The sequence below is a fragment of the Megalobrama amblycephala genome, linkage group LG22, assembly GCF_018812025.1.
Source record: "Megalobrama amblycephala isolate DHTTF-2021 linkage group LG22, ASM1881202v1, whole genome shotgun sequence".
In the NCBI taxonomy this organism is placed as follows: Eukaryota; Metazoa; Chordata; class Actinopteri; order Cypriniformes; family Xenocyprididae; genus Megalobrama; species Megalobrama amblycephala.
The window spans coordinates 7,610,483-7,754,661 of NC_063065.1; the positions used below are offsets into that span (position 1 = coordinate 7,610,483).

The following is a 144,179-nucleotide window of genomic DNA, read 5'->3' on the forward strand; positions in this document are numbered from 1 at the left end:
TCCTATTGCACTACCCATCGTAGTACACACTAAAATGTAATGCCTAACAATACCCTTTAGACATTCTCATAATATAGCATAATAGCATAACATTGTACCTAAGTACATAAAAATAATAATAATAAATAATAATAATAATAATAATAATAACTGCAATAATAATTTTAGAATAAACTAAATGTAAAAAATATACAAATATCATTTTAATAATTAAGATCATTTTAAAATATGTAAATGATTAAATATAATAAGTATATAGTAGTTAATAACTTTAATAAAATTGATAGTAAATACTAAAATAGTAAAAATTGCATGATAAAACTACATCTTAATACTGATGATGTCTTAACTATTACATCTAAAAACAGTAGAGAGCTTTGCTAACAACAATAAGGTCACAGGTTTGATTATTAGGCAATGCATAAACTGATAAATATCATATACTTTAATTTATTTAGCAGGCACTTCTATCCAAATGTATATGGATGGCCCTGAATGAAATGAAGTCAGTTTGGATAAAAGCGTCTGCTAAACACATTGAATGAACAAAAAAGACTCTTTGCTGCATAATCTAAATGAATATAAAGAGAGTAAACAGCTGTCAACAGCTGATTATATTCATGCATCTGAAATAATTCTTTCTTTATAGGGTGGCGTATGGGTCACCATCATTAATTCAGTTGAAATCACTGCCCAAACAATATGTCTGACAAATACTCACCTTATATACATTCTAAACTAAACAAGTCAGCAAAGTGTGAGGTAAAGTGAGCATGATCTGCAGGGATGACGCTGTAGTTGGACATTGACAGTGCTGAGAAAGACCTACTGGCCGCACACATGAGCTCATGCCAGAGCAATGCTGCGTCTCAAGGCCACAGGAGCCTCTGAAACATCCTGACTCCACTCACGCTCCGTCTCTCGTCTGAGCCGCGACTGGCTCCATCCCCTCCAGCGGTGAGGAACGTCATCCAAAACCTCAGAGGAAACACCACTGCGGCCATTTTTTTCTACTTTTCAAAACAGAGAAAACTGACATGCTTTCATGAGTCTTTCAAAAGTAAACAGACAGATGAATGATGAATGAAATCTAATATTGTTAATGATGCGCACAGCCAAGATGCACCAATAAAATTTGATGACTCTCCATCATTTGAAGGCCCCATTGGAAAGATTCACCTGTTGTGGATGTTTATGGGTACAATTTAGGCCAGAAAAACAGAGGAGCGCTGCAGTGATGACTTATTTTTGTAGGCCAACCCAGAAGTTAGCATCACCCTGGTTCCCTCTACAGAAAACATCAATGGGATTTTTCCATTGGATTTTGGATTGGTGCAGAAAATAAGCTCTGTGTACTGCAAAAGTTTGATTCTTACAAGTTTTGTTCATCATGATAATTTTCACAAATATGAATTCTGAAGCTTATAAATACAATCACCAAAAATAAAAAGCTAAATGTAGACACCACAGTCACATGACTTCAATGTCACCACTATTAAGCTTCTGTAAACCTCAGCTATGCTCACACTGTCAATTTTTGGGATTGACAACCGCATTTACTTACAGGTCAGGTGTGTGTCTTGAAATGTCGCGTCTCGAATACTGTCTGTATGAACGTGCAACGACAGTCAAGCCAGTCTTCGCTTACTAGTAACCATAACAACTGTGACCAAAGTAATATCAAAGATGGCGATGTCCATAAAACTGAAAGTACTTATCACTTTTGACAGGACAGTGTCCAATTGACCCTTCGCAAAGACCCGCCCCCCTTAGTTACTGTTGCTTTGTCCGACAAGCCATGGCGCTCACGCCACACAGAGTGAAAAATACATCGCGGAGCAAAGAGGAAACTGACAACAGTTCGACGGACAAGACATAGCAGATTACTTATGATATTAAACAAAGTCCTAGCTTTCAAATTGTGTAATTTTTTTAAGAAATTTGAACAATAAAAACTGTTTTGTGGCTCTTTAATGTGTCGTGACAGACTGCTGTAGCGCCTCAGCTCAAGCGGCTCGTGAACCGATCATCTCTTCCTACTAGTTCATTTATAGCATCAAATAAACATGAATGAACATCAGAAGGAATGTTGTTTAAAACGCGGAAAGACGTCAGTACACACCATTTTTCAAGTTCAAGTCCACCGAGGTTAATCTTCTAACTCCTGACTGCTTTGTCGGACAAAATGGCGGATTCGGCGTTATGACTGGTTAGATCGCTTGTCAATCAAACTCCCGGCGAAGGGTCAATTGAGCCAAGAGTTCATCCATCAAATCTTCATTAACTGACAGCAGCTTTAATGTAATTATGCGCTATCAAGTTTAACCTTTGCACTCGCGTCTCATGACACGCATTTGAGTCGCGCATAGAACATAAAACTGATGGAAGCGGCTCCAGTGAATAATAGTGACTTGATCCAAAACCTTCAGATGACACACAGCTCCTATATCCCTCGCTGTAAGTTGCTGAAAGTGAAACCACACAAAAGAAACCCCTTAGCATAGCGGCTCTCTCACACTATATGAGTGACAGACAACTAGGCTAGTTGTCCAGTCCTGTTCCATTCTCACGGCGCAAATTTGCGGTTGTCACTCCCGTAAATAACAGTACTATGTGTGAACGTAACCGTATTAAGGACTCAATGACAACCATATTCTGTTGCTGTGTGAACATTTTCCCTGAAATTTTGAGTTATTAGTTTGCAAAAGCGCAAGTATAATCACAAGGCTGTAAAAGTGGACTAGTGAGTAGATGAGTTTACCTGTTCAGCTGATGATGTTTAATTTCTCCAAAAAACTCTGTAGTCCCATTTAGCCAATCGTTAGCAATCGCCGTTTCAAGACACAACACGAGTGGGGTATTATGATGTATTGTGTTGCAGAATAAAACGTGAAAAATAAAAACAAAACTTAAGTGTGTTAACCACAGACCTAATTTCAGGCATTTAACCCAAAACCCATTCAAAAAACCCATTGATTTTGGAAGGATGGAGTCAAGTGCTAAAATGCTAATGCATTTCCGGGTTTTGGCCTACAAAAATATGTCCTCACTACAGTACTCTATACCACTAATAAATGTGCGAGTACTTGACATACATAATATGTATGTCTGAATCGTAATAATCCTGCAGTACTCAAGGGCTTACTCAAAAAGTAGGGTTGTGCACCAATGACACTGCTTTTGAAATTCTAATTCAAATGAGGTTGCAAATGGAATGCAATTTGAATTTGAATGTAGATTGGATTAAAATGAAGTGAGATAGGTGTAAATGTTAACTAGAAAAAGATGGGTCATAAAGACACACTATAAATTATGGCATGCCTGAAAGCATACACAAGTTTAAAAAGTTTGAAGGTTTTATAGACCAAAAGGTTGAATACACAGATAAAATGTCACCTATAGAAATGTGTACATAACAAACATACTTCTTTATATTTGTGTACATTCATACCACCAAGGTGGAATGCCAATATCTGTTAAATTTCTTTGAAACTGTAATTCAGTAAATTCCACTGTAGAGCGTGGCACTGCCAACACCAAGGTCACAGTTTTGATTCCCAGGGAATGCATGAACTAATCAAATACCTTGGAATGCAATGTAAGCTTCGGATATAAGCATCTGCTAAATGCATAAATGTATAAAATGTTATTAAACTGGATATCTCTTCAGGTAGCTATCAATATGTCAACTTTCGCAAGAAACTGTTGCTTCCCAATAATGCCTGAAGAAGGAGATGGTAACGCTATTTTCCACTATATGGCGGCCTTGTTTTTACACATTTCAGAATGCAACAGAGCACAAAAATTTGACTTTTGGGGCTTTTCAGGCAAATAATACAAGACAACTAAAGTTAAGAAGGTGCTCGCTTCTTAAAAGAAATGGAATGCATTCAATGAAGCTCTAATGCTCAAGTCATCCAAAGGGAAATTGTCCATATCGGAGTTTCACAGGTTGGCAGGTTCATGTCCCTTATTCTCACTGCCTCCTCTTTCCTTCCCAGTATTGTCCTACATCCTGTGGACTACTTCTGCAGCCTGTGCCACAACAGCACCAACAGGGACCAACTGTCTTTACAACCACTCTGTCACCACAACATTTGTCTGCTAGTCTGACCTCTGCAGGTTTATGGCTGGGTCCACTGGAGAATTTGAGGAACGGCCTGTTGTTGAGGAAGTCCCATTCTGGACTCCAGTGTGGTTGATTCAACATCATTCAGGCATACTATTTAAATTTAATTAGAAACTACAACCATGTAAATTTAGGCTTCAAGTGTACTAAAATATTGTCAAAACATCATCCATAATGCAACGTAAGTTACCACAAGGGTTAAGATGCTCAAAGTTTAATACAAAGGGAGATATTTTCTTTTATAGAAATCGCTTTTTAAGGACTACAACAAGCTTCTTCCTGGGTTGGTGACATCACTAACCCTAAAATTTACATAAAACCTGCCCTGAAAACACACAACAAAGGGGGTGAGACCATGTTGGGCTGCTTTAGAGAAGAGGAAGAGTTGTTGTAGTAGAGTGTTGTTGACATACCGTCATTTTACGCCGGACTGCTTCACAAACGAGGGCCAATTCAACACTGGATTTGCACAAAAGATTAACATGACGGCACATGCTAGTGGATGAGTTGAATCAACTCCACAGCAACTACATAAATTTATCCACTAACCATTCAGAAACATCCAGTTTCATTCTAAAAGTTGTAACTTCTTCCTGAGTCTCTCCATCAGTGTCGACGGTTTGAACAATGTAAGGCTGAACACAGTTACTGACAATCCTCATTTTGGCTGCGTGAGATTCTCCAGCTTTGTTGTTGTTGAGCAACCGAAGCGTGAGCTGTTAAAGCTCCGCCCTCTTTTGGAAAGTGGGCAGAGAGCAGCAGCTCATTTGCATTTAAAGAGACACACAAAAACAGCGTGTCTTTGCTCACACCCAAATAGGGGCAAATTTGACAAGCTATAATAAATGATCTGTTGGGGATTTTGAGCTGAAACTTCACAGACACATTCTGGGGAAACCAGACACTTATATTACATCTTGTGAAAAGGGGCATAATAGGTCCCCTTTAAGTCACCCTCAAATTATAAAAAAAGATAAAATGTGAAAAATGTGTCCTTTTTTTCATCCATATAAAAGTCAGTGGGGTCCAATGTTGTTTGGTTCGCAAATGTTCTTCAAAGAAAGTCATACAGGTTTGGAATGACATGAGGGTGAGTATATGATATTTCATTTTTTTAGGTGAACTATTCCTTTAAGTTAAAATATTTAGTTAAAAACATAGGGTGCAATCACTTTTAAAGGGTTAGTTCACCCAAAAATAAAAATTCTCTCATAATTTACTCAGCCTCATGCCATCCCCAATGTATATGACTTTCTTATTTATAGGAAAATAACCCATCTCTGTGAGATAATGCAAGCGAATGGGTGCCAGTCGTTTGATACTTAAAAAAAACACACGCACAGCAATCATGACGGTAATCCATACAACCCCATTTTCATTTTTGGGTGAACTATCCTTTAACTGCATCATCCTCTTGAGATATTTGTTACCATCACTGTAATGCAAAGCACACGTTAAGTATGTACAAGTATGTTTCTGGCCATGCACACTATACAGTGAGCCTGGTGACTTTTATGACTTGCGACAGCACATTTCTGCAATCTCACTTTTGACAAAAGCACAGGACAACGTCATTTGATGGCTCGCTATTGCCTTGAGTTTTATCAAAAGCATTTGGAGTTGAATTGACGTGCTGGTCCATTTGCCTGTCACGCCTCACAAAAGACAAACTGCTGATATCGACACCAAAAATGTTTCATATCCTAATAGTGAACAAGCGATTTACTGACTCTCTTTGCTTTAAAAGGCCCTGTGTGTAAAATAAGGTCAAACAAACTTTAAGTAGCCGAGTTGCTCTGTTTGATTCGACATACACAGCTCCAGAAAATATATGGCACCAGATTTGAGGTTTTAAAAGAGACATTAACAGCAATTCTACTGGCGACAAGTGCTATTACTGATGGCACCAATGCAGGAGACGGATTACAGCCTGCAGGGCCAGTGAGAGTGACGCTTTGCGGCCGTACATCTGGGATTGCGTTTAAGTCTCCTTAAACAGTATGCAAGAAGCCAAAACTCTTTTAATTTAAGAGCAATTAAGTGGATCAGAGCCCCGTTCCCACCCCGTCCCATTTTCCTTGCTTCCCTTTCTCTCCCTCACTCCGTTTTCACCCTTGTTTTATTAGCTATTTCCTCCCTTCCACCAGCGGCGTGAACGCTCACTTTTCCCTAAAAAAGAGCACACTTTCTAACGCTTACATTACATAAACACACATACACAAACACACAGGAAGACCACCGGGACGAGGAGGGACCAAGGCCGCCCTCCCCTGCAGAACTGAAGACGGGGGGCTGAAGCGCTCTGAGCGCGCTGTGTTGCTCCATTTATGGGCGGTAATTAAAAACATCCAGCGGTAATTTAATAGCGCTCACAAGCCAGAGACACAAAGTCTGCTGGCTTTGCCCTCTGAATAAATAACTTGGAATGGGATCCGTATACAGCTTATTTGTTCTTCTCCTTTCTCCTCATCGTGAATATATATTTTCTTTGCCTTGTTGCCTTTCCCGACAAAGACAAACTTTACTATTAAGACATCATGCATGGCTTAATAAACAATTAATTCAAATAATAAAGTCGAGAAAAAGTCAAAGTCAAGAAAGAATGGATTGCACATTAAATACATATGAAAACAGAAGTATATATTAGTATAAGCATATTTAGTATACATTTGTTACATAAATACATATATAATGCATGTGTAATTTTTTATGTATGTATGTATATATATATATATACTTATACTTGTATATATATTATATATTTTGTTATATATATGTATGTATATTATATATTTTGTTATATATATACACTTGTCAAACTTATAAACCTACTCTGTAAAAAATGTATATTTTTAAAAAATTATATTTTATTATATTGTATATTGTTTATATTTTTATCTACATATATATATGCATTGAACTTACAAACCTAATGTGTAAAAAATATATAATTTTTTAGCATTTTATATATGTGTATATATATAAAAAATATAATAATATGTGTATATATATATATATGTATATATGTAAAAATATATATGTGTATATATATAAAAAAAACAAAATATTCCAAGGCACTCACTTGGTTAAGCCTAAAAAGCCTTTAATGAACAGGCTTTAAAACATAAAGGCCCAGTTTCACAGACAGGGCTTAGATTAAGCCAGGATTAGGCCTTAGTTCAACTGGGGGAATTAAGTATCTTTTATAAATGTGCCTTAGAAAAAAACATTACTGGTGTGCATCTTGAGATAAAACGATGGCACAGACAGATTTTAAAATATGCCAGTGGAAATCAAAATCAAAACAGCTCGAACAAAGCTTAAGCCTTGTTTGTGAAACCGGGGGTAAAAGTGTTGATCAACGCATTTCGGCTTCTTTAGGACTGATTATTTGTTAAGCAATCAATCTTATAATGCTACTAACTTTGCAGCGTGGTGCTTTATTGTTCTTATATATGCATTACGCCTGCAGCATCATATTGATTACAACGTGATGTCACAGATTTGATGGTCATGGTTTACTTTGCAGCTCGGCAGAGCATTGAGTAAACACACCATCAGACTGTCTCCAGCAGATATTTACAATTGCATCTCATCAGTCGAGAGTGAGAACAGGCGACAGGGGGAGATTAGAAAAGCCACACATGATTTCAATCTGCCAGAGGTTCTCACACTCAGGAAAGACCTCATGCATATTAGTCTGTGCAAACTTTTAATACTGTGGAAGTTCTCTTGCTGTCGGTTTGGCACTGAACGACTTTTGTTAAGCTATTAAAGGGTTAGTTCACCCAAAAAATTATTACTTAATTTTAAGTAAAATTAATTAATTACTCACCCTCATGTCGTTCCACATCCGTAAGACCTGCGTTCATCTTCGTAACACAAATTAAGATATTTTTGATAAAATCTGAGGTTTTTTTATCCCCATAGAAAGCAATATAATTACCACATTCAAGGTCCAGAAAGGTAGTAAAGACATTGTTAAAATAGTCCACGTGACTACAGTGGTTCAACCTTAATGTTATGAAGCGACGAGAATGTTTTTTGCGTGCAAAAAAACAAACAAAAATAACGATGATCACGTGAACACCATCAGCCAATAAAGAGCTGGCGTTCTGACGTACTACATGGAAGCGCTGCACTGTCTATACAACGTAAACAGCGTAGGAGACTGACAGACAAAATCGTTGAATAAAATTGTTTTGTTTTGGTGCACAAAAAGTATTCTCGTCGCTTCATAACATTATGGTTGAACCACTGTTATCATGTGGACTATTTTAACGATGTCTTTATGTACCTTGAAACTGGTAATTATGTTGCTTTCGATAGAGGGGAAAAAAACCTCTCGCATTTCATTAAAAATGTCTTAATTTGTGTAACGAAGATGAGCGTCTTATGGGTTTGTAACAGCATGAGGGTGAGTACTTAATGACAGAAATTTCATTTTTGAGTGAACTAACTCTTTAAAAACATTATATAATGTTTAAAAGATAAGTAGCTTAAGATATTTCAAATATATAAAGTGGCATCCAAAAGATTTTTTTTTGACAGAATTGTAATATCTTTTACACAGAAAACATAATATGTTGATAATCAATTGTAATAAAAAATGTAAATTAAATAACATTAATAAAAAAATGGTCTGAAGCTATAGTGGTCCGAGATATTTGGGCCCTAGTACCAATAGAAACTATTTGTCAAACATGTATTGTTCTGACAATGATTACAACAAAATTGTTCAATGGCACATGCTCCCACTGTATCATGATATTACCATGTTTTTGGAAATGCATGGTAATCTTTGAAGTGCAATGTAAATACCATTGAAAGTTATTACAAAGCATTGCCTATTTACATTTAAAAGAGTCTTTCACACTGACTGACAAGATTGCTTGCACCAATATAAATGAATTATACAGACACATGACTTCTTGGCCACACTTGCCTTACAAGCTTAATGACAGAGCAATTCAGTTAACATCTGACACACATAAGGTTCTTTCTTTAATAAGGGACTTTTCCTCTCTCAGTAGCGGTTAATTCAGGATGAAAGGTCCCCTTGGACAGAGACAAACCGCTTACAAGTGTCGTGGATAATGCTCCAATTATACACAGCATGAGACACAAAGACACCATAACATGGCCAAGAGACGACTGCTCTTGTTCCCGCTCTGTCAACGGCTTTCCCTTTGGCAAGGTCAATAAAGCATGTCTTTTTTGGAAACATAAAAATAATGCATTGCTGCAGCACTGGTTTATGGATGCAAAGTCAATGCAGTGCGCTCTAGTGATTACAGCCAGTATTGCAAGCACAGAGGATCTTGTGTGAATTTGAAAGGGATGAATGAATCTCATGGCTGAGCATATAGCGCCTCCTAGTGGCACTCTTAAAATGCCAAGCAAAACTCAGGTTTGATCTTTATAATTCCTGCAGGGTTTAGCATTGAGCAAGGGTGTGATGTGACCGTTTTTGTCAACCTTGGTCCATGCAGGAACAGATCAAAGAACACAACGTATTTCTCTGATCTTGAAAGACAGATCAATACAACTCGAATACAAGCGAAACTCGCCATAGGAAAGAGAACGCTCATTGCTTTATGGTCTCTCTAGATGTTATTCACACTCACAGATCTATATAGCCTTCTTCAGACATTCCTCATCAACCACAGCGACCCCCAAAACTATTTGGATGCTAAAGTCACATTTAAAAGTTACTAGGGGTAAAAAGGTCACTGCAATGGATGGCAAACATATCAAACCAAGTGGCATTTGCACTGAAATGCAGCAGATTTGCTCAGAAGAACTAATTTCCCTTTTCTGGGAGCATTTTGACACAGAGAAAAAACATGTATGACATGTATTTAAAATCACTTGGATTCCACCATTATCCAGTTAAATCTGAAGAGGAGAGTATTTTGGGACTAGCAAGACCCCTTAGTAGAAAGAGAATCAAAGTACATCAAAGAGAATCAAAGATAAAACGGATGAGAGAGAGGTTTAAACTGATGGACAGCTCTCTTTTGTCTTGTCTAATGATGGACCACCTAAGGCTTAAAATCTAAAGGACAAAACTTATTCAGATGACAGGACAATGATCGAGAAATATTGCTATGGCATGCATAAAAATAATAAATCATAACCATTCAGTTGTCAATCTCTCATATTTAAGACAATGACTGCAATATCGCTCCAGCTGAGATATTCAACACATTTTACTTACACATTACTTACGTAATGTTACACAAAAATATGTAGCACAGGACTTACATTTCTGCCAGACTTGATTAGATCATAAAAAGGTGGATGAAAAACAAGAGGGCTTGCTGACAGACCAAAAGGAATTTCAGACTAGACTGAAAGAAATTTCTTTAAAATATTCTTCTGGAATAAAACGCACTGACGAATTATTCACAAAAACACAAAGAACATGCATTAAGAAAGAGAAAGGGTTCAATTTTGTTGTCTTTCTTAATATTCACTTCAAACAAGACATTTTCATTATAATGTCAGGCCATCATGAATAAGTGCCAATAAGTGCAATAACTACATCTAACAAGCAAAAAAAAAAAAGTACATTTATAAAAACTAAAAGAAAAATGTGCAAAAACAATAACCTCAAAGACACACCTTTGTATTTTATCTACCTCTAAAGGGTTTATATTTGTACCTTAAAAGTATATACTACTAGGGGTACATAAAGAGTACTTTTGAGGGTACTGCCACAAGGTTCTTTATTGGCATTGATGGTTCCATTAAGAACCTTTAAAGGTGCCCTAGAATTAAAAACTGAATTTATATTGTCATAGTTAAATAACAAGAGTTCAGTAGTACATGGAAATGACATACAGTGAATCTCAAAATCCATTGTTTTCTCCTTCTTATATAAATCTCATTTGTTTAAAAGACCTCCGAAGAACAGGCAAATCTCAACATAACACCAACTGTTACGTAACAGTCGGGATCATTAATATGTACGCCCCCAATATTTACATATGCCAGCCCATGTTCAAGACATTAGACAAGGGCAGCCAGTATTAACGTCTGGATCTGTGCACAGCTGAATCATCAGACTAGGTAAGCAAGCAATAACAATAGCAAAAAATGGCAGATGGAGCAATAATAACTGACATGATCCATGATATCATGATATTTTTAGTGGTGTTTGTAAATTGTCTTTCTAAATGTTTCGTTAGCATGTTGCTAATGTACTGTTAAATGTGGTTAAAGTTACCATCGTTTCTTACTGTATTCACGGAGACAAGAGCCGTCGCTATTTTCATTTTTAAACACTTGCAGTCCGTATAATGCATAAACACAACTTCATTCTTTATAAATCTCTCCAACAGTGTGTAATGTTAGCTTTAGCCACGGAGCACAGCCTCAAACTCATTCAGAATCAAATGTAAACATCCAAATAAATACTATACTCACATAATCCGACACATGCATGCAGTATGCATGACGAACACTTTGTAAAGATCCATTTTGAGGGTTATATTAGCTGTGTGAACTTTGTTTATGCTGTTTAAGGCAAGCGCGAGCTCCGTGGGCGTAGAGCGTGAGGATTTAAAGGGGCAGCAGCATGAATCGGCGCATTTCTAATTATGCCCCAAAATAGGCAGTTAAAAAAATGAATAAAAAAAAATCTATGGGGCATTTTGAGCTGAAACTTCACAGACACATTCAGGGGACACCTTAGACTTATAGTACATCTTGTAAAAAAAAACATTCGATGGCACCTTTAACATCCACAGAACCTTTCCATTCCACAAAAGGTTCTTTAGATTTATTTAAATGTTCTACACACTAAAAAAAAAAATGGTTCTTTAAAGAACGGTTCACTGAACTGATCTTCATTGGCACTGCTGCTGCTGCAAAAAAAAAACCTTTTGAAACCTGAGGTGGTGTAGCTGATAAAACAATTATTTCAACCCATGTTTTTAATATAAATTCCATAAATAATTCAACAAGACACCCTGCAAAAAATGACCAGAGTAAGAACAGAGTGTGTTCCACAATGTTTGTTTTATTATTCTGAACATAGCCCCGGTGTCACATATTCAACTTAATTTGATTATACGTCTTTAAAAAAAAAAGAAAGAAAAAAAAAAAATGAACAGGGAGGAGAAAAAATGTTTCTTAGATGCATTACAGGGTGATTCATTTGTGGCTCTGAAAATGTCTAGACCGTAAGAAAACTGCCACTACATATATTAATTTGCACAATAACTGCCTATTAGTTTTCGCTAATGAAGACTTCAATAAAAAGGTCATAGCCAACCGAAGCATAAATGAAGAACAGCACAACAAACCCCCACCATTCACTGGAATTACAATTTAATTCAATGATTAACTTTGTTAGAGTACCTAAGGATTATAACAGTGTTTCTAATGTTATAATTACTTAAGTACTAGTTCGTGTTGTAATGAAAGCTACATGACAGCATGCCGTTGCAGTTACAAGTGGAGTCGTAAAGCACTGTGGTTAAGCAAGGGCAAGTATACAGCAAATCCTTACCATTGACACAATCAGTGATTCCTAATGAAAACACCCTACCTTGTAAATGATTTTCACAGTACGTCACCTTACGAAGTGTGTGCAAACGCATCAGATAAACTTGTGATGAGTGATTCAAATGTCATGTATCACAACACACACTTATGTTTAGTAACCTTGCAGTGATATGAGATCAACGTGAGCGTTTACTGCTAGGTCTGATGTAGAAAATTAATCTATCACTGTAAAATTAAGGCCGTGATGCAAAACAGCGAGTCGGACACTCTCCGTATCCCGTCCCTGAATGGCAAGGGTTTGCTGCTTTATACGTACAGTAACATCTCAGCGTATTTCTGCGGTGTGTGATGGACTCGTATACAAACAGAGTCTGACAGCGGGTTGGAGAGTCACATTTTAATGCACCCGACAGATCCTCGCGCACGGTTTGATTTCAGAACAGAACAGAGCATCCGTTTACAACACGCTGAAACAAACTGCGATTGTGTCAAATACAGACATTAAAAATAAAAACCAAACAGAAGAAGAGAAAGTTCAGAACCGCTCCCACCCCTCTGCGATACTACTAGTCGACTACAGGCACACTTTTAGGACCCTTAACGTTATTGTCAGTGAGGGGTTCAGATACACACACACACAAAAAAAAAAAGTTCTTTAAACGTTAACTTACAATTTATTTTTTACTTCTTTTCTTTTTTTCCTCATTTTTTTTTTTAATAAGCATGCCATTGTATATGCATCCTAATTTTTTAGTTTTGGTGTCCCGTTACTTTAACTTAAAATGAACAGATCTGTATAAACCTCACCTAGCATGCCTTCGTTCTGCGTCTATGCTGACAGGATTCAGTTCATCAACATAAAGCTCGTGGTCGATGTAAATGTAACTGGAAGAGAGAGATTTGTGCACTCTGAATTTTAAAACAGAATTGAACATGGTGCCACACAATATAGGCGTTTTCCTTTCTTTGTTTCTCAAGCTAAACTATTAGAAATGTCCAATTGCGCTCCTGCAGCGGAGACCATTTGAGCGTGGAGTGAGCAATATTTGTGTTTTTTTCTTTTTCTGATGATTTACAAGACATTTCTAAGAGAGTAAGGTTTAAGACAGAGGGTCATAACAATCATTTACAATTAATTGCTGTACGTCTGTCCTTCCGGTGGTTGAGGAAGCTTCATATTCTCTTTGGACATCATAAGACGCCTTAGCTCTTGAAGAACGACTTTAATGCTATATGAGTTTTGCCATTTTGCTAGAATTGGTATGCTACGTGCATCCACCTGAAACAAAAACAGACAGAAAGAAAGTAAGGAGACGAGTTACATGATTTAAGATGCAACTAAACATGTCATTAAACAAATCTGCACTGCACTAATCATGTCACAACATTAACTGAAGAATATCCATGATTTATTAAAGAAATATTTGGGGTTTAAAACCCAGTCAGCAGCATTTGTGGCATCATTTTAATTCGTTTCTCAGTTATAAAAAAGACAGAACTGTGGTTATAGTAACCCACAATAGAAATACACAGAGTTGGATGGTAAACATTAAAATACACAGTTTTAAAAGCCACAAGATTTAAACATTATACTTGTTGGTAGGAAACTCATTATTATATTCGTAACACATAATCAAAAGTTCATTTGGCTAGAAAAAACAGTCCCACATGAACTAAAAAAAACACCAGTTTCACATTTCTGTTTTCAGGTGAGACTGGTTAACTTTTGGTAGGGTTACTGTAAGTGTCATATTTGCATAAAAAAAACTGAAGGATGTCAAATTATGCCACAAATGTAGTCGACACAGCTAAACTTCAACCTTGTCAATGGTCTTTGATGAGATTTTCTTGTAAGCAAAACGATCCAACTAGCTAAAAAGGAAATATAAAGCAGTAACGGACTGGAAACTGGAAAAACAAAGTTTGAAGTCATTAAAACTCTTCCTGTAACCAGGGATACTTAAATTTCCCAACAAAAATAAATAAATAATTCAGATCATATTTAACAAATTATATGTTTTATAATTTTATAATCCTGTTTGACAATCACTAAATGACTCTTAAACTTCTGCCTTGAAAACACTTTGATTTTTTTGATAAATTGATGCTTTTATGATAAATTTATTTTAGAAACCTGAATAGGGCTAATAGTCTGGAAACATTTTTTTTTTCTTTTCCATACTCCGTTTTCTTTTTTCCATACTTAACCGGACCTGGAAATTACTCAAATCAAATTCCATACTTTTTGAAACTGCATTGGAAACCGTGTGTAACACTTTTCCACTTTCGGAATCATAGCGAAATTATGTAACAAAAAAGTCCTGTAGTATCAGTATGACTGCTTCATATCTAGTGGGGCGAAACTAATCAAACTGCCCGATAAAAAAATTGCTCAAACAGGCCTAAATCTCCTGATGTGCCAGATGGTTACGTAGCTTGGCGTAAGATGCATCACTAGACGACCCCTTAAACTAACAACAGAAAACAAGAACATTTGTGCAAAGGGCGACAAACAATCTTCCGTTTGAAAAGATTTTAGAGAAGTCATTTTACAAATGCTTCCTTCTCGTTTTAGTTGAAAGCAGGCATCCTTTTATAATTAGCTGTATGTGTTTGTTTTACTTCTATTTTATTTTTAATTGCCTAGAGGCTCCCCCCAATTTGTTTCAACAAATTAGCTTGCAAAATGACAGTATTTTAGTCTGTGATTTAGTTAATCTTAAACCAATATAACCATTCCACTAGGCAAACAGCACAAAGATCTTGATTCTCTATCCAACAGACTACCACATATTTTGACCGATCATTAAAGGATTCAAAAATATAACAATCCTCTGTAGTGTAATAAACCGTTTCTGCAGCTCCTTTTTTTATTCTGTATCTCATTAGACATGTTTGAGATTCATTATTGTTTCTGCTTAGGCAGGCAGACTGAAAAACGTCCCTCCTCTGCAGTACTGATGTGACTCGAGTGACTCTTTTCTGCATCGGTATGAAAGTAACTGCAACATCACATTTCTCTAGTTTGCAGCAAAATGATCTAAAACATAAGACAATAAGCTGTTAAAATAACACTCAAAATAGTCTGTTATAAAAATGTTTCAACTTACCATCCCATTGGAATTATTTATTCCATTCATGCTAATTTTTGTTACAAATCTAACAGTCGGTGGTACTTCGGGATATTTAGGTCCGCACTCCACTTTCAGGCTGTATATCCTGTTTTCATAATTAGTCTGAGAAAGGAGGAAAAAGTCAAAGGTTAAAGCCGAAATACCGAGTGGAACATGAAAGTGAGAGGATAACAAGCACATCAACTCATCAAAGAGAACAGACCTACACAACTCGAAAAAAACATCACACTTCACACGCTGACGTAATCTGTTTTTCAGTATTCTATACGATAACAGCACATGATGATGGACTAGAGACGGCAACACATTTCACTTAACTTTCAGCTTCAAACAGAAAGGAATTTACCAATTTTATCCACTTAAAACGACCTTGTCTTTTCATGCTAGCTGAACAGTTTGAATGCACACGAAACTACCAGGCTAAAAGCTCCAAGAAAAAAACAAACAACTGCAAACCAAAAGATACAATTATCTTACATTGTCTGTACAATAGCACTATTATTACGGAGAATCGGATGAAGAAATGTGTAGGTCAAAATCCACCCCAAAATCAACACTGTAATTAGATTTAATTATATTAATTACGTGAAAAATGAAGCCAGTTTTAGAGCCATTAAGATTATTTGCACGGTGACATTATTGTCATAACAATTCAGCATTTTTTGCACCCGTAATTCTCATTATTGCATTGTGATTTTTTTTTAAATCAGCATGCATTAAATTTATAATGGAAGTGCTTAAATGTCCTGAAAGTAATCTCATTCTAAAATAGGATTTATTATCTTTATGCAAAATATAATTTCAGGGTGAAATATGACCTAGACAGGTTTCAATTCACCCATTAAGCAAATGAAACAAAATCTCAGTATACCACATAGCCATAACACCTCTGGATGGGTCATTTTCCAGCCCAATAAATAATGTTGCCAGTTTGAACAAATATATAAACTACTGAGGTAGGTTTCTGCGGCGGTACTGTTTTCATAGCATAAATCTTTATCTTTAATCTACACCACCGGCTGTCATGTGTCAGGCTGGATAGTATGAAGGCATGCTGTTTACTAATGCCCACGTTCCAGTCACGCTATAAAATAGCTGAAATGCAACAAAAAAGCACCTGATATCTTAACACAACACTTGAAGAAGTCAAATGACTCATAATCAGTATTGTCATTTAACTGCTACATCAAATGTGGTTAAACAGCAAACATACTCGTGCAGGTCCGATGATCATGCCCGTCCACCGTGTGAGAGTCATATCCTCATCATCCTCCAGACCCCAGCTCACTGTCCCATCACCGACACCCTTCTGTCCTTCCTCAAGCTCTTCCAACAAACGAAAATTGCGAGGGACTTTAACTCCTGCAAGAACACAAAGACAATTCATGAACAAGTGCCTCTCGGACTGGGTAGCTGGGTAGTTCACAAAATATTTTAGTTGAAGTATATTTTTTTTTCCAACTCTTGTATAATAATTACACATACAGTTTTTAATAGCTCTTATTAATCGAAAGACTCATTGAATATTTATACTCTGAAAAATCCATTTGTCACACCGCAAGACTACATAAGTGAACTGCAAAAAGTTGATTATATAATGAATTAGTTCATTCAATTTTATTTAGGGTTTCAAAACCATTTGATTGATGAATTGCCATTATTAAATATTTAAGAGCTGAGCTTAATAAGTAAAAAAATGTATATTCACTGTAGAAAGATTTCAGCTTTTATTTATTCCCATGACTCTTTCCTGGATATCTTGATTATAAAATGATCTAAAATGTTAAAATTGTAAAAAGATTTGAACTGGGAAGGACAGTAAGACAGGTGCATATTTCATTTATTACGAAACCAACATCTGCTTTCTATTTTTGTGGATGTGCAAAACCTCTTATTTGAGGTACATTTGATGTGTATTTGATGCAATGGCTAGGAAACAAAAGGTTTAAATCATTTTTCAAACAAAACATTAATTTATAATGGCTGTATGAGGGATCTCATTGCCATCTTCAACCTTCAAAAACAATAGAACAGAATAGTCTGATCAACCAGAGACAAAATATAATAATGTAAGCACATTTAAGCGCATGACACAAAATTTGTGCCGTTTCAAATATGAAATGTTAGCAAACTGTGCATTTCAACACCGAGTAGCTATCTAGTTTTTTTATTGTTGACAAAGTGGAGGGACAAGATTTGCAAGTTCAGGTGAGTGTCTAAAGGAAAGACTAATCACTCATCTGTGTATGACTCAGGAAATGACACATATGCCGCTCTATCACAGTTTCGCACTTCCTCAAAATCTGGAGGCCAAGACGACAGGCGCAAGACTGAATAACTCAATATATTTTTGATAAAAGACCAGCTGATGCATCTGAGCCTAAAATATGTAAACATACACATTTTAAATTTCATTTACATATATCTGATTCTGTGAAGAAGTGCAACTGTGTGCAAATTAGCTTGTGAAAATATAATCTCTAATGATCTAAGTTTTAGCATGTTTTAAAATAAGTGTTTAAGATACTAGTTCAAGATATGTTGTCCTTTACATACAAACTCTAAATGTCATTTGATCTTATGAGATCTAACACTGCTGTAATTTGCATCTACATACAATAAAAAATAATGAATTTCTCAAACTAATATATATATTTATTTATTACACAATCATAACGCACTTCTCCATTACCTTATTGTCTTTAAAAGGTTTAAATGACCCTGTGAGGCTGTATTAACTTGCTCAGGTAAAAATCAACACAAACATCAGTTAAAGGCCCGTTTTATCACGGCACTGGACGGAACCAGCAGCAGCACGCGCGTCAACGCTCCGCCTCGCCTCACATTTTTTTGCACCGAACCGATACACCCGCCCAACTGCAACATACAACATTTTATCAATGCCTCGGTACCATATAAGAGCATAATTATTTTCGATGTGCGCCTATATTATTCATTAGCTGCTAATATAAAATAAACTTGCAGTTATTTTTAAACTACAGGTCTGTTTTGGGCCGTTAGCTCGATGCTAACACATACACACACACACACACACACACACACAGTTCAAACTGCACACTGAACTGTTAAGTGAAGTAAATAAAAACATTTGAGCACGGCAAACCTCTAAGATAATGTAAATGAGATTGTGAGGTGTGTGCTTGGCGCTTCAGTTGTTAAAATACGGCTGCGGGAGACCGCGAGGACTGAAGAGATTGTGAGACTAACCTGAGGAGGCCGCCATCTTCTTCTGCCCGAATCCAAAAGCGTACGAAACCGTGACGTCGTGGGTCATGTGACTAATGCGCGCAGTGCTGTAGGAAGAGAGGGAGGGGTGTGGCTCCACTGCAAAGATTTTTTTTAAAAAAAATGTATATTTAATGACACTTAGAGCATTATATCACAATAACATTTAAGGTCATTTGAGTTGTTTAAATCATTTCACTATTACGTCTTTTGCATGTTGTCATGTTTAAGATGAAAATAAAGTACATATTTTTCTTTTTCCTCATTTCATTTTCCATCCAGTTAGCCTTCTCTAGTACACTTTTAACCAACCAAATCCTGGTCCTTCATGACATTATCCTTCATTAAGAGGCCCTTTACTAAGAAAAACAGCACAGGCATCAAGAAGCATTAGCAATGGATTTGGTTTTGTGGCAAATTGTTGGTTTTTCTCCTAAAAGTACACATTAATTTCATTAAATTAACCAAATTGACACCCTCAGAGGCTAACTTTAGTTTTTCCCCCATCCTTTTGGGCATCCTGTTAATTTGATTGCCATTGTGTAAATAATCCAGTTATAATTAACACCAAAACTATTCAATGCTTGACTTTCTGTGCGAGACTTTTGACTCAAGTGTTTTCATAATGTCTATTTGTCCCACTATGCACTGCAAGCCTTTTGTCCTGTTTCTGCACCTTGTTTCACCTCCATTCGTTGAGGTTTTAACTTTCCCAACACTAGAGGAAAGTGAATGCAACTGATTCAGGTCAGTGAACTGATGCTTTGCATATTTATGTAAATAACAGCCATAAACCACACAATTTACAAAATCTTTTCTTTAACAACAAAACTCATTTATTGCAACCAGAAAGGCTCCATACATATCACTATTAACAATAATTGCTCTATAGAAAAACAAAAAAGGATAAAGCAAGTAACAAAAGAGGAAGCAGCAGCCAGGCATATTAAGCATTCACAGAAGCCGAACAGTCTTTCCTGTGACGGTCAGATAATCTTCATCAGCAAGTGCTCGGAGGGCCTCATCAAACATGTCCTTAGTAATGGCCTGAAATAGGAGGAAAACATTAAGTAAAGATTTATAGCTGGAGTATTTTAAACATTATTAGTATTAAAATAATAAGCATACCGCTTCTGACTGGCCACGAAGATCATCAAACAACTGTTGGTACTTCATAGCTGGTGTTTTGCCCTTTGATTGGATGAGTTTCTTTAGTGCCTGAGCCACTTCCTCCTTACGCTTGCGTGCTGTCGCACTCATACCTGTACAGAAACGACCAATCAAAACCATCAGACTCTCTAATTTGCATATGGCATTCAGAGGTACTAGTTAATGGATAATTGGTGAAATGAAATAAGAGCATTGATTATGAAATTAAAAAATGAAAACTAATCTAATTTATATAACATTATCAATGGATTATTACCATTTTGTTAATTTAAATTATGTTTAAATATTTCCCATTGAGTCAAATTAGTGGCAAAGACTATAGAACAAGACGCGTCACTCGTACTGTTTTGAATGGGAGAAAGTGCAACGCGCAATATGGCGGAATAAAGTCCCGCCTTCTAAATAAAAGCCAATCGCCGATTGGTAAAGTCATCGCGTCACTGCAGCGGCTGTTAGAAGCTCCGGTTCCTATAGAAACAGTCAGATGCGTACTTCCGAAATGCGACAAGGATTGCGCATGCATATTAGCTTGATCCAGCCAGAAAAATACAGTTTTTTGTCATGATTCGAGCATTTAGAAACAACATTTATGAGACAGTTGTCAGATTTCACTGGTGATTTCAAATAAGAAATTTATTTTTATTATTTTACTTTACAATAACACAACACAGTGGTACTGGTAGCTCTTAACAGCACATACAGCCATATAATCTTACAATCTTTGGATATAAATATGAAATTTAATCGAAAGCTTGGCAAACAGCTTGAGAATTTGATGTTTCCCCATTCAAAGAGATAGGAGCTGCACTTGAATGCCCGAGAGGCGTTTCAAAGATGGCCGGCAAGTGAAATGACTTGTCTTAAAAGGGACTTTGTTAGTGGTCTGCACAAGAGTTTATGCCTGTACAGAAACCACCAACCAAAACTATCAGACTCTCTATAATTTGCATATGACATCAACAGGTACTAGTTAAGGGATAATTGGTCAAATGAAATTGAGGAAGAGCACTGATCATGAAAATAAATAAATAAATGTTTAAAGTCCCTGTGAACCGGAAGTTGCAAACGACTTTTTTTTCCCAGTGTTGTCAGGCATTTCCAAGTGAAATTCCAAGGGTTTTACTTTAGCGCTCCTCTCCATCTCTCTCTCATAGCAGACTAACGGTTGGAGGGGAGTGGTTTAAGCGTTTTCAACCCAAGCCGTCAAACTGACGTCATCAGAGAAGGAACGCCATTCCAGATCGGAAGTAACTATATTGTCAATTTATTATTAATATTTTAATTATAATATAATTTTTTTTCTCCATTGAATCATAATGGTTGTCTGCACAAGCATGCATACCCATACAGAAACAACCAATCAAAACCATCAGACTCTCTGTAATTTGCATACAATATTCACAGGTACTTGTTAAGTGATAATTGGTCAAATGAAATTGAGGAATAGCGATGATTATGAGATCATTTTCTAAATTAAACTCACCATGAAATCAAAATTGAATGTTGCAGTGTTTATTATAACGGATTTATAACTGATATTGTACATTGTTTTTTGTTTTTTTTAATTCATATGCCCCCTTAATATTTAATCAAAACATTTAACCTTGAAACAGTACTAATAGCTGTCTAATTCATACCTGTGGTGAGGATGGAGATATCCACGAATCCTGTCCTGGGATCAGTGGCGGACTGTTTCAGGGCCTCTCTGTGTAGTCTCTTGGCTTCCTCCACGTCGATGGTTTCGACTTTGTTTGAGAAACGTACTTTAGCGTGTGCTTCAGCCAGTCTGATCAGAGACTCCAGCTGACGGGGGTACGCGGACACCATACCTCTACCGCTGCCGATCTTACGCATGTCTACATAGGCCTGCAAGGGTCAAAATTTGATATTGCAAACATTAAATATTACATATAATACTATACTACTACAGGTGCCTTGATCTATAGTGTGTTTATATACCTCAATAAGGGCCTGACTAGCTTCTTCGTTGAGTCTGGGATGCACAGATGTACGAGCAAAAGCGATGTAGTCCTTCAGCACGGCCATGTCCAGATACTCCTCCTCAACCTGCTCTTCACTCTGATAATACAGAGCCACGAGGTGATGCGCCAGACGTCTGTCATATGCCTCGTCCTGAGGGTCCAGCATTAGGAAGATCAAATCAAACCTAAGAACAGGAGATTTTTCAGAGAAACACTTAGAAGAGGTGACAAAAAAGATAATAAATGAAGCAATATTTTAATTTCAGATGATTTAAAGTCTCCCTTAATGTATATATTTTTTTATGTCTATGTGGTGTTTTAATATGCTTTAAGACAAACCATGGGCAAATCCTTTAGTCAACACCATTGCTGAGTATTTTCTCTTTAAAATCTAAAGAGAGTTTCAAAAACACAGTTTGAAATCACTGGTGTTTGTGACGTGACAAACTAGCTTGTAAACCATCATGTTTGATAACGTAGTCAAGCAAAAGGCTAATCATTAATTATCGTTATGTGTCCGACGTTGTGAAAAGCTATACCGTTGTGCAACGTTTACCTCAGCAAGTTGAGCGAGTGGATCTCTGAGCTTGTGTGAGTGAGTGGAGGCGGGGCTAATTAGCATATTAATAGAACCGCGTATACTAAATGAAGCAAGGGTGTAGAGTTACATTCAAGCTATTTTAACCTGTTAGCCAGCACCCCCGCTTTTGGAAAATCCCAAAAAATGACATACCCAAACTAAAACAGATACAGTTCATGAACCCTTTGCACTAAAAGCATAAGTAAGGTATCATTTGAAAGCAGACACTTTGCAGTTTATGGTAAACTCATAACTAATTATTGTCACAAAGAAGAAAATAGTTTAAAATAGCTTTGAAATTTTGAAAAGTTATTATAAATTTATTTTATGAAATATATTTATGAAAATGAAAGTGAAGTTGGCCTTGTGGCAATCTAGAAATGCACTGCAGCTAAAGCCACATGTCTGACCATGTTATATTTCAAATCTGAAGATGATAGGTTTAAAACTCTGAGTTTTATTACATGTTTTTCAAGACCATGTCATGAGACTTTATTTAGAAAGGACTCTAAAATGTTAACTGATGTTTATTGTCATCTATTCAAGGGTATTGTCAATTGTGTTTGTGGTGCTAAGTGCCCCATTCAGTTTCAGTCTCCCTGAAACATTCACACCTCTCCAGCCAGCTTATGGCTCTTATTATTCTTTTCTTTTGTCTCTATTATAATTACTGATGTTCTATTCAAATGTTTAATCTCATTTCATTCACCAAACTTCTCACTTCACCTTCTTTCAAACTGTTTAATGCCCTTCTTGGAAATACTTTACTATTAAAAATAATTTATTTGCATTAGCTTTAGATGAACAGGTGCATCTCTGGGCTCGTTAGCATTTAGCTTACCACCAACAAAACATGACAATTTATAAGATTAAAACAGTTTTTTCTCCAAACTTACTAGTGTGTTTTAAATAACCTTCTTTGAGGATGTGGCTTTGGATCAAAAATCAGCAGAAAATATATCATTTTAGGCTATTCTGCACAATGAGAAAAGCTTTCGATAGCATATTATAAATATAATCTACTATTATGTCCTGACATGGCTGAAGAACACAGATAAACAACATTTCACAATCGGTATTTATTACTTTCAAAAGTGACGTTCTGTTGTTTATATCAATGATTATAGCGATGTCTGGTAGCCTCTGTTACTCCATGATTGCCGGATTGGCTGCGGCGCCCTCCGGCTTCGGGTAGGACGGAGGTCCGAGCATTAAGTTGGCAAATGATCCCAGCCTAAGATGCAAAAACTTAATTATCTGTCCTGACAAATTCATTCACTCAATCATGAGTTATTGTTCACGCATCGCCCTCACCTTGGCAATAGAGAGCGTCTGCTGCTCCATGACCTCATGCAGCACAGATCGCGTGCTGTCGCTCATCTTATCAAACTCGTCGATGCAGCAGATGCCGTTGTCACTGAGCACGAGCGCTCCTGTCTGCAGAACCAGCTGCCGGGTTTCCGGGTCCTTCATCACGTAGGCTGTGAGGCCGACAGCACTGGATCCTTTCCCAGATGTGTACTGCCCGCGAGGAACAAGGTTATACACGTACTGGAGCAGCTGGGATTTACTGGTACCCGGATCGCCGCAAAGCAGGATGTTGATCTCTGCACGGAAGTTCCCGCGGCCCGTCTGAGTGAAGTCCTTACGGGTCCCGCCAAATAACTGCAACAGGATGCCCTGAAGAAAAAAAAAAAAAAAGGCTACCATCAACTCACATCCTGAGAAACATTTGAATTATATCTGTTAGGAAAAATAGACAAAGTCGTCTTAACCAGAAACAACTAAACTCACTTTCTTGATGTCCTCATGTTCATAGATGCTGGGTGCCAGGGCGGAGGACAGGCGTTCGTAGACGTCTGGTTTTGCGGCTAGTTCTTTAAGCGTGGCGACTCGTTCTTTGGTGAAGAGTTTCTGCTCACCGTCCTCATCCAGTCCATGAAGACGCTTCTCATCCGTCTTGCGGAAGTGAATGGCGTCAATGTGGGTCTTGTACACAGACTTCACCTGGCTCTGTCGTGGATTCAGACGCATGGGGGCGGCTCTGTAAATGCCTGAGGAGAATAACAGATATGATTGTTAGTCTTTTCACAAATTACACGCAAGCACAAAAAATTTGAAACATACTTAATGGTTCTGAAAGTTTAGCTTTTAATTTACTATTTCTGTTCCATAGCCTTGAGGAAGCTACAGATATATAGGAACTGTTTATAAAGTCAAGAAAGAGGAAAGATCACATACGATTCACTGTTATATAGTGTTAATTTAGTTACAATCTATAGCGAAAAATGTAAAAAGCTCTCTTTATTTTTGCAGACCTGCCATCCTGTACGCATTTTGATCAACACTTCTGTTATATAAGATCACATAACAAAGCTTAAATGACAACAGGTTGTACCAGTGATGTTTATTCTGTCTCCAGGTTGCACTTTGTCCACTAAGTCATTGTGAGCGTAGACGACTGTGGTGTGGGGCGTCTGACCAGCTGGCATGTCCTCTGGAGATTCCTGTAGTTTGATCTATCAGATAAAAAACAAAAGTGCCCATTAATGTTTGCCTTCACAATTTGTCTCAATTGTTATTTTGGTTAACTAGTAAACAAATGCCACTGCAAAAGAAAACCTCTCTTAACCAGAATATATGATATGATACAATGCAAAAAAACAAAAACAAAACACTATTTAGTTGTTCATATCTGGAAATTCACAGATATCTCCATCCTCACCACAGATATGACGGTCAGTACTAGTCAGGTTGAGTCACACGGTCTCATTTATAATGTAATGCCTGGTCAGACCACTAGTATGAAAAAACACAAACAACTCACCATTTGTTTGTCGGAAAAGGCAGAGCGGTTGTGCATCAGCGCCATGCTGTGGGTGGTGTTGCAGTTGCGGCAGACGGCAGGTTCAGCGATGCGTCCACGGTCCACCTCCACACGCGTGTTAAACGCACACACCTGACAGCGGAAAAACGCCTCCTGCATCTCAGGGATCAGCTGAGATGTGCGGATCACCATCCCACTGATAGTGATGAGCTGGTCAATATCTGAAAGGAAACAAGATCGATGATGTGACAGGTGTAGTCATTTATCAATGAACATCATGCGACCGTTACTTGCTGGGCTTCTTACCTTCAGGGTTGAGTGCACGCATGTTTCTGGTTTTCAGGGCGCTGTAGGGACGCACTTGAATCTGATGCTCCAACACAGAGTCAGGGAAACGATCAAAGAAGAGCTCATTGACGGCCATATCGAAAGTGGGGATGACTTCCTGTAGGGATAAGAGTGACAGACTTTCAGTATCTGGTCATTAGTCAAAGCGATGATATAATGAACTAGAGGTTTATGTTTTTAAAGAAGTCTCTTCTGCTCGCCAAGACTATTTATCTGATCAAAAATTCAGTAAAAAGTAATATTGTGAAAAAATTTTTTTTATTTTAATGTCATTTATTTCTGTGATCAAAACTGAATTTTCAGCATCATTACTCCAGTCTTCAGTGTCACATGATCCTTCAGAAATTATTCTAATATGATGATTTGCTGCTCTAGAAACATTTCTTATCAATGTTGAAAACAGTTGTGCTGCTTAATATTTTAGTGGAAGACATTTTTTCAGGATTCTTTGATGAATAGAAAGTTCAAAAGAACAGCATTTATTTGAAACAAATCTTTTGTAATATTATAAATATCTTTATGGTCATTTTTGATCAATTTAATGAATTCTTGCTGAGTAGAAGTATTATTTCTTTTAAAAAAACTAAAAAAAAAATTGCATTTTATTATTGCGTTTTCTGAAACAGAAATGTTCAGTTACATTTCTATATGGAACAAAAACCAGGTTTGTTGGTATACTGGGTTGGATTGTTTTCTCACCACAAGCGAACCGCTCTATAGTTCATTTTCAAATGGGCCGAGACCACCTTGTTCAGGCGATCTTGGACCAATTGTTTTGGTGTGGATCTGAGAGTGATGTGCCTAAATGAACCGAACTAAAGGAGAAAACGCACCAGGTCTCAAATCAAATGCTCCAAATGAGCCAGTTGTGAAAACGCCCTTCCCGGCCCACATCTTTTGAACGGTAGTGTCAATTTTTATATTTTGGGCTGATTTACTTTCAGATTTCACCTGAAGCTGCGGTTGGACATACCTGTGGATAACAGATCAGCTGGCGGTAGAGATCAGCATCAAAAGTCTGAATATGACTGCAGTTCACATTCAACACCGGCTCTCCAACAACACTGATCTGAGAGCACACACAAAAAAAAACAACATTATTACACAAGAACTGGATATTACGGATTTTGCATGACCAAACATGAACTACTTCAGATCCTTGTGCCTTTCAAATCAGTACTGCACTTCTCACCTCATCCAGTTTCTGCATATAAAGAGGCTCATTCAGATCCAGACCAGCATTCTCATCCTCTCTGGAGTTAGGGTCTGTGAAATGCTGAAGGAAACGCTGCAAGAAAAGAAAAAAAAAGTCATTTAGCCATGGCCAAGACAAGACAAGCTTTTTTTTTGTCGGTCAGCTGTTGATAGGTGTAGTCATAGACTTCAGCCACACCTGAAACTTCTCTTTGCAGGTTCCCACATTGACATCAGTGCCCCAGATCACCAGTCTCTGTCCCGCCCCCTGCTCGCTGCCAGGTGCTGCTGCGTCTCCAGATGGCTGAAAATGACCGGATACACATAAAATTGTACATATTGATCAAGGATGTAATTTATCTGTATTCATATGGATTAGTTATTTTAGTATAATAGTCATAATTAACAGAGAAAAAACTTTTTTTTCTCATCTTTGATCACATGCCTGATTGAAGCTCATGAACAAACCACAAAAATAAGTCCAATTAAAATGTTGTCTATTTTTCCTAACAACAGATATAATTCAAATATTAAGTCTTAATAGACCAAAATAACTATTGAGGTTATGGGTTTCAAATGTTACATTTATTAAAAACTCACCCAGTAAGTCAAAAATGAAAAGATTGAACTCTAAAACAAAATACTTTTTAAATTCAAATGGCAAATATCAAGGACTTTCACTCACCGGCTCCGAGTGCATGTCGACCTGCGGAGCTTTCCGCACAGATCCCAGGTCAGCCCGCTGACGTGCCGGGGTCCCGCGTATGCCGCTGCGGGGCGTCCCTTCCACTCTGGAGCTGGGAGTGCCGTACATCAGCGGAGAACTGGCGTCGATCTCACTCTGCAATACTGGATGAAACAAATCCTGATGTTTAGAAACCTTCACCCAATTCAGATACATAAGCAATTAATTTCAACGCAAATAAGATGGCGAATTTGAGCCGTACCAGAGCGCGGAGCCATAGGGCTGGAGAACAGCGACGTGTCGTGAGGGGCTGTGTCCATGGCTGGAGATGTGGGCATGGGCTGAAGCTCTGTGGATGTGTCATGGGCTCTGGACCGCTGTGACGGCGGGGAGAGGGGGTCCTCGCTCGCAGCTGCAAACACAGAAACCGTTTACATGCAACTGTCAAAGACAAACCTGATGAGAAAATACACTTGGGTAAAGTTGGTTTTATATTCACACATTCGGACATCCGTATTCAATAGCCTTGTTAATCACACTACATTGGACATTCAGTGGACATTCACAAGTAAATATGCCATTAAAACAATACTTGCCTATTTTGATAGACTGTGAAAAATGTTGAAAGTTGACAATCGTTGGTTGTCAATATCATGTCGCTGCTTAAAATTCGCAAACAATAATTTATTGCACATTTATTAGAAAGTCTGAATTTATCAGAAGTCCGAATGTGCGAATATAAAACCAACTTTACCCAAGTAGAAAATACTAAGAATTAAAAGCTACATGAATGTAACTCACGGGTCGGAGGGTCTCTCTTACGGCTCTGAGATGATGGTGAAGACATCTTGACTCAAAACTGAAATGTTAAATCTCAAAATTAGTGAACTGGAACCAAAATTCATTAAAAGGATTTCTAAATTATTAACAAATATTGAATTATATAGGCAATTAGATTTAAACTTAATTCCAGATAATGTAAATTCTAATAGTTGGCATGTTTATTTTTCATACACAAACTACTTTAGCAAATATTATATACATGTTATTGATCATATATGTTAATGACATGACTTAATGTCATTAAACTCTAAATATTATATTATATTATGATAGCAGGCCTATGACTTTTCCCCAAAAGGAAAAAAATTAGATCATCATAACATCACTATAACATTTAAGAAAATATCAATGCATCACACACAAAAAAAAAATTATAGAAACAAAATATCAACTCATTTTGACTCTAAAATAACTCTAATACTCGCATTAGATTCACAGGGAATAAAAAGAACAAAAACTTAATATTTAAACAAAGGAAAATCAACACAAAGGAACCTCACTAAGATTAAATATGTAAACACATTTGAAGGAGGTATGAATATGTGGGGTTTATTAAGAAGGTATGAAGGATGAATAGTAACTTTGACGCTAGATTTATACAGGATCAGTGAACGAGAGCAGCAGCAGCAGCATGCTGCATCAGCCATAACAATGACACAACTGAGACTTTTAACTAGAACACAAAATAAACATTATTATTTTTAACTATAGCGCACTGGGTTAACGTGCGGATGATCAATATATTTTTAGGTCACCGTGAATACGTTTGCTGTCGTTTAAAACGGTAAGTTTATACAGAAACAACACTTACCGTCCGCTCTGTTTCCCTTCAGAAGTGAATGGTGGCGCGAAACTGCCTGTGACGTAAATTTCGCGGGGAAATTTTGACCAACCAAGAATACGCTCCTCACTATAAGTCGAGAGGGGGAGACGTGCGATACATGGACAAAAAAAATATAAAAATCGTTATTTTTTTTAGATTACACAATAAAACTGCTATTACATGGTTTTAAAAAGAAAATAAACTATTTTTTAAACGTTCTTAATTGCAGACTGACGATTATAGAATGAGTGACATAATCGAAACCCATCAACTGTTGGTATAGTCCGACATTTTCGCGGGAAAGAACATCAACGCAGAATAAATAGAGGCAATTCCTCTGACATCCACTAGATGTCCAAGTGGTTGACAAGATGAAGTGCCACAATCGGCATTTAATAGTGTGTGACGTTTTATGTTGAAAAACAACTGAATATCCCTTAGAAAATTATGAATGACTTTCTGGACACATTAATGATTATTAATAAGAGAAAAAGGTAGAACATTTTTTTTATATATTTGCTTACAGATTATTTTCTTTTAATTAAACGCAATATTAACAACAAATCACACACACACACACACACACACACACACACACACACACACACACACATATATATATATATATATATATATATATATATATATATATATAAAAAAGTTTTTTTTTTGTTTTTTGTTTTTTTGACCTAGCAGACACTACTACTGCAGCTAATAACAATAATAAATAAAAACGACAAAAAAAAAAAAAAAAAAAAAAAAACTTTTTTTGTTGTATTTATTAATTTAGGTATGTTGGTAATGTCGCATTAAATAAATTTCTCTCTCACTGATCCTTCTTTGTACACATGCATACGTATTCAAACATGTCCTCAAGTTTTTTTCATCCATTTTCAATTGATTTTGTTTATTAATCGAATTTATTTATTTATTTATGTTGGTCGTGGCGCACTAAATTAACTTTCTCTCACTGCTAAGTCCCTCCACACACGCATACGCATTCAAACATGTCCTGAAACATTAAGTTCTGACAGTTCTTCAACTCATGTGCTAGTAGGCGTTCATACACACCCGACTCTCCTCAAATAGGAGCACGGGCGGAACACGTGACTGACACTGGACATTGACTGGCTTCTAGAAGGGGGCGGTGATGCTGTGACGCAAGCCGAGCGCTCGTACTTATGCACGAGGACGGGAGAGTTTCGATAGAGAGCTACGAGGACTTTAACACCTGTTCAAGAGACAGCAAGACTTTTGGAGATACGCGCTGGTGCGCGAAACAGGGTGTGATTACACGAGACGTTTTCGGGTTTCTTGGACTGCCAGGGCACTCGGAAGGCACCTGCTGATTTTGGTACCATCTGAGTGAGTTTCGCTACGTCCATGTCTGACATATACAACCTGGACTCGCAGTGCGTAACGCCACCATGCAACATGAGCTGGGCCATGGAGCCTGCCAATTTCTATGATAATAAAGTGATGCCAGGGGATGCAAAACCCGGGGGCGAGCATGGCATGGTCGAGGACAATAATAATAACAACAACAGCAGCATGATGGAGCTCAGCAATGCCCCTGCCATCTACGACGATGAGAGCGCAATCGACTTCAGCACCTACATCGAGTCCATGTCCACAGTCCCGTTGGAGATCTGCAACGACGAGCTCTTTGCAGACTTGTTCAACAACACCATGAAGCAAGAAAAGCCTGACTTTTACATGCCAAGCGCCGGCGGCTTTGCGCAAAAGAGCTCGGAGAGGCTGCATCTCCAGGATGGGGCTTTTGGCAAGGGCGCGTTTTACGCACCGATCAAGAGGGAGGCGGACTGGAGCGACAGCGACCAGTCCTCGTCCCTACCATCTCAGATCGAGACGTGCGCGCAGACGTCCGTGAGCCTCATGCACACGGGACAACCGACACCTCCCTCCACACCTGAGCCAGAGCCCGTTAGCCACAGGAGGCTGGGAAAGGAAAAGGGCAAAAAGTCAGTCGACAGGCACAGCCAGGAGTATCGGCAGCGGCGCGAAAGGAACAACATCGCCGTGCGTAAAAGCAGGGACAAGGCGAAGCAGCGCAACCTGGAGATGCAGCAAAAGATGATCGAGCTGAGCGCGGAGAACGAGCGCCTGCACAAAACGATCGATCAGCTGACGCGAGAACTCGGCAGCCTCAGAAACTTCTTCAAACAGAGGTCCGAACCTTCGTTTGGGACGGGGACGGCGGCGCGCTCGGCTGTTGACAGTCGGTGACGCGCGTTAGAGTGAGCGCGCTTCACCTCCCCAAAAAAACCTGCCAAAAACATACCTCAGTGAACTTGAATTACTATGTTCTTCTGTAGCAGACGTGCATTAAGTTACACATTGGATGATGATGGACTTTGGCACCGCACGGTGTCGTGATTATTTTTTTGTGAATGTTTTTGTATTCTAAATTATTACAGAAAAAGCTTCATATATGTTTTTATGGTACTTGTTTTATAATTCCCAGAAAACTTCGTATTAATGCCAGAGCATGTTTGAAATTGTACAGTGTGTACAAATGTATAATAAAACGAAGTAAAATTTCAAAGAGATCCATGTGAACGCGCATGTGTGCACGGGGGTGTGTCTGAGGGGGCGTGGTCTTTTGAAATTGCAGCTGTCACTCAGTCCAACCAAGAAAAGTAATATGGGTTTTAGCAATTTTGGATTTATGAGTAAAATAATATTCGCAGAGACACATGTTGTGCTACAACATATACAAAGACATCAAATGCAAATTTAGAAGCTGCTGTTTTTTCTATTAAATATTAGTTGGTAAATAACCACTATAACTACCACAAAGGTGAACGTTTAAGTTCATTTAAAAAATGGTATTACAATGGTATTCACAGGTGAAGTAGGATATTTAATGTATTGATTAAAATCTTTAAATGTCTTTTTTACTTTAAAGTCATTTGTTGACAAGGTGTAGAATTTAATACTAGTTTACATTTAGACATGACAAATGTGACCACTTAGATAAAAAACAGCAATTTAGAATCAATTTACTGGCATAAATAATTATTAATAATCATTAAACATAATACAAATATATATAGAGCCTATTATGATTCATAGTTTGTCAGTGTTGAGTCAAAAAGTAGGAATAAAACTGCAAAATCAACTTTGCACATCAGTTGTCAGACATTTAAAACGTGATGAGTCAATCGAAATTGATGTTTAATGAAAATGACTTCAGATATTCGGAGGCATAACTCTTTATATGTAGGTATTCAGCTCTCATAGAGAGCCATAAATCAATAATAAGGCAGAACATTTCTTTTTTTGTTCAAATAATTTAATGTAAACCACCATAATGTGGCTTAATGCAACTTTTGGCAATTGATTGACAACAAAAAATGTCTTTTATCAGCTTATACTGGACATCACATGAGCATCTTCTCAGTTTGGTTCTCATTTCAACATAACTAGGGTTCAAAATGATCATTCAAAAAGTAATTAGAGACGTAGAGTTATTCTGGCACTATGCCTTTTTTATGGTATATTTACATACATTTGGAAATAAGGCAATACACAATAATAACAGTTAAGTGTCTTAGTCAGCGCAGTCAAAGGATAACTCCTCCAAACCCATCCAAACCGTGTGACTTCTGTTCACCACATGGACGAAGGCGCTGAGAGGACCGATCTCCGACCCAAGAACATTTTCCACACTGTGACCCTGTCAAACAAACACCACACAAAACAAACAAACAATTAACTGTCAATTAAAAACATAAACAGAGAGACACTTTCACACTACTTCTGTCTAGTCCAGAATCTTACCTCAGGACACCTTGTCGAGTTCAAGAGAGACTTAATGGTCTTTTGCTGCAACTGAAACATGCACATGAATGAATATCATAATTTGATTCACAAAATGTGGCAGGAATAAAAAAAAAAAACGTATGAAACATTAATATTTTCTGTTAACCTACAGACACTGACGGAAATCATTTAGACTCTGAAGGCCTCAGGAAATCCTGACCTCGTCTAATCAAGCATTTTGAGACATAAGCACTTGACAGCCCTTGTTTGACAGCATTAGACAAAATAATCCAAATCTTTTACATGAGGATAATTGTATCAATCAAATGCATTCTAAAAATGGCTTAGTATTAAGTAAATTAGTATTAATTTAGACTAAGACAATCATACTTTGTTCTTCTTGAAAAAAACAAGTGAAAATAACAATAAAAGGCAATCTGACATTTAAGAGCAGAATATATATATTTTCCCTTTCATTCATCAGTTACTCCAAAATAGTAGTTCGCTTCATAACTTTATTCCAGTTCTGTGGGTGTGAAACACATTTCTGATAACGTATGAGAGATATCTTGCTAAATCTGTTCCATAATATGCGGCCCTCCGCTATCTCTGAAATTTCCAGGAAATAAAACAAATGAAGATAAACTCTAGATGACACACTCGTTTCTGCACGAGTGATTAAATCATGCTAGCTTCACTTTCTTGAGTGTTTATGTTCATCCTTCTAACGTAATTTGAGATGTAGATACAGATGTCTTAGAGTTTGTTTTTAAGGAAAGTTAAATTAAAATCCCCCCCTCCTCCACAAAAATATATAAACATCATTTTCAAGATAAACACCCCATTCCTAATACATAATGTGCAAAATATCTACAGATATGTAAATACAATATTTACTTTTTAAATTGTAAAGTATTTATCTGCTCGTTAACACAAATATCTAATCAGATCAGCCCATCACATGGCAGAAACTCAATGCATTTAAGCATGTAGACACAGTCAAGACGATCTGCTGAAGTTCAAACTGAGCATCAGAATGGAGAAGAAAGGTGATTTAAGTGACTTTGAACGTGGTCTGGTTGTTGGTGCCAGACGGGCTGGTCTGAGTGTTTCAGAAACTGCTGATCTTCTGGAATTTTCACACTCAACCATCTTTAGGGTTTACAGAGAATGGTCCGAAAAAGAGAAAATATCCAGTTCTGTGGGTGAAAATGCCTTGTTGATGCCAGAGGTCAGAGGAAAATGACCAGACTGGTTTGAGCTAGTGGGGGGACTAAATTGCTATTAAATTACTAAATTTCACTTCAGAGTAGGGTCTAACCCAGCACAATAGGAACTACCAGTGACCTAAGCGTATGCTGACTGGCCAAATGCGTGCAAAACACCAGCACTCGCCATTTAAATGCACACACACAGATTATAGCCTATAAATTTACTCCACAAATGAACTCTACAGGCATGGAAAACAGTGATAGATGGACCTCTCAACACTAAGCTTTGGACCAAGCAAAACACGATTATGTGCTTCTGCTCAGCTAGCGACATCGGGCATCAACCACACGGGAAACGCAAATACTTTTTACTGTCTACTTTCTTTGAATAACAGTTCTATCTAATAACGTATTAGACAGGACTGTTAAAGAGATCATAAACTAATGGAGAATAGGCGCGCTGTGTGTTCAGGCTCTGGAGTTCTCATCGCCGTCAATAATAAAATTCTGCAGCACTGTAAAATAAAAGTCACAACGAAAAGCGCGGCTTACGTCACTTCAGAGTTCCTACTGGCGGTGCGAATGCAACCAGGAAAACGGCCCTAGGGGAACTATAATTCTTGGGGAACCACCCAGGTGGTTAGTTCATAGAACTAGATTCCTAGAACTACCCGGTACGAAAGCCCCTATTTTCTGTAACAAGATAAGCTTCGACTAGGACATGTTTTTGTGACATCCACAGTGTGAATAAATGTTTTCTACATAAAGCAGCAGAAAGCATCTCACCTTGACTTTAACATTACAGTGGCTCAGCGAGGAGCAGCTCAGAAACACCTCCAGCTGCATCTTTGTGGTCGCTTCATCCATCACTGCTCCACATTCTAAACAGAGGAATCCTTTCCTAGAAATGAGCAAACCAACACAAATGCAACTTTTATTGTTGTTTTGTTGAGTCTTTTTTTCAGTTTTGAGGGCTCAAAGGCACCATGATTCATCACTTCGGCTTTACTCTTACACTGGAATGTGAAAACAATTTAGCTATGGGGTGGGCTGTGATTAAACTCAAGTAATGGAGGCATCTTACACATTAACTCTGAACAGACACAGGTCAACAAACTTATGGACCGTATACGAACACACACATCTGGCATTCCATGAAGTCGACATGCAACAGTGTTCGCAACCCATTTTACTTTCATAATCTGAGATGTTTCAAAGTGAAACAAGAAATTTAATGTATGGGATTTGAAGAGTTGAAAGAGATTTCACATGCACATAGATTAGCTAATTACAACCAATCATAATAGAGCTCATTTAAAGGTGCCCTAGATTATGTTTTTAAAAGATGTAATATAAGTCTAAGGTGTCCCCTGAATGTGTCTGTGAAGTTTCAGATCAAAATACCTCATAGATTTTTTTTAACTGCCTATTTTGGGGCATCATTATAAACGCGCCGATTTTATGCTGCGGCCCCTTTAAATCCCGTGGTCCACGCCCACAGAGCTCGCGCTTGCTTTGAACAGTGCCTTAACAAAGTTTACACAGCTAATATAACCCTCAAAATGGATCTTTACAAAGTGTTCGGCATGCATGCGTCGGATTATGTGAGTATTGTATACTGTTATATTGTTTACTTCTGATTTTGAATGAGTTTGATAGTGCTCCGTGGCTAACGGCTAATGCTACTCTGTTGGAGAGATTTATAAAGAATGAAGTTGTGTTTATGAATTATACAGACTGCAAGTGCTTAAAAATGAAAATAGCGACGGCTCTTGTCTCTGTGAATACAGTAATAACCGATGGTAACTTTAACCACATTTAACAGTACATTAGCAACATGCTAACGAAACATTTAGAAAGACAGTTTACAAATATCACTAAAAATATCATGATATCATGGATCATCTCAGTTATTATTGCTCCATCTGACATTTTCTTTCTTATTGTTATTGCTTGCTTACCTAGTCTGATGATTTGGTTGTGCACATCCAGACGTTACTGGCTGCCCTTGTCTAATGCCTTTTATAATGTTGGAAACGTGGGCTGGCATATGCAAATATTGGGGCGTACACCCCGACTGTTACGTAACAGTCTGTGTTATGTTGAGATTCGCCTGTTCTTCGGAGGTCTTTTAAACAAATGAGATTTATATAAGAAGGAGGAAACAATGGAGTTTGAGACTCACTGTATGTCATTTCCATGTACTGAACTCTTGTTATTTAACTATGCCAAGATAAATTAAATTTTTAATTCGAGGGCACCTTTAAATACAGAAGTTGTAATGGCACACTACAACAAACGTGTTTCTTATTTTTTTAATGGAATATTGCAGTATTTATTACACATTTTTTTTATCTGTGAACATCATTTTTTTGTTTAATTCATGTGCCTCTTAATCTTTAATCAAAATAACTTCCTCTCCCTGTTGCAGCGACTTATCTGATGTTTACTGCGAGAGGGCGGGACAACCTGTCGCTCATATGAGATCAACCAGTAGCAGACTACAACAATCCAATCAATTCCCCAAGGGCAAAATCAGGTCCTGCTCGATATGTGGACAAAAAGACTAACGCAACTTCCGTTTCATAACAACTTTGATCTTAGACAGTGGTGAAAAATGGTCATGTCAAACTACATCAGTGTTTTTTGTGGCTTCTGGAACCAAATAAAATGCCACAAATGTGTCCACTATAATGCACTTTAGGAAAACTCACTTTTCTGACTTCTTAATAAAGAAAGCATTTGGGACTCAATAAACACTTCATTTTATTAGATGATGTAAGAAGGAATTTGCAGCTGTAGTAATGTCTGTAGGCATTTCTACACAACATTGGTACTGAAGTTCTTCCTTACAGTGCTTTAGTCCTTAACACTTTTAAAGGCTCCAATAGAAGACATGCCATACACTTTTAAACATAAAGGTTCTTTATTGGCATTGATGATTCCACGAAGAACCTTTAACATCCATAGAACCTTTCCATTGCACAAAAGGTTCTTTATGGTGGAAAAAGGTTATTTAGATTAGTTAAATGTTGTTCACTTTTTTGTGGAAAAAGGTTCTTTAGATTAGTTAAATGTTGTTCACTTTTTCTTTTAAGAAAAGAACCTTCCTTTTTAAGTGTAGATGAACCATTTTTGTTCCCCCAAAGAACCTTTTAGTGAATAGTTCTTAAAAGAACCTTTTTTTTTTCTTAGTGTGAACAATATTTCACTAATCTAAAGAACCATAAAGAACATTCTGTGCAATGGAAAGGTTCTATGGATGTTACATGTTCTTTACGGAACCCTAGATGCCAATAAAGAACCCTTTTTTTAGTGTAGAATGAACTTCAACCTGTCCGCCCATCCCTACCACAGAATATGCTGTAGGTTGACATTCACTTAGGATTGTTTCTTGTCTTTAAAGTTCACCGGTTTGGACTTAGAACCCGTCTAGCACAGAACTTTGGACTTACAGTTTTTCTCGAGTCTCTAAACGGCAACTCTCACACCGGCTGCAGGTGGGCCAGGAGAATGCTGTGCTTTCGTCCACTGCAACAATCATACCTGCACATAAACATATGCAAATCACACATTTATTCAAATTATTTCATTAACTAAAATCACTTTCTGCTTGATTGCAGGATAAACCATGCATTGTGTTAGTAATCTTAGTAGTTTACTAGTTTCCATGTACTAGTTATGAATAAGCCCATTACTATTATTTTTACTACTTACTGAGTAAATTAGCTAATTACTGCTATTTTTTACACTTCTAACTTAACCTCAAAGCCAATACTACTGTGAAATTAATTATGGAATATTATACCCAAATGAATGATGGCACATCAACACAATCAAATAGTTTGTTTGTTCAAACTTCTTCTGAGAACTTTTGAATTTAGGACATTTTCTGACAAATAACTGCATACAAGCAGTAACACACAGCACAAACACACATCTGTGTTACATAATACACAACAGGCAGAGTGATAAGACCCCTGCATGAACCTCTGCTCTCTGGAGAATCCTCCGGCACGCAGCCAGAAGCTGAAGTTGCTGACCACAGCAGAAGATAATTTGTGCTTGTTACACTTTTGAGTCAGATGATTTGTCTTATCTATGGGGTGAAACAGCCAAAGACATTCAAAGTCTAACATGGAGTGTCAAATATCACATTTCTGTTCTTCAACATAACATGGAACAACCATCACATCACATCACATCTAACACATCACATATCACATCACATCACATCAAAACATCACATCACATAATAAAAATAATGACATAGTAAAATAAAATTGATGCTTATTCTACATCTGGTGAAATAACTTTCAAAATTATTATTGGTAAAAACATGATCCGTATTTGGGGATCATTTACTAAATGAAACAATACAGTGAGATTGCATCATTTTGCATGAGTTAAAACAATCTAATAAGAGACTGAACAAAGCACTTTGTAACAAAATGAGACTTTTAAACAGGGCAAAAAGACAACTTTCTTTCAACATAGGAGAGAAAGATCTTTAAAAAGGAAAAGCACATGACAAACCACAAGAAGGTCCCTAACAAAGCATCAAGAACAAAGCCTGAGCCAACAAACAACTGGTTTCGTTTAAAATGGACAAACATGCTGTACCCCCCTGAGATCTGGTTCTGTAAGGCTGGACTGTACCAACTCCTCAAAAACAAGGGAGGCTCTGGGGGAATATACCAACCTGTGACAGTGCAGAGAGAGTATGGGAGGGTTTCTGGAACCAGGCGGTCCAGTATTATGGGCCGTGGTATGGAGAAAGACGGGTCCTCTGGTTCCAGTTGGATCACTGTCTGATCCAAGCAGAATATTTGACCTGGTTTAGTGAAAGGAGCAATAGCATAATGTTACAGAATGTTCTAGTCATGGTTTTGAGGAACGACAGCATGAAGATTTACGCAGGAAACCTCTAAATCTCAAAATAGTTCAGACATGAAGAAGCAGAACCAGAGAGATTTTCTGCTTGAATGGCTTCCATTCAGTAGTGCTGAACTTTTTTTTTTTTTTTACACTGACAAACGGAACTTTTTATGCATGATAAAGCATTCATGGCTGAATTTCAATGAAACATGTCCAGGTCATATTTCACCCACAAAAAAAAAAAAAAAAAAAAGGGGGGGGGGGGGGGGGGGGGAACATTGCATAAACCAAATTTGGCCATAACCATGTTTTGTAATTAATTATTAATTATTTATTAATTATTTAAATAAATACTACCATGATGTACAAAATAAACATACTACCATTATATACAAATATATAAGAATTTATTATAATTTATTATGCTTAATAAAATAATATTTTGACATTACAGTAATAAGAATTTTCATGAAAATATGTGTTACAATGCAAAAAAATCTTAACAGCCCAAAAATATAAAATTAATATAATTTTATATTTCCCTCTTTTCATTTTGGGGTGAAATATGACCTGGACATTCTTTACAGTTTTTGAGATTCTTTACTCATAATGCCTTATAATACGTATGTTTTCATAAATAATTGTAGATTACAAAATGTGAAAAAAAAAAAAAAAAAAATTATATACATATATATATATATATATATATATATATATATAAACTGCCTTTGCAATTATGAAATTCAAAGAGGCATTGTTAATTAAAATACTTCAGAAATGATTGCGAAATCATGATGAAAATGATCATTGTGACTGAAATTGAATGAACCATCAAGTCTTTTTAAATGCACTTTGACACTGTAAAAAAGCTGTGCACGGGACATTACATTCAGACAGGTGATGCATTCATGTATGTCTATCTGGTGAAATACCATGCTCCTTCACGGCGTCTCTGAACTTCAGAACGGGTTGTTGCTGCAGGGTGTCCAGGGCCTGTGTTACTGAGCTCCGGATCTGGCAGGACGGGTTCAGACACACAACTACGGTTCTCCTGCTTCCTTCTGCGTTCGGCTCCGTTTGGAGACTGGGATCTGTCACAAACAGCAGCATCTCCCTATCGCCTGCATTTGAGCTCTGCAAGACCAAGATGCATGTGTCAATCAGTGCATTTTATTGAATAAATTAATATGGACCAACTGGAGAGTTTGAGATTAGCACTGGAATATACACATTATATTATATTATATTATATTATATTATATTATATTATATTATATTATATTATATTATATTATATTATATTATATTATATTATATATATATATATTATATTATATTATATTATATTATATTAATTTCTTTTAATAAATTAGACTTCTTACTACATTATTTTAACATGCATAGGCAAATTTGGGAGAAGCTTTGGGTGTTTATCAAACAGTGGCCTGAATTCACAAAGTTAAAAAAAACTTCAATTGTTTGCATCATTTATAAACACATATATCTGTCATTATTACAGGAAAAATGCTTTAGGGGTAGTTTCCCAGACAGATTGTTCATTCATACACCTACGCAGAAGTGCAACGCCAATAACAAAACAAACTGAGCAAATCTAAACAAAACACACTAATCTACTATCCACACTAGCATGTAAGCATGACCCTTAACCTGATACAAATAAAAATGCCAGGTTATCAAAGTCCAGAGTCTGAGGGTTTGCTAGATCAGTCATGTAGATTGTCACAGGGTGATGTCACTTACGGTAAGCTTACGTTAAACAGTGCGTAAAGCTTTCCAAAAGCTTTTCCAAAGGTGTACAGTCCCTGAGGGGGGAAGACTTGGCAAAAGTGCTGGGAAAACAGCTATGGTGGTTTCTTAAGAAGACAATCTAAAGGCAAAGCCAAGGACTATTTCTCACACGCTTTAAACCAGGCATGTCAAGGTGGTCCACAAAGATATAGCTATGATGAAAATGATTATCTGATACATGCATTTAGTGCTAAAAATAGTTTAAGAAAACATTACCAGAAGTTGTTTATGGACCACAGTGGCCCGAAAGCTGCAACAACACCTCAATGATTCATCCTAAAAAATAAAAGACAGGGAAAATCATTAGTAAATCAACTTAGATTAAAATAGTATTATTTCATGGTCTGCACACCCAACTGTTTCCACATCTTTTGACCAATTCCAATTAAAAACATTTGATTTAACATTACTGGATAAGTAAAAAAAAAAAATTATAAAAGACTGCACATAATGTCACAGACTAATTTCCAGCCAACAACAATAAACACAACAAAAATGACAGCGGTGAGAAAACAGCAGTTGATAAAGCATCCTGATCATAGCGATGTGGATGTTTGCACCAACTCTGTGATTCAGCACTCCAGTACAGTCACATCTCGTTTATTTATACAGCACTTTATACAATAGATTGTTTAAAAGCAAGAAGCTTTACAGTATTAAACAACAAAAAACTATGTCAGCTTCTCTTTCAATTAGAATTACAACTTAAGTTTCTACTATAATGCGACTCTCCAATGTGTTCATGTTTTTGTACTCGCCGACATCCGACCTTGAGGGACTGAACAGAAGAAATGGCCCAGAGAAGATTTTCCCCTGAAAGAAGGCGGAGCCTCAAAGCCACACCTTCCTATTACATAATCGCCATGGACCAATGGTACTTCTAAGGTAGGGGTGTCCAATCCTGCTCCTGGAGGACCATTGTCCTGCAGAGTTTAGCTCCATCCCCAAATAAACACACCTGAACCAGCTAATCAATGTCTTACTATAGGCTAGAAACAAGTTGGAGCTAAACTCTGCAGGACATTGGCCCTCCAGGACCGAGTTTGGACCGAGTTTTTTACTAGCCAGAGTGAACTTTCCAAAAAGTTGGCTTTGGCAAGCTGTTTCGATCTCCCGAAATGAACATAAAACGATCTTCACTTTGGGCTGATTTCATTCGAAATGACGTCACACCAGTTTGTTCTTCGATTTCGCTTATGTATATAGGGCCTTAATGCAACTCAACCATATGCCTTGGGCAGGAATTATTTAAATGAGGAATATTGTGATGTGTACGTTCCTGGAAGAAAATTCAAAACTACAGTGCTTACTGATATAAAGAATAACCCCCTTTGGAGTGACTTTGCGCTTTGTAAATTTGCAGACCTTTTTCATGCTCAAACAGCAACATTACACACTAAAGAAAGTTGAAAATGTAAAAAAGCATAATAGGTCTGTTTTAAAATTCCTTGATATTTCCAGATTTTCCTTTATTTTGTTCTTTAATTTTTTAAGCATGTGTGGTAAAAGAGTTTTCTGCCAATTTTGAGTGCTGTACCTGAAGGATCTCTCTTAGTGTCTGAAATACAGGTGGTCGGTACAGCGGAGATTCGGTCTGTCTTGATAACGGAACCATGTGATCCTGCTGGATGCTCAGCCTATAGCAGAAACTGGGTGGTGGGACTCGATCCTGGAATGCACAGATTGCCCTGATTATTTAAAAATCAAAGTAGATAATATCAACGTAGTTATCAGATTTATTTAAGGAAAATAAACAGTAAAAGACCTCCATAAGCTTATTAACATATGACTGCATATATTTACATTACTTAACCCGCTCCGATTAATAAAAACAGTGCAAACAAACATCACTAACAGTGAAAGTGTTTTACAAGATATAAAATACTATAATAAAATAAAAGTTCTGATTTTTAAGCCAAAGGTAGAAAACAAACAGTTTTAGGCCTAATAAAAGATGTCACGAGCAACACAATGTACAAAACAAGCAGATCATATGGCGAAAAATTGAAGAAGCAGCTGACATTCATGATATTCTTTCCTTCAGTGTAAAAGTCTTTGGGATTTGTTGCCCATGTTATCATATAAAAGTAACAGCACAACAGCTGCTTGTTTTGAGGTATCATTCCTGTTTGTAGCTCAAACAGTACGGGATGAGTTACTGACTGATAGTAGGAGAAACTGCAGTAATGTTTGTCTTAGCAACACCGCTAATAAGTAATTTTGTATCTTTGAGCTCTGAAGGCTTATTTATATGTACTTTGGTTAAGTACGCAGCGCTGTGGTTGTTTTGACATTATGAGCCACTATCCAAGCAGAATCTTCCAGAAGCAGGAGGTATGAGCGATAAATGTGAAGTAAACATGGCTGTGATTTACGATGTGATCTGAAGACCTACGCAGGGAGACTGTGGCAGATCGTCAGGAGATTTTGGATCAACCAGAGGAGGCCACAAACTGTCAATCATGCTGAAGAGCAGAGAACATCTGCAAAAAGAAGAAAAGAGGGGGAAAAACAAGATTTTAATCTCTGAACGTTCAAATTCAGGGATCCTTCTAGAAACACGGGAGCCAAAGGTGGAGTGTTTACAATGTCAGTCTCATTAGCTTCGGTTAGACTGACGTGCTGCCAAGTTGAGCTTCTATTGCAGATGAACAGTGTCTGCTGACAAGTACGAGATCAGTTTCACTAGCAGGCCGAGGCTTGTTCACATACACACTCTCACACACGCACATACACACGCACACACAAACACACACGCACGCACTCACACAGAGGTAAATAGTCTGTCATTAAAACATTCAAGAATTAAATTATCTCTATTGAAAATGGTGATAATTTAATATTTGGCAGGCAAACTGTTATGTTAACACTGCAATATCGAGTTTATGCTGCTAAAATAACATCTCAGACAGACTTGACATACAAACAAAAGGACAGAGATCAGAAGTCTGTGTTCGATTCAAAAGATTGGCAGATAAACACTCCCACAATTATAATGGATATGGCGTAATTATCATTAACTAAACTAACAAAAACATTTTTGTTCATTGAAATAAAGCAGAAATAAAATATTAACATTAGATGGAAAAGCTAAATGAAATTTTGCTTGGCAATTAAAAAAGCAAAAGTTAAAAGTGAAATTACTAACTGCAAACAAAAACAGACTAAAACAAAAATAAACCTTAATAGTAATATAAATAAAGCCTTAAAGGGGTCCTTGATTACTTCAGAAGACGCAATCATCTGGATCATCATGCACATTCCCAAATTTCTATATATCCTAATTATTGTTAATATGTAATTCATTTTTCCAGGAGCTCATTGCTTCTACTTTCAGCTAAACTGCTAACAGTGATTGTAAATTAACTGCATAAATTATTACATTATTTGCTAACTGCATTCTTTAAATTGTAATGTTGACATGCATTCTCTGTAAAGCTGCTTTAAAATGATATGACTCGTGAAAAGCGCTATACAAATAAATGTGAATTGAATTGAATTGATTATGAATTCACTTTTTTAACTTTAGTAAGTGTGTAATGTTGCTGCATAAACAACATCTGCAAAGTTACGACGCTCAATGTTCAATGCAAAGGGAGATCATTTATTTTACAGAATTCGCTTTTTAAGGACTACAACAAATGCTGGTAGGGACTACAGTGAGCTTCTACCCGGGTTGGTGACATCACTAACTCTAATATTTACATAAACCACGCCCCTGGGAACATGCAACAAAGGGGGTGAGGCCATGTTGGGCTGCTTTAGAGAAGAGGAAGAGTTGTTGTAGTAGAGTGTTGTTGCCGTCATTTTACGCCGGACTGCTTCACAAACGAGGGTCAATTCAACGCTGGATTTGCACAAAAGATTAACATGACGGCACATGCTAGTCGATGAGTTGAGTCAACTCCACAGTAACTACATAAATTTATCCACTAACCATTCAGAAACGTCCAGTTTCATTCTAAAAGTTGTTACTACTTCCTGAATCTCTCCATCAGTGTCAACTCCAGTTTGAACAATGTAAGGCTGAACACCGTTACTGACAATCCTCATTTTGGCTGCGTGAGATTCTCCAGCTTTGTTGTTGTTGAGCTGTTAAAGCTCCGCCCTCTTCTGGAAAGGGGGCCGGGAGCAGCAGCTCATTTGAATTTAAAGGGACACACAAAAATGGCGTGTTTTTGCTCACACCCAAATAGGGGCAAATTTGACAAGCTATAATAAATGATCTGTGGGGTATTTTGAGCTGAAACCCTTTAATATAAATGTGAAAAGCACAACTAAATATTAAACTTAAATGAAAACTGAAAAACTGAAGGGGAAAAAAAAAACCTAATTCAAAATATTAATAAAAACTATAACAGTATATAATCAGTATTAAACTAACACTGGCAGGTACCAAGCTCATTTAGCTATGCTTAAGCGCATTTGGGCTTCAAAGGTCCTAGAAATTTAGTTAAGAATAAAATTGGGTAACACTTTACTTCGATGGTCCACTTTAGACATTCTACTAACTATAAGTTACAAGTCCATGTCAAATTATTCTACTAACCCGAACCCAAACCCTAACCTAACAGACTACTAATACTCTAATGAGAGTTAGTTGACAACTTACTCATAGTTAGTTAGTAGAATGTCTAAAGTGGACCATTGAAATAAAGTGTAACCTAAAACAGGGCTAAAATGTGTTCAAATAAAGGGTCAGGTTTCGCTTCAGGTTCATTTTAGCAACATAAGAACATTCTTTGTGTAGGGTTCTTGAGTCACTATATCAGAAGTTCTTGATGTTTCATTACAGGTTCTTTAGTTCAGCATAACGATTCTCGATTCTTAAAAGCTCCTATGCTTGGATGGATTTCTAGAACGAGAGAATGAAAAGTTCTTTGTGGAGCTTAAAAACCGTTCTTGAACCCTGTGTGTGCCTCAGTGCAGTATGATCTGATCGTTCACAACCAGTTCCACAGCTGTCTTAATCACAGTCTAGCTCTCCTCTTCCTGTGACCCGCTCAACCGCCCTATCCAGTCCAGCGGGACGAAAAACACGGCCAAGCTCTCGCCGAAAACACTGAAGACAGAATGAGACTGAAATGGAGCTATACATTTTACGTCTTGCAGTACAGACAATCGTACTGCTACTTTCTGGAGAAAGTTGTCTATTCCTGAGCATTAATTCCAAAAAAAAACTTTAAAGAATTTAGTTTTTCTTAAAATAGCATTCAGAATTAAAAACAAGATGAAACAAAGATAAGATGAGCAAGATCACTGTCAGAATGTGCTATGCAGAGACATGTTTAACTGATCCAAACATGTACAAAATAATTTATTTAAGGTGTTGTTCACCAAAAATAAATAAAATGTATCATTTACTCACTCTCATGTCATTCCAAACAGGGTTATTACCGTTAACTACAACAAAAACTATTACAAACATTTTTGTTAACTGAAATAAAGCTGAAGCAAAGATAAAAATATTAGATGAAAAACTTAAATTAGAAATGCTGCCTTGGCAACTAACTGAAATAAGTTTAAGTACTAAAATTACTAACTGGAAATAAATATCATCTAAAACTGAACAAAAACTAAAACTGAAATAAAAATAAAAATAAAAATAAATTAAACCTAAATAATAATATAAAACAAACAAACAAATAAAAATACATAACACATAACATTGATTACAAAAAATGTATATATAAAATATTGATAAAAATCTAATTAAATAATAAATATTAATGAAAACTATAATAGTATGTAAATAATGCACAAGTTCCAAACACGTTTCTTCTATGGAAGAAAAAAGGAGATCTAGGCTACTCTTTTCCATATATAATGAAAGTGGATGGGGACTGGGGCTGTTAAGCTCAAAAAATGAAAAAGCATGATAAAATTACCATGAAAGTAGTTATTATATATTATGTACTAAATTCCATGCGTTCTAAAGCTGTTCGCTAGATTTCTGTGAGAAAAACACTAGAATTTAAAATGTTATACACTGAAAATCTTCCGCTTTACTCTGGATTTGATGGTTTTAAATAAAATTTGACAGGTACAGGGCTGGAAGGAAATATTATCAGTAAATAATGAGTTAAAATACATACTTTTTTCACAAAAGGCTATCATATGGCTTTAGAAGACATTTGATGTTTTTAGTATCTTTTTGGAGTTTGACAGTTCCAGTCCCTGTTCACTTTCATTCTATGGAAAAGAGCAGAATGAACATTCTGCTATGCATCTCTTTTTGAGTTCCATGGAAAAAAAACACACTGTTTTGGAGTTTTGTAATACATAAGGTAAAGTAATTTATTACAGAATTTCCTTCAGTGTCCAAAGTCTCATAGACTCTATTCACCATATATATATATATATATATATATATATATATATATATATATATATATATTGCCATTGATCCCATATAAGCTGTGCATGTTGAAAAGCATTCATGTAAACGGCTCATGTTCATATCCGTGTACGTCACCAGAATTTCCATCACATGCCATCTTTAACTTAAACAACATAGATGTTAAAGGAGTGACCATGCAGACAACTTTGAGTGAGCGGACACATGTGGCGAGATGCCAGAAATATTCAACACAGACGTAAATCTTGCAGGCCGGTGTGCTGCAGACACTCTGACACTGTGAGCTGCTAATCTGAGCTTGAGAGGGGGAAAACGGTAGCTCATATTCACTTTCAGCTCAATGGAGTGCAGTAAGGCTCACTAATTATTTACAAATAGTCCAGAAAACAGGGTGTAGATGAGACAAAATATGAAGAGGATTTACTGTTTGAAAAATAAAGAAATAGACAAAATCTTTTTATTTCTGACCATATTTGCTTTTTATAGTTTTATTTATATAAAATACATATTACTATTCTATAAATAAATATTCCTTTATTCATAACTTTCATAACTATATTATATAAATCAATATTTATTGATATAAATATTTATGTGAAAAAAATAAAAAAAATAAATATATATATATATATATATATATATATATATATATATATATATATATATATATATATATATATATACAATAATAATTATATATTATATAATATATTATATTGTGTGTGTATATACTGTATATATTATTTCTTCATTATATATATTTATTACACGGCTCTGTGGAATACTTGATTCTGACTGGTCAATCACGCCATCCAAAGGTATGTTATCCCCCGATAACAACCACTAAAAAAAGATAACACCGGCTCATCCGGGGAAACTGAAGTCTGCAGCGCTATACAATTTTTCCTCGTGGAAGTTGTAAAGTTTGGCGAGCTAATATTAAAATATCAATAATTTAATAAAATATTTAAATATCAATAATTTATGTACAGTTATTTAATTATGTCATCCGGTATCGCAGACTCTAGTACACAATGCCATGACGTTCTACACAACCACATGACATACTATGCGTTGTGTACTATGTCACTGAAGTTAACGCTTTTTGGACGTACGTCAAATGCGTATGGCTGTCATGCCGGGAGCTCATTATTTTATTTTATAAAGTTTTAAATAAGGATACTTGCCTTACACAAATGCATTGATTCATTTCAGAAGGCCTTTATTAACCCCCTGGAATCATATGGATTTTTTTTTTTAATGAACGGATCATGGATGCATTTTTTTTATCTTCAGAATATGGATTACCATTCACAACCATTATAAACCTTGAAGGACTATGGATATTTTCAAATATATCTCCGATTGTGTTCGTCTGAAAGAAGATAGTCATATACACAAGTAAATCATGGGATAATTTTCATTTTTGGGTGAACTATCCCTTTAAGAAAGATTAACTTGGGTGCATTTTTCTGGACAGACTTCAATTAATACTCATTCAATTAAAGGTGCCCTAGAACCAGTTTTTACAAGATGTAATATAAGTCTAAGATGTCCCCTGAATGTGTCTGTGAATTTTCAGCTCAAAATACCCCACAGATATTTTTTAATTATTTTTTTTAACTGCCTATTTTGGGGCATCATTAACTATGCACCGATTCAGGCTGCGGCCCCTTTAAATCGCGCGCTCCCTGCCCCCCGAGCTCTCGACTATAATCCAGTGCATTTACAAAGTTCACACAGCTAATATAACCCTCAAATGGATCTTTACAAGATGTTCGTCTTGCATATTGCATGCATGCATTGGATCATGTGAGTATAGTCTTTATTTGGATGTTTACATTTGATTCTGAATGAGTTAGTTTCTGAATGCTCCGTGGCTAAAGCTAACATTACACACTGTTGGAGAGATTTATAAAGAATGAAGATGTGTTTATGAATTATACAGACTGCAAGTGTTTAAAAATGAAAATAGTGACGGCTCTTGTCTCCGTGAATACAGTAATAAACAATGGTAACTTTAACCACATTTAACAGTACATTAGCAACATGCTAACGAAACATTTAGAAAGACAATTTACAAAAATCACTAAAAATATCATGTAATCATGGATCATGTCAGTTATTTTCGCTCCATCTGCCATTTTTTCACTATTGCCCTTGCTTGCTTACCTAGTCTGATGATTCTGCTGTGCACATCCAGATGTCCTGCCCTTGTCTAATGCCTTGAACATGAGCTGGCATATGCAAATATTGGGGCCGTACATATCAATGATCCCCGACTGTTACGTAACAGTCGGTGTTATGTTGAGATTTGCCTGTTCTTCGGAGGTCTTTTAAACAAATGAGATTTACATAAGAAGGAGGAAACAATGGTGTTTGAGACTCACTGTATGTCATTTCCATGTACTGAACTCTTGTTATTCAACTATGCCATGGTAAATTCAACTTTTGATTCTAGGGCACCTTTAAAATGAGCAGGTGATTTTCAGATGAGCAGGATGTTTTTAGTGTCATGAACTCACTTGTCACGTGTGAGACGCTGGACAACCCTGAGGGCTTGGAGAAGGCATACACGGCCCTCCAGCTGCTCAGAGTTCTGCTGGATCTCTGACTCTGTGGACACACACTGCAGAAGAACCTCACTGAACATCCCATAACCGTCCTGAACGAGAGCACACAACCTGAGAAAGAGAAAGAGAGGGAGAACAATCATTTAACTGCATGTTGTAAATTATTTCTGGCTCATTTGCTTTGCACTACTGCTATTTTTGATATTACCTGCGTGCTCCATATGCATTGCTGTTATTTCTCATCAATGTTCAATTTCTCATTGATTTTGGAATGCAAATGTTTAGTCTTTTTGTTATGCCAATAATAAAGCATGATAAATTTAAATTAACGTGGCAAGAAAGACAGTGGTTGAGAAAGACTGAAGATTACCTTTCTGACTGAAAAAAAAAGGTAAAAATCCAGCAGGCATTTGAGTTTATTTGGACAAACTCTTAATGACAAACTGCACTCATAAATAGGCTGCACAAAATTAAGACCTGCAAATGAGAGTCTCTGAAGCTTCATCCTAACAACAAACACTCAGATAGATACAGATATCGTCTACAGATTAAATGTTGACTTTGGCACCAGACAGGGACTAACTAATAACTTGATCTATGGCCTGACTCTCAGCGGTCACATGGCGGTGTTTCTATACTCAAAATTATATTTTTGCAGGTATTAATAGTCTCTACAGATAGTCTCTGTGTCACTTCACAGAGACTGGCGACTTTTTTTGGAGCCAGTAAACCACGGGACTAAACAAACAGGCTGGTATTTAAATATATTTTCACATGCGAGACAGTGATTTGATTGCACGGTAGAGATAACTATAGTGGAATACAAAAATAAACACAGTTGATTCGTACATTCTTCACACTCATTTAGTCGAAGATGTGTTTAGTTGGAAAACTGCTTGCAAGGCAGCACTGTATTGATATTCCTCAAATAATCTACTTTTATTACTTTTCTTCTCCACATTTCTGCAAATAATTCAGCTGAAACAACTTAATGTGCAGACTGTCAACAAACATTGTTTAGTAGACTGTTTAGAACAGGGATTCCCAAATGCTTTGTCAGCCAAATCCCTTTTGACCTCAAATATTTACTTGAAGTATTCTCTGAGATTTTAAGTTAATATTTCAATCATTTAAAAAGGTACACAAAGTAACTTTTGGCCCTCTAGCGGTTAAAAAACAAAACTGTATGCATTTTGCGGAAGAACAATGTTTAGGTTGTGTTTCGGCTCTTTGTGACTGTGCGGATGAATATGACCCTTCACAATAGATAATGCTTTACAATGAACTCTGTTAGAAAGCTGCATATGGCAATTTATCTGTTCAATAAAATACCTCACTCACCTATTAAGTAATAAAAACACCATATCCACATTACGCTTAATGTTGATTCTTGTTTTATTACGAGCTCTGTCTCATTCTCTTTTTGCCAGCAGACTCTCCTCTGTTCGATGTTTGTTTAAAATGTGCGATTCCCCAGATGTTGGAGATTTAGCTGCTCCATATCAACCTTTCTCGCTTGTTGTGACAACTAACCTGTGCCACTCCCACACCATGCATCGAAGTAGCTGGAGCAACTTTTCTCTATTTACGGATATGACGAGCATGCACAAGTGACGTATTCCATCTGGTCTAAATATAAACACTTACAATAGGCTTGCCATAGTAAATGGGGATAAGACAAAAACACGTTTTGGAAGAAGTACTGACTCATTTTTTTAAATTGTTACTTAAAGATATAGTTCTTAAAATCATTCTAAATATAAAAGAATAGCAGAGTCCACACCACAACTATAACAATAACGGCAGAGAAACAATATGAAACAATGATTTTTTTTCCCCAGCTGATAAACGATAATACATTGACAGCCAATCAGAATCCATCCTGCTGTAGCTTGAGCATTTAAAGCAGCAGACGAAAAAACTGCAGTGTGTGATTAAAATAAACAGACTGATATTATCCACTGGTGTGGAAGCTAATATAGTTATTGTTATTGGCTTAAATCTATCTACAGTTTATATAAAATGTTACATAAAAAATTAACCATGAAAATCGTTCATCTATTTAAAATCTAACTGAAGAAATTCCAATATCTGCATACTGAATTGTGATTAGTCATTTCTGACTATTTATCTCAACTTTTGCTGTATTACATTGCAAAAGGCAACAGTGAAGTTGAGTTATGTGTTGATTCACACACACAGAACCAACAGAAAACAAGATTCTCTCAAGCTTCTTTTGTTTGCATTCAGTTGGGTTCGAATTTCTTCTCGGACTGGTTCACTTTCACTTTTACAACAATCATTTAAAGGATTAGTTCACTTCAGAATTAAAATTTCCTGATAATCCACTCACCCCCATGTCATCCAAGATGTTTATGTCTTTCTTTCTTCAGTTGAAAAGAAATTAAGGTTTTTGAGGAAAACATTCCAGGATTTTTCTCCATATAGTGGACTTCACTGGGGTTCAACGGGTTTAAGGTCCAAATTGCAGTTTCAGTGCAGCTTCAAAGAGCTCTACATGATCCCAGACGAGGAATAAGGGTCTTATCCAGCGAAACAATCTGTAATTTTCTTAAAAAAAAAAAAAAAAAAAAAAAAAAAATTATATACTTCCGCCTATGTCATGAGCATTTGTGGTTAAAAAGCATATAATTTTTTATTTATTTTTTTTTAGAAAAAGACCGATCGTTTCTTTAGATAAGACCCTTATTCCTCATCTGAGCTCTTTGAATCTGCACTGAAAATGACATTTGGACCTTCAACCCGTTGAACCTCAGTGAAGTCCAGTATATGGAGAAAAATCTTGGAATGTTTTCCTCAAAAACCTTAATTTCTTTTCGACCGAAGAAAGAAAGACTTAAACATCTTGGATGACATGGGGGTGAGTAAATTATTGTTTTCAGCTCAACTCAGGCCAGATCAGGATAAAAGTATGATGTTTCGTGATAAAATGTCTCTACTATAAGCACAAATATATGTCCAAAAACAAATCTGCTTTCAAAATGGATTGAAAGTCTGTATAACGCAAATAATCTGAATAAGTAAAAGAGACTGATCATTTAAGGTGTGATATAAGATGACCTTTGATGAACCATGACTGGCAATTCAGGAATCATCCTGAACTGTTGTTACCCTGTTGTAGCGCTGTTAAAGAACACGGGGTTAAGCGAGAGCGGTTGTGAACACTGAGGCTTGTTTAGACCCGTGTATCTACGAAACCGGAGAACAGGAGGGGTGACTGGGCAGTAGCACTTTGTGGTATGGCCAGGTTGACATAAACAACCCCCTTCTTTATTCCATTTCGGTCTGTTTCATGCTCTTCCTCTAAGGGAGCGGGACAAGGGCTGATGTCCCCCACCGGGTCTCTATCATTGGTCAGCCACAGTCACTAGCCACTTTCAGGAATCTGTTATTGTGAGCATTCGCAGGAATTCGCAGCAACTTGGAGGCGCTTCCAGGAACTGCGATCCATTGAGCTTGTCCAAACACTCACACAAGCGGCGCACAAACACACACACAAACTCACACACAAGCCTAGTCCATGTAGGTACCCCACTACCCCACCATTTCCTTCACACATGCACAAAAACTTCTCTGGCAGCTGATTGGTTAAGGCACAGTGGGCGGGATTCCTTCAGCCATGGCGTCAGCCAATGGGAGCAGAGCTTTTGATAAACAGGGCTGTAATCTGACACGTAAAGCACATTGTGTTCTACTTCTTCTTGAAAACATCCAACCCCTCCTGTCTGAGCACAGAGAACTTCTTCAGCCTGTTTATACTGCTCTGAGTTTTTACTGGAATAACATATCTTCTTGGACCAAAAGTTAAACGCTAATTATTGTCTGGAAACTGGCCACAAAAACTCAAGGAGAGAAAGAGAGAGAGAACATAACTGCAAACTCATAGTTGTAATGAGATGGGTGGCCTTGTTGAAGCACACCACACACATGAAAAAATAGATATTGTCAACAACTACGCTGCATGTTGGTGGATATAAACAGGGAAAATGGATTTCAAGCATATGCTTAGAATCTGATTTTAAGTATGTTTGTAGTGAAATTATAGACAGAGCCAAGACAGCTTGAAAGTGAGGAACAATATGTCCATTTTGCCTTTGTGTTCCTATTGTTAACTAAAACCAAAAATAGTTATTGTTAATTGAAATAAAGAAATAAAACAAAATATAAATATTAGATGGAAAACTTAAACTTAATTAGAAATTCTGCCTTGTAATTTGAAATATTAAAAAAGGGACCTATAATGCCCCTTTTCACAAGATGTAATATAATTCTCTAGTGTCGCCAGAATGTGTCTGTGAAGTTTCAGCTTAAAATACCCCACAGATCATTTATTATAACGTGTCAAATTTGCCCCTATTTGGGTTTGAGCAAAAACACAGCGTTTTTGTGAGTGTCCCTTTAAATGCAAATGAGCTGCTGCTCCCAGCCCCCTTTCCAGAAGAGGACGGAGCTTTAACAGGTTGTGCTTCGGTTGCTCAACAACAACAAAGCTGGAGAATCTCACGCAGCCAAAATGAGGATTGTCAGTAACGGTGTTCAGCCTTACATTGTTCAAACCGGAGTCGACACTGATGGAGAGACTCAGGAAGAAGTTACAACTTTTAGAATGAAACTGGACGTTTTTGAATGGTTAGTGGATAAATTTATGTTTCAACTCATCTACTAGCATGTGCAATCATGTTAATCTTTTGTGCAAATCCAGCACTGAATTGACCCTCGTTTGTGAAGCAGTCCGGTGTAAAATGATGGTATGTCAACAACACTCTACTACAACAACTCTTCCTCTTCTCTAAAGCAGCCCAACATGGCCTCGCCCCCTTTGTTGTGTGTTCTCAGGGGTGGGGTTTATGTAAATTTGGGGGTTTGTGATGTCACCAACCCGGGAAGAAGCTCGTTGTAGTCCCTACCAGCATTTGTTGTAGTATCTCACTTTGCATTGAACTTTGAGCATCGTAACTTTGCAGATGTTGTTTATGCTCAAACAGCAACATTACACACTAACTAAAGTTAAAAAAGTGAAATCATAATCAAGGACCCCTTTAACAAATACTATAGTAGTATACCAATGCACAATTTGCCACCACAATGCTGGGTGTTGTGGGCGGTTACTGACAGGTCCAAGTCAAAAGAGAATCACCCCTGTGTCTCAATGATAATACTCAGAGCTTCAATCCAAGTAAAGATCACTAGAAATAGTAATGGTTCCCTTAGCAATAACTAAATCATTTTAAAAAAAAAAATAGTGAGGGTGCAGAAGTTGAACTGAACACAGTCAGCTGATTCAATCTGACTCATACGGGGCCAACAAAACAAGCAGAGTAAGACAATTTAGTTTACATCTGAAAACAAAAACACACAAAAGTTATTTCACTTCATCTGAAAACTGTGTCCAAGTCAAATCAAAACACGAGGGAGCAGTAATGGGAAATGATGCTGTAAAGAGTGATATGTATAACACTGTATATTCACAACAGTGTTGAAAGTAACTTTATGTATTGTTTACATAAATTACTCATCCGTTTATGAAACAGCTATTCATACTGGAGTACATTTTAAGCTTAACAGTAAGACAAAACCCAAAACAGAGATGATACCAATCTTGCAACCATTCAGATTGCAAAATTTACATAACATAATAATTATTCTAATGCTTTATGTCACTACAATAAATATGCATGATTAGACTACAAACAGAAAAAACATTTACCTCTATTATTATTATATTATTATAAATAATTAATACATAATAATGACAAATAATACTATTATTACCATAAAACAATTTAAGAAAACAAACAAACAATCAAGAAAGCAGTATTTTCTTCAAAGGGAAAAATATTATTATTATTATTATTATTATTATAAATAATTAATAATAATAAATAAATAAAATAGCAAAATATTAGTGATATATTAATATAAATATGAAGAATATTTATAGAATTTATTATTATTATTTATTTTATAATATTTATTTATTATTATTTAACAACAACAATAATAAAGGTATGTTTTTTTCTGTTTACAGTTTAATTATTATTTATTATATTTATTATGATTCTGCATATGAGACATTTGCACACAAAATTAAAAAAAATCTTACAATTTTGGTCTAACCGTATTAAAAAGGAATGTAAACATCCCTCTTTCATTCTCTGAGATCATGAGGCCTGTCCGAAGGAAGAGAATTTATGAGCATGTGAGATTGCGAATGGCAGATGGTCATGTGCTGGGGTCTGCTAAAAATTCTGTGCATTGTGCGTGCGTGTATGTGCAAGCTCCATATTTGTCAGCACCCTCACTCATACCAGGTTTGGTCCAGTCAGGGTTTCCCCACCACATTATCCCCGGTCAACACACTCCATACCACAGTGTCTCGTCTTCCTGTGTTCCAGTGTTTATGGCATGCTGCAGCGTCTGACGGGGATCCGGTTACCGACAGTCAGATGACTCTTTTTTCCAATCACCCTTCATCAACACAGCACCACGTGCATTTCTGACAACAAAACAATGTGTCTCAGAGCGGGGCAGAGATCAGAGGGAGCGTGAGGGAGGAGAACGTGGAAGCTTAACCTGTGGAAATGACTTCAATCTTGCTGGATTCATGAAGCACATCTATAATTAAAACCTGCACACACACCGATGCTTTGAACTGCGGTAAAAGACATGAACAGATTTGGGTTCTGACTTTAAGGGTACCTACACAGTCAAAAAGCTCAGATGTGAGCCTTTAAGGGCATAGAAAGAGCCGTGTCACTTTGAAATCAATCAAGCATTGATATATATGGCGAATCAAATTTCCGAAACCTGCCGGTTATTCTCATTGGTCAACAGATGCCTGCATCACTGTGAGTTGCAGAAAAAAATGAATGTTCTCAACTCACTCTCACAAACACTTTCATTTTCCTTTTTTGTCATCGTGACGCAGCATTTACTTTTTAAATAAATGGATTCAGTTACAAACAATCATATGACTTACTTATGCACCTGCATAAGAACCTACTAAAAACCACTTGAAACATAGTAGCAACAAATGCAAAAAAAGCCACTCCCAACAACTTAGCAACTACATAGCAATGTGCAAAAAAAAAAAAAACTGTATGACAACATGCTATAAAAAACTCACTATAACTGCATAGCAACATGCAAAAAAAAAAAAAAATTCTCATAACTGTAGCAACTGCACAGCAATGTGCTAAAATCACTCGGGTACCTTAGCAACTGCTAAAGCTGCACGATTCTGGATAAATTAAGAATCACAATAGAGATTTTCACACGATTCTGAATAGACAACTAAACTAAATAATGTCATTTACTAGAGGCGAGGCCCTGACAAAATGTCAATTGCTGCAGTCTATTTAAAAAATGTTTAATTAAACATTGTTTTTAAACATAATTTGAATTATTTTTTTTTTTTTTTAAATCAATCTGAATGAACGGTTTGAATTCGGACACTGAGTGCATCGGAAGTGCTGTCGCTTTTGCATAGTTTGTGCTTTCCGTAAATAATCATTTGAAACTTAGCAAACTTGCAGCTCCAGTAGTAATAAAAATATTTATTTTGAACTCTGTAATGGAAACTAGCATGCATAAACCTTAAATAAACAAGTTAATAATCAACTAAAAAGCCACATTGGACCAGCGGTTTAGAAAATGGATGGATAGATGATTCAGCTGCAGGCGCCATCTTCTCGTGAGACGCGGGAATTCATTCAGAGCGATCCTCACAGTGCATTATGGGTATTTTCTAGCTATTGAGCATACATCGGTTGTACACTCGTTATTGCAGTGCATTGTGGGATTGAATGACTGCACTCGATAATGTCCACTATGGTTTCGGACACCACTACAAATGGCTGTCCCCTCAAATAGTACTAGGGCTGGGACAATAAATCGATGCATTGCGATTCGTGGATCGATTCTGAGATTTTCCAAATGCATCGTGATTCTCTCCTGAATCGATTCTGAGCTTAGTTTTTAACAGAGATGGCGTTCTAGGCTAGTTTTTAACCGCATGCTCAAATGCTCATGAAGAAGAGTGCTGAAGAGCGTTCGTGCGTTTGAGAATGTAGTTGCACCTCAGAATGCCTTTATGACATGAGATTAATGTAAACACAGCCCACTGCAAACACCCCTTGTAATTCGCTTCAACCTTTTTGAACTTTATGAATGATTATTTTATAGAAGGTTCAAGTGGTGTGTGTAAGGAACTGGAACCAAGCAGAGTACGGCTGTTTCTAAAGCATGCGGTGCCATCTGCTGCTCAGAATCGATTCAAAAGAATCGCAATGCATTCAGAAAATCTCAGAATCATTTCTCGATTCGCAATGCACTGATTTATTGTCTCAGCCCTACTATTTAAGGGTATAGGGGGCGATTTCAGGCATAGCCAGTGTTTTTGAATGAATCTCCTGAATAAATGATTCAATGACAAATACACTTTTTAACAGTCATTTGTCACCACCTACTGGTGTAATGTATGTTGTAATTGATCTTTATTTGAAGCATCAAGTTACTTTCAAAAGGTGATTTGCTTTAGTTTGATCGCTTCTGTAGACATAAGCGTTTATATTCAAACTATAAACTTTTATCACAGTACTTCTGTGATCTTCTGTGACCATACTGTGATGTTCATGTGAAGCTGTTTCATACCTATACATGACATCTGCTCTCTCTGGGTCAGCGAATGCAGATTTAAATGTTCCGGTGTGATCGCACTTGTAAAGGTTTAATAGACACAGCAGAATCATTGTCATTTAGGAATAAGATTGCACGCATTTGATTTGAGATCGAGATCTTTTAATGATTAATCATGCAGTTTTAGCAACTTCACAGCAACGTACTATAAAAAAGGGGTTGCAATCCTGGCAACCCCTCATGGCAATGATATTTGCATCGGAGAACATGTTTTTCCTTCAGGTGTAGTTTGCTTTACGCCATATAAAAAAATAAAAATTCTTGCAAGGCACATTCTAACTTTCTGTCCTTTATCTCCTTTTTTTCTGAGGAGTGCGTGGCTATGGATCACTGACATTGCTGGGCTTAATTAGAGATGTATTTAGAGTTTTACCATATGGCACAAAGAACTGTGTGATACAGAGAGAGAGAGAGAGAGAGAGAGAGAGAGAGAGAGAGTACTTTGTGTACTGGGAGGGGTTGTTTGGTTAGTCATTGACAGAATATGGAGCAAAGTTGCTCTCTCTCACCATTTATCACTCCATGAGGAGATTGACCTCTTGGAGCTTCAGCAGTGGAGTTTAGAACACACAATAGCCTAATTATACCGCACTGGAACACTGGGTGCACGTCCACACAGAACAAACACACAATCTGACGACGTATTGCATTTAAGAGATACCTCGTAAAACCACTATATACACATACAAATATGACCACAGAACGTCTTGGATTGAAGCACATAATAGATCTACTGATATTCATGCTGTGTGATTTGAACTAGTAATATCTATTGATGTATTTTATTATGTCTCCAAGCACATTCCGTATCAATTAAAATACATTTTATTAGAAGCAAATGTTTTGAGATGTAACTGGTTTGTTAAACTGGTTTGGCTGGTTACTGAGGAAGGAGAGTCGCTGATAAACTGCACGTCGTATTTACTTACATAGATCAAGCCTCTGTGCTGGTAACGGCTCCAAACTTTGCTTAAAACCCAATAGTTTGTTATTGTTTTTACAATAGCAAAGTAGAAGTGTACTTTTTTTTTTTTAATTGTGAAAAATAAAAATTATATAAAAAGTTTTGTTTCAAAAGTTTGGGGTCAGTAAGATTTTTTTTAAAAATAAATTAATACTTTTATTCAGCAAGGATGCATTAAATTGATCAAAAGTGACAGTAAAGACATTTACATTGTTACAAAATGTTTCTATTTCAAATCAAACAAATGCTGTTGCACTTTCTATTCATCAAATAATCCTGAAAAAATGTATCACAGTTTCCACAAAAATATGAAGCAGGGCAACTGTTTTCAATATTGATAATAAGAAATGTTTCTTGAGCAGCAAATCAGCAAATTAGAATGATTTCTGAAGGATCATGTGACACTGAAGACTGGAGTAATGATGCTGAAAATTCAGCTTTGATCACAGGAATAAATTACATTTTAAAATATATTCATATAGAAAACAGCCATTTTAAATTGTAATAATATTTAACAATTTTACAGTATTTTGATCAAATAAATGCAGATTTAATGAGCATAAGATACTTCTTTGAGAAACATTTAAAAAAATCTATATTTTTATATAAGCATATTTAGTAAACACACATTTCTTCAAGTGTTTTAGAAGGTCTTTGACCGAAATGAGAGTTTCATTTATAAAAATCTGCAAGATTCAACAGTGTGCAGGACTTCCTCCCAAAGTAACAGCGTTAGAGAAGAGAAGAGAAGAGAAGAGAAGAGAAAGAGGAAACACAGAGGTCCAGTACCTGCCGATGTGCTGCGGTGGTGCTGATTCTGGTGGTTTGCTCAGTGCTCTGTGCTGGAGAGAAGCTCTGTGAAGGGATTGGGTGATGGGTATGCAGTAGACCCTCTGAACGACCACCTCAACAGGACCACTCTGAGAGCCAGACGACCCACAATCCTCCACTGCGTCCAGCAGAGACTTCCGAACTTCCCTTCTGTTCAACTCATCGACCTGAGGATGGAAAATTGGAAACATTTATCTTTCCTATTGTATTCATAATATCACCACAGAACAGAACAATGGACAATTTCACCCCTGTCACCTCAAACCAGCAACCGTCACTGAAAATGAAAGATTTCCGGTCTCTTTGTCACTGCAAATCGCTGTCAGCGTGAACACTCTGAGGTCAAGTGTCTTGCTCTCAATGCTGATGGCCTTTGAAGGACCAAACCAAGCTTACAGATCAAAGCAGCAGCCGTATACCCTTACACTACATCACAGCAATAACTAGTGGAATTTAACTGTAAATAAGCACATCTACACAACTGTTCAAAAGATTTTTTTTTTTTTTTTTAAAGAAATTAATACATTTATCCTGCAAGGATGCATTAAATCGATCAAAAATGACAGTAAAGACATTTACAATGTTACAAAATGTTTCTATTTCAAATAAAAGCTGTTCTTTTGAACTTTCTATATATCAAAGAATCCAGAAAAAAAAAATGTATCACAATTTCCACAAAAATATTAAGCAGCAGAACGGTTTTCAACATTGATAATAAAAAGATCAAATCAGCATATTAGAATGATTTCTGAAGGATCATGTGACACTGAAGACTGGGAATAAATTACGTTTTAAAGTATAATAAAACTGAAATAATATTTAACCTCTGTATTTTTTAATCAAATAAATGCAGCCTTGGTGAGCATAAACGATTTTTTACAAAAACATCTTACTGACCTCAAACTTTTGAACAGTAGTTTATGTGTTAATGACAATATGATACAACATTGGACATAACCAAACAACATTGTAGCCCACTGACTTGAGACAACAGCTACTTTGTATTTTTAAACCTGTGGTGTGTTTACAACCAGCATAAGCTTTGTACAGACAACACTGCACTTTGGTTATTTGAGTAGTAGAATGACAGGGAAAGTGTGCTGCATCATGAATTTGTTACACCAGGGTCTTGTCGAACAGGAAAATTCGGTTTTATTTTCACACTTAAGCAAATATTCATGCATAAAAACATAACTCATTAATCATCTGCACTCATGAGTGTCACACAGGAAACGGCAGCTGTCTCCATTCCAACAGCACGTCAGTACTTTCACACTGAATCCGAAATCTATACGGTCCCTTTTCTGGGAATTTCTGTTTTCTTCCCATGATCACATGAGAGGGAACAGCTGACGAACCTGTTTACAGGGAATGGATTTCTCTGTTGACACTTGGCTCATCCCTGACCGCCACAGGCACCTGGTTAACGGCGGAGGTCGGCATTTCTCCACAGCGACTGCAGCGTTGTCCTGCTTAGTCTCCACGCAGACTTTCTGACTGAAGTGGGTGTTGAGAATTATGGGATAGCGTTCCCCTTCCACAACCAGATTCTGCCTGAAGGGAGACAAAAATGGAGGTCTACTGAATATAATGTGTTGTTTTTGGAAAAATACGTGTAGTATGAAAACATCAGACCATTCTTTATACAGCTTGACAGTTTCAAAACATTCTTCACAAAACTCAACTACGTTGAATTTTGTCTGCGTTGATGGATTGACAGCGGTCTCACTGAGCACAACCACCTCCACACTTCTCACACACATAAAAGAGTCTCAAAATATCCTCAGGTACACACAAAAGCTCAAGCCCTTCCCTCCCTGGGTGGAAAACGACTGTTGGTGATAAAGAGTGACTGACTGATCAACAAAGATGCTCTTTTCCATTTCACAGGCAGTATGAAAACATGTTATCATCAAAACGCTGATCTTAAGTCAACATTAGTTCTTTGTACTTGGCATCTAACAGATTAACTGTGAAACACGCTGCACACTTTGGTGTGCCATTGCAAGAGGCCAAGATGCCTTTACTATGATTCTTCTTTAAAGAGAGCGACATCTAAACATGGCTCCTTCTGAAGCACTTTTGAAGGATAAAACTGAGCTGCAAAGTGGGCCAGACTTTATGCTGATGGTTAAATGAAACTAGTTTCAGTGTACCTGGGCTGTGTTTCTCAAAAGCATCATGAGCGAAGTTGATCGTAGAGACCATTGGTGCCAATGGTTCTATGATCTACTTAGGCTTAAAGGATTGGTTCACTTTAAAATGAAAATTACCCCAAGCTTTACTCACCCTCAAGCCATCCTAGATGTGACTTTCTTCTTTCTGATGAACACAATCAGTTATATTAAAGGGTTAGTTGACCCAAAAATTCTGTCATTAATTACTCACCCTCATGTCGTTCCACACCCGTAAGACCTTCGTTCATCTTCAGAACACAAATTAAGATATTTTTGATGAAATCAGTGAGGCCTGCATTGCCAGCAAGATAATTAACACTTTCAGATGTCCAGAAAGCTACTAAAAACATATTTAAAGGGGGGTGTAATGCCATTTCATGCATTCTGACTTATTTACACTGTTAAAGAGTTGCATTCTCATGCTAAACATGGCCAAAGTTTCAAAACACTGCTTCATGAAGCTTTACAAATCTTTTGTTTCGAATCAGTGGTTCGGAGCGCCAAAGTCACGTGATGTCAGTAAACGAGGCTTCGTTACTTCATAAGTATTTCTAAATTTTTGCATGTTTTTGGCAGTTTGATACACGCTCCGAACCAATGATTTGAAACAAAAGATTCGTAAAGTTTCGAAGCTTCATGAAGCAGTGTTTTGAAATCGCTCATCACTAGATATTGTTGAATACACTGCAAAAAATGCTGTTCTTACTTGTCTTGTTTCTAGTCAAAATATCTTAAAGTTCTTAAATCAAGAAGCGTTTTCTTGACAAGTAAAAATTATTTTCTTGTTCTCAGAAAAAATAAGTCAAAATTAAGTGAGTTTTTCTTTAAAACAAGCAAAATAATCTGCCAGTGGGGTAAGCAAAATAATCTTATATCAAACCAAAAATAAGATATATAATCTTGTTTTCAGTTTGGATTAAGATTATTTTGCTTACCCCACTGGCAGATTATTTTGCTTGTTTTAAGGAAAAACTCACTTAATTTTGACTTATTTTTCCTAAAAACAAGAAAATAATTTTTACTTGTCAAGAAAACGCTTCTTGATCTAAGAACTTTTAGATATTTGGACTGGAAACAAGACAAAAACCCTAAGTAAGAACTGCATTTTTTGCAGTGTAAAGTCTTTATTTTGTTTTTTTGGTGCACAAAAAGTATTCTTGTCACTTCATAACATTAAGGTTGAACCACTGTAGTCACATGAACTGTTTTAAATAGGTCTTTAATAGCTTTTTGGACATCTGAAAGGGTTAATTATCTTGCTGTCAATGAAAGCCTCACGGATTTTATCAAAAATATCTTAATTTGTGTTCCGAAGATAAACGAAGGTCTTACGGGTGTGGAACAACATGAGGGTGAGTAATTAATGACAGAATTTTCATTTTGGGTCAACTAACCCTTTAAAAGCCAATAACACTCGAGTTCGTTTTTCGGTTTTATTTCGATTAATTATGCAGCTCCACAAAGACCTTTGATCAGTTTCATTATTATTGAAAGATCTACACTAATAGGCATGAGTCACTGGGACATGTACAGGAAAGTGTTTACAACTAGTTATTGATATGAAGCACATGGGGACAAAAGCCTGCAAATGATATATATACTTTTAAAAAACATCTGCAAGTTGGTAAGCACACATACATTAAACGCACTGTTACGGATGCACGAGAATGTCGCATTCACAGGGCCTCAGAAGTAGGTTACAAACAGCCTGATCAATCTTTGCGCTGAGTGTATGGTAATTTGTCACAGATCTGTTCCAAACAAACGTGTCTTCAATAAGCGGAGACCTCCACTCCACTACAAGCCGGGGCCTGCAGAGCTCATGTCATGAGACGTAGCATGTACGTCAGCATTTAAATCATTCTGCCCTGAGAGAAAATTGAACAGGTGCCAGCAGAGACAAGTAATCTCACTGAACCTAATGAACCTCAGCCAACAGCCCCAGGGCAGCCAGCAAAGGCAAGTTTACACAGGAGAGGTGGGGGTCCTCTCCACCCTAGTGCAAACAGGCGCTTTTTTCAACATGCTGTCAGACTAAGAAGAATAGGCAAGAAAATTCCAGTCTTTGACAATCCAAGAGTGACAGGTCAAAAAAAAAAAAAAAAATGCAGAAAAACAAAATCTGATTTTCATGTTTGTCGTTAAATCTACAAACGACAAATCATTTTTAATGTGTGCAATAACTAATAATAATATTATCATTTATAATCATCATTTATATGTTATTTTGATCATTTATCTATATTTTAGAATAATAAAGTTATCAAAACTAATGGAGGTATCACAAGTATGAAGTGACCCAAAAAATGTAACACAAAAATCTTGTTTTAGATTGTTATTACTGCAGGTCTCAAATAACTTGAGGTGAATTATATATATATATATATATATATATATATATATATATATATATATATATGTGTGTGTGTGTGTGTGTGTGTGTGTATATATAGATATTTGTTTGTTGACTTTTTTTCTACATACTTTTCATGCTTCCATTAGTTTTGATTGCTTTATTATTCTAAAATGTACATAAATATTAATTATAAGATCATATATTAAATTATGTATTTCATATAATTAATATATTTTTCATATATTAAATAGAATTCACCATTTTAATAAATGACAAAAAAGAAAAAAAGAAAAATAAGTATGCCTGGAACAAAATTAATGTAAGTTCTTACAGACAATGTAGAAATATCCTTTTTTTTTTTTTTTTTTTTTTTTTTTTTAGAAATGATTTACTAATAAAAATACAAAGCAAAGAATTAGAGATCAGCTGCACAGGAAACAAAGTCTTAAAAGAGATTTGCTAATTTCACCGCACATAGTGTCACATGGCGATCGTGATGTACGCATGAATGTATTTCCGGTGGATGGGAGCAGGAAGTTTGAAAACAAACATAATAGAGTGTGCTGACGTCAGAGCTGACACAAACAGGTGAGGGTGCGGCACAGGTGTAATCACAACCTAGTGATGACAGGTATTTCCTTCATAGCTGAACCATGAATGAGCTGGGAACAGTGTGTGTGTGTGTTCTTGTGTGGGAAGGAATTGGTCATCAAAAATACACCAAAACAGGTTGTATGGTGTACATAATTAAACAAACTGCTTTGGATTTCCAATTTTTTACTTTAACATATGTCAAATCTAAGATAGTAGTTCTCAAATGGTGGTAAATGCAAAAAATAAAATGATACTAACTATATATGCAGAGTTAGGGGAGCAAAATAAACATTGGGTGCAAATTCACCTATCACATTTGGACAGGTTAGAAAGGACATTTGATTTTAAGGACATTCTTGTTTACTTTTGTACTATGAACAATTTTGGCACTGAGTTGGGTCTCCTCTTGATGTCCAATGTAAAATCAGAGTCGTGAAGCAGAACCAGTTGAGAAACCACTTAGATAATAGACAGAAAAAGACACAAACATCTAAACAAAGATCAAATTGATGGGAATTCTGAAAGCACAAATCTTTCAAGGTTCATCAGTGATTTAATTCCTGAATTTGAAAGATGGCAAACAGGACTGCAATTTTTTCTTTTCAAAATTTGAATCTAACAGTAATTAAGTCCTGTTCACACCAAGGATGATAACTATAACAATAAAGTTTAATCATTCTAATTAAAAGAATAGGGAAGTCCACACCACAACTACTAACGATTACAAAACAGAGGAACAATCTCATTGAAATCACTTTCAGAACATTTTTTTTTTCAGCTGATGAGTAAAAACACTTGACAAGCCAATCAGAATCCACCCACGCCTGTCAGAGTTTAAGCATTTAAAGTGACAAAACTGCAGCTTGCACATTATCGTGCATTGACATGGACACTAATATAGTTATCTTCATAGTTACTGTTTTTGGTGTGACCAGGTCTTAACTGTCATTTTAAATTAAAAAGGTTTGTCAAAACAAACTTGTTTGAAAACTTGACAAAACCTTGTTTGAAATTGTAAAGTTTTAAAGGTCCCGTTCTTCGTGATCCCATGTTTCAAACTTTAGTTAGTGTGTAATGTTGTTGTTAGAGTATAAATAAAATCTGTAAAATTTTAAAGCTCAAAGTTCAATGCCAAGCGAGATATTTTATTTAACAGAAGTCGCCTACATCGAACGGCCAGTTTGGACTACATCCCTCTACTTCCTTCTTTAATGACGTCACTAAAACAGTTTTTTGACTAACCTCCACCCACAGGAATACACAAGAGTTGCGTTTGTAGATTGTGTTTGTCGCCATGTCGTCGAAACGCTGTTATTTTCATCCCGCAGTCCAATCACCGGGTCTGATTCCGGCTCAAATTGATAGGGTAAAATTAAAGACATGTTTACAGTAACACTGAGCGCGTGCATCTCCACGTTATGGTAAGAGGCGTGACCTTTCCGGGCACGGTGCGCTCAGAGCTGTCGAATCACAACACAGGAACCGCTGGCATTCTCGTTACGTATTTCTGAAGGAGGGACTTCATAGAACAAGGAAGTCATCAGCCCGTTTTTATGACAGTGGAAACAGCGGTATACAGATAAGTAAATTATGTGAAAAATACTGTGTTTTTTTACACGCGAAACATGAACACATGTTATATTGCACACTATAAACACAATCAAAGCTTCAAAAAACCACGAAAAACGGGACCTTTAAAGTTGTCACCGTTAGGAACTTGTAAATAATTTTATACATACATATTATACAACTTTTTTATGGAAATGAATGCCATTAGTACCTTTTGGATTACTCTGAATCATTTACAATTCAGCTTCCTGTGGGGTGTAGCCAAATCAATTAAAATTCCAAATGATGAATTGAAAGTAAGTCAATTTTTTCACTTTTGGAATTTTGCCCAACCCTGTGTCACACTGCACAGCTATTTCAATGAACTGAAAAAAGCAACAAAAAAAAAAGTTAAAAATCTCTTTAAAAATGGTTCCTGTATTCATGTGTTTTGACATTAAAAAAAACTCCATGTCTACATTTATCAACTACCCACAGGTTTTTAAATATATTTGACGATACGTAAAGTGTTATCATCTGCCGCCCATTTTCTCTGCTGCAAACTATGGGGGCCGAACTGGAGTCAATCCGGTGGACTTTCCAGGGTAAAATGAACTCTTGGACTTTCCAGGGTCAACTATGCCTGCCCTTAAAGCAAACACTCCGCAGGGGGAGAGAAAAAAAAAAGAGAAAATGAGACAAGAGGAGAAACTGTGCCAGCAGCACACTGTGCCGCATGTGTTTTCTATTCAGCTCTCTGGCCTCTGTCACAGTTATTGTGATCCGCTGCCTAACGCTCCTCAAAAAAAAAAAAAAAAAAAAAAAAAAAAGCAGAGGGAAGAAAAGGATCCAGCAATGTTTTTTCCCAGCTTGCTGGAAATGAGCTCAGAGCTGCCAGGAAGAGGTATGCAGGCCATTCCCTGGAGCTGAGGAATGACGTGGGAGCGACGCTACATGGGGGCGATACGGGGGAGAGAGAGAGGGGCGGGACCCTGGCTTCCGGCAAGTCCTGGCCTCTTTAGTTTGGATCTGTGGTCCTCCCACACAGATGGAGACTGGCTCGTCTGTCTCTCTCACCTTCAGACCCACAGGCTTCTCGCTCTTATCAACTCACAAAAACACAGCGTGCAAAACACACAGCTGCACACGGCAAGACTTGTTCTGCCAACCTGCGGCTTATTCCTTGAACAGTGATTCATCACTATCACAGAAGATATAGGGAAATGTGCAATGCTACGTAATACAAGTAATCTAGACTGTGATGGAAGTATGATGAAACTGAAGAAAAAAAAATGCCACCAGGCAAAACAAACCAGAAAAATTAATTAGAAATGAAAACCAAAAAATGGAAACTATAAAAATATAACTAGCAATATGAAATACTAAAGAAAATAAATAAGATGTAAACAACTAGGTTGTTTGCATTAGAAAAATATCTAATAGAATACTGTCGCCTATTAAAGGCGACCTATTATGCCCCTTTTACAAGATGTAAAAGTCTCTGGTGTCCACAGAATGTGTCTGTGAAGTTTCAGCTCAAAATACCCCACAGATCATTTATTATTGCTTGTCAAATTTGCACCTATTTGGGTGTGAGCAAAAACACGCCGTTTTTGTGTGTGTCCCTTTAAATGCAAATGAGCTGCTGCTCCCGGCCCACTTTCCAAAAGAGGGCAGGAGCTTTAACAGGTTGCTCAACAACAACAAAGCTGGAGAATCTCACGCAGCCAAAATGAGGATTGTCAGTAACGGTGTTCAGCCTTACATTGTTCAAAACGGAGTCGACACTGATGGAGAGACTCAGGAAGTAGTAACAACTTTTAGAATGAAACTGGACGTTTCTGAACGGTTAGTGGATAAATTTATGTAGTTACTGTGGAGTTGATTCAACTCATCGACTAGCATGTGCCGTCATGTTAATCTTTTGTGCAAATCCAGCATTGAATTGACCCTCGTTTGTGAAGCAGTCCGGCGTAAAATGACGGCATGGTAACAACACTCTACTACAACAACTCTTCCTCTTCTCTAAAGCAGCCCAACATGACCTCACCCCCTTTATTGTGTGTTCACGGGGGCGGGGTTTATGTAAATTTCAGGGTTTGTGATGTCATCAACCCGTGAAGAAGCTCGTTGTAGTCCCTACCAGCTGTTTGTTGTAGTCCTTAAAAAGCGATTTCTGTAAAAGAAAATATCTCCCTTTGCATTGAACTTTGAGCGTCGTAACTTTGCAGATGTTGTTTATGCAGCAACATTCCACACTAACTAAAGTTAAAAAAGTGAAATCATAATCAAGGACCCTTTAATACTTAATATTCAAAAATATTATTGATTTGACTGCACTGATACTATTGGATGAGAACTGAACAGAGCTGGACGATGACATCACTGTTTTCTGCAGAACTGCTTTATAGATTAAATGAACCAAAATAATTGATGTTTATAATGGAACTGAATCACCACTGAACTGACTTCAGCTGAACAATTAACTGTTCGCATTATTGAATTTCCTGTTATCACTGTAAAGCTGTAAAACTTAGTTACACATTACTACATGTACCTACTATAGCAATAACAGTAAATTATGCATAATTAAAAGTAACTAACCCTAAATCAAACCTAAATCTATAGTATGTAGATAATTAATATTACTCAGCACTTATTTAAGTACAACACTTTAAAATAAAGTGTAACCAAATATAATATGTTTAATACAACTATATTTATTATAATCAAAGTGTTATAAAAATATAAATTAAAAAATATAGTGTTCTGTGTGGTTACTAGGGGTTGAAAGTGTATTTTGTGCCCATTTTATTGATTGCTGAGTGAAAATTAAAAGTCCAAGAGTAAATTGTACACCTTTCCTCAACAATCCACACAAGTTAAAGCATCATATATGTCCGTAGCACAAGTTTGATAATTATGGATAAAGTTTGTTTCATACGCAAAATCATATGCAAAATTTAAAAATAACAAACAAATGTCAAAATCAAGGGTATTATGTCAGTAATCAATAAATTGCCTACAATTTTTTTAATTAATAATAAAAAAACAGTATTGACTATCATCTGAGATAATAAACAAACTCTATTTCGGATATTTTATGGTAAAATATGGTTAAGGAACAGGACTCTCACCATGGTGGGTAGATGTGGACAATGTCTCCGGGCGCAGGCTGTAGTTGGGTGGCCGTGTCTTTGTTGAAAAGAGCCACACACATTTCCCCCTCTGGCAGCCTGTCACACACTGCAGCCTGCATGCCACATTCCTCTCGAACTCCCAGAATCCTCAGCATCAGGACACCTGGCCTGTCAGCTTGGGTCAAAGAAATATGTGTATGAAACTGTACATCTGTATATGGACAGTATATTTGTCCATGTTACAATTTAAGTCCTAATTTTAGATTAACAACTATAATTATGTTTTTTTAAATATAGTTAAGTACTATACAGCATGAACAATTAGCATGCCAAGTAAAATTTACATTTTATAAAATGACCAGCGCCTGAAAGACTGTTTCCTTCTCAATGTCATTAAGTTTTGCAAAACAACACAGATACGATACAGGCCCAGTAAATTAATAACAGCAGCAGGATATTTTGGGTTATGCTGTGAAAACTCACGCTGGCCTGGTCTCAACTTTTTCATTTCAGTCAGTTCTGAGGAAATGAAACAAAATCCAGCTCTCTGACGGGATATATTCCCATGCTGACTGTTTAAGGAATACTTGGCCTCCAAGATTGGACACATGAACACAATTGACTCAGCTGAAATCATGACGAGCGCAGCCAAGACTTCAGAGGAGAACTTCTGAACGATGTGTAATGGAAATTTTTGCGAAAAATTGAAAGCAGCAAGAGAAACAGGCTATGTTTACTCCATACAATCACAAGCAAAACAAAAATAACTGGCTATTTTTCTAGGGTTTCTTTCTTTTTTTTTTTTGATAAACTGTGCCAAAAACAGCTATGCATGACTATATAAAAAGGAAATGAACAGGTTGTTAAATGCACATACTGATATCTGATTTATCAGCTAATACGTTGTGTACAAAAAATAGATAATAATAAATCTTTCAACGAGCAAGAAGTGAGAGGGAGATGCGTTCTTCAGGCTGTGGAATTTTCTAAGGAATTATGCCAGTTGCAAAGCTATGTCCAGTCATCCTAAATCACTTTTCCACATGCAAAACGTGAATGAAAACTAAAAAAAAAAAATGGCTTGAGTCTTAGTCAGCTAACATTACATCCACAAGCATGCAATGAATCAGTTAATGTGGAAATACTAGATTACTGTATTATTAAACCACTATTCATTTCTGATTAAAAAAAAAAGGTTTAGATCAGTGTTTCTCAACCCTGGTCCTGGAGGACCCCCAACACTGCACATTTTGAAAGTCTCCACTGTCTGACACACTCATTTCAGGTAGTGGAGTTTCTTCTAATGAGCTGATGAGTTGAATCAGGTGTGTTTAATTAGGGAGAAAGACAAAACCTGCAGTGTTGGGGGTCCTTCAGGACCAGGATTGAGAAACACTGGTTTAGATGAATAACAACTGTAATCAACTAATTTTTTTTATTTAGGTTAATATCTATTAAACAACTTGTGCAACACACACATTTAATTTCCTCATAAGTTTTCTCTTGAATTTCCACTTTCAACTGGAACATTAACTTCTTTAAACCTCCACACAAACACAACTGCACACGCTGAAGACCCCTAGTAGGGCGCTGTTTGAAAAGAAATCCGTTATACCATGGAAAATGAAAACGTAAGGTGTGTGACTATGTCTGCAATGTGCTTGTGTCTGTGGTTTCCTGTCGCTTTGGCTGAGAGACAATTAAGTCCTATTGTCATGTGAATCACAATTGTAGGTTTTTACAGCCTCCTACTCCTCCAACTGTACACTACGAGTTCTCATCACTGGAATATTCTACACATATCATCAAGCATGACAAGCAATTATGGAAATATGAAAAATGCGGGTTGGTGGTTAAATATTTTCCTGGAGAAAATTAGGCCAGGTCTGACATTGACAGTATTTAAACAGAGAACACTTACATATTAATTGTGAAAGCATTTATACTAATATTCTCATTAGTGGTCAGTAACAGAGAACTAACCTCTAATGATCTGTTCTTGGCTGACATTCAAGACGTTATTGAGTCTTCACATAAACAGTCATGAATCAGACTGGAAGTGTCTTACCAGCTGATGTGGTTGAGTTGCACTGATGTCTCCAGAAGCTGATGGCTGATCTTTGCCTGCTGTGGAGTCGGTTGAGCCTTTCAGCAAGACCTCCTCTAAAGAGGGAGATCACATGGATTCAGTCCCAAAGAATCAATCATCTAGTCACACAGAATTAGTCAGACAGAAACATTTGAATATGAATCAATGAATCCCCACAGAAGTATTCATTTAGAACCAATCACTTAGAATCAAATCACATAAAATCAATCCCACAGAATCAAACATATAGATTCAATCACACCAAATCTATCAATAGAATCATTCATATAGAATCAATCACTTAGAATCAAATACATAGATTCAATTCAAATAACACTGGCTGCGTCCGAAAACTGGAAAATGCTGCCTTCGGAGGACACATTTCAAGGTAGGAAGTCATCAAGGCACGTGCGAATCCAATGTTAATGTTTCCTGAGATGCTTCATCTGTCGATCCATAGGCATGTATCCTATGCTGCCTTTTAGTGTTGTCACGGTACCAAAATTCCAGTAGTCGGTACCGATACCATGAAAATTTTACGGTTCTCGGTAGGGCTGTCGCGGTTAAGGAATTTCCCTTGCGGTATTTTTGAGTGGCTCAATAGCGCGATATGCGGTATTACCGCCATATATCATATTCAATAACGAAACTAAATAGAGCATTGAAGTAAAGAGAATGTCAAAATAAGGGTCTACAAAACAGAACATAAACCTGACAATAAGATGGTAGAGCTATTGTTGTATGTATAATAGTTAGTTTCGATCCTCGAATCTGACTAAACAAGACTTTCTGCTGATATTTCACGAGTATAAGGCAAGCAGAACTAACGTTACTCATCTCTGCGCGTTCTAGACGGGCTGTCACTCAGTGCAGTTACATTGTTGTGACACAAGTGGCGGCAAGGGACTGTCTTTGAGTCTTTAAACCGTTCATTCAACTGCACGTTCAAAAACGCAGATTCATTCAGAGAGATGAAATGAAACAAGCTGTTGAAATCATTTTAACGTTGAGCGCCACTTTATAAGGCTCAGCTGACCAGTAATGCTTCGATGCTAAGGCAGAGATTTCGCTATCCTTGGACACGACAACTTTTTTTCACGAATATATGTCTCGGCCTGAAGGACAGACGCAGGTAATCGCACGCGCTCAGTCGATCTCTCTCACATTCACTGTCTGTTTAGGCTTGTTTAGTGCACATCTGCCTCTTTACAAATCACCATGGTACACATTATGCTATCATTGTTACCTTATTTAATATTTAGTACATGTGTATGAAGTGTAAAACGAGAAGGACATAGCCTTTCAAAAAATAGAAAACATGCAAATATCGCGGTTGCTGCGGTTTTTGCAGTGTTCTGCGGTTGGCTCGTCAAAAGCGCGGTATTACGAAATTGCGGTTATCGCGACAGCCCTAGTTCTCGGTACCAATTTCGGTACCACAGCAAAATTTGTTGGAACTATTTTACTATTTTATATAGCCAATTTTAAAAACATTAAATATGATTTGGAGCATGTGTGTATGTTTGTGTGTGTATAGGCTGCCTCAATGAAATAAATTTTGAAATATAAAAAATAAATAAATAATTGGTATGTTATGAAGCTCGTATGCTGGTTTGAGCTGGTGTATGCTGGTCAAGTGCTGGTCCATGCTGGTCCTAAGCTGGTCCTGGAGCAGCATGGTCCAGCATAGGACCAGCATAATGCAGCTCGAACCACCAGCTTCAAAACCTACCTTACCAACATATGCTCGTTTTTTCAACAGGAGTAACAAACGTGCGTGTTTATTTTAGCTATTCCGTCAGTGAAACAATATACTAGCCTGTAAATCTATGAAATAAATATAAGTAAATAATGGTCTCACAGATTCAAACCTGTCCCGTTATGGCTTTGATTCAGTTCCAACAGAATAATTAATGTGAATTCATTCCCATGGAATCAATCACAGAAAATCAAATAGGATAAATGGGAATCACTCTAAGAGAATTAAATAATGAATCAGACTGAATCGATTAGAATCAATCGCATAGAATGAGTCGTAGAGAACCAGCTAGAATCAATCTGATCAATCAATTTGATTTCAATTTGAATCAATTCCATAGAATCAAAGACGGAGAATCAATTCCTCAGAATCAAAGACAAAGAATCGATTCCATGGAATCAATCATAGAGACTAGAATCAGTCACATGGAATCAATCCCACAAAATCATTAAGAGAATTAAATAATGAATCATATAAAATCAATCGCATGGAATAAATATAAGAATGAATGGTAGAGATTCAATCCCATAGACTTACATTTAATCCCATGATATCAATCAAACACAATTAAAGGGTTAGTTCACCCAAAAATGAAAATTATGTCATTAATGACTCACCCTCATGTCGTTCCAAACCCGTAAGACCTCCGTTTATCTTCGGAACACAGTTTAAGATATTTTAGATTTAGTCCGAGAGCTTTCTGTCCCTCCATTGAAAATGTATGTACGGTAGACTGTCCATGTCCAGAAAGGTAATAAAAAACATCATCAAAGTAGTCCATGTGACATCAGTGGGTTAGTTAGAAGTTTTTGAAGCATCGAAAATACATTTTGGTCCAAAAATAACAAAAACTACGACTTTATTCAGCATTGTATTCTCTTCTGGAATCCTTTCCATTGAACTGATTCCATTGATCTGATTCCATTGAACTGATTCCATTGAATCCTTTCATCTGTCGGCGTTGGTAATGCACTTTTTACGTCATTGTTTTTGGTGATTAGGACATCCGCGACATGCACACTTATGCACCATTTTAAAAAATATAGCAATACCAAAATACAAACAATGTCGAATAGCTTGAATACAGCGTGCGTCTCCCTCAGACTGTAAACGAAGCTCGGGCGCACCAGATAACACGTCAGCAGCGTCTTACATCAGCAGCGTCACTGCGGAGTCGTGAACCCGGATTGACAACAGACCCGAAAGAGAATACAATGCTGAATAAAGTCGTAGTTTTTGTTATTTTTGGACCAAAATATATTTTCAATGCTTCAAAAACTTCTAACTAACCCACTGATGTCACATGGACTACTTTGATGAAGTTTTTATTACCTTTCTGGACATGGACAGTATACCGTACATACATTTTCAATGGAGGGACAGAAAGCTCTCGGACTAAATCTAAAATATCTTAAACTGTGTTCCGAAGATGAACGGAGGTCTTACGGGTTTGGAACGACATGAGGCTGAGTCATTAATGACATCATTTTCATTTTTGGGTGAACTAACCCTTTAATAGGCCTAATATAGAATGAATGAGAATCATTCCTATAGAATTAATCATAGAGAATGAATCTGAAAGAATCAAATAGAATCAATGAGTCATATAGAGAATCAATTAGAACCAATGCCATTGAAATAACTCTATATAGAGAATCATTCTTGAATCAAAACATGCCATAGAATCAAACACAGAGAATTAATCAGAGAAACCAATCAAATCTATATTCACCCCACACCAAAAACTGATCCATATTTAGCAAAGGTTTTATCTTTTATAAAACTTTATTGGCTTAAATTTGTTACTGGCTTGTTAACCAAAGGATATGATCCATTCTGCTTGCACTTAACTGTTATTTGCTGTATTTATGTTTATGATGTGCATATTTGTGTTCATTTTTATAGTTTTTATGTATGCTATGTATGGTAAGTGGGTGTCAGTTTTTATGTATGCTTTTTGTGTAGTTATATGAAAGAATAATAAAACATAAAAAGCCACATTAACAGACACACAGGCAGGGGGCAACTTATCCTGTGGTTTCCTGCAGAAGGGACTGAGGGTCAGCAGAAGAATTTATGGACTAACAAGAGCCAAAAAGAGACACAGCTCCCCCATGAGGGGACACTCGTCCTTCCTCTCCCATTCACAAAATCTGACAAATTACTCATTTATGGTAAAAATGTCATCAGCAGTACTCAATCTTTGATAGCCACTAGAAAGTGACTGCTGAGTAATACAAGAAAAAAGGCCATGTGGATCTTTGTCTCATGCGCATAGGAGGAAGTATTCTGGTAGATTAAATAAGGTGATACACATGTGCAAAGAAACCGCTCCTCGATAGCCAATCAAAAACCAAACTGACCAGGTTTTTACGGTAAGGGTGTGGATGTATTATTAAACTGCTTGTGCTAGACTTTGAACTCTTTTGTATTCAGTGTGTTTACACTGATATGAAATTTCGGGTTGTGAACTTGACGTCAAACATTTGGGAAAAAATTCCCAGTAAGAATGAATAGCAGTGTGAAGGATTACTGTCAGTTAAAAAGATAAATCCTAATCATAAAGCCAGTCGCTGAACTCATAATTTAAGTTCATCTTGCACAGGGTTGCACCGAAATGTAGATTAAGATCCAAGAGCCATAGATCATACCTTTCAAATCTCCTCCTTTTCTTACTCGAGTCCTCTGGGGTTTTGACACTCTTGGTGGTTTGTTTCTGAGGTGTCTGAAGAATCGCCTGAGCGGATCGAACCCACTCGCTGACCGACTGCTTGCTGGACTCGGCTGCGTCCAGGATGGAAGATTCTGCTCGGCTTTCCTCTGTATCTTCATCATTATCGTCGTAGGATGAGTAGTCTGAAATCTCAGCTGGTGACTAAAAAGGAAAGAACAGTTTTAGTCATTTGACAGATGCTTTTATCCACAGCAGTGTTAGTTAAAATAACAAAAGCATGTAAAAAAAAAAAAAAACCAAATACTAAAATTTAAGCTAATTAAAATGAAAATATAAAAACTATTTCAAAATATGAATATGTAGTCTATATAATAGTAATACTTAACACTAATCCAAAGCCACTTATGAATGTGGATTATCACATGCATGAACGGACATTTTAATATTTTTTCCATTTTATTTAGATTTTTTTCCCTCTATTTTTATTGACAGAAAAGCAGATATATGAAAATAAAGTTATTTGGGGAGAGAGACGGAATATGATACATGATAAATCAGGATATGACGTGTCAGATTCGAACCTGCACAAACCACATGAGCATCAAGGCTCAAGGTCGAATAGTACCGGAAGACCTGTGACATTTAGTTCAACGTCTGCCTCATACAGATCTTCCTTAATGACTTCCTTAATGAGTTTGACTCTATAAAATGAACATTACAAGTGCAAAGTCAAATTTTAAAGTCACAGTAATAAACTGAGAGAGGAACCGAATTTCAGGATTCAGTCTTAAAGGATTAGTTCACTTCAGAATTGAAATTTCCTGATAATTTACTCACCCCATGCCATCAAAGATGTTTATGTTTTTTTTTCTTCAGTCGAAAAGAAATTAAGGTTTTTGAGGAAAACATTTTAGGATTTTTCTCTATAGTGAACTTCACTGGGGTTCAACGGGTTGAAGGTCCAAATGTCAGTTTCAGTGCAGATTCAAAGAGCTCTACATGATCCCAGACGAGGAATAAGGGGCTTATCTAGCGAAACGATCAGTCATTTTCTAAAAAAAATAAAAATGTATATACATTTTAATTACAAATGCTCATCTTGCACTGCTCTGCGATATGCCACGCATTAATCCAATAACGTTGGAAAGGTCACGCGTGAAGTTCACTGGAAGTAACGACTAAGTCAAATGGCTTTTACAACAACACAAAAAAAGGTAAAACAACAATGTCGGATGATTTTGAAGTTGGAGGAGAAAATGAGATAGAGTTGGGGGGGTTTTTTTTCGCCCTACCACGGTACTTCAGCCTACATCACATGTGACCTTTCCAGCGTGATTATGTAATGCGTGGCGTATCGCAGAGCAGTGCAAGATGAGCATTTGTGGTTAAAAAGTATATAAATTTTAATTTTTCTTAGAAAATCATCGATTGTTTTGCTAGATAAGACTCTTATTCCTCATCTGGGATCATGTAGAGCTCTTTGAAGCTGCACTGAAACTGACATTTGGACCTTCAACCCGTTGATCCCCAGTGAAGTCCACTATATGGAGAAAAATCCTGGAATGTTTTCCTCAAAATCATAATTTCTTTTCAACTGAAGAAAGAAAGACAAACATCTTGGATGACATAGGGGTGAGTAAATTATCAGGAAATTTTAATTCTGAAGTGAACTAATCCTCTAATATTGGATAAAGTCCAATGTTTCCATCCAAAGTTGTAAATTTAAAGGTGCCCTAGAACCAGTTTTTACAAGATGTAATATAAGTCTAAGATGTCCCCTGAATGTGTCTGTGAATTTTCAGCTCAAAATACCACACAGATTTTTTTAATAAATTTTTTTAACTGCCTATTTTGGGGCATCATTAAATATGCACCAATTCAGGCTGTGCGGCCCCTTTAAATCTCACGCTCCCTGCCCCCCCGAGCTCTCGACTATAATACAGTGCATTTACAAAGTTCACACAGCTAATATAACCCTCAAATGGATCTTTACAAGATGTTCGTCTTGCATACTGCATGCATGCGTTGGATCATGTGAGTATAGTATTTATTTGGATGTTTACATTTGATTCTGAATGAGTTTGAGGCTATATACTCTGTGGCTAACGTCTAATGCTACACTGTTGGAGAGATTTATAAAGAATGAAGTTGTGTTTATGAATTATACAGACTGCAAGTGTTTAAAAATGAAAATAGCGACGGCTCTTGTCTCCGTGAATACAGTAATAAACGATGGTAACTTTAACCACATTTAACAGTACATTTGCAACATGCTAACGAAACATTTAGAAAGACAATTTACAAATATCACTAAAAAATATCATGTAATCATGGATCATGTCAGTTATTATCGCTCCATGTGCCATTTTTCGCTATTGTTCTTGCTTGCTTACCTAGTCTGATGATTCAGTTGTGCACATCCAGACGTTAATACTGGCTGCCCTTGTGTAATGCCTCCATCATGGGCTGGCATATGCAAATATTGGGGGCGTACATATTAATGATCCCGACTGTTACGTAACAGTCGGTGTTATGTTGAGATTTGCCTGTTTTTCGTAGGTCTTTTAAACAAATGAGATTTACACAAGAAAGGAGGAAACAATGGAGTTTGAGACCCACTGTATGTCATTTCCATGGACTGAACTCTTGATATTCAACTATGCCAAGATAAATTCAATTTTTGATTCTAGGGCACCTTTAACTTATGCACAAAACTGGAATATCACATAAAACATTAGCGAATAAAGCAGCGTTTCCATCCCATGTGTTCAAAAGAACAAAATCGTCACTTGCTGAGAAATTGGCACAAAATATCTGTAATAAAAATGGACAATGGTGCAATTGGGGAAGCCATTATGGCTCTTTTATTCCACATACATCATAAATGCCTCGGAGTGCACAGACGAATGCAATTAAGGCTGTCATCTTGCGTTCAGATGCCTGGTGTTTGGGAACGCAATCAATGTGAGACACTTCTGGGAGGAAATTAAACCAAATAGTTGTGATGACAGACTTTGGCTCAGGCATTTCAGAATGATCAAACCAACATTTGAGATGATATGCAATGAAACTGGTTGGCTGGTTAGTTCAGTTATCCAATCACATCCACTGTTGAGGCAAAGTCACCTAAGTTTTTTTATGCAAATGAGGGATTTAATTCTGGTAAATGTGTTACCATCTTAGTTAGCACATGCGCATGTCTTATTATTGGATAGAAAAATGTATCCGCCTCAATTGAGCACATGCAACTTTTATGCGTATTTTTAGAATTTATGCGCATCTTGGCGTTTCCATCCAGCATTTTTCTTATGCAATATCCCAAAATGCATATAAAAACAGGTGAATGGAAACATAGCAATTTACATAATATTGTGATTGAAAGTTTCCAACACAAGGAATACAATACACCCTGAGCGTTCAGTCTTCACAGTCCGGCTGTCTGGAGGTCAATAAATGTAACAATTAATCTAACAGGTACCCTGTTCTCAAGATAAACACACACAAAGCTCTTGCAAAACTCTTGGTTCACAATTACACAAATTATGGGACCTGAATGACGCCTCCTGACAGGCTGCCGCCATGGTGTCAAAGTGAAATTACGGACTAAACAGGTGTTACAAAAATATGACAGCCTGTGTTTTTAACTTACTCTCAAATACATGCCATACTGGGATATGCAAACACAGTTTCAAGCTGAGCCTTAAAAATGAACAAAACCTTTTAAAAAGTCATTACAGATGGCTGAGGGCCACCAAAACAAAGCCAAAACCTAAATATCTATGAACCAGTACTTTGTACAACACAATCATCATTCAAATGGATGGATCACATGGATGCCAGAGAAGAAAATAAGTGAGAAGGGCAAAGGTTGGATGCTTAAAAAACAAGAACTTGGTGACCTCCCATTAAATCTATCCTGCTGCACATATCGTAATTCCCAAGGGGCCTTGAAAACACTATCTGAGCGTCTGCCTATCCAGCACTGCATTAATTTCAACCTCTACCCTCTGGAAAAGGCTTCGAATCACTCTTCTTAAGTACTGCCACTGAACTCTGAATCCACACGCAACTCCTACCCATTCTTCCCACGTACGACACTTGCCTTTTAGTTACTAAATCTAAAATCACTGGCTTTGTGAGTATTGGTGTTCAAGGAAAGAATCACTATTATTATTGCTCATACTTGGGGTTAAGGGTTTCTTCAAATAAATAATAAATCAGAGACAAAACAGGCTTAAAAAGTAAAATGTCAGACTTGCATTCAAAGATGAACTAGAGACTAGAATACATAGAAAATGACTTAATCTAAAATTTTTCCATAGAAAGTCCAGAGAAACATTGTAGCCAAGATATGCATCATTCTCATGCTCTGTTATGGACTGAACACTGGGACATCTGTGAGCCTGTTTACACCTGGTCACTTCATGTGTTTTTACTGATCGGATAGCAATCGGATTTGTTAAAATGGTTCCATTTACACTTGGCTGCATAAATGTGTCTCCGCAAAATGAATATAAATCCAATCTTCAATTCTCATGCTATATCCAAATTTAACAGAGTTCATGTCAACAAAACCAACAGATATGAGCTGCATTTTATTTATCATCAGCTAATTACAAAATCAAAGACCGTAATTTGAGAGAGAGCAGCATCAGCACTGGTAAGATCATTCATTCTTACTACTTTTAAAGAAAATGATTGTGTTTTGAGCGTCTGCGACTTACTTTGAGTTTCATTTGCGGCAGTTTGCGTGTCGGTTTGCTGAAAAGATACTCAGCTACTCATCTGTGGCGATGTGTGTTGTGTGATATAAAGTCAGAATTGTGATATAAAGTCAGAATTGGAAGTTCTAAAGTCAGAATTGTGATATAAAGTGGGAATTGCGAGTTATAAAGTCAGAATATCGTGATATAAAGTGAGAACTGCGAGTTATAAAGTGAGAATTGTGTGATACAAAGTCAGAATTGGAAGTTATAAAGTCAGAATTGTGTGATATAAAGTCAGAATTGGAAGTTATAAAGTCAGAATTGTGTGATATAAAGTCAGAATTGGAAGTTATAAAGTGAGAACTGCGAGTTATAAAGTGAGAATTGTGTGATACAAAGTCAGAATTGGAAGTTATGAAGTCAGAATTGTGTGATATAAAGTCAGAATTGGACGTTATAAAGTCAGAATTGCGAGTTATAAAGTCAGAATTGGAAGTTATAAAGTCAGAATTGTGTGATATAAAGTCAGAATTGGACATTATAAAGTCAGAATTGCGAGTTATAAAGTCAGAATTGTGATATAAAGTGGGAATTGTGAGTTATAAAGTCAGACTATCGTGATATAAAGTGAGAACTGCGAGTTATAAAGTGAGAATTGTGTGATACAAAGTCAGAATTGGAAGTTATAAAGTCAGAATTGTGATATAAAGTCAGAATTGGACATTATAAAGTCAGAATTGCGAGTTATAAAGTCAGAATTGTGATATAAAGTGGGAATTGTGAGTTATAAAGTCAGACTATCGTGATATAAAGTGAGAACTGCGAGTTATAAAGTGAGAATTGTGTGATACAAAGTCAGAATTGGAAGTTATAAAGTCAGAATTGTGTGATATAAAGTCAGAATTGGACATTATAAAGTCAGAATTGCGAGTTATAAAGTCAGAATTGTGATATAAAGTGGGAATTGTGAGTTATAAAGTCAGACTATCGTGATATAAAGTGAGAACTGCGAGTTATAAAGTGAGAATTGTGTGATACAAAGTCAGAATTGGAAGTTATAAAGTCAGAATTGTGATATAAAGTGGGAATTGCGAGTTATAAAGTCAGAATATCGTGATATAAAGTGAGAACTGTGAGTTATAAAGTGGGAATTGCGAGTTATAAAGTCAGAATATCGTGATATAAAGTGAGAACTGTGAGTTATAAAGTGGGAATTGCGAGTTATAAAGTCAGAATATCGTGATATAAAGTGAGAACTGTGAGTTATAAAGTGAGAATTGCGAGTTATAAAGTCAGAATTGTGTGATATAAAGTCAGAATTGGAAGTTATAAAGTCAGAATTGTGATATAAAGTGGGAATTGCGAGTTATAAAGTCAGAATTGTGATATAAAGTGGGAATTGCGAGTTATAAAGTCAGAATTGTGTGATATAAAGTCAGAATTGGACGTTATAAAGTCAGAATTGGAAGTTATAAAGTCAGAATTGGAAGTTATAAAGTCAGAATTGTGTGATATAAAGTCAGAATTGGACATTATAAAGTCAGAATTGCGAGTTATAAAGTCAGAATTGTGATATAAAGTGGGAATTGTGAGTTATAAAGTCAGACTATCGTGATATAAAGTGAGAACTGCGAGTTATAAAGTGAGAATTGTGTGATACAAAGTCAGAATATCGTGATATAAAGTGAGAACTGTGAGTTATAAAGTGGGAATTGCGAGTTATAAAGTCAGAATTGTGTGATATAAAGTCAGAATTGGACGTTATAAAGTCAGAATTGCGAGTTATAAAGTCAGAATTGTGATATAAAGTCAGAATTGTGATAAAAAGTCAGAATTGTGAGTTATAAAGTCTGAATATCGTGATATAAAGTGAGAACTGCGAGTTATAAAGTGAGAATTGTGTGATACAAAGTCAGAATTGGAAGTTATAAAGTCAGAATTGAAAGTTATAAAGTCAGAATTGTGTGATATAAAGTCAGAATTGGAAGTTATAAAGTGAGAATTGCGAGTTATAAAGTCAGAATTGTGATATAAAGTGGGAATTGCGAGTTATAAAGTCAGAATATCGTGATATAAAGTGAGAACTGCGAGTTATAAAGTGAGAATTGTGTGATACAAAGTCAGAATTGGACGTTATAAAGTCAGAATTGTGTGATATAAAGTCAGAATTGGAAGTTATAAAGTAAGAATTGTGTGATATAAAGTCAGAATTGGAAGTTATGAAGTCAGAATTGTGGTGTAAAGTGAAAATTGCGAGTTATAAAGTCAGAATTGGACGTTACAAAGTCAGAATTGCGAGTTATAAAGTGAGAATTGTGTGATACAAAGTCAGAATTGAAAGTTATAAAGTCAGAATTGGAAGTTATGAAGTCAGAATTGAAAGTTATAAAGTCAGAATTGGAAGTTATAAAGTCAGAATTGTGTGATATAAAGTCAGAAGTGGAAGTTATGAAGTCAGAATTGTGGTGTAAAGTGAAAATTGCGAGTTATAAAGTCAGAATTGGACGTTATAAAGTCAGAATTGCGAGTTATAAAGTGAGAATTGTGTGATACAAAGTCAGAATTGAAAGTTATAAAGTCAGAATTGGAAGTTATGAAGTCAGAATTGAAAGTTATAAAGTCAGAATTGGAAGTTATAAAGTCAGAATTGTGTGATATAAAGTCAGAATTGGAAGTTATGAAGTCAGAATTGAAAGTTATAAAGTCAGAATTGGAAGTTATAAAGTCAGAATTGTGTGATACAAAGTCAGAATTGGAAGTTATAAAGTCAGAATTGTGTGATACAAAGTCAGAATTGGAAGTTATGAAGTCAGAATTGTTGTGTAAAGTGAAAATTGGAAGTTATAAAGTCAGAATTGGAAGTTATAAAGTCAGAATTGTGTGATACAAAGTCAGAATTGGAAGTTATAAAGTCAGAATTGTGTGATATAAAGTCAGAATTGGAAGTTATGAAGTCAGAATTGAAAGTTATAAAGTCAGAATTGGAAGTTATAAAGTCAGAATTGTGTGATACAAAGTCAGAATTGGAAGTTATAAAGTCAGAATTGTGTGATACAAAGTCAGAATTGGAAGTTATGAAGTCAGAATTGTTGTGTAAAGTGAAAATTGCGAGTTATAAAGTCAGAATTGGACGTTATAAAGTCAGAATTGTGAGTTATAAAGTCAGAATTGTGAGTTATAAAGTCAGAATTGGACGTTATAAAGTCAGAATTGGACGTTATGAAGTCAGAATTGTGGTGTAAAGTGAAAATTGCAAGTTATAAAGTCAGAATTGTGTGATATAAAGTCAGAATTGGACGTTATAAAGTCAGAATTGTGAGTTATAAAGTCAGAATATCGTGATATAAAGTGAGAACTGCGAGTTATAAAGTGAGAATTGTGTGATACAAAGTCAGAATTGGAAGTTATAAAGTCAGAATTGGAAGTTATAAAGTCAGAATTGAAAGTTATAAAGTCAGAATTGGAAGTTATAAAGTCAGAATTGAAAGTTATAAAGTCAGAATTGGAAGTTATGAAGTCAGAATTGTGGTGTAAAGTGAAAATTGCAAGTTATAAAGTCAGAATTGTGTGATATAAAGTCAGAATTGTGTGATATAAAGTCAGAATTGCGAGTTATAAAGTCAGAATTGTGATATAAAGTGGGAATTGTGAGTTATAAAGTCAGAATTGTGTGATATAAAGTCAGAATTGGAAGTTATAAAGTCAGAATTGGACGTTATAAAGTCAGAATTGGAAGTTATAAAGTCAGAATTGAAAGTTATAAAGTCAGAATTGGACGTTATAAAGTCAGAATTGGAAGTTATAAAGTCAGAATTGAAAGTTATAAAGTCAGAATTGAAAGTTATAAAGTCAGAATTGGTAGTTATGAAGTCAGAATTGTGGTGTAAAGTGAAAATTGCAATCTATAAAGTCAGAATTGTGTGATATAAAGTCAGAATTGGACGTTATAAAGTCAGAATTGCGAGTTATAAAGTCAGAATTGTGATATAAAGTGGGAATTGTGAGTTATAAAGTCAGAATATCGTGATATAAAGTGAGAACTGCGAGTTATAATGTCCAATTGTGACGGAAAAAAGAGTTTGTATCATGCAATTCTGACTTTATAAGACGCAATTGTGAGTTTATATATTAAGTCAGAATTGCGTGATACAAACTCGCAATTGCGAGAAAAGTCAGAATTGTGCAAAAAGTATAAAGTCACAATTCAGATTTTTTTCTCCCAATTGCGAGTTTGTATCACGCAATTCTCACTTTATAATTCACAATTGTGAGCTTAAATCTCGCAATTCTGAGGGAAAAAAAGTCAGAATTGTGAGACAAAAAGTCGCAATTACCTTTTTTATTTTTTTATTTAGTGGCAGAAACAAGCTTCCATAATATATAGTCCTATAACATGCTCTCACACATTTATTTTGTTTCATTTTTGGAGGAGTAAAATTTACAAATGTGATTTCAACAACCAGATGCATTTACACTTGTCCAGTTTCGTTTGGAATGAGTCTCAGACCACCTCCTGAAGTGATCGGTTTTAAATCCGTCTCAAAAAGCATTTATACCAGGTCTTTTCTCAGTCAGATCAGAGAAAACGCAGGTGTAAACCAGATGTAAACTGCCCCTGTGCTGTTACATGCAAATTCTACAGCCCTTTGTGAAAATTAAAGAATCGATTCCAAATGCATTATGGAAAAATCAACAAGGCAATCTGAGATGCGATGAGGGACATCTAGCACTGATAAAACACACACACCCTTAAACAAACAATAGACAAAGAAAGACAGAGAAGATACATTCCAAAGATAGACCTGAAGATATGACCCGGGCCTTCATGGGACCCGATGATATGTGATACATGAGTCATTTACCTTATGACAGGTCGTAAAAGACGGACGTAAGGGAATGGGAGGGGGTTATGTGTGTGTGTGTGTGTATGTGAGTGTTTGTGTGGCTGCATTGTCACAAACTGGTTTTCTCGTGGAAAAAAAAAAAAATCGGCTGCCTCCTTATCATGTGGAGACACGAACGGCATTCCAGCCCGCCAAACAGCCTACACACTCGTTTTATTTGAATCAACATGACCCTGCAGGGCGGCCTGCCAGCGAACGGTGCACTACACGCGCTCTCTGTCTTTCTCTCTCTACGCAGTACACTATGTTCCTGGCCTGGGCTCAAAAATGTGTTCACCCTGCACTGGCTCAAAATGAATGGAGGAGTACACAAACTTTTCGCTCTATCAAATCTATCAATCCAGACGCGTCATATAGGGGCAGATCCCAAACCAGCGGGAACAGGACAATCACGGAACCGAAAGGAGAGGGATGCCAGGTCACAATAAAGTGTGTCATTGCTAAGGACGCCCGAGTTCAGTTTGCAATTGCAGGAAGAAATAAGGAAATTGATTATGGGTAAAAACATGGTGTAATTAATTGAGAAATTAGCATGCAAGAAACTCATTATGTCTAGACGCATGTCTGTTTTTCCACTCTTCCTGTCAATGGACCCAAAATGTTTTTCCTGCGAAAGCCGGGCAAGAACACAATCGTTTTTGTTTTTTTTAAACAAATGGTTTCAATCTTGAATCCAGGAAGTAGTGCTGATTTAAAGGACAATTTCAATTTTAAAAGGAGGCATGGGAGTAAGTGCTAAACATAGTTGTGATTTGGATGAGTCAAAGCTGATAGACGTTTCAGATAAAGAGGTTTAAGCATCCTTCATTCAAACCCTTAGTGACACCTTGGGAAAATTCAAAAATTATGTTTAAAAGATGTTTTACATTAGTGGTTCTCAACCTTTTTTTCTTTTTTTCCCCACCAAAAAACTGGTCTGCTCTGGTCAGCAGGCAAAAAACAAAATGTCAATGTTAAATGCACATAATTCTTCCCATATCTTCTGGTGTTGACGTCAAAGACGTTCAATTAAACTCTAGGGTATTTTGGCACAAATTCATCTGTCACAAATTATGCATCAGTGACATGCCCTCATCCTATATACCATGAACAAAACTATATGATCCAAAAACTACATTAAATATGGGTTCAACTCACAAAGATAAACATGATTTGCACCAACTACAATGTGTTTTACTGAGAGTAAGATTAATTATTTAATTAATTATTAATGTTTTAATTATTTAAAAAACAATATTAATATTTTAATGATTCATTTAATTTATTTTTAAATAAATAAATTCTTATATTGATTTTATGAATTTTATTTTTCATTCTCAATTACATCTCAATGTTTTACTTTAAGGGATTTGCTGTTTTCTTTTGCATTGAGTAAAACATTGAGGTTGAATTAATAATATTTATAAAACCCAATATAATATTAAATATATGTATAGTAATACATTAAAATGAATAAGTGATAAGTATATAAATAATGAAAACTTTTAAAGGAATATCTGTTTCAATGTTTTAATTAGTTAAAATAAATATTTTAATATTTTTAATATTATTTAATTTTAATAAAGACAATTATAAGACTTAAAGTATTAATTTTTAAATGTTATTTATTTCTTTATATATATATATATATATATATATATATATATATATATATATATATATATATATATATATATATATATATATATATATATATATATATATATATTACACACACACAAAACCAAATTTTATTTTATTAAAACCACAATTTATTCAGATACCTTGAACATTTCATTCATTAATACAGTTTATTCACTATAGATTAAAAAAATGGTAATAAAATATGACAAGATCTCAGAGTTAATTTGTGTCAGAAAAAAATAATCTTAATTATGTCAGATAACATGATCAGATCAAAGTGTCTGAATAATTTTTGGTCCCAAATGTTTATAAATTTTACTGATAGTCCACTGTATGAAGAATTTTTGGGTATAATATGTCACAGTTTACTTTATTTTGCTATCCTCACTTACATAAATGAACTATACTGTCCTGCACCCACTAGTAAAAATACAATTTTTGGTTTGACTATATATGCGCGTTTGTGTTTCTGTTTACATTTGTACAGTATGCCAATTTAGGGTGAGGCAAAACTAAATGAGAACCACTGATCAAGACTGTAAAGAATCCTTCACCTAAATAAAGGCTAAAAGATTCAATGTAACATTTCTAATCTTTAAGAATTGTGTTGTTTAATTTTTTTTTTGTTTTGTTTTTTAATCAAATGACCCAAGCATTTCCGATGACAAAGAAACTCTAAAAATCTGTATCTGTATCTTTGAGTGTGTTATCAAATTATTATTTGGATCTATGCCACATGACCAGAGTAAACTACAATGAAACTTTTGAATGTTTAAGCAATGTGTGATGCGACACCTTCCAACTATTCCAACTATTAATTAGTCAATTCACAGCTGTGTTTATGCAGTGCTGCATAACATCCCTTTAAGAATGCAGAAGAATAAAAGAATGAGGTTTTTATATATCACTTTACTATGTACTACTGTTCACCCAAGCGCTTTACAATCATATTTGACTAGATAGAAGGAACTATCTATCCAGCACAGTCTGAAGGGAACTGCAGTTCATGCCAGTAATCTTGAATTGTACCATTATGACAATACAATGTATCATGCTGAATTATGATAATTATGGTCAAAGATCACTAGCATAAGACAACTAGACTACTTCATGATGTCATTGCTGATGACACAGATGTTGGGAATAACATTCCTGGAATAAAACATCAAATCAGGATTTATTTGAAATGATTCATCCCAAAATGAAAATTCTATCATGATTCGCTCACCCTTATTTCAATCCAAAACTGTATAACTTGAACACAAAAGAAGATATTTTGAATGATGTTGCAACTGCTTTGTCCAAATACAAATGAAAGTCAAATGGATGATGTTTTTGACCTTACTGACTTTCTTTGTATATGCACAAAACGGCTATAACACTCTTCAAAACATAAACATTCTGAGATACTGTCAGATAATATGTATTACACATAATATGGCGTTATAATATGCACAGTGGAAATTAATAATGCATTGTGTGCAATGGTAAAACAACAGATTTGTGTTAGACAAGCATTGATTACATTTTACACCAATGTCTTACTACTTCATTTCACGTGTCAGGTGGTTGTGGAAAATAATATGACATTGAGCCACATTTGATCTTATATTCAGATGACTTGAGCGACACATGTACTCTACAAAATGTCAAATATTAATACACCAATACCAAAAAAGGTTGCAAATATATATATATGGGCCAGAGGTCAATCCTAAAAGGAGCAGGGACATTGAGAACCCTGGTGAAGGCTCAAAACGTCTTGTCTGAGGAATCATAGCGCCCCCTACTGAACAACCATGTCCAGTATATATCTCACCTAATCCAAAGTTTTCTCTTTAAATCTGTCTTTTAATCATTTTTCTTTTTTTCGCTATTCTAAAATATTTGTTTTCTTCTTTTTTAAGGTTAACATGAAATTACTTTAATACATGTAAAATTATTCTGCCAATGTAAAACTATAAAACATACTTACCAGAACAGAATTTATACAGTCACTGTGCTCTTTTGAAGCTGATTTGTCCTCCTCTAACTCACTGTCTGAATCAATAGAGGGCAGGTCATCTGTCTCTGAGGGCAGTGCAGCAGATAATATCATGTGTTATCTGGATTACATAACAAGGCAGTGCATATTAAACTAGTTATGAACTTCTAGAACTGCAGCCAGAGCAGAAGGATTTGATTGGATTTTTACATCATTCCACAGTCCTGATAGCACTTGTCAAGCAGTGCTGGGTGTAATTAAAGGGTTAGTTCACCCAAAAATGAAAATAATGTCATTTATTACTCACCCTCATGTCGTTCCACACCCGTAAGACCTTCGTTCACCTTCAGAACACAAATTAAGATATTTTTTTATTTTAATTCGATGGCTCAGTGAGGCTTATTCAATTCGTAAAGCTCTGAAGCAGTGTTTTGAAATCAGCCATCACTATATTGTTAAAAAAAAGTCATTATTTTGTTTTTTTTTATTTTTTGGCGCACAAAAAGTATTCTTGTCGCTTTATAATATTAAGATAGAACCACTGAAGTCACATGAACTGTTTCAAATATGTTTTTAGTATGGATCTTGAGATTTACAATGGCATTGCTCTTAATGGAGGCCTCACTGAGCCATCGGAATTTTATCAAAAATATCTTAATTTGTGTTCTGAAGATAAACAAAGGTCTTACAGGTGTAGAACGACATGAGGGTGAGTAATTAATGACATTATTTTCATTTTTGGGTGAACTAACCCTTTAAATTACTAAGTAATCTAATTTTCCCTTGAAAAATAAAGTAAAGGATTACTCTTCATTTTTCTGTAATTTAATTACAGTTACTTCTGATTTAATTGCATTGAATACTTTATAGACTATAAAACGATTCTATAAAAAAACAATAGTGGATTTTATGTTTAAATGTATGTTTTTAATTTAACATTCTCCCTTTAAATACTTTGGTCAGTTCAAAAATAATTTAGGCAATTGTATATTGTTTATTTGTAACTTACCCAACATTGTTGTAAAGTAATAATCACACAACACTTGTTGAGTAATATGAACTTTTATATTCTTTAACTATATATTCTTTTCATATAGAATATATGAAATTAAAAAATTCTGCAATGTACAGCAACTGCATATTTCTTATGATATTTTATAATTTAAAATTTGTATTTCAAAGTGTAAGGATTTTTTTTTGCTTTCACTCTGAGGATAGCAGTTCACATTTTTACTTATAAAATAATTTATAATTGTTTATTTAGATTTAGAATTTTAAATTTTAAAATAGCTGGAAATGATACAGAGAACTTCAAGACAGCCATAAGTTCCATAAACACCTAGAAAACGATGGCAATTTATCCGTGTTAGCCAGTCAGTTAATTTAACTTAGTTGACAAACAGAATTCACAACTACATTTTAAGTTGTGCAAAGCAAAAATATGCATACATGATGGCCCAAAAGCTGTCACACTCACATTGAGACATGGGTCAGATTAAACTCCTGAAATATTCATCTTAATACACAAAACACAACTCTGTTCTTACCTACACCAGAGCTGAACATCCGCAGACTCCTGTAACAGTCAACAGGATGTTGTTTGTGTGCTCTGGGCCGATGCGGTGCCTGTGTGACAGTCAGTCGAGGAGGAGGATGACTATCATTGTCTGCTTCTTCACCTTCACTGGAGCTCCAGGCTATGTGCACCGGATCATCTGTGCCAGCATCTCTTTTCCCTTAAATCAATACATTTATTCAGAAAGGATGCATTAAACTGATCAAAAGTGTCAGAAAAGACATTTATAATGTAATATTTCAAATAAATGCTGTTGTTTTGAGCTTTCTATTCATCAATGAATCCTGAAAAAAATAGATAGTTTCCACAAAAATATTACGCAAAACAACTTTTTTCAACATTAATAATAATCAGAAATGTTTCTTGAGCAGAAAATAATCATATTAGAATGATTTCTGAAGGATCATGTGACACTGAAGACTTTGATCACAGGAATAAATTACATTTTAAATGATATTCAAATAGAAAACAGCTATATTAAATTGGAATAATACTTCATAATAATGAATATATGGAAATATATGGAACAGAATATCTAATTGATGATTTTGTTGCACTTCTAAATCTCTGAATTTCACACTTTATAGATTGATCAATCTGTTTTGTTACCAGTCACAGACTTCAGAGCCACTTTATGTGCGTTTCTGCTCTTCTTCTCTGATTGCAGCTTCTGAAATACAAACACATGACCTTCAGTCCCTGCGTGCAGCACACCAACCCCATTACGTCTATGTACCGTAACACACCTGGATGACAGATGTGTCCAAGAAACTGTCCCCGCAACTCTTCCAGCACTTTGTGGCAGGTGTGGATGTCCTGGCAGAGGCTTTTCCCGCCTTTCTAAAAGTATCCTTCACATCATCTGGGAATAGCACACACCTCATGTCCAGGTTTTTCTTACGCTGAAACCACATACACACAAACATGCATACATTTAAATCTAGACACTTTGAAAAAGCTCAAATAAAACAAAAGGTTAGTAGTTTTGATTTTTGCATTTTACAAAGCATGTTATTTCATGGTATGGTGAAAACATACAGAATGAGTAGGTGTGTCCGAATTTTTGACTGAAAATTATTATATATGCATAGTAATATATTGGTCTTTAAGTGTTATTTCTCTAGATTGATTTTATGATTTATATTTCTAGTTCTACGGAGTTTTCATTACTTCTGCATGTTGTGCAATGGATTGACAGTGAATTAAAGTATAAAGTTGTTCTCCCAAACAACTGAAACATATACAAAGTTTGAGAAAGTGTGTTTACAAAGTGTTTATTGATCGCTTACCTTGGCCATGGTGTTTAGCAAAGGTTTTACGACTTTATTTTTCCTTAAACAGGGTTTATTATAACTGTTTACATTTTTGGACTGTAGTTCACTAAACAGCGGCACACAGGCAGCGTCTTCTTCGGTTCTTTTCTCCCGCTCTTTCAGTTATTAATTCTGCGCACTACTGACACCTGGCGGGCAGATTCATTTAAAGCTCTCAGCACTGCTACTGCAGGAGTACAAAATCAATGCGACGGTAATATCATGTAGGTTTTTTTTTATATCATTATGAATGAATGAGCAAACGAATAGTTTTTCTTGTCAAAGAAAATCCTACTCTGTTCTCTTAAGACGTTTGTTTAAATAATAATAATAAAACTTGAAAATCAATAATATACTAATAACTGAAAAAGAATATACCTAACCTTTTACCTAATGTTCCTTTTTCCATAAAATTTGTTAATTTATGTGATACGTCAGATACTTTTAAAAAGCATTTTTATTTTTTAAAAGCTAAACATGTCTAAAAAGCCCCTCTAAGAGTCTCAGGAGTTGTATATTTTGTACATTTCTATTATTTTAATGACCACATGCCTGAATATTTGGTATTACAGAAATGTTGGTGTCCCATGTAAGATATTATAACTACTTAAACAGTGGTATGCAAAATCTCATAGATATTAAATAAAACACGACTACAATAATGGACAAAATGAGTCTTTTACCCTAAATAAATGTCAACTTGTTCATAATAAAAACCAATATTTTCTTCCTTTTGTAAATGAAAGTGTTTTATTAGGGCAAGTCTATCCATATCTTCAGAGATTTTAAACAGCAAGTTAAACATACAAAAAAAAAAAAACATTTAACATAATTATTTTTTTTTTCTTCTTTTTTATTAAATATGTAAAAAGCAGGTCAAGTTATTCACAAATAAAATGCAAACATGCAACACATTTGGGGAATGCATAAGGGGAGATACTGTGAGGGAAATAAAAAAAAACATTGTCTATTTATAATTATTAACAGTACATATGTTTACATTCCTTTTTCATTGTACACAATAATAAATGACATAAGCGTTGACCTGTGGAGAATATTGACGAGTATCAGGAGATCACGAGAATGTTTTCTGTTCAGAATATCTTCCGCTAAAACCTGTGCTTTAGAACAACAGTTAAAAAAAAAAAACTTCAATATGCATCGTTTTCTTCAGAATGACGGCTGTTTTTTTACTGTACATATAAAGTAAAACATGTTTAGACACAGAATACCGATTGCACAGTTCAAATGAAATGCTTCCTATCAAACACTGTGATTGGCGTCCACCTCTGTGAAGTTGAGACACATTTAGACAAAAATAATAATAATATATAGTGAAAAACAGCAACGTTTCCAAATGAATCTCACGGGTTTATATTCTAATGCACAGAATCAGTATATGCATTATATTCCAATGCAAAATTTACCATAGTAAGCAATGGTCAGTCTTTGTAAGGGATCTAACAGGAGGCTTTATTTCACAAATGGTATTGGTAGCTCTTTAAACTACTCTTATTGCAATATTTTAAAAATTTCATGATTTGATGCATCACATCTAAAAACATAAACATCTTAAGAAATCAATTTTCCTTCATCAGTGTGGTGAGATGAAAAACAGCAGGTGGAAACGCCAACAAACTAAAAACCAAATGTAGTTGCTGTGCAGCGGTTGTTATCGAGGGCTTTACACGAACAAGATTCACCATTAAAGCTGCGGTCAGATGACATGTTCATTATAGTCATGATGCAATTAAACAGGGCAAATGGAAAAGAAAAATGACAAAAGACACATTTGAATATTTGGCCAATTTGTCTCACTCCTTCGCCACCAGAGTAAATGAGAAATAAACCGTCATGAGTTTGAGAAAGTGAACCCAAAGCAGTTTTCTGGACTGAGTGCATGTGTGTTCAGTATTCATCCTGTGTGTCGTCAGGGACGTCCTCCTCCTGAGCCGGAGCCTCGTGTTCCTCTCCGCCGGCCTCCTGCACACACACAGTTGTTTGTTGTTAGTTATTTTTTAAGAATCTTGGCATATGTCAGTTTGTCCTAGTATAGTAGTTTAACAACATATCTTAAATCAGTCTTTCATTTAAAGACTATCTATAATGCCCCTTTCACAAGATGTACTATAAGTCTCTGGTGTCCCCAGAATGTCTCTGAAGTTTCAGCTCAAAATTCCCCACAGATCATTTATTATAGCTTGTCAAATTTGCCCCTATTTGGGCGAGCAAAAACACAGCGTTTTTAAAAAACTAAATTCTGCTGATGTGAAGTACTAACCTGGTCATCTGCTGAGTACAGCACCTCCATGAGTCTCTCCACGAAGGGCCCGTTGTCCTGGCCCTGCTCCTGACACAACAGCTCAACCTCTCTCAGCTTCCCGAAGTAGAAATCCCGCTCCTTCTCCACTCCTTCTAGTGCTAGCTTTAATGTATTGAGCTACAGCAGTGAAGAGACATGAGAGTTAAGAATGAGATAAAAGCCTGCTGTAAACGGACAGTAAAAGCTGGTTGTTGCTTTGGTAGACATGCTTCTAAACAACATAATTCTTCATTAAATTTATGCACTTCTACTTCCTGTTTTAGCAGCCTTTTCAGAGTTGAATTAATTTGTATGATCCAATAAAAGTCCTTTACTTGGTTGTATTACTCTTTTATTAATGAAAGCCTTGCTTTATGCAAATGATTCCCAAAAATTATGTCCAACAAGAGAGCTCACTAGGTGCCCAAAAATGCTATTTGAACAGCCTATGATATTCAAAAAAGCTACACAAGTTTAAAATGCTGTCTGTCTAGGCAGACAGCATGTGAGGTCATAAAACATGCTGTCAAGGAAGAAGAAAAACAGGTCATGCTGTCTAGGATTACAGGATTTGATGGCCAAAAATGCTGTCTAGATTAACAATGTTTAAAAAAAATGCTGTCTAGGTAAGCAAATCCCAAAATGTCTAGGTAGACAGCCTATGATGTCAGACAAGAGGTCACTAGGTTCCCAAAACAGTCTATGATGTCATGAAAATGTTTAGAAAGATGCCTGTGATGTCATAAGAACATCTAGAATGAGGTCTATGATGTCATAAGCTCTAGAAAGATGCCTATGATGTCATAAGATCTAAAAAGATGCCTATGGTGTCATAAGATCTAGAAAGATGTCTATGATGTCATAAGCTCTAGAAAGATGCCTATGATGTCATAAGATCTAAAAAGATGCCTATGGTGTCATAAGATCTAGAAAGATGTCTATGATGTCATAAGCTCTAGAAAGATGCCCATGATGTCATCAGAACATCTAGAAAGATGCCTATGATGTCATAAGCTCTAGAAAGATGCCTATGATGTCATAAGAACATCTAGAAAGATGTCTATGATGTCATAAGCTCTAGAAAGATGCCTATGATGTCATAAGATCTAAAAAGATGCCCATGATGTCATCAGAAAGCTCTAGAAAGATGCCTATGATGTCATAAGCTCTAGAAAGATGTCTGTGATGTCATAAGCTCTAGAAATATGCCTATGATGTCATAAGATCTAAAAAGATGCCTATGATGTCATAAGCTCTAGAAAGATGCCTATGATGTCATAAGATCTAAAAAGATGCTCATGATGTCATAAGATCTAGAAAAATGCCTATGATGTCATAAGATCTAAAAAGATGCCTATGATGTCATAAGCTCTAGAAAGATGCCTATGATGTCATAAGAACATCTAGAAAGATGTCTATGATGTCATAAGATCTAAAAAGATGCCTATGATGTCATAAGATGTAAAAAATGCCTATGATGTCATAAGAACATCTAGAAAGATGTCTATGATGTCATAAGCTCTAGAAAGATGCCTATGATGTCATAAGAACATCTAGAAATATGTCTATGATGTCATAAGCTCTAGAAAGATGCCTATGATGTCATAAGATCTAAAAAGATGCCTATGATGTCATAAGCTCTAGAAAGATGACTATGATGTCATAAGATCTAAAAAGATGCCTATGATGTCATAAGTTCTAGAAAGATGCCTATGATGTCATAAGCTCTAGAAAGATGCCTATGATGTCATAAGATCTAAAAAGATGCCCATGATGTCATAAGCTCTAGAAAGATGCCTATGATGTCATAAGCTCTAAAAGATGCCTATGATGTCATAAGATCTAAAAAGATGCTCATGATGTCATAAGCTCTAGAAAAATGCCTATGATGTCATAAGATCTAAAAAGATGCCTATGATGTCATAAGATCTAAAAAGATGCCTATGATGTCATAAGCTCTAGAAAAATGCCTATGATGTCATAAGATCTAAAAAGATGCCTATGATGTCATAAGCTCTAGAAAGATGCCTATGATGTCATAAGAACATCTAGAAAGATGTCTATGATGTCATAAGATCTAAAAAGATGCCTATGATGTCATAAGATGTAAAAAATGCCTATGATGTCATAAGAACATCTAGAAAGATGTCTATGATGTCATAAGCTCTAGAAAGATGCCTATGATGTCATAAGAACATCTAGAAATATGTCTATGATGTCATAAGCTCTAGAAAGATGCCTATGATGTCATAAGATCTAAAAAGATGCCTATGATGTCATAAGCTCTAGAAAGATGCCTATGATGTAATAAGAACATCTAGAAAGATGTCTATGATGTCATAAGATCTAAAAAGATGCCTATGATGTCATAAGCTCTAGAAAGATGACTATGATGTCATAAGATCTAAAAAGATGCCTATGATGTCATAAGCTCTAGAAAGATGCCTATGATGTCATAAGCTCTAGAAAGATGCCTATGATGTCATAAGATCTAAAAAGATGCCCATGATGTCATAAGCTCTAGAAAGATGCCTATGATGTCATAAGCTCTAGAAAGATGCCTATGATGTCATAAGATCTAAAAAGATGCCTATGATGTCATAAGATCTAAAAAGATGCCTATGATGTCATAAGCTCTAAAAAGATGCCTATGATGTCATAAGCTCTAAAAGATGCCTATGATGTCATAAGATCTAAAAAGATGCTCATGATGTCATAAGCTCTAGAAAAATGCCTATGATGTCATAAGATCTAAAAAGATGCCTATGATGTCATAAGATCTAAAAAGATGCCTATGATGTCATAAGCTCTAAAAGATGCCTATGATGTCATAAGATCTAAAAAGATGCTCATGATGTCATAAGCTCTAGAAAAATGCCTATGATGTCATAAGATCTAAAAAGATGCCTATGATGTCATAAGATCTAAAAAGATGCCTATGATGTCATAAGCTCTAGAAAAATGCCTATGATGTCATAAGATCTAAAAAGATGCCTATGATGTCATAAGCTCTAGAAAAATGCCTATGATGTCATAAGATCTAAAAAGATGCCTATGATGTCATAAGCTCTAGAAAGATGCCTATGATGTCATAAGAACATCTAGAAAGATGTCTATGATGTCATAAGATCTAAAAAGATGCCTATGATGTCATAAGATGTAAAAAATGCCTATGATGTCATAAGAACATCTAGAAAGATGTCTATGATGTCATAAGCTCTAGAAAGATGCCTATGATGTCATAAGAACATCTAGAAATATGTCTATGATGTCATAAGCTCTAGAAAGATGCCTATGATGTCATAAGATCTAAAAAGATGCCTATGATGTCATAAGCTCTAGAAAGATGCCTATGATGTAATAAGAACATCTAGAAAGATGTCTATGATGTCATAAGATCTAAAAAGATGCCTATGATGTCATAAGCTCTAGAAAGATGACTATGATGTCATAAGATCTAAAAAGATGCCTATGATGTCATAAGCTCTAGAAAGATGCCTATGATGTCATAAGCTCTAGAAAGATGCCTATGATGTCATAAGATCTAAAAAGATGCCCATGATGTCATAAGCTCTAGAAAGATGCCTATGATGTCATAAGCTCTAGAAAGATGCCTATGATGTCATAAGATCTAAAAAGATGTCTATGATGTCATAAGATCTAAAAAGATGCCTATGATGTCATAAGATGTAAAAAATGCCTATGATGTTGTAAAAAGATCTAGGAAAAAGCCCATGATGTCATAAGAACATCTAGAAAGATGTCTATGATATCATAAGCTCTAGAAAGATGCCTATGATGTCATAAGATCTAAAAGGATGCCTATGATGTCATAAGATGTAAAAAATGCCTATGATGTCATAAGATCTAAAAGATGCCTATGATGTTGTAAAAAGATCTAAGAAAATGCCCATGATGTCATAAGAACATCTAGAAAGATGCCCATGATGTCATAAGAACATCTAGAATGATGTCTATGATGTCATACGATCTGGAAAGATGCCTATGATGTCGTAAGATCTAGAAAGATGCCTATGATGTGGTTAGAAGATCAAGAAAGATGTCTATGATATCATAAGAACATCAAGAAAGATGAAGGAAGAAGGAAAACAGCTCACTAGGTGCCCTATATGCAATCTAGGAATCTAGGCTTTGATGTCCAAAAATGATATGTACAGTAGCTCACTAGAAGCCTAAAATTCTGTCTAAGTAAGCTTACCAGGTGTATCAAGTATCAAAGCTAAAATCAATGCAACAACACATTTAGACAAACCTCTTCCAAAATTATCTACTAAAATAGCATCTTATCTCATGGTCTCGTTTAGCACTTATAGTTATTATGTTTATGATTGCTCATGCAGTCTATTTAAAGATTTTAATAGAGTTAATAGCGTTAGGGATGTCCACCTGTTCGCTTAGTTGTGTTACTTGGGCTTCCAGCTCCTTCTCTCCCTTAGCGGGTGTCGATGACATCACAGGAATCTTTTTGGCAGAGGAGGGTCGGGAGGTCGAGGTGGAGGATTTAGGGGTTGAAGTGGTTGATCTAGTAGCTCCTGCACACAAGTTAACAGATGCCATGATGCAAGAGGCTCAAAATTTAGTAGATGTCAATTTGCAAGTTGATTAATTATGATTATTAAGAAATTACGTGCAACCCGAACAGACCTGCTGTGGGAGAGCTGGCGGCATGGTGGGATTTCTTTGGCAGGTTGAAGATCTGCTCCCCAGGATCTGGAGGGGGAATGGCATCCTGGCCCTGTCTGGCCTGGACCGGGTCGTATTCCTTCCCGTCGTAGTTGGCGTCGAAGAACTTCTTGAACCACTGAATGAAGTCCAGGTTGTCTTGAAATCGTCCCTTGACGAGCTTCTCTACAGGGATAATCTAAGAGGAAAGGAAACAGGATGTGAGCGTATATGTGAAAATATTACATCACACAGATAACTTTACTTAAATACAGATGATTTATACGTTAAATCAGGGTTTCAAGGTTAAATCGGGGTTCCTGAGGGAAATGCAGGAGGTTGGTGCAAATAATTAATTGAAATGATTTAATAATAATTAATAATTGAAACCATATAAAAATACAAATTTAAATAAATAATCTATTTTAACATAAGAACAATAAAATAAAACATTTTAGAAAACATTTGTTTACCTGCAGGTCATGTGACAACTGACATCAGAGAGCTGTGAGCACTTCAATGAGTTGCTAAATTATTGAAATATTAACTGAATATTTGTTTGGCTGAAAAATGGATGAAATCTCTTCTGGTTATTGCCTTTTAAGCATTGTAAAATGGCATCATTATGCTGTTTTTAAAGCACTTTTTAGCTGGAAAAAAAAAAACATGCAAAATTTTATAAAAAAGGATTTTTACTGGCCCTTTCCAATTTTCATACATCAATTTATGTTTATAGTTTTATTATTACACAATTTTACATTTATAATATTGAAATGTATAATGTTCATATATATTATTTAATTTTATATTCTTTTATTTAAACTAACATTAAAACACTTTAATTTTAGAATTATTATTTATTATACAATTTTCACAAAAATTAAACTTTTTCATCAAATGTTAAGTATATATAGCATAAATGTGCAATGGGATAAGAACTATTATTTAATTAGTAACTCATAAATAGTTACAAATATAACTGAATCAGTCTGGGGTTTGGGGTCATTCATGCACTTTCTTAGACAAAACCACAACTGTCTTTTATGCTAAAAAAAATAGTGATGGTGATTTTGAGCAGATTTTATTTCTGTAACCCTACTGCTATGAGCAAAACGCCCTCATGCTCGTCTCACCTTATCAACATTCATCCTCTTGAAGGAGGCCTGCAGGAGTTTGAAGTTGTGGATGTATTCATGCTCCAACTTGGCCTGGAATTTCACCTTCTTAAGACTGATACAGCCGGGAAACAGCATGTCCATGAACTGACAGTACGCTGCTCCTGTAACATGATGCGCAAATGATTCGCTGAGTGAACAAGATTTTCCTAAGACAATCTGTAGGACTCATTCTGCATCGCATTTACTTCTCCAAAACTTTCAACCACATTTAGATTCAGTTTCACGATCATCTAATAGTCTAATTTCCTCTGAAGTAAACTTAATCTGCTCAATCAGAAGAACTAAAACAAGGGCACTTAAAAGGAAGGATCCATTTGACTCCAAGGATGTAACTTAAAATGCCAGTGCGACGTCACGTAAATCAATGTCTTCTGCCTCTCTAGGTAGACCTGGACCCGTTCCACGGGATATTCAGTGTCTCTGAGATCTTTAAATACCTCTGGCCTGACTTGGGCTTATGCTCAACTAAATTAAGGTCCATGTGATGTCATGCTAAAGCACAGAAGTGTTATTTACAGTTTGATATTACTAGTCAAGGTTCCAACAAATTTCGACTGATGAATTTTAATGACTCAATTGCATGATTAATGGATAAAGATTAGAATAATTGTATAAAAATTGGTGGAGCTAATACCAATCCTTGGCAATGGCATTTACAAATTCAAAACATATAAACATTAAAAAAAACAACTTGGAACGTAGCCCTTTAAAGATGGCAACATTCCCCCGGTTTCACAGACAAGGCTTAAGCTAGTCCTGGACTAAAAATCACGTTTGAGCTGTTTGAACTGAAAGCAACTTGCACTGACATATCTTAAAATATGTCAGTGCCATTGTTTTGTCTCAAGATGCACACCAGTAATGTTTTTTTTCTAGGGTACATTTATAAAATATACTTAAATACCCTAATTGAACTAAAGGCCTAATCATGGCTTGGCCTAAGCCCCGTTTGTGTTTTATAGTGTACAAACAGGTATGCTTAGCTAGTAATGAGTAACTACAAATGTACAAATTATTTTAGAGCAGAGCAAAATATTTAACTAAGAAATGTATTTATTAAGATATAAGAAGGCATTTTTTATTTAATCATATTTTTAAAGATTTACAAGATGACTTTCCTAGGTCTGTAAATCACAATTTCAATTCCCTGGTAAAGATATATTCCCTAAACTATAAATTACTTACACATAAGCCTATATTTACAAATATAAATAATGCTATGTGTGCATTGTCATTTGTATTATATTATAGAGTCTTTTTATTATTAAAGTTTATTAGCCTATATTTACCATTCATCAACATAACACCTTTTTTATCGTTTATCAAACTGCTTCTGAAATCCCATTTCTCTTGCAAAATCCCATCAAACTAAAATCACACAAAGGACTGAACTGATCATCTGATGGTTGTGACTGACAGGAAGAGAATTTCACCTGATTGAATTTCAAACAACTAATTAAACAAATGCAAACGACACTTAATCATAGCGGTGATCAAAGTAATGTAGTCATTTCAGATTAAAAGCAAAAGTACTTGATGAAAGATTTAGAATTAAATGAGTAGTTGACAAATAACATTTTTGATTAAAATTTATCTATAAGGAAAATGTAATATTTTAGATGACCTTTTAGGTGTTTTGCGATTCATTTAAATAGTCCTGTGGTATGAACAATTTCCATGTAGTCTCATGAAAAATATTGGAGGGTCATATTATGTAAAATTGCATGTATAATAATTATACAAGAATTAAATTAAAATGGTTTAAAAAGAAATATAGCATGTAACATTGCACACAATACATTAAATGCAATAAACCAGAGTTATTTTAGTATCACTGAGAAACAACTGTAGTTATTAATATCTTTAAATCATCATATCTTTAAATCAATCATCATTTATATAGACATTAAATTAGACATTAGTTTTCATTCATTTTATTTCAGTTTTAGTTATTTTAAGGGTTTATGTGACAACGTTGTACTAAAAACGGAAACGTTTTTCCTTTGCATTTTTCGTGTACAGACGACAACGTTGTCAAAATGATCCCCGTTCACACGAATCCACGGAAAAAAAATTAAAACGCTGTATTCTGCTGCCAGGCCAGTAGATGGCGATGTCACTTTGTAAAGAAACACTACACACCTATAGACTGAACACATAATACGCATATGCATGACCTTTTCACAAATTCGTGTTTTTGTAGTTTACACTGAAATAACAAACGGTCTCATTTAAAAAAAAAAAAATTGCATTTTTCAAGCACCCAAAACGCAGTTGTCGTGTAAATGAACGGCAAAAACATACATTTTTTTACGTTTTTAGTTGAAAACGGTGTCGTCTAAACGGCCCCTAAATTCAAATAAGAAATGTTGCCTTGGCAACTAGCTGAAATAAAATAAGTTTTTATATTTTATTTTATTTCAAGTAATGACATTTTATGGTTTTAGAATTAGTTAACTATAAAAACCCTGGTACAAACACTATTATTAAACAACGCAAAGCTTTACGTGTTTTTGTTGTTGTTTTTTTGGCTATTCCTAAAGAAGTTAAGGTTTATTAGTTAACATTAATTAACAACATTAGTTAATATGAACTAATAATGAACTGCACTTCTACAGCATATTAATCTTTGTTAATGTTAATTTCAACATTTACTAATACATTATTAAAATCAAGAGTTGAATTTGTTAACATTAGTTAATGCACTGTGAAGTAATATGAACAAACAATGGATTTTTATTAACTCACGTTAACAAAGATTAACAAATACAGTAACAAATGTATTGCTCATGGTTAGTTCATGTAACTTAATACATTAACAAATGTTAACAAATGAACCTTTCTGTAAAGTGTTACCAATGTATTTAATGTGATTTTACTGTTCCCAGGTTTATAAATCATGGCTGTTTTACCTAAAGCAGCTGAGAATTTACAACAGCTTTACTTGAGCAGACAGACAAACGCAAAAGTTTAAGGGAGCAGCAGCCCTACGGCCAATCAGACAGGCACTAACAAAATGCCTTAGTGTAAATCCTCTGGGATTATTGGTCTTTATGTCTAATGAGTGTCAGTGGTAGTTTAAGTTGGGAGGTTCACATACCTGATGACAGCTGCTCCACTTTAGTGTAGTTTAGACTGAGCAGATCGTTCACCCAGGCCGTGATGTCATGCCTGCTCATAGTCTCCTGGGTTATTGAGGTAGAATACACGTTGACCGCCATCCCCCAGCTGTGGACGAGACACAGACATCATCAGAATCAGAATCATGTGCGGATGTGGTGAAGGACAGCTCAAAGTCTGAATGTCACTATCAGCTCTGCTATTGACTGAATCAGACAGAGCCATGCATACTACTTACAGAACACTATAACAGGAAGTCTAATTTAATTCTCTTAAAGTGTTAGTTCACGTAAAAAATGAAAATTCTGTCATTAATTACTCACCCTCATGTCGTTCCACACCCGTAAGACCTTCGTTCATCTTCTGAATACAAATTAAGATATTTTTGATAAAATCCGATGGCTCAGTGAGGCCTCCATTGACAGCAAGATAATTAACACTTTCAGATGTCCAGAAAGCTACTAAAGACATACACTGCGTTCCAAATTATTATGCAATTGACATATCAGTAAGATTTCAGTAAAATAAACATTCAGATTTTAGTTTTTCTAAGAAAATGTTTGTTTGTTTATTTATCCATGTCTTTTTAGATAACTGGTATCAATCTCAGACAAAATAATTTGCCAGATCTATGGAAACCCTGCTTAGAGGTTGTTCCACATTATTAAGCAAGTCACAGTTCTCATGCAATATGGGGAGGAAGAAAGATCTTTCTGAAGATGAAAATCATGAAATGGTGCAATGTTGTGCAAAAGGCATGAAAACAACTAATATTGTGTGAAACTGAATGGAGATTATCGAATTATCATAAGATTTGTGAATGATTTAGAGCATAGCAGAATTCGGTCAGATAAAGGTTTATTAATGAAAGTTCCTATCAAAAAATGTATTGTATTAAAAGGGCAGCGATAAAAAAGCCAGTGTTGAGCAGCAAACAGGTATTTGAAGCTGTTGGTGTCTCTGGAGTCTCAAGAAGCTCTCCATGCTGGCTGGCAGTTGTGCGTAAAGATGCATTTTAGCCACCACTAACCAAGCCTCACAGAGAGAAATATTTACAGTGGGCGTAGAAATACATTTTCAAACAGTTTTATTGCTGTGGTGTTTTTTTGCAGCATGGGATAGTGCATAGTGCATTGTACAATAGTGCGTTGTACTATGCACTATCCTCCTTTTTATACCATAGCTGAAAATGGCCAGTTATGAACTCCACATATCTTGCAAAAGTCATTTTAATACCCTCCATCTCACTTCCCAGTATTCCAGCCCAAATCATCACCCGCCAGCTCCTTGCTGACGTCGCAGTCTTGTTGGAACGTGGTGGCCATTCACCAACCATCCAGAAATCCATCCATTTAGACCATCCATTGTAGTACGGCATTAGTCAGTGAATAAAACTATTTAAAAATGAGTCTTCATGTATTTCTAAATCCACTGCAAATGTTTCTCTTTGTGAGCTTTGGTTTGGAGTGGCTGAAATGCATCTTTACGCACAACTGCCAGCCTGCATGGAGAGCTTCTTGAGACTCCAGAGACACCAGCAGCTTCAAATACCTGTTTTCTGCTCAACACTGGCTTTTTTTATATTTTGACAGGAACTTTCCTCAATAAACCTTTATCTGACCGAGTTCTGCTGTGCTCTAAATCGCGCACAAATCTTATGATAATTCGATAATCTCCATTCAGTTTCACACAATATTAGTTGTTTTCATGCCTTTTGCACAACACTGGACCATTTCATGCTTTTCATCTTCAGAAAGATCTTTCTTCCTCCCCATATTGCATGAGAACTGTGACTTGCTTAATAATGTGGAACAACCTCTAAGCAGGGTTTCCATAGATCTGGCAAATTATTTTGTCTGAGATTGATACCAGTTATCTAAAAAGACATGGATAAATAAACAAACAAACATTTTCTTAGAAAAACTAAAATCTGAATGTTTATTGTACAGAAATCTTACTGATTTGTCTCTTGCATAATAATTTGGAACGCAGTGTATTTATAACAGTTCATGTGACTACAGTGGTTCAATCTTAATGTTATGAAGCGACAAGAATAATTTTTGTGCACCAAAAAAACTAAATAACACTTTATTCAACAATATCTAGTGATGGGCGATTTCAGAACACTGCTTCATGAAGCTTTACAAATCTTTTGTTTCGAATCAGAGGTTCGGAGCTTGTATCAAACTGCCAAAGTCACGTGATTTCCGTAAAAGAACCTTTGTTACGTCATAAGTGTTTCGAAATTTCAATGGTTCACCACTGGGGGCGTGACTTTGGCAGTTTGATACACGAGTATTCTCGCCGCTTCATAACATTAAGGTTGAACCACTGTAGTCACATGAACTGTTTTAAATATGTCTTTAGTGGCTTTTTGGGCATCTGAAAGTGTTAATTATCTTGCTGTCAATGGAGGCCTCACTGAGCCATTGGATTTTATCAAAAATATCTTAATTTGTGTTCCAAAGATGAACAAAGGTCGACAAGAGGACGAGTAATTAATGACAGAATTTTCATTTTTGGGTAAATAACCCTTTAAGGCCCGTTCACACCAAAAACGATAACTATAGTAACTTCAGCAATAACGCTGCAGTTTTGCCGTCTCCCGCTTTAAAAGCTCAAGTTCTTTAAAGCAGGATGGATTGTGATTGGCGGTCAATTTTTTTTAATCGTTCAGCAGCTGGAAAAAATAATTCTGAAAGTGATTCCAACAATATTGTTTCTCTGTGCCATAGAGAATGTTAGAACTATATCTTTATTGTTATCGTTATAGATATCGTCCTTTGTGTGAACGGGCCTTTAGCCTGCTTTGTGACTAAAAATATAAAAAGTGTGCAATTGCAATGCATTTTTAAGTGTTTCTAATATTTCTAATACTTCGAAATGACCAAAGGCCCATGATTTACATGTTACTGAATTTTCTCTTTACTGAACTTTTCCTGCTATCTAGGATTGCAAGTGTTGCCTATAAACACTGTGTAACATGATACTGATGTCAACTAGGTAAGTAAATATCAAGATATACAGAGCACTCCATGATGTTAAATAGAAGCTTTTGAGCTTTGTTTGTTCTCATACACAATTGTGAGCCCACCGATTCTATCTATCCCACTTTATTGCCAACTCAAAACTAAACAAAACAAATCTAAGGAAAAAAGTTCAAGCATATAAATTAACTGCTTTTTATTGTATGCATAAATATAGTCATTTTCCATCTCAGAACAGCTTTTGGTGTCAGACAGCCTATATTGCATTTGCTTCACACTAAAAGGATTTTTGTGTGTCCTCTACTGAAACTAGTGTCCTTGAAAAGCTGCTGATGGGATGATAGATTTTGAAACATTTCACAGCTTGGCACAAAGCACAATTTGATTGATTGGGGGAATAAACTGTACTGAACAAACTAGGGATGAACCAATATTAAAATTCTTGCCAGCATGATTTAAGTTGACAGTTATTTTCATGTTACAGCTGATAGATTTTGTCTAAAAATAAATAAAAGCAAACTAAACACTTAAGGCTGTCAACGTAAAAATCCATGATTCAATGTTTAAATTACTAGGCAACATTATAATACACAGTATGAAATATGGATTATTATTCATTTTTAGAAAGTTGTAAAGTGGGAAATCTGTTTTAAAATTGATGATAGCAAAAACTAATTTAAAAAATTGGTATTAACAAGCATTGATGATACTGATAATATCAGTTTTTTTAAAATAGGTTTTTAAAATCAGTAAGATTATAATGGATATAGTCCTGAAATTTAATGCATCCCTAGTACAAAACTGACTGTTTGATAATAATAATAAAAGCTATAACAAATCAATACTTTGGCACAAGTAAAACAGCAATGCTGTCAACATCCAGTTATTAATAGGTCACGATTAAGCATATGAACATATCAAAGATCATCTAAGCTGGCATGTAATAAAGTAACCTAATTCAATCTACTGACTGAAGCCAATTTCAATCACTGCCAATAGAAAGACCCATCACATAAATCCCATTCCCCTTGAAATCCTAGTGCATCATCATATGAATAATGAACCGAATCCCTCAAGAAAACCCACATCTCTAATTTAAAATTTCTCTTATAGCCCACCAGGATGACAAATATACCCATCTATTCATTTCTCCTGGCTTTAATAATCTTAAAAGCACATTGCATTTCCAGACATTAGTGCTTTTGTGCTTAAAGAGCAGATTCATCTAAATTTAGCAGGAAAGATAAACAGTTTAGTGAGATGTTGGAATGAAGGGGGAGGGAAAAATCAGTGTCAACAAAAGCAATCCACCCAAAACATGTTTATAGTCCCGTAAAACACACACAATCATATTTTTTTTTACCCATGCACGCAATATTAACTAGTATTAGGCACGATACGCACGACACAGACAACCTGAACACATTTTGGGGCTAGGATGAAATGAATTACATTACGCAATGGCTGACTGCTTAGTGAACATACAGGCCATGCACTGTCAAAACCTGGGAAAGCACCCTGTCAGCGTCCATCCCAACACACATCCATCCTAAATCATATGCATAACGTTTGGGGGAAACCCTCAAAGCGCGAACGCATTCACCAAAAAGCTTTTAACATGGTTTCTTAATGACTGCACCATCAGGAAAACGCCATAGCTGGCTCAGGAAAAGCCCCACCAACAGATATCACGCAGCCATAATGGGAGTTTGGGGTTCCCATAGCGAGTGCATTGGGAATATATGTATTTAAACGACTGATATTGATATTTTCGACTAAATTCCTTGATTGTAGTTCGGTTTAAGCGGTGGTTTCTTTGTAAAGCGGCCGGCGGATGGTAATGGCAGTGGTGTACCTGTAGGCGCGCTCTCCACGCACTGTGTTCTTTCTGTAGGGAATGATGTTGGTGCCGTTGTTGTCCGGAATGATGTCGTTGTTGTTCTCTCCATTGGGGGACAGAGCTTGGGTCGGACCGGGCATTTGGCTCTGTGAAATACTCGAACGGTCTAGGAAAGGGACGTCGGGGATGTTCCCTGCCGTCTGCCTGCTTGTTCTCAGTTTAAATCCTGTGTGTATTTGTATGGATGTGTCTCTGCGGCTCAACAGCGACCTCACAGGTGAGTCACGGAACTACAGTCATGTGACTTTGGGAGGGGTGCTTCAGATTTGAGCCAGGGAGTAACTTTGCCTCTAACTAAATACATAATTATAAATTATATATGATGTATTATACCTATGAATATACCTTAGAGGTCACTATGTTTTTCCTTCTAAAGACAGACCTGCATCTCGGCCCAAAATGTGTCCAAAGTTTTTATTTGGATGTGCATTTTTCCCATTTTAGTTCATATTTCATGAATGGGTAAAAAGTGTGTGAACATGTTATGGGTTGGCACAGATATTTTAATATAAAGCCGTTTATTTTTTCAGCTAAATTTAGCAATCTGCTCTTTACACACAAATAAAGTCTGGAAATAATAATATGACGACATTGGTGAGAAATGTTTCTTGAGCAGCAAATCGGCATATTTGAATGATTTCTGAAGGATCATGTGACTGGAGTAATGATGCTGAAAATTCAGCTTTCATCACAGGAATAAATGACATTTTAAAATGTATTCAAATAGAAAACAGACATTAAATTGTAATAATATTTCACAATGTTATAGTTTTTTTTTTATGTATTGTTGATCAAATAAATGCAGCCTTGTTGAGCATATAAGAGACTTCTTTCAAAACATTACAATCTGACTGACCCCAAACTATATACTATAGAACTATGTGTGACATATATATACACACACATTACACAATGTTTAGATAAGGCTCTTGTTAATGTATATAGAATGGCATCTTTACAATGCAGTCTCTGCAGTCAATCAAATCTATGGTTTTTAGAGTCAAAACGGATAGATAAATCTATCCAGGCCATGAGCAAAGGTCTAGCCAATCTGATAAATGAAGTTCTCATAGTTTTAAAATAAAGTGACATTACAAGTGGAAAAAATATTAGTGAGGTTATTTATAGTTCTTATGCTTCGCTGCTTCATATAAGCAGTAAAACAAAGCTGTGGCCACATATCTATCTCGACCACCATAAATCTGATCAAAAGCTATTTAAAGAGGACCTATAATGCCCCTTTCTCAAGATGTAATATAAGTCTCTGGTGTCCCCAGAATGTGTCTGTGAAGTTTCAGCTCAAAATACCCCACAGATCATTTATTATAGCTTGTCAAATTTGCCCCATTTGGGTGTGAGAAAAAAAACATGCTTTTTTTTTGTGTCCCTTTAAATGCAAATGAGCTGCTGCTCCCGGCCCCCTTTCCAGAAGAGGGCGGAGCTTTAACAGGTTGTGCTTCGGTTGCAACAACAAAGCTGGAGAATCTCACGCAGCCAAAATGAGGATTGTCAGTAACGGTGTTCAGCCTTACATTGTTCAAACCGGAGTCGACACTGATGGAGAGACTCAGGAAGAAGTTACAACTTTTAGGATGAAACTGGACGTTTCTGAATGGTTAGTGGATAAATGTATGGAGTTGCTGTGGAGTTGATTCAACTCATCGACTAGCATGTGCCGTCATGTTAATCTTTTGTGCAAATCCAGCATTGAATTGACCCTCGTTTGTGAAGCAGTGGTAACAACACTCTACTACTACAACTCGTTACTTGTTCTCGGGGGCGGGGTTTATGTAAATTTTAGGGTCAGTGATGTCAAACCCGGGAAGTGATGCCAACCCGGGAAGAAGCTCGTTGTAGTCCCTACCAGCCGTTTGTTGTAGTCCTTAAACAGCAAATTCTTTAAAAGAAAATATCTCCATTTGCATTGAACTTTGAGCGTCGTAACTTTGCAGATGTTGTTTATGCTCTAACAGCAACATTACACACTAACTAAAGTTAAAAAAAAAGTGAAATCATAATCAACCACCCCTTTAAGAACATTACAAAATATTAGTTTTATATTACTGCATTAGTGTTTTACTTTTCAATGGCTGATAGTACTGAGTTTAGAGTGACTGAAGGCTGATATAATACTAACATAGATCTGATATAAGCTAATAATACAATAATAATTAAATAAATATTGTGTAAAATTAACTTATATAAGTGTAGAAACATATTTTTAAACTTGATAACATGATAATCAATTGGGTATAATATTTGGCTGATGCCAGTAATCTCAAAATGGCCAAATATTGTCCAATTAATCAGCCTGGACAAAATACTAGTCAATAATGTAGCATAATATTAAAGACTATCGGTCAGCAAATAAATAAATTAAAAATGAATTAAAGAGTTAGTTCACCCAAAACTGAAAATAATGCCATTTATTATTCACCCTCATGTCATTCTACACCCCTTCGTTCATCTTCGGAACACAAATTAAGATATTTTGATGAAATCCGATGGCTCAGTGAGGCCTCTATAGACAGCAATGTCATTGAAAGATCCAGAAAGGTACTCAAAACATATTTAAATCAGTTAATGTGAGTTCAGTGGTTCAATCTTAATATTATAAAGTGACGAGAAAACGTTTTGTGCTCCAAAAAAACAAAATAACTACTTTTCAACAATATCTAGTGATGGCCAGTTTCAAAGCACTGCTTCGAATCTTTTGTTTCAAATCAGTGATTCGGAGCGCGTGTCAAAATCATAGGTCAAAATGCCAAACTGCTGAAATCACGTGACTTTGGCGCTCCGAATCACTGATTTGAAACAAGATTCGAAGCAGTGCTTTGAAATCAGCCATCACTAGATATCTTTGAAAAGTCGTTACTTTATAATATTAATATTGAACCACTGTAGTCACATGAACTGTTTTAAATATGTTTTTAGTAGCTTTCTGGATCATGAGAAGTTCAATGACATTGCTGTCTATAGAGGCCTCACTGAGCCAATCGGATTTCATCAACAATATCTTAATTTGTGTTCAGAAGATGAACGAAGGTCTTACGGGTGTGGAACGACATGAAGGCGAGTAATAAATTACATTATTTTCATTTTTGGGTGAACTAACCCAAAGTGCATAATAAAATTGCATAATTGCATAATTAAGTGCATATACAGATCTGTAGTCTGAGACCACACTGAAAACTTTTTTTTTTGTTTTTGTTTTTTTTTATCTTTTTCTTCTTTTTCTCTTAATTTAAAACTGAAAATAAGCAGGACGTTTAGGATGCAAGGCAAAATAAAATGTTCTAATGTAAAATGAACAAGAAATATTCTCTATTTCACATTCTCTACTACTGTAGGCCACTAACCAAATTAAAAGTAAAAAAAAAAAGTAAATTAGTGACATCAATCATCTGACTCTAAGTACACAGATTTTTTTCTTCAAATGAAGATTAAGTTGCACTTTAGAAGACAGAGAATGTATCAGCTCCAGCGCTGCTGTCATTTATGCCCAAAAAAATGCATTATATATATTTGCATTTATGCATTTTTAAATGAATTTCACATACTGATCATATAACTTAAGATGGGGAAAATGTCTTGAAATAGAAAAGAATGCAAACTAATGATCTTAGACTTAAACCAGACTGTGGGTCAGGTATACGTTTCTGTTAAACATGCACTCTTTAAGCTGCTTGTGTTGCAGATTAATGCATTTCAATTGCACCAGGCTGTTCAATTGTCTTTTGTTGGCTCTTTTCCCCCCTCAAGGCAGAAAATGGCTTTGCAACCAATTTAATCTTATTTTTTCGTGCAAATTTGGACTAAACGTCTAACATCGATGTAAAAGTTACACCTTGCAACCTAACCCGCCAAATATATTTCTTTAAGAACAGGAAGTGTGCTTAGCAAATTAACAACTTCATGTTAATTACAAAAGAAAAAAAAGTAAACCAAAATAAAACAGTACAAATTTGTGTCAGAAGTAATATTGTGCATTTATTAACCACGACATCATATAAAGTGACAGTTTAGGGTTAAAGGTAGGACCATCATCAATGCACTTCAACAGCTGGTGCTACGCTAACAAGCTACTCTGCCTGCATGATCTTTGAACTTAATGACAAAATTAAACAGGAATCGATGGTTTCCCATAGGTTCAGTCCTGCCCTTGCAAAACCAAACCTCTCTAAAACGAAATCACAGTAATAGTTTAAAGACAGCGCCTGATATAAGCTCGACTCACCCGTGAACTCAACAGTAAATCCGATCAAACCAGCTGCGCTTCTCGATTCGCACCCCACCCTCCAGCGCCTCAGTGAACCATCGGCACAAACACCTATCCACCCATCGCCGCTGATTGGCGAATGCCCCTTCAACTTTCCGCTGATTGGTTGATAGAAAGAAAGGCCGTTGTTTTTCTAATTGTCTCCTCCCTTCTTTCGGATCATTGGTTGACGGAAGCAACGGATGTTGTCTTTCTTTGCCAATAGCAATGCAGTGCGCTGCTCGTTGAATAGACTCTTTGAGTGGTTTCCTTATGTTTTATATATCAAGGGAAATGAGCGATGCGTTAATTTCACGACGGGAAACATGTTTGGATAGTAGATAAAAGGCTAAATTTAGAGGATGAGCCTGCCTTTGTTTAATTGTAAGGTTTCTGAATAATGTGGAGCATTAAACTAATATTTAAAGGGTTAGTTCACCCAAAAATGAAAATAATGTCATTTATTACTCACTCATGTCGTTCCACACCCATAAGACCTTCATTCATCTTCAGAACACAAATTAAGATATTTTTGTTGAAATCCGATGGCTCCGTGAGGCCTGCATAGGGAGTAATGACATTTCCTCTCAAGATCCATTAATGTACTAAAAACATATTTAAATCAGTTCATGTGAGTACAGTGGTTCAATATTAATATTATAAAGTGACAAGAATATTTTTGGTGCGCCAAAAAAAAACAAAATAACGACTTAAATAGTAATGGGCGATTTCAAAACACTGTTTCAGGAAGCTTCGGAGCGTTATGAATCAGAGTATCGAATCATGATTCGGATCGCGTGTCAAACCGCCAAACTGCTGAAATCATGTGACTTTGGTGCTCCGAACAGCTGATTCATAACGCTCTGAAGCTTCATGAAGCAGTGTTTTGAAATCGGCCATCACTATATAAGTCGTTTGTTTGTTTTTTTGGTGCACCAAAAATATTCTCATCGCTTTATAATATTAATATTGAACCACTGTACTCACATGAACTGATTTAAATATGTTTTTAGTACATTAATGGATCTTGAGAGCGGAAATGTCATTGCTCCCTATGCAGGCCTCACAGAGCCATCGGATTTCAACAAAAATATCTTAATTTGCGTTCCGAAGATGAATGAAGGTCTTACGGGTGTGGAACGACATGAGGGTGAGTAATAAATTACATTATTTTCATTTTTGGGTGAACTATCCCTTTAAAACAGATGTCATTATAGTGACTGTATAGTAGTTATAGCCTGTAGTTAGTCAAATTTGCATATGGTGAGTTAAATAAGCCAATTAGGAAGTTAGTCTCACTTTAATAGTTGGCAATTACTACATTTTTTATTTACATTATACATTTAGGTGTCACATTCCTTCATTGATAATCCAAAAGAGTCCATAATTATTCGTTTTGGGAAAAATATTATGTTTTAACTTTAACGTTATTAATTCATTTTGATTAATTGATGTTTAGTTCATTTTATTTTTTTCCTTAAAAGGTTAGTTCACCCAAAAATGAAAATAATGTCATTAATTACTCACCCTCATGTAGTTCCACACCCGTAAGACCTTCAGCTTCGGAACACAAATTAAGATATTTTTGATGAAAAAATTATGGGGCTTTCACACCAGATGCGACTTGCGTGAATAAATTGCGCTATTCGTGCGTAGTTGGAGGCTTGAACATTTTGAGTTTACTCACTTCATCAACTCGTCAGCGGGAAAGTGGTTGTAAAATACCGCGAATAAGCTCAATTTGCCAGCTTTAGCTAGCTTGTAGTCTCAAAATGTATATATATAGCTCAAATTGAGTAAAGAGCATTTTACAACTTACCAGATTGTCTGAACTCCTCACTCACTTTCTTCCAAGCAAGATCCTTTTTATTCCTGTTTCTATAAAAGTACAAAGATATATCGTTCAGCTCCGGGTATCCACATACAGCGACGATGATTTTGTCCTTTGTTGTTTGTCCATTTTTCCATTGTTGTTTCAGATTTCTGCCTCGGCTCGCTACGTCGTAATCACGTCACTACTAGAGCAAGCTCCTGATTGGTTAACGAGACGCGAATATTCGCCAAAGTTCAGATTTTTCAACTCGTGCGAATCGTCATTCACGCCACCTCATTCGCGCGAATCACACACAGGATGTCTATCGCATCTTTGCATTGACTTAACATATAAATCAGTCGCGCTTAACGCTTCATTCGCGTCTAGTGTGAGCGCACCATTATGAAATCGGCCATCACTAGATATTGTTAAAAAAAACGTTATTTTGTTTTTTTTTGGCTCACAAAAAATATTCTCATCGCTTTACAATATTAAGGTAGAACCACTGTAGTCACATGAACTGATTTAAATATGTTTTTAGTACTTTTATGGATCTTGAGAGAGGAAGTACCATTGCTGTCTATGGACACCTCGTTGAACCATCGTATTTCATCAAAAATATCTTAATTTGTGTTCCGAAGATGAACGAAGGTCTTACGGGTGTGGAACGGCATGAGGGTGAGGAATTAATGACTTTATTTTTGGGTGAACTAACCCTTTAATGTGATATTTGTTGTCTTATTGGAAAAAAGATTGTTCAACAAGGACATCTAGTGGCTGCTATTTATATTGCACCAACATATGACAAGTTACATCAGCATTTGCTGGAAAATTATTTGAAATGAAGGATCAGTTTTAATGAATTCTAAAGACATGGAAAATATAGACAGATATCTCACATTTTTTTTTAAATTACATAACTTGTGGACACTTGATGATATTTGTACAACATAATATTTTTATTTTCTTTTAGTACCATGCAGGGCCGGTTCTAGACATTTGGAGGCCCCATGTGTTCTACGTCAGAACGGCGACTCTGCGTAAGCATCACACGCATGCGTCGTGGTGTTCACATGAACAGCGTCGGCCAATAATGAGCCAGCATTCAGACGTAAACGCGGAAGCTCTGCACTGCGTTCACTGCGTCAACTGTGTAAAAGACTGACAGGGAAGGGGAAATATTGTTGAATAATGTCATTTTTTTTGTTTTGTTGTATTCTCGTCGCTTCATAATATTAAGGTTGAACAACTGTAGTCACGTTGACTATTTTAACGATGTCTTTACTACTTTTCTGTACTTTGAATGTGGTAAATTTGCTTTCTATGGGAGGTAAAAAAAAAAACTCGGATTTCATCAAAAATATTAATTTGTGTTCCAAAGATGTACGAAGGTCTTACGGGTTTGGAATGGCATGAGGGTGAGTAATAAATAACAGAAATGTTATTTTTGGGTGAACTAACCCTTTCAGGACTTGTGTGGCATGCTTGGTCAAGGATCAGCCAAATTTCCACGTGCATCTTAAGAAAAGTGAATTTTTGTGCAATCTAGTGGTTTAAAGAGGATCAAATGCGCCTTTTAGACCGTTGTACCATTAAAAAAAATAATAATAATAAAATAAAACACTCATACAAAGACAGATAGTGTTACAAGAACAAAGTCCTCAAAGGGAATGCTTACATTCAAACATCTGCATCTTGAAAAACCTTTCGCAACTTTCAGTTAATCCTAAGGGAAAAGTGAAAACAGCCCACAGATTTTTTTGTCTGTTATGGTTGAATTGTTTTTTGTTTGGAACCCCAAAGGGTTTTTTGTGCAAGGTTCCTTAAACATGTACAGTGTGATAATATATAGCTGTGTTAATTTTCACTGTAATGGGTATTGACTATGTTTAGGTTTAGTATTGGATAGATACTGTAGATAGATAGATAATCTAAGTAAGTAAGTAAAGAAAGTAAGTAAAAGTAAGTAAGTAGTACACAGCAAAAAACGTTGGGTTGTTTTTTTTTAACCCAAAGTTGGGTTCCACATATTGGGTCACTGTGTTGGATTATTTATTTCCCAAAAATGTTGGGTCATTTTTAACATCGGTTGGTTATTTTTAGTAGTAACCAACCAAGCTGTTGGGTTAAATACGGTTCCCGCCCGCTGAATCCCGCCACGACTATTCAAATTTTAACGGTCCAGTGGCAGACAACTGAAAGAAGCTGCTGCAGCCTGATTATGAAAGGTAGGCCTACGTCTTTTTTATGTATATAACTCTCATAACATTAAGTATTGTGTACTGAAACGTTGACTATATCCTAAAACTCAATTTTATATATATTTTTTAAAATGAAGTTGTAATAATAATTCCCTTCAGTCAGTTTCAATGTTCTCCGGAAAGTGAGATCGATTGGAAATGAATCCTAGCTATCCCAGTTAGCTCGTTAGCAGTAATAAAGTAATTAAAACATTATGTTAGCGGTGAAATATACCTATAATCTAAGTAGGCCTAGGTCTCTGCAATCACTATCTAACATTAGCCTACGCTTGTTTTACGGACCGTCTTCGTGATAATGGTAGGCTTATACTAAATATAGGGATCGAATTCTTTAGGCAATTTGTGATTCAATTTGATTTCAATTCATTCAAATTATGTTTATATCTTGCAGTTCTGTTTTTTTCCTCTCCCTCAGAATTGTAAGATAAAAAGTCACAATTTACTTTTTTTTCATCCTGTTGGAGAAACAAGCTTTCATATCACATTGATCAAAATGAGCTTAATGCTCTGCAAAATGTTAAACAAAAAACTGTGTGAATGATGTGTAACACTGATGTTTTTCCTCCAGTTTAAGAGTTTGGTGGCTCTTTCTCCAGTCAACTCAGATTCTGTAAAAGAAAGAAACCATAAAAGACACACACACACACACACATACATACACATGTAATTAAAGATATATACTGTATACCACAGCATGTTTCCTTGATACCTCTGTTTCTATTTAGCAGCTCTAAGTGGAAGACGAGGAGGCTGTATGGACACTGATCTTCTCCTTCTTTCTGGCCATTGAATACTTTGTCCTGAGCAAGGAGTTGAACTTGATGAAGTTGCTGACGATTATGGGCACAGACGATGATGAGCAGAACCCCGACCATTGCACAGAGAATGGCTACACACTTGCCTGGAACTGTTACGATATACATGTCTCCATAACCCACAGTGGTCAGTGTGACCACTGCCCACCAACAACTGGAGGGAATGTCAACAAACGAAGAGTCAATATAATTGAATTCTGCGTAATAAGCCATGGTACCGAAGATGAGCGTGCAGCTGAAGAGTATAAGAGGAACCGTGCAGAGAGCCGTCGCACTGGCGCGGAGCGTGTGTTTGAGAACTCTCACACCGAACACATGCTGCATCAGACTGAAGACGTGAAGGACACGTATGCATCGCATCACATGCAGAAAGCCCAATGCTTTGGCGCAGTATGTCCCTGAACACCACCGGAAGAACCAGGGGAACAGGGCAAGCAAGTCGACGATGTTCATAACGTTCATGAAGAAGCGCGGTTTGCTCGGGCAGCTGACTGCACGCATCACAAACTCAAACACAAACCATATCAAACAGATTAACTCCACCGCATCCAGAACTCTAGGTAGTACAGAAACATTCTCGATGAAATTCTCACTTGAGTTGTCTGCCGATACCACATACATTTGCTGAGGATTTATAGCCAGATGTGTCTGCAGAGAGAATGCAGTGATAGAGAGCAGGATGAAGAACAGAGATACGACCGCAACAACCTGGAGAAACAGAAACATTAAGAATGAGAAAGGAGCCACCCATATGAAGAACAGCAATAGCAAGCACTGATTTAGGGTTTTGCAAAAACTGCATAAACATAAAGACACTTATGATACCTTGGCTCTAACGGATGAAAGCGGGTTGTCAAAGAGAGCCCATATCTTCAGCTGCCAAGCTTTATGGCTGAATTGTTCATTCTCCATCACTGAAGGGTCAATCTGAGCCGAAGCCTCTACAGCATCTTTGTTCTGTCGAAATGCCGCCCAACAGCAGGGCTCCACATCTGTGCCGCTGATACCCCAGAAATCAAACTCCTCTTCCAGCAACACACCGCACAAGTTGGTGGGGCAGTGCAGCTTCCCGCTTCTATAATACTGCAGCACGTGAGTGAAGACTTCAGGGTGGCGATCAAAAAACAGCTCTGAAGGAGGCTTCTCAGTGTCCACCAGCTGGGCAAGGCGGGAGCCCGGAAGGGTCATTAGGGTGCTCTTGTGGGTCTCATGTTTTACCCCACCGACATTTATCACTATTTTTTCACTACTGCCCTCAGAAGCTCCCAGTGAGAAAACACCCACAGAACTCATCATAGTGTAAGAGCTCAGTGCTGCTATTCTGGCAGCTGTTTTTCTATGATACAAATGAAAAGTTTATCATTACGATATCATCAGTATTCAATAGTGGAAATACAACATTATCATTTGTTCATTTAGCACCACAAATACAAAAATCAATATTTAGTTACATTGAATAATTTACAATATCCAAATGTTCATTTCAAAGAAACTTCTTTCAAATTCTGATTCAACAATTTGTTAATATAACTCAAAAATAAAACAGAAATCACCACATTTTTTCCATATACAAGCAGAAGTTATTAATCCAAGAGAAAAAAATACAAAAAATAATACAAATGTTACACATGTTTTATTTAAAGATTTTTTTGTAGTTTTATTCATTAAAAAATAAATTGCAATGCAATCATCTATCATTTGCATGATAATGACTTAAAGAAGTTGAAAACAAATCAACCACTGTATAAAGACTGACCTTACCTTGTCCAAGGAAAGAGTTTGATATCTTTTCACACAGAGATATTCCTAAGAACAGAATTTCACTATTATAATCTTTTGACTGTGTTTGTGAGCTTGAAACTTGGAGTTGTAAAACACTGACACAATCTTTGCACTTTTATACTTCTTTGCAGTCCAGCCTCCAAAGGTCCCAGAAGACAAGCCACTATTCACAGAAGAATGTATAGCCTGAAAAAAAGCCATCTGATGAAAGCCAGCTGTTCTCGAACTTCCTGTCAGCCCACTAATCGACATTTTAGCCTGAAGCATATTAGGTAATACAGTTTAGGGGGTTTAAAACAAATTTTATAGTTGTAATTCAATAGTTGTAATTCAATGAATTTTAAGGCTGCTCTGATATGGCATTTAATACATATTAATTTGGTCAGAGTTGGCATGTTTTAGTATCATTTTTATGCTGTATCGATAAAGTCACTTCCTTCACATTTATGATTTATTTACATGCCAAATGATCAACATTTGTAGACCAGAATCTTTTTTAATGATTAAAATCCAAAAAGGTGAAAAGAAAACACCTCAGGACAAAGAGCCAAAATAATGACAAAGTACATTTAAAAAAGGGAGATTTAGGCAAAATTGCCCCAGATTATATGACCTTCAGAGTTAACTTCACTATAAACCTTTGGGCATGTCAATACCTGCAACACACACAAAAAACATTAATCCTGCATTTTCAGTCACTGAATCTGGTGTTAAAGTATCAGTCAAATGTGCTTGAGAACCAGTAGGTGGCGCAATTGCTCAGTTCTGTTTTCATGTCTTATGCCAGTACTTAATTGCAGTGACTACTGAGTACTCATTCAATCTTGAAAACTTTTAATCTTAAACTTTCAATATACTTTTATAAAGTAAAAACTATTTGTATGCATTTTGGCAGTTCATAAAATGCTTACTTTGTCTTTAAACAACAAGGTGAAAAATAAAACACACTAGTAAGGTCAAGTAGAAAATCTTTTTATTCGGAGCACCCTACAGCACAATAAAGAGACAGTCGCTGTGAAGGAGGCTGGGATTAGATGCTTTGTTAAGGGGAATGTTAGTGATGAGTTATCAGCCCTGATCTTTAACCACTAGGTCACACCACCAAAAATATATTTAAATGAACATATTCCTCTAAGGAACTTCATTGTGCTGTTGTGTCTGCGGAGGCTGTTGTATCTACTATGGTTACGTTACCATTTGCATTGCAAATGAACACAATAATAATGGATTCTCTAGTACAATGTATGTCAAAGATAATTTTTAATTTGGAATATATAGAATCTTGAAAAAAATGTATCAGTTTCCACAAACATATGAAGCAGCACAACTGTTTTCATCATTGATAATAATAATAATAAATGTTTCTTGAGCAGCAAATCAGCATATTAGAATGATTTCTGAAGGATCATGTGACACTGAAGACTGGAGTAATGACGCAGAAAATTCAGCTTTGATCACAGGAATAAATTACATTTTTCGCCTATGTCATGCGTGACCTTTCCAACATGATTATGTTATGCGTGGCACATCACAGAGCTAGTGCAAGATGAGCATTTGTGGTTAAAAAGTATATACATCGTTTCATTAGATAAGACCCTTATTCCTCGTGATCGTGGAATAAGGGTCGTGTAGAGCCCTTTGAAGCTGCACTGAAACTGCAGTTTGGACCTTCAAACCATTGGTAGCCATTGAAGTCCACTATATGGAGAGTAATCCTGGAATGTTTTCCTCAACCTTAATTTCTTTTTGACTGAATAAAGAAAGACAAACATCTTGGATGACATGGGGTGAGTAAATTATCAGGAAATTTTAATTCTGCAATGAACTAAACCTTTAACATGAACACTTTATATGGCACTATAGATTCACAGTTAAAATAGTTTGCAGAAGCCATATAGAAGAGGAATCAGTCTGTGTGTCCGGTGTTGTTAGGTTGTCTTTAGTATCCTAGCAACAAACACCAACAGGAAACACGAGACTCCGGTTGTAGATGGACATCTGAGTAAGTATCAGGTGTTCATATGAGACACACACACACTCAGATGAGTGTCTACAGATCTGGCACTAGGACCCAGAATCATCCCTGTTCCTGCCTCCTGTCCTCGATCATTCGCTCCTCTGCTCCCTACCTGAACTACTCACTCCAGGATGGAGCAGAAGAGATGTCGCAGCACACAAGGAACCAGGTCAGACACATCCGGACAGAAGATAGTCTTGCCTACTAAGTGTCATTTTCTTTCTGTGCATACAGTATTGTAGGATTCACCTTCTGCAAATGGACAACACCATCAGAAGACTTCAGAATACTTGAATAAGTCATCAACTGTGTAAAATCCACAACCTTTTACATGGTAGCCGACATAGAACCAAATTTTATAGGATTCGAGCCACTGTTGGATTTTATCTGACTGTGTCCCTAAAGTATCCCACCATTGGAGCGAATTCTACACAGGGACAGAACAAAAGTTGTAGTTGCAGAAGTTCACTGAGCAAGACTCAGATTATCTGGACTGTATATGTGTACCTCTGTGTGTAACTCCGCATACAGCCATGGGAAATGCAGCTGGAAGTCTGGAGATGACACCCGGGCGGGATGTCAGACGACCCCTCAGCACTTACGGGCACAAACAGCCACCAGCCCCTAAACTGCCCCCACCACCTGAGGAGGAATTAGAGGAGAGGTTCAACATTGTGTTGGTACGTACCGAACAAAATATCCAAATAAGATGATCCACATTAACGGGGGTTCAGCTCGAATACGTCATTTTCTTTTTGTTTAAGTGTTTTGCTGATTGAAAGTAGAAATGTAGGTATGTTGAAAGGCTTCAGTGTGTGTGGCTGAGATGTGCCACTGCAGTAACTACAAATATGTTTGATATGCATTGTAAAAATGGTTTGCATCTCTTTGCATGCAAAAGCAAAGGTTATTATCAAATGAACAAGACTTTCCAATGATTGAAACTCCATAGCCTGTCCAAATGACAGCTAGTTGTACCACGTTAGGGTGTCGACTGTGTTGGAATGTTATGCTCATACATACTGAGGTGATTTCATTCATATGCATGTTTGTCAAATCTGTAAGATCTCTCCGAGTATGAGTGTTATGCAGCAGCGAGACTCTGATTGTGCAGCTGGAAGACTTTAATGCGTCATTAGGTGCAATTCACGTGCTGCATCTTTTATATGATGAGTGTACAATATGTAAATGTAATGCTGTTTAATACTTTGATCTATTTCTTTAAAGTAGTAGTTAATCCAAAATTCTGCCATTTAATCAACCCTTACGTCATTCCAAACCTGTATCACTTTCTTTCTTTCTGTAAACTGAAAGTAAATGATGATTTGGGTCTGTCAAATTCCAAAAAAGGACGAAAACCACCATTAAAGCATTATAAAAGTAGTCCAACTGCACTATATTTCAAATCTACAGCTTACAGCTTTGACAGTTGTGATCATACTTGTATATAAAAAATCTTTCTAAAATGTCTTATAAGTCATAAATATCTTCTTTTGTCTCCAACGGAAGAATGAAAAATGGTCACAAGTTAGACATTTGTTTTATATATATATATATATCTGTCATCATTTACTCACCCTCAAGTTGTTCCAAACCAAACAGTGACCAAACAGTTTCTGTCTCCATTGACTTCCATTGCATTGTATTCATACTATGGAAGTCAATGGGAACCAGCAACTGTTTGGTCACCCACGTTTATCAAAATATCTTCTATTGTGTTCAACAGAAACTCATACAGGTTTAGAACAACTTGAGGGTGAGTAAACGATGACAGAATTTTTATTTTTGGGCGAACTATCCCTTTAAGACCTGAAATAACCTACTAATCAACTTAACACTTGTTAAGTAAAGTATTAGACATGTCAGTTTCCTATCTAAACAGACCAAATCCAACAGTCCACATGTAAATAAAAGTGTTTAAAAGGGATATTTAGCCCATCTTTCACTCCTTTACCTATACACTGTAAACTGGTCTGGCTCTGGTGTGCGTTAGTAAAGTCAGCTGTAATTTATTCCAAGTTAATTAATCCACTCTGCCAATATCCTTGATGCTGTTCCTAAATCAGATAAACACTCTACACTCTCCCATCATTTAGCAGTGAAAGGCCATCTAATCTACGAACAAGTATTAAAGTGCACATGCAGGCTCTCCGTCAAACTCAAACAATTTCATTTCATCCAATCACCATCTACAGTGCCTACTGAGAAAGAGAGTTTGTGACATACTGTTTGTATAATGGAAATACGATGCAAATAATGCAAGTAGAACCAGCTGCGTGTTCGTGATAAAATGGCAATGACACATAGTCAGGTGCCAAATGTGAATACAACACAAAGCATCAGTACAATAACCTGTGAGCATGTTTAGTAAAAGTAATAAGTATTAAATTATGAAACATGTTATCACATAAGTCTTGCATAACAGTGGCCATATACATATGCAAACTCATGCAAATTTATAGAGAATTCTGCATTCTTTTCTATGTGAGGCAGAATATATGTATATAAACACAATAGTTTTGTCCTTGCATGTGTTTTTAGCATTTAAAACACACTAGCTAATGCTTTCTGTTTTGCCGTGCCGAGGGGAGGAGCGCAAGACATCTGCAAAAACTACAGGCCTGTAATTATACAAATGGGCCGTTCAGTTATTGATATTTTGCATGTGGCCACTTACTGAAAGGACAAACCATCCATCTTCAGCAGTAGTCCACCCTTCAGCTGATCTAGAAACACTCAGGACAAAAATATATGACATACAATGAATCAAAGTCAGTAATGAATGTATTTCAATACTTATTACTGCAGAAATGAGTCATAAAAACTAGGCCGATGATATGCAATGTAACTTTTGGCCCTATAGCAGTTAAAAAACAAAACTGCACGCATGCATTCTGCAGAAGAACATTGTTTTAGTTGTGCTTTGGCTCTGCATGCGTGATAAATATGACCTTTCACAATTGATTATGCTTTACAGTAAACTCTGTTAGAGAGCTGCATATGGCAATTTAGCTGTTCAGTAAAATTCCTTTTTTACCTGTTGAGTAATAAAAACAAAACACCATCTCCATGTCGCTTTTACAACATTTTAAATCCCTCAGTTCTTGCCATCTTCAAAAAGCCAAGCCAATGTTGGTTCTTGTTTTATTACGAGCTCTGTCTTGTTCTCTTTTTGCCAGCAGACTCTCTTCTGTTTGGCGTTTGTTTAAAGCACCAAACATTTAGCTGCTCCCATACCATATACGCGTCAAAGTAGCCGGTGTGGTGAGAAATCGAGTCGCCCCAGGAATCGGGTCTCCTTTAGGAACCTGAGTGATCCCATTGGTTCAACTGACTTTTAATGGGTTGTATTTTTAGCGCCTGATTATAATTCCAGCAAAATTACGCTTCAAATGCGTTAAAATGACCATTAATGTCTTTTAAATTACACGGTTCATATTACTAGTATATAACTAAAATTATAGGTTGTGAAATCAAGCATTTCTCATTCTTACTGTTTTTTAGTTAGCTTATATATGAGCATAGCATACATCTACCTGATTAGCTTGCTAGCTTAGCTTATATTATATTAGGTTTGTTTTTTGCTTCCAATATAGTTCCCAGTTTCCCAGTAGTTTCAAATTAATGATGTTTGTGTGTACTTAGCATGACAATTAATTTATTAAAAATGTATAATAGTAATATTATATACTATACCACATTGCTATCATTGTGTAAAATTATTAAAAATATCTGATTTGGCTTACAAATATACAAAAAACTCAAATGCAAATATTAATTGTATTAAATATTCAGTATCATCTTCTAGCAAAATTCTGCAGAAGGTAAAATTATATGACAGGTCTGAATGATGACATTAGGCACATGTGCATTGTGCTCTGCATGTGCACTAAACTACACTGCATTGCTGTAATGACCTTTGATGCAAAAAATGTGTACATTTTTGTACTTTATAAAGGATTCAAAATATCCTACAGGATTAATTTAGAATCCTATATATTCATATAGAATCCTATATGATTTAAAATAAATTGTGTCACAGTGTAATGAAGTTAGAAAATGTTAGCTGACCTTGTCCTGTTTTTTTAGAGAGATAGAATAGGTATAAAAAAAAGACAAGGAAAGAGCAGACAATACGCTCAGAAGGGAGAGAAATATAAGTAATAGATGATGGTGGAAGAGTTGGATGTGTTTTGTCTTTAATTCTATATTTCTCTAGCCACCTTTCCTCATTTTATAGACAGAAAAGGTGAGGAAACAATAAGGTCTGAATTAAGCATGCAAAGAGAACATGGTGTATACACAGCAGACCCAATACAACAGATTTAAGATTGACAATTATAATCAATGGAGCTGTCAGCACTGCAGGCATTCCATAAAGGAAGACGGTCTGAGAGCGTGACTGTGTGTGCGCGCGTGTGGGTGTGTTTTTGCCCTAAAGACATATTTCTGCAGATTGCTGGTGTTCCTCCCCTTGACCTGTTTTAAAAATTAGGACAGTGTCTTGCTAATATGCCATGCATTGCGAAGAAGTGTAATTCAATATGCACAAAAATGAAATAATACAGCAAAAGTCAAATGTGATGTTGTGGATGTAATTTTTACATGTTATTACATGTAATATTGTGAAATAGTTTTCTATTGGATATATTTTAAAATGTAATTTATTCCTGTGATGCAAAGCTGAATTTTCAGCATCATTACGCCAGTCTTCAGTGTCACATGATCCTTCAGAAATCATTCTGATTTGCTGCTCAAGAAACATTTATTATTGTTATTAATGTTGAAAACAGTTGTGCTGCTGCATATTTTTGTGGAAACCATTACACATATTTTTCAGGATTCTTTGATAAATAGAAAGTTTAAAAGAACAGCATTTATTTAAAATACAAATCTTTTTTAATATTATAAATGTCTTTACTGTCACTTTTGATCAATTTAATGCATGTTCGCTAAATAAAAATATTAATTTCTTTAAAAAAACTGACCACAAACTTTTGAGTGTTCATTAATAATCTTATAGCTGCAATTCAAATTGTTTCATCTACTATCTTCATTACTTTTAAACAAGAGATGCCATCCAGCATTCAGAGGTACAAAAGTTTTCCTTTCACTTTTCACAAAAAAAGTGATTTCATACGCCTGACGTGGATAGACGGATGTTTAGACTGTTTAGCATATTTGCTTTGACATTTACTATACAGTTCTTTAGTCTTCGGTCAGTCTTGGGCTCATAAGCGGGCCACAGAAAGGCTAAATGTTAGTATAGAGTTCATTGAGATCTTTTACAATGTTCCCAAAACAAATGATAACATTCCTCAGATATCAGCTGAAAGATACTGCCAAGGAACTGGGCACAAAACAAATACTGTGAATTCCAACCATCTTTACAGCAAAACAGTCTGTTCCTAAAGCAATTTCAAGCACTTGCACTTGATAATGCAATCTCATCTGCTGTATGCAGAAAGTAAAACTTGACAAACTGACAGTATGGGTTGTGGAAATACATTTACAAAGGGATTTGATATTCTCATGGAGAAGACATTTCCCAAAGTGCCCCCAAGTGAATAGCAACACCTGACCAAACCCTCCAGGGAACATCCCAATGAGAAGAATGATTGATAAAGTAAATAATGCGTGCATGTGTGTGGACTATTGGCTTCCTCTCTGTGACCTGGGAGATGATTTTCATAATTTTTTAGGGAAGTGATGCTAATATATATATACAGGTCCTTCTCAAAAAATTAGCATATTGTGATAAAAGTTCATTATTTTCCATAATGTAATGATAAAAATTAAACTTTCATATATTTTAGATTCATTGCACACCAACTGAAATATTTCAGATCTTTTATTGTTTTAATACTGATGATTTTGGCATACAGCTCATGAAAACCCAAAATTCCTATCTCAAAAAATTAGCATATTTCATCCGACCAATAAAAGAAAAGTGTTTTTAATACAAAAAAAGTCAACCTTCAAATAATTATGTTCAGTTATGCACTCAATACTTGGTCGGGAATCCTTTTGCAGAAATGACTGCTTCAATGCGGCGTGGCATGGAGGCAATCAGCCTGTGGCACTGCTGAGGTGTTATGGAGGCCCAGGATGCTTCGATAGCGGCCTTAAGCTCATCCAGAGTGTTGGGTCTTGCGTCTCTCAACTTTCTCTTCACAATATCCCACAGATTCTCTATGGGGTTCAGGTCAGGAGAGTTGGCAGGCCAATTGAGCACAGTAATACCATGGTCAGTAAACCATTTACCAGTGGTTTTGGCACTGTGAGCAGGTGCCAGGTCGTGCTGAAAAACGAAATCTTCATCTCCATAAAGCTTTTCAGCAGATGGAAGCATGAAGTGCTCCAAAATCTCCTGATAGCTAGCTGCATTGACCCTGCCCTTGATAAAACACAGTGGACCAACACCAGCAGCTGACATGGCACCCCAGACCATCACTGACTGTGGGTACTTGACACTGGACTTCAGGCATTTTGGCATTTCCTTCTCCCCAGTCTTCCTCCAGACTCTGGCACCTTGATTTCCGAATGACATGCAAAACTGAGCAACAGTCCAGTGCTGCTTCTCTGTAGCCCAGGTCAGGCGCTTCTGCCGCTGTTTCTGGTTCAAAAGTGGCTTGACCTGGGGAATGCGGCACCTGTAGCCCATTTCCTGCACACGCCTGTGCACGGTGGCTCTGGATGTTTCTACTCCAGACTCAGTCCACTGCTTCCGCAGGTCCCCCAAGGTCTGGAATCGGTCCTTCTCCACAATCTTCCTCAGGGTCCAGTCACCTCTTCTCGTTGTGCAGCGTTTTTTGCCACACTTTTTCCTTCCCACAGACTTCCCACTGAGGTGCCTTGATACAGCACTCTAGGAACAGCCTATTCGTTCAGAAATTTCTTTCTGTGTCTTACCCTCTCGCTTGAGGGTGTCAATGATGGCCTTCTGGTCGGCAGTCTTACCCATGATTGCGGTTTTGAGTAATGAACCAGGCTAGGAGTTTTTAAAAGCCTCAGGAATCTTTTGCAGGTGTTTAGAGTTAATTAGTTGATTCAGATGATTAGGTTAATAGCTCGTTTAGAGAACCTTTTCATGATATGCTAATTTTTTTAGATTTTTTTGAGAATTTTGGGTTTTCATGAGCTGTATGCCAAAATCATCAGTATTAAAACAATAAAAGACCTGAAATGTTTCAGTTGGTGTGCAATGAATCTAAAATATATGAAAGTTTAATTTTTATCATTACATTATGAAAAATAATGAACTTTTATCACAATATGCTAATTTTTGAGAAGGACCTGTATATATATATTATATATATATATATATGGGCTATTAAATATCAGTCCCAAGCTAAAATATACAATAAAGTTAGTAAGTTAGTATACAATACTAACATGAAATGTGTAGAAACTGCTCCTTGTGAATATTATGAACACCTGCATGCAAATCCTTCCCAACTAACACACGACATACCAGTTACATAATTTATTGGTATGGTACTAATTTACTAATTGACAAATTTGACGCTTTACATATATAATCAATACACAGCGCACGCTTTGAATAGTGAAATTGAAGAGTGCGCGCTACGAGCACATGACAGCTGACAGGACAGGAAAGTTAGAGACTTTTTTCATAACAAGTTATGAAAATAACGTTAGAATAATGATACTGACATATCCTGACAACATCTAATCTGACCGCAGATACTGAATCAGGACAATGTGTTTTTATCAGGCATTCCTTAGTTCTACTTAAACTGCGTTTGACAGAAGTGCCAACGGCTATCGCTCACGTCTTTCAAAATAAAAATCTCACATCAGTAAAACAGAATTACATTTGTTGTTGTTTCTTTGACTGCACACTTCACGAACTCAAACCTGTCCACTTTTGGGTCACGACCCACCTGTTTTAGGGGATTTACACGATGCCTGCATGCAAAATGTGTGTACTGTATCATCCGATGCTCAGATGAGTCATTGAGGTAATTCTGTAGGGGCCATAACAGTGTGTGCGCGGCACAAATGCAAACACTCATGCTGTTCATAAATAATTTAGGAGATCGTCATAGCAACAGGACATTCACGCAGCACTAATCTGCCGGTTCAAGAAGGGCATTCTTGGAGTCAGCATAACTTATTATACATGTGATCTGTCCGCTGCTCGTAAACTGTCTCACAAGACGCAACCGCTTACTCATCAGTTTATATGTGACCATGTGCCATAGTAACTCAACATTTAAACACTGCAGTGCTCTGGGAACATATTATAGCTAGATCTGGTCTTTGACTGCATATTGCAAATACAATTAGATCTGAAGAAAATGTGAGCAGTGCAAAACTTGGCATCCAACATAGATGCTAGGGTGTTGTGGGTGGTTGGCAGGGTGTTGCTATGTGGATGCCAAGGTGATTCTAGGTAGTTGCTTCCTCAGAATCCTATTACAATGCAATTCAGTGTTTTTTAAAAAAGAACTTAATACTTTTATTTAGCAAGGATGCATTAAATTGATCAAAAGTGACAGTAAAGACAAAATATTTCTATTTCAAATAAATGCTGTTCTTTTGAAATTTCCATTCATCAAAGAATCCTGAATCCCACATGTTTTCAACATTGATAATAATCATAAATGTTTCTTGCATATTAGAATGATTTCTGAAGGATCACGAGACACTGAAGACTGGAGTAATGATGCTGAAAATTCAGCTTTGATCACAGGAATAAATTACATTTTACAATATATTCAAATAGAAAACAGTTCTTTTAAATTGTAATATTTCACAATATTGCTATATTTACTGCATTTATGATCAAATAAATGAAGTCTTGGTGAGCAGGAGAGACTTCGTTCAAAACATTAAAGGTGCCCTAGAACTTTTTTTTAAAAAGATGTAATAAAAGTGTTTTTTAAAAGTGTCTGTGAAGTTTCAGCTCAAAATACTCCATAGATTTTTTTTAATTCATTTTTTTAACTGCCTATTTTGGGGCATAATTAGAAATGAGCCGATTCAGGGTGTGTGGCCCTTTAAATCTCGCGCTCTACGCCCACGGAGCTCGCGCTTGCCTTAAACAGTGCATAAACAAAGTTTACACAGCTAATATAACCCTCAAAATGATCTTTACAAAGTGTTCGTCATGCAGCATGTCTAATCGAGTAAGTACAGTGTTTATTTTGATGTTTACATTGATTCTGAATGAGTTTGATAGTGCTCTGTGGCTAACGGCTAATGCTACACTGTTGGAGATATTTATAAAGAATGAAGTTGTGTTTATGCATTATACAGACTGCAAGTGTTTAAAAATGAAAACAACGACAGTCTTGTCTCCGTGAATACAGTAAGAAACGATGGTAACTTTAACCTCATTTAACAGTACATTAGCAACATGCTAACGAAACATTTAGAAAGACAATTTACAAATATCACTAAAAATATCATGTTATCATGAATCATGTCAGTTATTATTGCTCCATCTGCCATTTTTTGCTATTGTTCTTGCTTGCTTACCTAGTCTGATGATTCAGCTGTGCACATCCAGACGTTCTGCCCTTGTCTAATGCCTTTCATAATGTTGGGAACATGGGCTGGCATATGCAAATATTGGTTACGTAACAGTCGGTGTTATGTTGAGATTCGCCTGTTCTTCGGAGGTCTTTTAAACAAATGAGATTTATATAAGGAGGAGGAAACAATGGAGTTTGAGACTCACTGTATGTCTTTTCCATGTACTGAACTCTTGTTATTTAACTATGCCGAGGTAAATTCAATTTTTGAATCTAGGGCACCTTTAAAAAAAATAAAAAATCAGACCTGAAAATTTTAAATGGCATTGTATAATAAAACATCAACAACTTTTTTTATTCTCTGAAAAACATTATGCAATGAATAATGGTTCTCAGTAAAGTTCTTTTACTAAACCGCAGGTGCCTAAAAAATCTTTTTCCCCTCAGTGGAACAGATCTATTGGTTCTGTTGAATTAATATAAAAAAAATGAGACTTACCCAATGGTTTATGATTTCTCTTGCTCTGTGATTGTAGAATTCCATGAATCTTCCACCTGATAAAGTGAAGCTGCTCTGTCAGTACGACAATGAGAAGAAATGGGAGTTAGTTTGTGACCAGGTGAGTTCAAAGCAAAAGGACATAAACATTAAAGGGTTAGTTCACCCAAAAATGAAATTTCTGTCATTAATGACTCACCCTCATGTTGTTCCACATCCGTAAGACCTTCGTTCATCTTCGGAACACAAATTAAGATATTTTTGATGAAATCAAATGAGTTTTTTTTTTTATCTCCCATAGAAAGCAATGAAATTACCACATTCAAGGTGCAGAAAAGTAGTAAAAACATGGTTCAAATAGTCAACGTAACTACAGTGGTTATGAAGTGATGAAAATACTTTTTGTATTTTCATACTTTTTTAGCCGCCGTTTGGATGCAAACATGGAAGCCTGCACTGCATTCACTACGTCAAATGCATATGACAACAGTTCAAATTGTTAAATAAAGTCGTTATTTTTGTTTTGTTTTTGGGCACAAAAAGTATTCTCGTCACTTCATAACATTAAGGCTGAACCACTGTAGTCACGTTGACTACGAGGCCTTTAATACCTTTCTGGACCTCAAAAGATGCAATGAGGTTGCTGCCAATGTGTAGTTCAGAAACCCTCAGATTTCATCAAAAATATCTTAATTTGTGTTCCGAAGATGAACGATTTACCGTTTGGGACAACATGAGGGTGAGTAATTAATGACAGAAATTTCATTTTTGGGTGAACTAACCCTTTAATGCAAGAAACATGACGTGAGTTTACTATTCCTTCTTGTTTCTGTCTTCAGGAGCGATTTCAGGTGAAGAATCCTCCATCAGTGTACATTCAGAAACTTAAGAGTGTTTTAGAGCAGGGAGGAGGCAGAAAGGTAACAATATGTGTGTGAGTTTGTGTATGTGTGTGTTTGAATCTGAGAGTGATGTGTAGAACTCATCCTATAATAATCAAACTGAAATACAGGAGTGATTTTATGTGTTTGATTTTCATTGTGTATGATTTTTAGTTTAAAAGGCGAGTCCAAGAATCTACACAAGTTCTGAGAGAGCTGGAGATCTCGTTGCGCACCAATCACATTGGGTAAGAGCCATCACGTGACCGCAGAAAAATGCATGTTACTGACAATGCATGTCTCTGGCCTGATTACACAATAAATGAATAGATACTTTTTTACTACTTAAAGTTTGTTAAATGCAGGTTTCATCTGGGAACGCGTGTGTCGACACTGGATTGTCTTTTGTTCTTCGTTTGTGAAGTTCTCTCTGTCTGTTCAGGTGGGCTGAGGAGTTTCTAAATGAAGAAAACAAGGGTTTAGAAGTGCTAGTGGACTACCTCTCTTTCGCTCAACAGGCAGTCACGTATGTACACACACACACACAAACACAGTGTCACACAAAGACACAATAGAGGAACCTAAATTCTTAATGTGACAAGGCGTCTGGGAAAAGAATGTGCTCAGAGTCAGACCATCCAGTGTCTCAAACCAAATTCTGATGCCAGCAGAACACTGGTGTTATATTCACTAGTCTGAGTAACGAAAAGTCTTCCACAAACTAATATAACTGTAGTGCACAGCAGACATTAACATGCATTCATAAGACAGACTGTGTTTGTACAGATATGACATGGACAGCTCTGATAATGGAAGCTTTGAGGAGAAATCTATGGAAGATCTGACTACGAGTGCGACAAACTCCCCCACCCACAATTCCCCACGCTCAGGACGGTCCTTCACCACAAGGTCAGTCATGCATGTTAAACCGCTCTGACATGACGTATTGTTCCTTATTTAAGCACTTTTCAGATTTACATGTTGTGTGTGTGAAGTAGCTCTTATGTTTCTGAGCACTAAATAGTCACGTTCACAAATAAATGTATAAATCCTTTGTAAAACTTCTCATGGAAAATTTACATCTAATACACATGCATACAAACAAGAATTTGTTGTTCACCTCATGCTAATGTTAATGAATTTGGAGTATTGTAAATGGGTGATTATATATATATATATATATATATATATATATATATACACATACAGTCAAACCAAAATTTATTCACACATCTTGAACATTTCATTCATTTATACAGTTTATTCACTATAGTTAAAAAAAGGGTAATAAAATATGACAAGATCTCAGAGTTAAACTGTGTTAGAAAAAAATAATCTTAATTATGTCAGATAACATGGTCAGGTCAAAGTGTCTAAATAATTTTTGGTCCCAAATTTTGATCAGTTTATGGGTATAATATGTCACAGTTTACTTTATTTTGCCATCCTCACTTACATAAATGACAGTTTTTTCCCCATTAATTTAGAATAAATTTTAGTATGAACGTTATTGGTGAACTATTATTTGTTTATAAAAATATTCGTAAGAAGATTTCACACAATTTTGTGTGTATGCACGCTTATTTAATGAGATCCATTTTTCTTAATTTTCTACAAAATTCCATGTCGTGTTCTCTTTTCAGCAATATTTACCACAGTTCTGTTTTTCTTAACAAAAAGTCAGCATGCAATAACTTATATATGACTATCTTCAGCTTCACAAATCTTCATAAAGAAACCCAATCACACAAAACATCATGCACACGTATTTTCATGAGCGTCAAAGTATGTGTGCAATGTATTTTATGATCATAACACGTGCAATCAGACACAAACAAACACACAAACCTGTCCAATCGCCTCTATCAGGATCAGCTGCATTCCTGTTACAAAGAGTGTTTGTGTGTCACTTATCTCTTTTAATGATTTTGAGATTACACAGTAATATAGTTCTGCTTCAAATTAATTTATGTTTCTGTAAGACTGGACAGTAATGATGTGTGAGCTGGTTTCACATGATCTATCTTCTCCTCAGGAAAGCTCTGAGATACTCACGTCTGCTCAGCCAGAAGAACCACCTGCATCTCTGCATCTTGTGCCTTCGCGCCATCATGAACTACCAGGTACTTCTCACTCTCATCTCTTCTCGTCTCATCTCTTCTTTTGACTAATGTGTCTCTGTGTGTGTGTGTGTTAGTTAGGGTTTAATCAGGTGATGGTTCATCCCAGCTGTGTCAATGAAATCACTCTCAGTCTCAACAACAAGAGTGCTAGGTGAGAGGACAGTGTGTTTTGGTTTTAAATGTTTTTGTTTCTACACATCTGTCCTTACATATTTGTGTGTGTGTGTGTGTGTGTGTGTGTGTGTGTGTGTGTGTGTGTGTGTGTGTGTGTTTAGGACAAAAGCACTGGTTCTGGAGCTCCTTGCTGCTGTGTGTCTGGTTCGAGGAGGTCACGAAATTATTATTGCAGCCTTCAATAATTTCAAAGAGGTAAGAAAAGACTTCTCTTCTTTTTCTTTTCATCCAGCTCACTTGTCTTATCATCTTGTCTCTCCTTGATCTTATGTGCACAATGCAACATTATAATAATAAAAAATATAATTAAATAGAATATACCAAAATCAAATCAAATCTAATATAATAATAAAAAGAAAATATATCAAAAATAAATAAAAATAAATATTACATTACTAAATATGTATTATAAAAATACTTAAAAGGAAAATGTTGGTTGTAATAAAATATAATCAAACATACCAAAACATAATATAATCAAATAATAATAATAATAATAATAAAATAATAATAATAAATATGTATTATAAAATAATAAAAACATTTGAATTAATAATATATAATCATATGTAATATACAAAAACATAATATAATCAAATGTAATTAATCAAAATACTTCCAAATTCCTAAAAAAAAAAAAAAAAAAAAAACTTTTTTGTGAAATATTTATTTGTGTGCAAAGACATGCACACATTTTTAAGTGTGGTTTGACTGTCTGAATACTTTTTAGGGCCACTGTACATATACAATATGTCAATAATTTTATAAATTATAATATTGTGAATAACATTTACTTTTCATCAATAAATGTCTTTAAGGATCAAAAACCTGACCCAAACTCTTTAGTTATTCACACAGACACATGATGAGATTTAGATACAAGTATCTGATCTGCTAAACTCGAGTAAGCTGAACCTCAGACTGATATCAGCTGTTACACCCAGTCTGAGAGCGAGAGACATCACAAAAATATAAGACGGGTATATAGGAGATATGACTATCCTGCAACCTCATGTATTCACACGGACGTCATTTTGAACTTTTTTATGTCACAAAGACATTTGTGTGGGTGATGATTTAGATGCCTATCTCTGACACCAGAAAGTATTATGCAAACTAGAGTTAAAACCAAAACATTTTATACCTGCTTTGGGGTTTCCCATCCATATTTCCTCATCGTGACGATGAACGTGCATATTTACATAAAAATTTAACAGCCTTTCTGTAGCGAGAGCTAAATAATAAGATAGAGATGTTAAGCCAACAATAAACATCAGATGATAAACTATCCTGTAATTTGAAATGCTGTCAATCAAACCACGTTTCAGAAATCCTGGCAGTATCCGAAATCCTTGTCCCTGTGGGGACATTTTTGGTCCCCATGAGGAAAACAGCTTATAAATCATATTAAATTATGTTTTTTGAAAATGTAAAAATGCTGAAAGTTGCCTGTTATGGGTAAGGTTAGGGGATAGAATATACAGTTTGTACAATATAAAAATCATTATGTCTATGGAAATTTCCCATAAAACGTGTGTATTTGTGTGTATTTGTGTGTGTGTGTGTGTGTGTGTGTGTGTAGGTGTCCGGAGAGAAAAACAGATTCGAAAAACTAATGGAATATTTCAGAAATGAAGACAGCAACATTGATTTCATGGTGAGGACAGAAAATTCTAAATGTTACCCATTTTCTATATGCATTTCAAATTCCCAATACTAACTTCACAGTACATACATAACATACAAAATACATTGGTTTTCTTGACATAGGTTAAGGTTTTTCCTGTTTAACACTCTGAGGTCTGAAAACGCGCCGGCGCGTTTTGCAGGTTTTTTTTCACATTGCAGCAAAACAGACTTAAAATACTCCGTCATTTTTTGTCATAGAGACATAAGTAATATATCAATTGAAACTATAGAATATCTTCTTTTATTTGTATACACTCAGAGTAAAAACACAATGTTGTGCTTTTTGTAAAATAAAGAAAACTAACATGATGCGTGATTTCTCGTCTCCCTCTGAACGAAGTCCAATCTGATAGTTCTCAGAAAATGAACTGTAACTTAGTGAATACTAATCACAGAAAAATTAAACTTATGTCTAAAAAAACGTTAAGATGTCAGGTTTTAAATCATGTAAGTCAAATCGAAAACAAACCTTCTGTGTTTATGTAATCTGTATGAAAAGAGAGCCATGTCAGAAGTCCGTGATTCAGCTCATTATCTGCTAATGCGGCCACGCCCACAGAGCCAGTGCTAACCCTCTGGAGTCTGAGGCTGATTTGGGGCCTGGAGAAGTTTTGACATGCCCTGACATTTGTGCTTTTTTCAGTTGTTCATAAACATATTAATGGAAAAAGTGTCATTACACTGTATTCAGCACAAACTAGGCTACAATAATATATGAGGAACATGTATGTACATGTTTGTGTTTTTGAAGGAATAACATTTATGCGTGGTTATTGAAAAAACAAAAAACTTAAGTCACTGAAATAAGGCCAAAAAAAGTATAGTAAATCTGTGTTTACAATACTTTAGGGTATTGGAGGTTGTAAACTAGAGTTTTTGCTTCAAAATTATGTAAAAATTATGCTGCCTACTCCTTCATATAAAACAATATATTGATTTAGTTTTTGTAAGACACTTTTTGCCAAGAATATGCCAACAGTATGCGTGGAGGCATGAATCACCACTGAATAATGGGCCATTCTCACCTGAAAAGACAAAAGAATTGCATAGTAATGAGCTGAAATGACTTGCATATTAATGAGGCATTTCAGTCAGGTAGGCTGTGAAAAAAACCTTCTGTGATGTCTCAAGCTCATCATGATATATGAAACATACAGAAAAATATTATTACAATATAAAGTAATGGTTTTATATTATACTTTAAAATATAATGTATTTCTGTGATGCAAAGAGTCTGAATATAGGCTTTTAGTTTAAAAGCATGCACATTTGGAGAAATATTGGATTCTCATATGCTTATGTCAATTTTCTATACAGAGGAGTTATATTTATTTAATATTGTCATTACTATGAGCGCTGGTGTTTTCAATTCATACTTGAAGTCGGAGGGCGCTCTCTGTGCATTTTTAGTCCACAAATTCATCTAAAAGAAGAAGAGGCTATTCCATGAATGGAGTTTCCAATTCATACTGCAGCCGGAGGGCTCTAAAGAAACAAAAACTCATCTAAAATTCATCTATAGAAGAAAAGAAAACAGGAACTAACTGCATGTCTTCTAGAGCTCGCTAACCATGACTTTTACATCCAGATAAACACTTTTCAAGACAATAAATACACGATTGAGACGATGAATGCATGTATTGCCTCTGAATTTGCGTCTGAATAGCGCTGGCTCCGTGGGCGTGGCCGCATTAGCAGATAATGAGCTGAATCACGGACTTCTGACATGGCTCTCTTTTCATACAGATTACATAAACACAGAAGGTTTGTTTTCGATTTGACTTACATGATTGAAAACCTGACATCTTAACGTTTTTTTAGACATAAGTTTAATTTTTCTGTGATTAGTATTCACTAAGTTACAGTTCATTTTCTGAGAACTATCAGATTGGACTTTGTTCAGAGGGAGACGAGAGATCACGCATCATGTTAGTTTTCTTTATTTTACAAAAATCACAACATTGTGTTTTTACTCTGAGTGTATACAAATAAAAGAAGATATTCTATAGTTTCAATTGATATATTACTTATGTCTCTATGACAAAAAATGACGGAGTATTTTAAGTCTGTTTTGCTGCAATGTGAAAAAAAACCTGCAAAGGCGCGTTTTCAGACCTCAGAGTGTTAATATTGTAGGAAACTGATATATATATATATATATATATATATATATATATATATATACACACAAAATGACATGACATACAAAATGTCATCAATATATACATTAACGTTTCCTTTTTTACCTCTAGGTGGCTTGTATGCAGTTTATCAACATTGTAGTGCACTCAGTGGAGAACATGAACTTCAGAGTGTATTTACAGTACGAGTTTACACAACTGGGACTAGACAGCTATCTAGAGGTGAGCAACTAAACTACACTACCATTTAAAAGTTGACTGTCATTTCTTTTTTTTCCATTCTTTTTTTTCTTTTTATTCAGCAAGGATGCATTAAACTGATCAAAAGTGACAGTGAAGGCATTTCTAACGTTACATATAATGTCTGTGTGTGCAGAAGTTAAACACCACTGAGAGTGAGAGGCTGCAGCTGCAGATTCAAGCGTACCTGGATAATGTGTTTGATGTCGGAGCGATGCTAGAGGACGCAGAGGCCAAAAATACAATAATGGAACATCTAGAGGAGCTACAAGAACAAAACACACAGGTACACACACACAAAATTACTTCAACCTCTACTCATATATATATATCGGATCTATATATCTTATACTGTATAGATGTTTTCAAATGCACATATATCTACTTTTTGACTCAATAATGTGTGTGTGTGTATATATATATATATATATATATATATATATATATATATATATATAGATAGATATAGATAGATATATAGATAGATTATTGTGCTATTTTTTGTAAATAGATACACACCAGATCATATTTAAGCTCTCATGATGTTGTGTATATCAGCTTAATACTAGACTGCAGCAGTGTGAGAGTGAAGCTGTGGAGAAGATGTCTGAATTCGAGAAACAACTTATAGAGAGTATGAAAGAGGTGGAGGTTCTGAAGGTAACACACTTCACACACACACACACTCACTCACTCACTTTTACTCGTGTTTCCAGCCTGTGTAGCTTTGGTTCCTGTTGCATGTGTGTGTTTTCAGGGCAGTCTGAAGGAGGCGCATGCTCAAGTCTCTCAGCTGCAGCAGAAGGAGAAAGAGAGAGAGACACGCAGTGAGAAAGAGCAGGAGCGAGAGAGAGACAGACAGCACTCTGAGCTGGAGAAGATGCTTCAGGTTCTAGTGGATCGAGGTCTGATCCGCATGGAGAGATCTGAATCTGGCTCTCTGGATTTACACATTATACCAGCCGCTAACACAACAGGTGAAGATCAGATATATACATAATAACATATAGTTAGGAAAAAGTTAACTTAATTAACTATAATATAATATAATATAATATAATATGTTAGGCAAATTCTGGCGAACAGCCACTGCTCTGGACAGTTTTACAGATTATTATTAAATCTTATTTATTTTGAAAACTCCCAGCCATGTTATAAATGTAAAGATAAGTACTATAACATATTTTTTTAAATAATAAATAAAACAATTCTCTTTTAATCCCAAGATAAGAGTACAACAGAAATTAAGGCCTCACCTGCGATGCAGTCTCCGCCCCCTCCTCCTGCTCCCGCCCCTCCACCACCTCCTCCTCCGCCCCCTATGAGCACAGCTCCGCCCCCTTCACCTTTACCTGGAAGGGCAGGAACAGTAAAGACAGGTGAGAGAAATGATAACAGCCATGTATAGTACAGAACAACTATGAGATTCGAAATGATTCTGAATGAGAAGTGGAGCTGTGCACATGCACTGAAAGACTTACTTGTATTTCTTTCCCTGTGTGTGTGTGTGTGTACGTGTGTTTAAGGTGTAAAAGGTAAGAAGCCAATCAAGACAAAGTATCGTATGCCACTGCTTAACTGGCAGGCTCTAATGGAGGAACAGGTGGCTGGCACCGTCTTCACAGAGCTGGATGACGAAAGTGTGCTTGGGGTCAGTTCTGTGTTTCTAACTCGCCTCTTAGAAATGCATTAAATAGGGCCACCTGAAAATAGAGTCTTTGGAAACATTGCTGCTTGCTACTTTTTCTTCTTGAAATATATATTTTTAATTACTTATTAAATATTTTTAATATAAAATATTTTTTAAATTTGAATATAATTTTTGTTTTTATTTTTTATATATTTTATTTTAATAAAAAATGTTTTTTAGGGGTAGTCCTTCCCAATTTTTTAAAATGTGAATATAATTTTTGTTTTTATTATTTATAAATTTTATTTTAATAAAAAAATGTTTTTTTAGGGGTAGTCCTTCCCGATTTTTTAAAATTTGAATTTAATTTTTGTTTTTATTATTTATAAATTTAATTTTAATAGAAAATGTTTTTTTAGGGGTAGTCTTTCCCGATTTTTTAAAATTTGAATATAATTTTTGTTTTTATTATTTATACATTTTATTTTAATAAAAAATGTTTTTTTAGGGGTAGTCTTTCCCGATTTTTTAAAATTTGAATATAATTTTTGTTTTTATTATTTATACATTTTATTTTAATAAAAAATGTTTTTTTAGGGGTAGTCTTTCCCGATTTTTTAAAATTTGAATATAATTTTTGTTTTTATTATTTATACATTTTATTTTAATAAAAAATGTTTTTTAGGGTAGACCTTCCCGATTTGTGTGCATGTTTCGAAATTGGCTCATAGAAATGCATGATAAAGGACACCTTGAAATACAATTTTTAGAAATATTTGCTGCCTTTTTTCTTCTTGAAATATAATTAATTATTTATAAAATATTTTAATATGTTTTTCAAAATGTAATCTTTATAAATTTTATTTTAATATAAAATCCCATTTGTGTGTGTTAAAATACATTTTAATATCAAATTTATTTAAAATAAAATGATTTTGTTTTTAATGTTTATATATTTCATTTTATTTTTTGCTTTTTTATGAAATATACAATAATTTTTCAAAAGTAAAATGATTCTTGTTTTTAATATTTATATATTTTTTTTAAAGTGCTTAATGTTTTAGGAGTACTCAGCAGTTAGAATTATCGCAACATTTCTCATCAGAATTGATTTGAAGTACTAAAGACTAATGTCACTCACCTCACTTCCTGTCCTACTGTCTCTGAAGGAGTTGAATATGGACATCTTTGAGGAGTTGTTTAAAACTAAAGCTCAGTCTGCTCCAGTTGACGTCGGCACTCTGAAGGTGAAAGTGGCTCATAAAGCATCTAGTAAAATCTCACTACTGGAGCCCAACAGGGCCAAAAACCTCGCCATCACACTGCGCAAAGGAGGCATGAGCACCGCTCAGATCTGCACTGCGATACAAACGTACGTTCAACACACACAATCACTTACACAATGATATGTTTTTTTCTGTCACACAATTTTGTTGCAAATAAAATTTGCATATATAAAACTAACCCTGGTACTCTCTCCATGCAGGTATAATCTTGATTTGCTAAACTCAGATTTTCTGGAGCTGCTGGAGCGTTTTATCCCATCTGATTATGAGCTCAAATTGATTCAGAATTACGAGCGTGAAGGACGCCCCCTGCTGGAGCTGTCAGAGGAGGACAGATTCATGGTGGCCTTCAGCAAAATCCCACGTCTGTCACAGAGAATCAGCACGCTAACATTCATGGGAAACTTCAGCGATAGCATCCAACTATTAAAACCTGTGAGTATATATGCATACTACACACTGTAAAAATCATTTTTCAAAGTTGTAAATTAAGATTATTGGAGTACGTTTTACAAGAACATACTATTTCAGTCTTTCTACTTAAAAATGTCATTTAATTCAATGTTACTTGCAGATTCTTTGTAGTTAGTTGTAAAATTGATTAGCAATTTCTGAGAAAAAAAATTGTTTCTATACCAAATTTTTTTCAGTGTATTTGCTTTCTTTACGTTTACCTTTACTTATTTTGTAGCAATTAAATGCCATCATCGCTTCTTCTGTGTCTATCAAATCATCCAGCAAACTGAAGAAGATTTTAGAGGTAAAGAGAATCAACTTTCATGTGGAATTATTTCAAATAATATCTTCAGCGAAAACTGATCTTTTTTTGTTTTCTAGATCATTCTAGCATTTGGGAATTACATGAACAGTGGGAAGAGAGGATCAGCATATGGATTTCGACTCCAAAGTCTGGATTTGGTGAGAAAACGATGATAGCTGGCCATTTTGAAGCAGATTAACAGTTTTAGTTTATTAGTGTCACTTCCAACATCTACCAAAAGTCTTTTTAATAGATAATTCACATATTGTGCTTTCATATAGTTTTAGTTAATTGTATGTTATATAGTATAAAATAAATACATATCTCATTTTACTATTGTTTAATTGTATTTTTTGGATATATATGTGATTATTCAGTTGAAATAAATAGCAAAATTTATATACACGTACACACTGACTCACATTGCACTCAAGGTATATATTTGATCAGCTCATGTCGAGTGGGTACGTTTGTTAATTTATCACACATATCTCACATTTTCACTTTCAGCTTCTGGACATGAAATCCACAGATCGAAGACAGACACTTCTGCATTTCATCGTCAGCATCATACAAGAAAAATACCCTCAACTGCACAACTTTCACACTGAACTACACTTTCTGGACAAAGCTGCGCTGGGTGAGTGTTCTCACATTTACATCAACTCACCAGTCCAGCTCTAAGTGTGACCGTTTTGCAGGACACAACATACTTTAAAGTGTTAGTTCACCCAAAAATGAAAATTCTGTCATTAATTACTCACCCTCATGCCGTTCCAAACCCGTAAGACCTTCATTCAGCTTCAGAACACAATTTAAGATATTTTTGATGAAATCCAAAAGGTGAATCCTCCATAGACAGCAATCGAATCACCACTTTCAAGGTCCAGAAAGGTACTAAAGACATCGTTAAAACAGTCGATGTGACTGCAGTGGTTCAACCTTAATGTTATGAAGCGACAAGAATACTTTTTGTGTGCAAAATATCTTCTCTACTGTGTCTTTTTTTACTTCTATATTATTGGCCGGCTCCTGCATCATCATCATCACACCATGTGTCATACTGCTCACGTGAACAGCGTCTGCCAATA

The 144,179-nt window shown here is 36.0% G+C and overlaps 7 protein-coding genes and 1 long non-coding RNA gene across 12 annotated transcripts in view; 2 read left to right on the top strand and 6 right to left on the bottom strand.

The window, feature by feature from the left end:
- Positions 1–12,135: 12,135 nt before the first annotated feature.
- On the bottom strand, positions 12,136–19,116 carry ube2v2 (ubiquitin-conjugating enzyme E2 variant 2). Its single transcript, XM_048173989.1, has 4 exons — positions 19,006–19,116; positions 16,991–17,139; positions 15,754–15,879; positions 12,136–13,922 (listed from the first exon to the last, which is right to left on the bottom strand). Exons 1-4 carry the CDS (start codon positions 19,070–19,072, stop codon positions 13,776–13,778), a joined length of 489 nt encoding a protein of 162 aa, XP_048029946.1. The 5' UTR covers positions 19,073–19,116; the 3' UTR covers positions 12,136–13,775.
- A 720-nt stretch (positions 19,117–19,836) lies between these two features.
- mcm4 (minichromosome maintenance complex component 4) lies at positions 19,837–29,607 on the bottom strand. The gene is made up of 17 exons (XM_048175569.1): positions 29,464–29,607; positions 28,611–28,668; positions 28,072–28,221; positions 27,810–27,973; positions 27,324–27,428; positions 27,123–27,218; positions 26,904–26,999; positions 25,889–26,027; positions 25,583–25,803; positions 25,154–25,274; positions 24,550–24,809; positions 24,070–24,435; positions 23,906–23,989; positions 22,153–22,428; positions 21,831–22,059; positions 20,152–20,285; positions 19,837–20,070 (listed from the first exon to the last, which is right to left on the bottom strand). The coding sequence occupies exons 2-17, from the start codon at positions 28,654–28,656 to the stop codon at positions 19,978–19,980; spliced, it is 2,580 nt and encodes an 859-aa protein (XP_048031526.1). The 5' UTR covers positions 28,657–28,668; positions 29,464–29,607; the 3' UTR covers positions 19,837–19,977.
- A 1,064-nt stretch (positions 29,608–30,671) lies between these two features.
- On the top strand, positions 30,672–32,045 carry cebpd (CCAAT enhancer binding protein delta). Its single transcript, XM_048173988.1, has one exon. It carries the CDS (start codon positions 30,859–30,861, stop codon positions 31,720–31,722), a length of 864 nt encoding a protein of 287 aa, XP_048029945.1. The 5' UTR covers positions 30,672–30,858; the 3' UTR covers positions 31,723–32,045.
- A 921-nt stretch (positions 32,046–32,966) lies between these two features.
- Positions 32,967–93,152, bottom strand: spidr (scaffold protein involved in DNA repair). 2 transcript variants are annotated; one of them, XM_048173982.1, is made up of 20 exons: positions 93,023–93,152; positions 92,480–92,635; positions 92,343–92,403; positions 91,705–91,893; positions 90,149–90,243; positions 76,918–77,141; positions 72,487–72,581; positions 70,416–70,593; positions 61,962–62,157; positions 60,562–60,770; positions 50,043–50,201; positions 43,555–43,642; positions 42,697–42,828; positions 41,376–41,435; positions 40,283–40,484; positions 39,175–39,306; positions 37,928–38,018; positions 35,259–35,373; positions 33,280–33,330; positions 32,967–33,175 (listed from the first exon to the last, which is right to left on the bottom strand). In XM_048173982.1, exons 1-20 carry the CDS (start codon positions 93,029–93,031, stop codon positions 33,050–33,052), a joined length of 2,568 nt encoding a protein of 855 aa, XP_048029939.1. In that variant the 5' UTR covers positions 93,032–93,152; the 3' UTR covers positions 32,967–33,049. The 2 variants fall into 2 exon arrangements, with proteins under 2 accessions (XP_048029939.1, XP_048029938.1); XM_048173981.1 differs by lacking the exon at positions 93,023–93,152 and having other exon boundaries at positions 92,480–92,647.
- Positions 93,018–113,606, bottom strand: mapre2 (microtubule-associated protein, RP/EB family, member 2). Of its 2 annotated transcripts, none has more exons than XM_048173985.1 (7): positions 113,454–113,606; positions 104,310–104,437; positions 101,165–101,310; positions 100,014–100,230; positions 99,756–99,901; positions 95,328–95,486; positions 93,018–95,029 (listed from the first exon to the last, which is right to left on the bottom strand). In XM_048173985.1, the coding sequence occupies exons 2-7, from the start codon at positions 104,428–104,430 to the stop codon at positions 94,955–94,957; spliced, it is 864 nt and encodes a 287-aa protein (XP_048029942.1). In that variant the 5' UTR covers positions 104,431–104,437; positions 113,454–113,606; the 3' UTR covers positions 93,018–94,954. The 2 variants fall into 2 exon arrangements, with proteins under 2 accessions (XP_048029942.1, XP_048029941.1); XM_048173984.1 differs by lacking the exon at positions 113,454–113,606 and adding an exon at positions 109,172–109,430.
- A 4,412-nt stretch (positions 113,607–118,018) lies between these two features.
- Positions 118,019–119,998, bottom strand: LOC125257554 (potassium voltage-gated channel subfamily C member 1). Its single transcript, XM_048173983.1, is given in 4 exon segments — positions 118,019–118,156; positions 118,258–118,396; positions 118,398–119,071; positions 119,189–119,998. Coding segments are annotated over 3 exon segments (1,263 nt in total). The 5' UTR covers positions 119,660–119,998; the 3' UTR covers positions 118,019–118,156; positions 118,258–118,278.
- Positions 119,999–122,454: 2,456 nt separating this feature from the next.
- LOC125257558 lies at positions 122,455–132,261 on the bottom strand. Its single transcript, XR_007182415.1, has 4 exons — positions 132,165–132,261; positions 124,840–124,897; positions 122,670–122,804; positions 122,455–122,589 (listed from the first exon to the last, which is right to left on the bottom strand). It is a non-coding gene; the product is annotated as an uncharacterized LOC125257558 (long non-coding RNA).
- Positions 122,583–144,179, top strand: part of fmnl1b (formin-like 1b) — a 26,019-nt gene continuing 4,422 nt past the window's right edge. For all 3 annotated transcript variants that reach the window (XM_048173979.1, XM_048173978.1, XM_048173980.1), the window contains exons 1-21: positions 122,583–122,842; positions 132,202–132,285; positions 133,004–133,084; positions 133,220–133,293; positions 133,488–133,571; positions 133,832–133,954; positions 135,081–135,168; positions 135,243–135,319; positions 135,444–135,537; positions 136,925–136,999; positions 139,284–139,394; positions 139,549–139,698; positions 139,971–140,072; positions 140,170–140,389; positions 140,639–140,791; positions 140,939–141,063; positions 142,212–142,414; positions 142,529–142,763; positions 143,020–143,088; positions 143,166–143,246; positions 143,599–143,728. In XM_048173979.1, the coding sequence (XP_048029936.1) occupies positions 122,696–122,842; positions 132,202–132,285; positions 133,004–133,084; positions 133,220–133,293; positions 133,488–133,571; positions 133,832–133,954; positions 135,081–135,168; positions 135,243–135,319; positions 135,444–135,537; positions 136,925–136,999; positions 139,284–139,394; positions 139,549–139,698; positions 139,971–140,072; positions 140,170–140,389; positions 140,639–140,791; positions 140,939–141,063; positions 142,212–142,414; positions 142,529–142,763; positions 143,020–143,088; positions 143,166–143,246; positions 143,599–143,728 (2,506 nt within the window). In that variant the 5' untranslated portion in view covers positions 122,583–122,695. The remainder of the gene's footprint in view (positions 122,843–132,201; positions 132,286–133,003; positions 133,085–133,219; positions 133,294–133,487; positions 133,572–133,831; positions 133,955–135,080; positions 135,169–135,242; positions 135,320–135,443; positions 135,538–136,924; positions 137,000–139,283; positions 139,395–139,548; positions 139,699–139,970; positions 140,073–140,169; positions 140,390–140,638; positions 140,792–140,938; positions 141,064–142,211; positions 142,415–142,528; positions 142,764–143,019; positions 143,089–143,165; positions 143,247–143,598; positions 143,729–144,179) is intronic.

Excerpts from the sequence above, each read along its gene's own strand:
- mcm4 (XM_048175569.1), bottom strand. The coding sequence starts at position 28,656 with ATGTCTTCACCATCATCTCAGAGCCGTAAGAGAGACCCTCCGACCC. Across the intron at positions 27,429-27,809 it reads TCGACATGCACTCGGAGCCG|CCATCTGGAGACGCAGCAGC; the intron begins GTGAGTGAAAGT and ends GGTCATTTTCAG. Across the intron at positions 26,028-26,903 it reads AGCTGATCTGTTATCCACAG|GAAGTCATCCCCACTTTCGA; the intron begins GTATGTCCAACC and ends TTATCCCTACAG.
- ube2v2 (XM_048173989.1), bottom strand. The coding sequence starts at position 19,072 with ATGACCCACGACGTCACGGTTTCGTACGCTTTTGGATTCGGGCAGAAG. Across the intron at positions 17,140-19,005 it reads GAAGATGGCGGCCTCCTCAG|GAGTTAAAGTCCCTCGCAAT; the intron begins GTTAGTCTCACA and ends GTGTTCTTGCAG. Across the intron at positions 13,923-15,753 it reads TAAATAATTCCAATGGGATG|GTGGATGCACGTAGCATACC; the intron begins GTAAGTTGAAAC and ends TTTTTGTTTCAG.
- spidr (XM_048173981.1), bottom strand. The coding sequence starts at position 92,647 with ATGTGGTTTCAGCGTAAGAAAAACCTGGACATGAGGTGTGTGCTATTC. Across the intron at positions 41,436-42,696 it reads CACTAAGAGAGATCCTTCAG|GATGAATCATTGAGGTGTTG; the intron begins GTACAGCACTCA and ends TTTATTTTTTAG. Across the intron at positions 39,307-40,282 it reads AGACGCCGTGAAGGAGCATG|GTCAAATATTCTGCTTGGAT; the intron begins GTATTTCACCAG and ends TCACTAAACCAG.
- cebpd (XM_048173988.1), top strand. The coding sequence starts at position 30,859 with ATGTCTGACATATACAACCTGGACTCGCAGTGCGTAACGCCACCATGC.
- mapre2 (XM_048173984.1), bottom strand. The coding sequence starts at position 109,296 with ATGCCCGGTCCGACCCAAGCTCTGTCCCCCAATGGAGAGAACAACAAC. Across the intron at positions 100,231-101,164 it reads AGAGGATGAATGTTGATAAG|ATTATCCCTGTAGAGAAGCT; the intron begins GTGAGACGAGCA and ends CTTTCCTCTTAG. Across the intron at positions 99,902-100,013 it reads CGCCAGCTCTCCCACAGCAG|GAGCTACTAGATCAACCACT; the intron begins GTCTGTTCGGGT and ends ACTTGTGTGCAG.